The sequence below is a fragment of the Aquarana catesbeiana genome, linkage group LG08, assembly GCF_042186555.1.
Source record: "Aquarana catesbeiana isolate 2022-GZ linkage group LG08, ASM4218655v1, whole genome shotgun sequence".
Classification (NCBI taxonomy): Eukaryota; Metazoa; Chordata; class Amphibia; order Anura; family Ranidae; genus Aquarana; species Aquarana catesbeiana.
The window spans coordinates 48183700-48295936 of NC_133331.1; the positions used below are offsets into that span (position 1 = coordinate 48183700).

A 112237-nucleotide genomic window follows, 5' to 3' on the forward strand; every position below is an offset into this window, starting at 1 on the left:
CTGGGCTAGGCCACTCAATGAGCTTAATGTGCTGCTTCTTGAGCCACTCCTTTGTTGCCTTGGCGGTATGCTTTGGGTCATTGTCATGCTGGAAGACCCCATCCATGACCCATCTTCAGTGTTCTGGCTGAGGGAAGAAGGTTCTCATCCAAGATTTTACAATACTTGGCCCCCTCAAAGCGGCAAAGTAAGCCTGTACCTTTAGCAGAGAAACATCCCGAAAGCATCATGTTTAAAAACCTCCGTGCTTGTCTGTAGGGATGGTGTTCTTAGGGTCATAGTCAGCATTTTTCTTCATCCAAACACAGCGAGTCGAGTTAATGCCAAAGAGCTCAATTTTGGTCCCATCTGACCACAGCACTTTCTCCTAATCCTTCTCTGAACTATTTAGATGTTCATTGGCATGACTGTACATGTACCTTCTTGAGGAGGGGGACTCGCCGTGTTTGGAGGAAGAAAAATGCTGACTATGACCCTAAGAACACCATCCCTACAGTCAAGCACAGAGGTGGAAATCTGATGCTTTGGGGCTGTTTCTCTACTAAAGGTACAGACCGACTTTGCCACATTGAGGGGCCAATGGACGGGGCCATGTATTGTAAAAATCTTTGAGAACCTTCTTCCCTTAGCGAGAACACTGAAGATGGGTCATGGATGGGTCTTTCAGAATGACAATGACCCAAAACAAGGCAACAAAGGGGTGGCTCAAGTAGAAGAAGCACATTAAGGTCATGGAGTGGCCTAGCCAGTCTCCAGACCTTAATCCTATAGAAAATTTATGGAGAGAGCTAAAAACTTCGAGTTGCCATGCGACAGCCAAGAAACCTTAAAGATTTAGAGAAGGTCTGTAAAGAGTGGACCAAAATGCCTCCTGAGATGTGTGCAAACCTTGTCACCAACTACAAGAAATGTCTTACCTCTGTGCAGTGTAATTTTGGCAGCAAATTTCGATTTTAGTTTTAGTCTTAGACCCCTTTCACACTGGGGCGGTTTGCAGGCGTTATTGCGCTAAAAAATACCGCCTGCAAACCGCCCCTAAACAGCCTCCGCTGTTTGTTCAGTGTAAAAGCCCGAGGGCTTTCACACTGAAGCAGTGCGCAGGCAGGACGGTAAAAAAAGTCCTGCAAACCGCTTTTTTTGGAGCGGTGAAGGAGCGGTGTATTCACCGCTTCTTCACCGCTCCCTGCCCATTGAAAATCAATGGGACCAGCGCGGCTGTACCGCGGCAATATCGCGGCTATAGCCGCGCTGTACGAGGGATTTTAACCCTTTTTCGGCCACCAGCGGGGGTTTAAAACCGCACTGCTAGCGGCCGAATACCGCTGCAAAGAACGACGGTACAGCAGCGCTAAAAATAGCGCTGTTGTACCGCCGACAGCCCCCTCACCGCCCCAGTGTGAAAGGGGCCTTAGGACTAAAATGGCATTTTAGTTTTATTCCCATTTTAGTCTTCTGCAAGTGTTTTAGTTTTAGTCTTATTTAGTCAACTAAATCTCCAGTACATTTGTTCGACTGAAATTTCCTACATTTTAGTCGTCTAAAATTGAATGGGTTTAGTTATATTGTAATGCATTATTTAACCGGGCTTGCCGACCAGCCGCTGTCATTATACTGTGGCAAGGTCAGCACGTTCCCGCAAACCATCGTAGCTGTACGTCGTTTAAGCGGGGATAGCAGGAGCGCACATTTGCTGCACTGCGGAGGTGCAGGTGCTCGTGGCTGGCGGTCGCGATGACTGCCGGCCACGCAGCGATCGCGGGCACGAGAGCTAGAACAGGGACATGTGTGAGACGGATCGTGTGTTCCTACTAGCTAGGAACAATAATCTGTCATCTCCTCTAGTCAGTCCCATCCCCCTACAGTTAGAACACGGAGAGAGAACACAGTTAACCCCTTGATCACCCCCTAGTGTTAACCCCCTTCCCTGACAGTGACATTTACACAGTAATCCGTGAATTTTTTCGCTCTGTTAGCTGTATAAGTGTCAATGGTCCCAAAAATGTGTCAAAAGGTTTCCGATATGTCAGCCATAATGTTGCAGTCCCGATAAAAATCGCTGATCGCCGCCATTGCTAGTAAAAAAAAATAATAAAAATGCCATAAATCTTTCCCTTATTTTGTAGATGGTTTTGCGCAAACCAATCAATAAATGCTTATTGTGATTTTTATTACCAAAAATATGCAGAAGAATACATATCGGCTGGGGATATTTATTATAGCAAAAAGTACAAAATATTGTGTTTTTCTCGAAATTGTCACACTTTTTTTGTTTATTGCGCAAAAAATAAAACCCGCAGAGATAATCAGATACCACCAAAAGAAAGCTCTATTTGTGGGGAAAAAAAGGACGTCAAATTTGTTTGGTTACAACGTCGCACGACCACGCAATTGTCAGTTAAAGTGATGCAGTGCCGTATATTATTTATGGTGTTAAGGCAAGGCTTGACAAATTTGCTTGGAATCTAGGAGCCAGCTAAAAAAGTTAGGAGCCAGGTTTTTTTTAAACGACCGACAAAGCTTTATTTTCATATATAAAAAAATAACTAATCTTAAATTTACACAGAAAGACCCGCCCCACTAGCGGCTGAATAGCGCCACTAAAACGACGGTAAAGCGGCGCTAAAAATAGCGCCGCTTTACCGCCGACGCCCCCCCCGCGGCTCGGTGTGAAAGCGCTCTAAGGGTCCGATCAGGTCCGCCTGAAAAACGGACAGGCGAACCTGATCAGACAGCCCGTGGGAAAGGGGCCAAGCAGGGAGATAACAAATAAATTAATTTTAATTAAGAAAAAAAATAAATAAACAGTTTTTACTTTAAAAATATCAATAAATAAAAATAAAAGCTATTACGAAAAAAAAAAAAAAAGGCTATCCCCCACACTCACTTTCTTCTCCTCCTCCACTTTGGGAAGGAGATGGGCGGGGTAGTGAAAAACAGGCAGGTATCAGCAGCGCTGCCTCTATTAGCATTGCATTAGCATTGCTGGTTGTAATACCAACGGCCACCACAAGATGGCGCCGGATTCCAGAAGGACCGAAGAAAGCCGCGGCCTCAATTACCGGCCGGCGCGGCCCGACGCGATCGCACGGGGGGGGAGGGTCGGAGTCCGCACGGAGACAGGATACCCCCAGCTGTGCCGCCCCAGGCGCCAGGTCGCTAATTCTAGTCGCAAATGCGACCTGGCGCCCGGGGTTTGTCGAGCCTGTGTTAAGGTTTGAACGTGACACAGAGTAATGCTGGCCATACACTATATGAAAAATAGGCCAAACCTATTTTCGAAAAACGAACATTCGGCCGTGAGAGCACACATTAGTGCCATCATGTAATGAACGATAAATCATTCAGTGGACATAAATTAATCAATTTTTTTGTTCGTTTTTTTTTTTTTACCTAGTACAAACAGTTCAGACGGGAAAAACATTAACCTTTCAATTAATTGTTCGTTCGGTAGAAAATTTCCAAACCTGTCCTTCGTTTTTTTTGGCTCAAAAACATCCCAACCGATTATCGATTTTGTGCCCATTAACCCCTTCAGCCCCAGAAGATTTTACCCCCTTAGTGACCAGAGCACTTTTTGCGATACGGCACTGCGTCGCTTTAACTGACAATTGCGCGGTCGTGCGACGTTGCACCCAAACAAAATTGACGTCCTTTTTTCACCACATATAGAGGTTTGTTTTGGTGGTATTTGATCATCTCTGCGGTTTTTATTTTTTGCGCTATAAAAATATAGCGTCCATTTTGAAAAAAACACAATGTTTTTAACTTTTTGCTATATTAACTGTCCCCCAAAAATATATAAAAAATAATTTTTTTTCCTCAGTTTAGGCCGATATGTATTCTACATATTTTTGGTAAAAATCGCAATAAGCGTATATTGAATGGTTTGTGCAAAAGTTATAGCGTCTACAAAATAGGGGATAGTTTTATGGCCTTTTTATTATATATATATATTTTTTTTACTAGTAATGGCGGTGATCTGCGACATTACGGCGGACACATCGGACAATTTTGACACATTTTTGGGAGCATTGGCATTAATAACAGTGATCAATGCTATAAAAATGCATTGATTACTGTAAAAATGTCACTGGCAGTGAAGGGGTTAATGCTAGGGGACGATCAAGGGGTTAATTGTGTTCCCTGTTTCCCGGTGCGCCCCCTAGTGGCCACAGGGCGAATCGACGTAACATAACGTCGCTTCGCCCAGCCGTGCCATTCTGCCGCAGTAAAACTGCAGCAGCTGGTCGGCAAGTGGTTAACTGGCGGAAAAACGAACAAACTGTCTAAATGACCGAATTTTGGCCGATTTTTAGCATAGTGTATGGCCAGCATTAGTCGTTATATAAGGTCTTTAAGGTAAACCAAGTTTCGTTACAAGAATATTGTTTTTTTGGTAGAAGTGTAACCTTAAAATAAAAATATAAACTCTTTTTTGCGTGATGATGCCACCACTTGTCTGCTTTAATATATAATGATTGGGGGGCTGTTTATGTAATCTTCAGTTCTAAATTGATTTTTTTTAAGCATGTGTGCAAAAACAGCTCCAAAAGAGGTAATCCTCCACAAATCACACGATGTGCTGCTCTCACATAGTGGACAAGCTGTGAAGCCTATTGACAAGGAGCAGGTCTCCTTCAGGCCTCTATATATCCCTATGAAGTGTGAGTGCGTGGGAGACCAGCCCCCACCACCCCTCTTCATGATAGAGATAACAGGCATTGTTAGTCTAACCTTTCTGCAGAGTGCATGGTCTGCGGACAGCCTCCTATCTCCAAATACTGGTGTTCTGTCGATATGTGCCCGCTGTCGAAAAAGTGCCCGCACTTGCGCAGAACGGAGCCTCACTCCAGCTGATTTCCCAAACAGCTAGAGTGACATCACTATATCGCATGCGCACATCGTAGGAGCCTTTTTTTGACGGGAGCTACCATTTCTCGGGCACAATTTATTGCTATGCAAACAGCAGAGGGACACCATATTTGTCATATTGTGCCTTGCTGTTGCGCCACGGGTTTACAGCGAGGTACAATCTGACATCTACAATGTCCTTCCGCTCTCTGCATAGCTTTCTATTGTGCCCGTGAAATGGTATCTCCCGTCGAAAAAAAAAAACCTCCTACGATGTGCGCATGCGCTATGGTGGCGTAACTCCAGCTGATTGGCAAATCGGCTGGAGTGCCCTTTCGTTCTGTGCATGCGCGAGCACTTTTCGACGGAGGTCACAAATCAATAGAACACCGGGCTCCGTCCAGAGGAAGCAGGCAGAGCTCCATGGAAACCAAAAGTTCCTTCCTTCACATTTTAGTTTCGTTTTAGTTTCTCAACGAAAACTAAATGGATTTTCGCCATAGTTTTCGTCAGAGGATGAAAATGTGCTGCACCTTTCGTTTAGTTTTCGTCAATGTAAAAATGCCACTGACGAAAATTATGACAAACGTTTTCGTTGACGAAATTAACACTGCCTCTGTGATTGCCAACAAGGGTTTCTCCACCAAGTACTAAAGCAAGCCATACATGGTCGAATTTCGAACAAATTTTCTTTTCAAAATCAGAAAGTTCGTTTTTTTTTTGTGATCCGATGATGCCACCATTGATTTTCGAAATTCGGCCGACCAAGCCTTCAATTTCACCTCATGTTGCTACAGAAAAGAATTTTCATGGCCGGGAATCTTTTTTTCTCTGTAAATTTTCTTTTCTTGCACATGCGCATTTTTTTTTTTATTATTACATTTCTCACACGATTCTCCCATTATTGATTAGAAAATCGTTTGTTTTTCAAAAGATTTCCAACATGTCCGATTCCTCAAATTTGATTGCCGCGCGAAAATCGGCCGTTGCTGCAGCTCACTAATGGTGCGACATTCGTTTGAAAATTCTTAGATACGATTTTCGAAAGAAAATTCTTTTGAAATTCGAACCGTGTATGGCCGGTGTCTTGTCGATTAGTGCCTCCCGTCGAATAATGCATCCACTACGTCACACCAGCTGATTCCCCTATCAGCTAGCATGACGTAAGACTGCACATGCGCAGTTCGTCGGATGCATTTTCCGACGGGAGTCACAGAAAGCAGTGGAGAGGCACAGTGTAGGAGAGGCTAGAGGAGATATTTTGAGCTCCGGTTCCCGGGGACCCACTGGGTGAAAACCCACCAAACTTGGCACACTTTTAGGGAACACCCATGGCTGCAGGTGGAAGAAATTTTGGGTCCAGGGAACCAAAGGGCAGCCGGTACCGACTCCCCAAAGTGGGCCACTCGCTTAATTTTTCCGCCTGGGGGAAAAAACAGGCGACTTTGAGCTTCGGTTTTTGGGGACCCACCGGGTCAAATCCCACCAAATTTGGCACACTTGTAGGGGAGAGCCATGACTATACGTGCAAGAAATTTCGGCCAGTACCGACTCCCCAAAGTAGGCCCCTCACTTAACATGGGAGTCTATGGGGAAACCAGGCCAAATTGTGGCGGATTTCACTTATCGCTCAACCAAATGGCCTAGCGACACCAAACTTGCACCCCTTTTTCACAGATATCACAGCTACACCTCATAAAAATGTGCAGGTTCGGGGACCCTTTACCGGGGATTTACCGAGGCCACAATGTTGACCGTCTTCACGGTACTGGTGCTCTCTGACCATGGGTCACAAAATTACTTAAAAAAAAACTTAAGGGTGATGTAGAGAAACTCTATGGGTACCCCCACACTGAACCGGGGCCCAGAACCCCAACCGGAACCCTCCAGTAACCAAAAAATGGCACTTTGAAATGGTGTAGCTAGGACCCGGTTCACCACGGAAGGCTCTGGTAGGTCTTATTTGAATATTTCAGGCCTTTTCTACAGAATGGCACCCCCCTCGACTTTCGGGGACCGTGGCCCCCTCACACAACACCGGCAAAGACATGCGTGGTGCTCTCCGTTTCTATGGGTCTTAAAAATACACCGACACTGGGAGGCTGTGGGGATGCTCTTCGGGTACGCATTGGCCAAGTTTGGGGTTCAGGGAACCTATGGCGGGCCGGTGGCACCCCAAAAGGTCAACTGGTAGAAACCGCACGTTTAACATTGGAGTCTATGGTAAACTTGGTTAACTTGGGGGCTGATATTTCCTCTGGTATTGGGGTTAGGAACACCAAACTTGGCACACTTTTAGGGGAGACCCTACGGTTGACCCGTAACCATCTCCCAAAGACAGCACACCTCGCTTCACTTAGGGGAAAAACTGCCGATATTGGGGCGACTTTGAGCTCCGGTTTCCGGGGACCCACCGGATCAAATCACACCAAACTTGGCACACTTGTAGGGGAGAGCCATGGCTATACATGCAAGATATTTCGGGTTCAGGGAACCGAAGGAAGGCCAGTACCGACTCCCCAAATTAGGCCCTCACTTAACATGGGAGTCTATGGGGAAATCAGGCCAAATTGTGGCGAATTTCACTTATCGTTAAACCATTCGATGACCAAATGGGCTAGCGACACTAAACTTGCACCCCTTCTTCCCAGATAGCACAGCTGCACAACAGCTGCAAAATTTTGAGGTTCGGGGGACCTTTTACCGGGGATTTACCGGGGCCACAATGTTGACCGTCTTCACAGTACCGGTGCTCCCTGACCATGGGTCGCAAAATTACAAAACTTAGGGGTGATGTAGAAGCACTCTATGGGTACCCCCACACCAAACCGGGGCCCGGGAACCCCAACCGGAACCTTCTGGTAACTGGAAAATGGCACTTTGAAATGGTGTAGCTTGGATCCGGTTAACCCTAGAAAGCTCAGGGGGTCTCATTATAATATTTCAAGCCTTTTCCACCATATGGCACCCCCTCGACTTTCGTTGACTGGTGGACCCTTCACACAACACCGGCAAAAACGTGCGCGGCGCTCTTTGGTTCTATGGGTCTTAAAAATACACCGACACTGGGAGGCTGTGGGGATGCTCTTCGGATACTCACTGGCCAAGTTTGGGGTCCAGTGAACGTTTGGTGGGCCGGTGGCACCCCAAAAGGTCAACCGGTAGAAACCGCACGTTTAACATTGGAGTCTATGGGAAACTCAGTCAACTTGGGGGGCTGATATTTCCTCAGATGTTGGGGTTAGGAACACCAATCTTGGCACACTTCTCGGGGAGACGATGCACTACATGTGATCCAAATTTGGGGTTCCTAGACGCTACGGTTGGTCCGTAACCGTCTCCCAAAGACGACACCCCTCGCTTCACTTTGCCGCCTAGGGGAAAAACTGCCGATATTGGGGCAAGTTTGAGCTCCGGTTTCTGGGAACCCACCAAGTCAAATCACACTAAACTTGGCACACTTGTAGGGAGGAGCCATGGCTACACGTGGAAGAAATTTTGGGTCCAGAGAACCAAAGGAAGGCCAGTACTGACTCCCCAAAATAGGCCCCTCACTTAACATGGGAGTCTATGGGAAAACCAGGCCAAATTGTGGCGGATTTGACTTATCGCTAAACCATTCGACGACCAAATGGGCTAGCGACACCAAACTTGCACCCCTTTTCCCCAGATATCACAGCTACACCTCTATGGGTCTTAAAAATACACCTTTACAACCTGCTCTCCTCTGGAGGCTCAATGAAAACTGTCACCTACAACTCTGTCTCCTCCTCTCCATTGCCCCTTTCTGTGGGGGTCCCCCAAGGCTCGGTTCTTGGACCCCTTCTCTTCTCTATCTACACCACCTCCCTTGGTCACCTAATAACTGCCCACGGCTTCCAATACCACTTATACGCTGATGACACCCAAATCTATCTGTCTACTCCTCACCTCACTCCTTCAGTCTCCTCTCGCATTACTAACTTACTAACTGACATATCAGCATGGATGTCGCACCACTTCCTTAAACTAAATCTCTCTAAAACCGAGCTATTAATATTTCCCCCCGCCCGTGCCCCCCTCCATGACTTTTCCATCAAAATCAACAATGCAACCATCAGTCCCTCCCCTCACGCCAGGGTACTAGGTGTAATCCTAGACTCCGACTTGTCATTTCAGCCTCAAATCCAATCATTGTCAAAAGTTTGTAGAATTCACCTCCGTAACATCTCTAAAATTCGCCCTTTTTTAACAAATGAAACCACCAAGCTCCTCATTCACTCCCTTGTTATCTCTCGCCTTGACTATTGCAACTCCCTTCTCATTGGCCTACCGCTCCATAGGCTATCCCCTCTTCAGTCTATCATGAATGCTGCTGCCAGACTTATCCACCTTACCAACCGCTCAGTGTCTGCCAACCCTCTACTTCAATCCCTACACTGGCTCCCAATCACCCAGCGAATTAAATTCAAAATTCTAACCACAACATACAAAGCCATTCACAACTCTGCCCCAAGCTACATCACTAATCTTGTCTCCAAATATCACCCAAATCGTCCTCTCCGCTCTTCTCAAGACCTCCTGCTTTCAAGCTCTCTCATCTCCTCCTCCCATGCTCGTCTCCAGGATTTCTCCAGAGCCTCTCCCATCCTCTGGAACTCGCTACCTCCATCTATCCGGCTAGCCCCTACTCTTGCTACCTTCAGGCAATCCCTGAAAACGCATCTCTTCAGGAAAGCCTATCACGTCTCCAACGAATCTCCTACCACTTCCACCAGCTCATTCCCCACAGTCCCATACCCCACTCCATCTCCCCTGAGGACTTAGGACCCCCTAGGCAACTCACCTGGAGACTGGGACCCTCTAGGCCACTCACCTGTGGACAGGGACACCCATTTTCCCTGGGGACTGAGACCCCCTTCTCCCATGGGGACTAGGACACCTTCTCACCTGGGGACTGGGACCCCTTCTCACCCGGGGACTGGGATCCTATCTAACCTGGGGACAGGAACTCCATCTCCCCTGAGGACAGGGAACCCACCTCCACCAAGAACAGGAACCTGATCACCCTGTGTGTGCCAAACTCACCTCCCTGCCCCTGTGTGTGCCAACCTCACCGTCCTGCCCGATCACCCTGTGTGTGTCAACCTCACCGCCCTGCCTGACATGTGTCCTGTGTGAGGGCCCTCCTGTGACAGCTGTTATCAGGACTTTAACCCACTTGGTGCTCCCCTACGTGGATGTGCTCTCACTACACGACTGTATATAAGGGATGAAGGCCCAGAGACATGTCCAGGGTACACAGAGGATACATGAGATAGATTATAAGTGACGGAGGCCCAGAGACATGTCCAGGGTACACGGAGGATACATGAGATAGATTAGAAGGGATGAAGGCCCAGAGACATGTCCAGGGTACACAGAGGATACATGAGATAGATTAGAAGGGATGGAGGCCCAGAGACATGTCCAGGGTACACGGAGGATACATGAGATAGATTAGAAGGGATGAAGGCCCAGAGACATGTCCAGGGTACACAGAGGAAACATGAGATAGATTAGAAGGGATGCAGGCCCAGAGACATATCCAGGGTACACAGAAGACACATGAGTTAGATTAGAAGGGACAGAGGCCTCCTCTGTGTACCCTGGACATGTCTCTGGGCCTCCATCCTATTTAATCTTACAGTGCAAGGGGGAACTTTGTGAACCCTGATGTAAAGGGGAACACTGATGTAAAGGGCAATGCTGCAGACTCTGATGTAGTTAGGAACCCCTTACATCAGAGTTCCTCTTTAGATCATGCTCTGCATCATTTTTCTTTACATCTGAGGTCCTTTGCACTGCAAGGGGGAATCCTGCAGACTCTGATGTAAAGGGAAATGCCGGTAACTCTGATGTGGGGGGGGGGCTCTGCTGACCAGAGACCACCTTCCACAGAGTGATCGGGCAGGACAGTGAGGTTGGCACACACAGGGTGATCAGGTTCCTGTTCTTAGTGGAGGTGGGTTCCCTGTCCCCAGGTGAGATAGGATCCCAGTCCCCGGGTGAGAAGGGGTGCCAGTCCCCAGGTGAGAAGGTGTCCTAGTCCCCATGGGAGAAGGGGGTCTCAGTCCCCAGGGAAAATGGGTGTCCCTGTCCACAGGTGAGTGGCCTAGAGGGTCCCAGTCTCCAGGTGAGTTGCCTAGGGGGTCCTAAGTCCTCAGGGGAGATGGTATGGGATGGTGTGGGGGATATACCACTTGGTGACTTGGTCACTCACCATGACCAAGTCTGTAGGGCTAATTTATGGTCACCTGGGCTCCCTCCAGCAGCAGCACGGATGGGCAATCAGCATATCCCCAGGGAGCACAGCTACGGCTTGACATGCTCTATCTAAAGCACACTTGTCAAAAGAACAAAAAGTAAACAGAGATAAGCTGTATGTCATTTTAATAGATTGCAAGCTCTTGGGAACGGGATCTCTGATGGGCTTTCTTAAACTGCAGTGTAGGTCACTTACACATACATAGCTATTCAGGGCCCCGCCCCCCTCTGGAAGCACAGACCTTGGCCCTCCCGCTGGCACCGCTGTGTCAATCCAAGCTTCCCTGACAAATACACTGCTTATGCATGGCGCTTGTCCCCTTTCTCTAGAGCAGCCTAGGGGTGTGTTGGGGGCAGGGCTGGATGCAGTGTTGCCGCTGACGTTATTAAGCCAGCGGAGTTTTTCCTTACGTCAGTGTTCCCTGCAGAGTTCTTCCTTATGTCAGTGTTCCCTGTGGAGTTCTCTCTTACGTCAGTGTTCTCTTTCCGTGCGCTCCCGTGGCTTGCCTCTCGTCGAAAAATGCATACAACGAACTGCGCATGCCCAGTCGATATGTCACGCCACAGAGAGCGAGGCAGAATCTTACATTTAAAGCGGAGGTTCACACAAAAATTGAACCTCCGCTTTTCGGAACCCGACTCCTCCTGTGACACATTTGGCACCATTCAGGGGGGAGGGGGCTGCAGATACCTGTCTAAGACAGGTATTTGCACCTACTTCCGGTGTAGACTCCCACGGGAGTCTGTGCCCCCTCCCGTTCCTACCCCCTGTGCTGTCTGCTGGGACACACACAGGTCCCAGAGACAGCGGGGACCAGTAAGGAAGCGCAGCGCGACTGGCGCATGCGCAGTAGGGAACCAGGAAGTGAAGCCGCAACGCTTCACTTCCTGATTCCCTTACAGAGAATGGCGGTGGCAGCACCCGAGGACCGAGGGACGATTCAGTCTCGGGTGCCGACATCGCTGGACCCTGGGACAGGTGAGTGTCCTTATTTTAAAAGTCAGCAGCTGCAGTATTTGTAGCTGCTGACTTTTAAAAAAATTTTCACGGGACTCCCTCTTTAAGATTCTCTCCCTCTACGCGCTCCCCGTGGCTTGCCTCCCGTCGGAAAATGCATATGACGAACTGTGCATGTGCAGTCGATACGTCACGCCAGCTGATCGGGAAATCAGCTGGAGTGATGTGACGTACTGTGCATGCGCAGTACGTAGGAGGCATTTTTTGACAGGAGGCAATAATCGACGTTACATCGGGATTATTGCCTCCCGTTGAAAAATGCATACTACGAGTCCCCTCTTTCCTGGGGTGGTATTTTGGGCTCAATCGGAGAGAAACTTCCACACGGTTGCTCGCAGGAGGGTCGGTCTACCCGGATCTTGTGTCTAAAATCCACCGGTACCGACCTGCCAAATTTGGGGTCTCTAGCTCAAAGTATTGGGGAGATATGGACTTCCAAAGGGGACCGACCCATGGTGCCCACCAAGGCCGAGGGGGCAGCGAGATCGGAACCGGTCCCTTGGTGCCCCATGGCCAGTATGAACTTTTCGCTTTACCGGTCCATATCTCCGGAACCGTAGGTCACAGGAACTTCAAACTTGGTAGTTGGGGGTTCATAGAGGCCCCCTAGCTGCAGGCCAAATTTGAGGTCTCTGGAATGAAAGGTGCCCGAAATGACTTTTCTGAAAACCAACATGCATGCTTTGTGTCGACCTAACTTTCAAACTCAAGCATTTTTTGGGCTCCAGGAAAGTCATCTTCCGAACCATTTGAGCTAGGAGTCCAATATTTGGATATGTTGTAGATCTAGATCCCATGAGCTGGCACACCAAATTTGGGGTTCCAGAGATATGAGCCCTCAAAGTCATCCAACTGGTAGACGCCAGAACCTAAGTCTGAATTTTCTGAGTAGCAGAACCGGTTTTACCGCCCTAGGGGTGCCGTCTTTGGGAGATGGTTACGAGCCAACCGTAGGGTCTAGGAACCCCAATGTGGACAACATGTAGTGCATCGTCTCCCCTACAAGTGTGCCAAGTTTGGTGTTCCTAACCCCAACAGCCGAGGAAATATCAGCCCCCCAAGTTGACTGAGTTTCCCATAGACTCCAATGTTAAACGTGCGGTTTCTACCGGTTGACCTTTTGGGGTGCCACCGGCCCGCCAAACGTTCCCTGGACCCCAAACTTGGCCAGTGAGTACCTGAAGAGCATCCCCACAGCCTCCCGGTGTCTGTGTATTTTTAAGACCCATAGAACCAGAGAGCGCCGCGCGCGTCTTTGCCGGTGTTTTGTGAGGGGTCCACTGGTCCTCGAAAGTGGATGCCATTCTGTAGAAAAGGCCTGAAATATTCAAATGAGACCTACCGGAGCCTTCCCCGGTGAACCGGGACCGAGCTACACCGTTTCAAAGTGCCATTTTCCGGTAACTGGAGGGTTCCGGTTGGGGTACCGGACCCCAGTTCGGTGTGGGGGTACCCATAGAGTGTCTCTACATCACCCCCAAGCTTTGTAATTTTGTAACCCATGGTCAGGGAGCACCGGTTACCGTGAAGACGGTCAACATTGTGGCCCCGGTAAATCCCCGGTAAAAGGTCCCCGAACCTCCACATTTTTATGAGGTGTAGCTGTGATATCTGGGAAAAAGGGGTGCAAGTTTGGTGTCGCTAGGCCATTCGGTCGTCGAATGGTTGAGCGATAAGTGAAATCCACCACAATTTTGCCTGGTTTCCCCATAGACTCCCATGTTAAGTGAGGGGCCTACTTTGGGGAGTCGGTACCGGCCTTCCTTCGGTTCCCTGGACCCGAAATTTCTTGCACGTGTAGCCATGGGCCCCCCCTACAAGTGTGCCAAGTTTGGTGTGACCCGGTGGGTCCCCGGAAACCGGAGCTCAAAGTCGCCCGTTTTTTCCCCCAGGCGGAAAAATGAAGCGAGTGGCCCACTTTGGGGAGTCGGTACCGGATGCCCTTCAGTTCCCTGGACCCGAAATTTCTTCCACCTACAGCTATGGGTCTTCCCTACAAGTGTGCCAAGTTTGGTGGGTTTTTATTGAGTGGGTCCCTGGATACAGGAGCTCAAAATATCTCCTGAGCCTCTCCTACACTCCTACACTGTTTTCTCTTCCTGCCAGCGGAAAAATGAAGCAAGGGGCTCACTTTTGGGAGTCGGTACCGGCTGCCCTTCAGTTCCCTGGACCCGAAATTTCTTCCACATGCAGCCACGGGTGTTCCCTACAAGTGTGCCAAGTTTGGTGGGTTTTCACCAAGTGGGTCCCCGGATACAGGAGCTCAAATATCTCCTCTAGCCTGTCCTACACTGCCTCTCCACTGTTTTCTGTGACTCCCGTCAGAAAATGCCTCCGACGAACTGCGCATGTGCAGTCGATACACCAAGCCAGCTGATCGGGAAATCAGCTGGCGTGACGTCATGCACTGCACATGCACAGTATGTAGGAGGCATTATTCGATAGGAGGCACTCATCGACACAACACCGGCATTTTTTGCGTTTTGTGTATTTTACGTTAATTTTTTCATATATTTAAGCTATACGGGCAAATAGCGTGTTTTCATTAATTTCGATGGGAATAAAAATGCAGTAAAAACACGTAACTTTTCCCAATTTGAGCTACAAAAAAAGCTCCAGAACTTTTTTGAGCTTCAGGCATTTGGCTTGGAGGAACCTCTCCATAAAGAATTATAGATTTTTTTTTCTCCTCCAGCGTTTTGGAGCTTTAGGATTTAAAAATGCTGAGGTGTGGATGGGGCCTTAAGGGCTCATTTTCACCAAAATCTCTGCATTCACTGTGCATTTTTGCATGCATGTTTGTGTGCATTTTCAGTGTGTTTCCATCTGTTTGCAGTGCGTTTTTAGAGCGTTTGTTATAGGGTCTTTTTGCTAATTTTTTCATTTATTTCAATTTCTGTTCTTTATTGAGTCGTATTTACTCATTTCCGTTGCACACGCTTTTATATGTTTTCAGAACATTTGCATGTGTTAGTGTGCATTGCGTACATTTATGCTTGTTTTTGGTGCATTCAGGTGCAGCAAAATGCATTATGCTGCACTAGGGATGCACAGATACTAGGCATTTTCACGAGTATCGGTACTCGGGAAAATGTACCGATACCGGAAGTGACGTCAGTTGGGGGTGGGGAACCTCCTCCTCCCCTCCGGCAGTGGGGTTCAGAGCAGTACGCGCCTTACGGCACCAGGACAAGAGGGGGGGGTTGGGAAAATCCCCAGCACAGTGGGAACAGGCTGACAGCTGGCCACACCGACACTCCTGCTCCCGGCTGTCTTTTTGTCATTATGAGGCACTGCTGCGATCCTCTCCTGCCTCTGTAAACAAGAAGAGGGTGGGTGATGTCATGACTCCTCCCATCCTGTTCCTGCACAGAGAGAGAGAGAGCTAGCTGGATGGCTGGCCGATATCCAATAACAGAGGGTGGGTGGGTCGCCAAGGGCAAGGGGCTGGACAGCATCAACACGTGTGTTTCTATGTGAGGCAGCTGTGGAATCGTCCCTAGGAGCAGAACTGAGTAATGAGGAGAGCAAGTCCTGCAAACAGGTTAGTGTAGTGCAGTGGTTCTCAACTCCGGTCCTCAGGACCCACTAACAGGCCAGAATTTAAGTATTACCTTGGGGAGATGCAGACTAGAATACTGCAATCACTGAGCAGCAAATGATATCACTTGTGATGTATTTCAGTTATCTTGCAAACCTGGCCTGTTAATGGGTCCCGAGGACAGGAGTTGAGAACCACTGGTGTAGTGTGTACAGGACAGTGTCAGCAGGGTACAGACCAGTCTTATACACTAGCACCATACAGTATATACAGACCAGTCTCTACCTCAACACTGTACTGTATATGTTATACACACACCAGTCTGTAATGTAAGGTACGGTGTCAGTGTACAGACTGGTCTGTACGTAATGCCCTGTACTGCGCCCTCCTAATGCCCTGTACTGCACCCTCCTAATGCCCTGTACTGTGCCATCCTAACGCCCTGTACTGCGCCTTCCTAACACCCTCCTAATGCCCTGTACTGTGCCCTCTTGTGTTGCCTCCTCGACCTCCCCCCCCCCCACCAGCTGTCACCCCTGCCCCCAGCAATCACAGCCTTGTTCTTCTCAATTCTCACACCCCACAATCCCTATTTCACCCTCAACTACCCTGCCCTCACTTACCCCTCTACTTCCCACCTTGTCCTCACCCCAGCCTCGCCCAACTCCCTAACAACCCCCCTCCCAAACCACCCCCCTACCTACGCGATAGGTATCGGTAATTGGTATCGGCGAGTACTTACAAAAATGTATCGGTACTCGTACTCGTTGTTAAAAAAGTAGTATCGATGCAACCCTATGCTGCGCCTTTTTATAAATGCACCACAGTGGTATAAACTAGGCTCATTGGAATACATTTTTTTTGCTGCATTTAAAAATGCACCTGACTGCATCTGGTGTAAATGAGCCCCTAAAGTCACCCAACAGAATCCATTAGTAGAAGAAAATTCCCGGGAGAATTAAATTGCATTGTGTGCCAAACAATGCAACAACATTGAGGGTCAGTTTTGTTCTGTATGTATGGATTCTGCACAGTACTACTTCTCTTGTCCTGTATGTTGGGTGTAATTCTCAGTATCTGTTTTCATTCTGTGTGCATGAACTTTGCACAGTACTACTTCTCCTGTTCATTACACTGGTTGTAAATGGTTGTATATGGAATAATATCTGTATGTGCACTCCATGGTATCTCTTCTTTGGCATCCTGGATCTCCTTTTGTCACCGAAATTGGGAAATTTGGAAATATCCAAATTACCGAAAACCTGTTTAACAAATTTTTCAGAATATTCGGAAATTCGAAAATTCTAAAGAACGAAAATCCGAAAATAATATCAAAGATTTGAAAATCTGAAATAATAACTAATAATAACTTAACTATTACTAACTATTTAATTATAGGTATTGGAATATCCTTTCAAATTTGGCTGTTAGTGAACGTAACAAATACGAATTTATCTGAAGTTATGAATTTTCCGAAATAACGAATGCTGTATCCAAACAAATGTAACGTAACAAATTAATAAATAACATTAATAATAAAAACGTTTTATTAAAATTAATTTGTTCCGTTCCATTTGTTTAGATGCGGCATTCGTTATTTCGGAAAATTCGTAACTTCGAATAAATTTGTATTCATTACGTTCACTAACAGCCAAATTTGAAAAGAAATTCCAATACCTCTAATTTAATAGTTAGTAATATAGTTAAGTTATTATTAGTTAGTTATTATTTTGAATTTCCGTATTTCAGATTTTCGAATTTCCGTATTTTGGATTTTCGAATTCACTAATTTCCAGATTTTGAATTTTACGAATTTTCAAATTTACGAATTTCGATCATAACGAATGACCCGAAAAATGAAATTGAAAAAAAAAAAACAAATGAATTTTTCGGCAGTGCACATGTCTATTACCAATGTTTTGGACCAGAGTGGTGCTGTGGACATAGCATATCTTGATTTCATTTGATACAGTTGCACATAATGATCTAATACAAAAGTTGTACAAGCTAGGACTTAACCCTTGGGTGGTTCAGTGGATATGCAGTTGGCCAAAGGAAAGATCCCAGAGAGTGGTTGTAAATGAGGTTCACTCAGAACAGAGACCAGTCACTATTGGGGTACTGTACTGGGTCTTGTTCTATTTAACCTATATGTAAGTGATATAACTAAAGGTTTGTTAGGCAAGGTATGTCTTTTGCTGATGACACAAAGATGTGTTATACGTTTGATAGCCCTAGAGCTGTCTAACATAGAACATAATTTGGCATTGTTGGAAGATTGGTCAAAGCAGTGGAGACTGCAGTTCCATGTTTCTAAATGTAAAATAATGCATCTAGGGGAAAAGAATCCATTGAGAGAGTACAACATTGGGGGTACAGTGTTAGCCAGCACTACAGAAGAAAAAGATTTGGGGCTGCTTATTTCAGATGATTGCAAAATGAGCAAACAGTGTGACCAGGCAGTGGCAAATAGAATTCTAGGATGCATCACTAGAGGGATCACCAGCAGGAGGAAGGAGGTTCTGATCCCTCTATGTAGATCTTTAGTGAAACCTCATTTAGAATACTGTGTCCAGTTCTGGTGACCTCACTTACAAAAAGATATTGATAAAATGTGTTCAGAGACGGCTAACAAAAATGGTGGAAGGTATGGGGGATTAATTAAACCTGTCAAGAGCAAGTTCAGGAACTTAATATGTATAGTCTGGAGGAAAGAAGGGAAAGGGGAGACATGATTGAAACCTTTAAATATATCAAAGGGGTGAATAAGGTTCAGGAAGGCAGTCTTTTCAATATGAAACCAAAATCAAGTACACAGTGACATGACCTCAAACTAACTGGAGGAAAGTTCAAAACTAATCTTAGAAAGTATTATTTCACTGAACTGTTGGTTGGTGATTGGAATAAACTACCAACAGAGGTAGTGAGACAGTCAGCAGTATAGGGCCAGTGGTCAGTCACCTATTATAAGCAAGCAGAACCCCCAGTCTCATGCTTGTAATAAGGAGTGATACGTGTGTTATTCCTGATCAAGCCCCCTGTCTGTCTGCCTTGGTGTACTAGATTGGATTTTCCTGCGTATGACCTTGGACCGGATTATTGGACACTTTCCTGAATTCAGCCTGCCTTTTTACCTGGACTGTCATAGAATGACTCTGCCTGTCTGCCAACCACAAGTACCTGTTTGCTTTCCTTAGTTCACACCTGTCCTGGTGTGGTAGCCAGGCACTATAGCATTGTGTATAAGACCTGGGGGCAACTGAGCAAGCCTAAGCAAGCCTGCTTACCTTATGGGAAAGGGGACTGCTATAGGTGAAGCACAGAGTATGTTAGACATGACATCAAGGTCCATGGGCTTGAAGTTTGCTGCTGCTGGAAAGTGGCTCTAGGAGGAGGGGAGTAGAAGAATGGCTGCCTGCTATGAGCAGCTGAGTGAGTCCTGGAGGGATGGGTACAAGCCTCTGCCAGTAGACCCTACAGGAAGCCTGAACAGCTGCTGGAGAATTTAAGATTGGTCTTTTAGGCACACAGTCTGTTCATCTCAGCTTAAAGCTGAGCTCCTGGAAAAACATTTCATATCAACTTGCACGGGTTAATTGCTCCTCTTTTCCTAGGGGAGAGGAGAGCGGAGATTTATTTACTTAATGCTTTGATCCTCCAAGCACAAGACCTGGAGTCTTGTGCGGTTAACTGTTCCTGACGTCATCACACCATAGACCTTCACTGGACATGAGGATGTTAGGAACCATTCACGGCTGGATCGTAGAGGAGTGCCATTTGCCACGGAGCGGAGGATCAGGTGAATTTACCGCTTTCTGGTCACCCCTGGACAAAACGAGCAGTTCACCCATGCAGTGCAGACACATTCCACCACATTAGAAAACTTTTTTTTCCCCCAGATTTGGGCTTTAAAGGCACACAATCAAAGATTGCCAATTTCTGCTTACCATACCATTCACCTTCAACATTTTCGCCACGCATGCACCACTTTTTTTATGACCCTATAACCTGTTTTCCAAAATTGATATCTGTATAGGACAGGGAGGTCTTTCAGACAAGCCAAAAAGGAGAAATCATTTTTGTTAGACTCAGATCTGTACAAAGATGTTTATTCAGAATTACCGGGATCACTAAGGTTGCTTTACTGAAACTGGCCAAATATAAATTGGCAGCAACTCAATATTAGAAATGGAAGAATCACCTCCTGAGAACTAAATGGGGTCTATTTAAAAAATACCCATTGGATGAATGCCACTCACATTCATGCTGACTGGATTTGCCCATAATTACTAAAACTGATTAATTTCTATGGTTGCCAGCTTCTTCTAGTGGCCAATATGCAGTATATTTTCTCATTGAGATTTCAGAAAACCCTACTGCATTTTGGTCACTAGATGAAGCTAAGGATCATAGTGTAGCACCCTCCTAGATAGGTTGCTAGGTTTGACTAGGCAAACTTAGTGTTGTGGCTCTCCTGTAATCATCAAAGCAGTGAGAATTACTTTAGGCTGCTCTGGGCGCTACATGCTGCAAGTTTGATTACTTTCCATGTTTTCTGGCGATTTCCCGAACATAGTGGATGGGAGAATCAGATCAGCAGCCTGAATATTTATGCAGCTCCAGCCAATCCCCAAGAGAGTTGTGCCCAGATGGTGGTTGCGTAGTGCATACATAGTTTGGAGCCACAGAGAACAGGTTTCACAGTTCACAGCCGGGGGGTCTTCCTGTTGTTCCTGGCCAACCTACTGAGGATCCAGCCTCTTCATCATGGTCCCAGTTGTGCTCACCTGGGGGGCCTATCCTTCTAAACGTCATTGGGAGCCGAAAGGTGGGTGCCGTTGAGTATCTTATCTGGGAACTCTACAGAGGAGTCTGCCTGCTGGAGTCTTGAAGAGACATCCAAGCTTTGGGGACTCTGTGTGTACAGACCACAGAGAGAGATCCTTGTGAATGTTACTGCTGTTTACTCCTGCCACACTCAGCTAATGCTTGCCTGGCCAGGGACATTGCTGATGGTGTACCAGTGCCGTCAATTTCATATGCCAATACTTGGAGGACTGTGTTAAAATGCTTCTAAGGGATTAGTGTCCTCCCTTTCTTATTTAGTGTTCTGGAGTGTCCCACGGCTCCCTAATCCCTGTCCAAGTTGATCTGCAATAAACTTTTAAAAAGGCAACACAGAGACAATTTTTTTTTTTTAGGTTTTTTTATTAGTTTTATTTTAGCCAGAAGAGTGAAAGCTGCTGTTTGCATGGCTGTTACTACACTAGAGGGGAAAGAACCTGGGATACAAATCAGATAAACAATAGAAATTTATTACAGAAAGTACTGGAAAAATTGGTCCAGTCTGCCCAAATGTGTGACATTTGTCCCTCAATTGTTCCAAAAACTTTCACCAGATTTGGCCACCTTGGATTGATGGGCTTGGTAATTCAAATGGCAGAGTGATGATGTGAATAGCTTTCTTCAAATGTAATCCCCTCTATGGGTGGAAATGTGCATTCCCTTAGGTTGTATATACACTGCTATACAGTAAACCTTGGATTGACAGTAACTTGGTTTGAGAGCATTTTGCAAGAAAAGCAAAATGTTTAAATATATTTTGACTTGATAAACAAGCAATGTCTTGATATACTGCTAAGTGTAGCAATATGTTTACATTTATTGATGGTAGAACATTTAGCAAATCACATGGTTGATGATTAAAAGAGGCACATCTAAGTATGAAGGCATCCAAGGTAAAGCTGGCCACATAGACCATCCTCCGCACTGCCATCATTGTCATCCCTTCCATGCTGGGCTCAACGAGTGGTTTAAGCCTCACTTTCAGATCGCTCTACTGCAGGGTGGTCTTCCCGGTCACGATTGCAGACTGACAGCGGTGAGAGCCGGCAGTGTGGAGGACGGTCTATGTGGACAGCTTTACCCCAAATGCCTGCATACTTGGATGTGCCTCTTTTAATCATCAACCATGCGAGTTGCTAAATGTTGTACCATCAATAAATGTAACCATATTGCTACACTTAGAGGCGCCTCTCTTCTCTTTTATACTCTGTAGCTCCTGCTGGATTTGGCTTCTAATCCCCTTGTGGAGGCCTCCATTTGTGGATGGACGTTTTATGGTTACACAACCTATCACATTGCTATAATAACTTTATATGGATTATAAATAGAATGATTTATGAATAAATGGTTGTGGAACTAATCATCTGAGTTTCCATTATTTCTTATGAAGAAATTCGCTTTGATATACAAGTGCTTTGGATTACAAGCATGTTTCCGGAACAAATTATGCTTGCAATCCAAGGTTTTATTTGTATATATATATTTTTTTCCGTTTAGACAGAGGGTTGAATGAAAAAAGGTAACAGATTTCTACATCTACCCTGTTTGTGTGAAATCCCCACGCCAGGACAGCGACTGCAGGTGATTGGTGGCAAATGCTGACAAACTTCTGTCGAGCGGAGACATCCACTCTCTAAACCTGTCGAATTTTGACCAGTGTATGACCAGCTCTGGTTCTCATACAGGTGCACAGATGTGCGAAGGTGTGTGTAAGTGTACTTTTCTTGGATGTGAGCTTTTGACCAGTGACAGGTAAAGTGAATAATATTGATTATCTCATTACAGTGCCACCTGAAAGTCGATGGGATATATTAGGCAGCAAGTAAACGTGTGCTTTAAAGTTGATATGTTGAAAAGAGAAAAAATGGGTATCACAGTGTGTTGTGTATGGGGCTGTGTACCAGCAGACAGGTCTGGGTGTCCATGCTGACTCGTGTGCACAGCCAAAAGTGCCTACAATGGGCATGTGAGCATCAGAACTAAACCACGGAGCAATGGAAGAAGGGTGACTTGGTCTGATAAATCACATTTTCTTTTACATCATGTGGATGACCAGGTGTGTGTGTGTGTCACTTACCTGGGGAAGAGATGGAACCAGGAAGCAATATGGGAAGAAGACAAGCCAGCAGAGAGTGTGATGCTTTGGACAATGTTCTGCTGGGAAACCTTGGGTCCTGCCATTAATGTGGATGTTACTCGGCATGTATTATCTACTTAAACATTGTTGCCGACCAAGTACACCCCTTAACGGAAACAGTATTCCCTGATGGCAGTGGCCTTTCCCAGCAGGATAATGCGCCCTGCAACACTGCAAAATATGGTTCAGTAATGGTTTGAGAAACACAATAAAAAGTTTATGGTGTTGATTTGGCCTCCAGATCTCATACTAATCGAGCATTTGTGGAATGTGCTGGAAAAAACAAGTCCCATTCATGCAGGCCTCACCTCACAACTTATAGGACTTAAAGCGGGGATCCCCAACCCCCATTCTGTAGACCGGTACTAGTCCGTGGTGCCTCTGCAGCTGGGCCGCGGAGGCTGCTTTGTCAGTAGTGCGGCGGGCGACCAGAGAGATGACATCATCTCTCACTGCCTGCCTTGCATCACCGATGATTCGCCCTTACAGCAGGGCTGCGAAGCTGGTCTTGACAGAGCTGCTGCCACTGGTGAGCAGAGAGATGATTACATCATCTCTCACCATCCGCCAGCATGTTGATGTTTACCCACTTGGATGTCGCTTGTTTTGGTTGCAAAAGGAGGACTTAGGCTAGGTTTCCACTAGTGCGTCCCCAAAGTCGCGCGATTTTGCCGCGATTTTTTACCGCGATTTTACCGCGACTTTTTACCGCGATTTGAAGCAATGCCTGTATCTATAGACCTCAAGTCGCATCAAAGTGGGACCAAAATAGTGCAGGGACTACTTTGAAGTCGCTGCGACTTGAAGTCGCACAGATATGAACGGTACTCATTGGAAATCATGGGAAACAATTTGTCATGCGACTTTTCAGTCCCAAGTCGCATGAAAAGTCGCACTAGTGGAAACAGAGCCTTACTCAAGTGGGTGGTCATAAAGTTATGGCTGATATGGTCAGTGATGAAGAGGGGAAAAGGAAGTGGAATGTGGGAGGGACTAAATAAAAAGTGAATGTGATGGAGAGGTGACAACAGCTCAAAAAAGGGGGCCACAAATACACCAAAAAAAAAAACACAAAAAAAAGGATAACAATATACAAAATAATAAAATCAAGTGTAGTATGTATGATGTGTAATAAATGTGGCGACTGTGTAGCATATGGTAAATGTCTCCAAAAAAATATTAAACAATAAATGGAGTTGAACAAACTTAGGAATAAACACTCAACAAAACATCCAAGTGGTCTAGTCTCCAAACTAGCACAAATTGACTAACATAAATATGAAAGCTGGATACAGTGAGTCCATATAAGTGAATGAATAGCAGTTCCGCCACCAAACAGCATACAAATCTTCAGTGTAAACACCTCCGTGTCTTTAAGTAGCTCACCTTACTGCTGTAAGGTATACAGCATGTGCTTAGTTACAGACCACGGGCGGACATGGATATCTCATCCGGTGTTTCAATGGTTCCAATGATGGGTATATAGAATGATAATAAAAATATCATTCTATATACCCATCTTTGGAACCATTTGAAACACCGGATGAGATATCCATATCCGCCCGTGGTCTGTAACTAAGCACATGCTGTATACCTTACAGCAGTAAGGTGAGCTACTTAAAGACACGGAGGTGTTTACACTGAAGATTTGTATGCTGTTTGGTGGCGGAACTGCTATTCATTCACTTATATGGACTCACTTTATCCAGCTTTCATATTTATGTTAGTCAATTTGTGCTAGTTTGGAGACTAGACCACTTGGATGTTTTGTTGAGTGTTTATTCCTAAGTTTGTTCAACTCCATTTATTGTTTAATATTTTTTTGAGACATTTACCATATGCTACACAGTCGCCACATTTATTACACATCATACATACTACACTTGATTTTAATATTTTTTATATTGTTATCCTTTTTTTTTAGTGGGTTTTTTTAGTGTATTTGTGGCCCCCTTTTTTGAGCTGTTGTCACCTCTCCATCACATTCACTTTTTATTTAGTCCCTCCCACATTCCACTTCCTTTTCCCCTCTTCATCACAGCACAACTACCATTCTTTTGTTTGTAGATATTTTTTCTGTTGGGATCAGTCACACAGGTGTTGCAGCAGTGCCCCTTAGTATAGGTCCTCTGTGACAGCACGGGAGTTACTCTTATTTATGGCTGATATGGTGTATGCTGTAATGTTTAAAAAAAAATGTTCACGCTGCAACACTGTGTACTGTTTTTATCAAATTTTTATTAAATTTGCCAATCAACAATGCAATAACAAATTATGAACACAACTTTAACAAACTATGTAAAAATGACACTAAAATAATAAAAAAAAGATAATAGGAAGATAAAACCAACTTAACCTGTGTGGTCTCTCTCTGATACTAAATAATCCAATAGGGTGACCGCTCCATTTTTATAGGTCAGTAGATCCTTTTATTATATAGTTACAAAGTCAGGTTGAAAAATATAATGGTAACTGCATAATTTGTGGTATTAATGGTATAAAAAAAAATAGATTCATTTCTAAAATACCTCAATTAGAAAATTGACAGCATTTTGGCCACTAGATGGAGATGACAATCATAGCAATTAATCTATAACAGGAAATGCAGGAAAAGCTTGGTCAGCTTGGACGAATGGTGTGAAGTTCATCATACTAATGTTTTACAAAAAAAGATCCCGAGTGTCCCAACAGCGACACAAAACCAACTTATTTATGTGCCAACACAGAATTAAACTACCAGCAGCTCTGTACAGAGGATGGGACTGATCATCCCTCTGAATGATTCCTAAGGGACCAAAAACATATGATCCTGCCAGATTTGCTTTGAATGCAGGGTTCAGGAATGTGTTGTACTCAGAATACAGGGTTCAGGAAAGGGGTTTTGCTCAGAATTCAGGGATCAGGAATGTGTTTTGCTCAGAATACACTAATAATGTTTCCCAATGATACCAATAATGATTCCCAATGACACCAACGATGGGGCACAATTCCCAGAATTACTGTTTGAAATATACATCTATTCTTTTTACAAAAACTATCATTTTATTTCAAATTTTTGGGGTAAATCTGGATCCTGACCTAGAGACAGGGCCAGGATGAAGCAAGTGAAACCAGACAGGAAGGAGTTGAAAGGGGAAGGTACCCACCATCAGGTGAGCCTCTGCCTCTAATGCTGTGTACACACAGTCGGACTTGCCAATGGGATAACCTCTGTTGGCATTTCCAACGGAAAAATTTAGAACATGTTCTCTTAAGTCCGTCGGAAATGCTGACAGAAAAAGTCCGATGGGGCTTACACACGGTCGGAATATCCGACCAAAAGCTCCCATCTGACTTTTTCTGTCGGAAATTCAGACCGTCTGTACGGGGCATAAAAAGTGGAGCACCACGGACTGATAAGATTAGGAAAGGTAGCTGGATGGCCGCACACCGAATGAACACCTTTATTGTGCAAAATTGAGTAAAATCTAAATCAGTCAATCCATGTACAGAAGAGTTACAAAAAGATCAGCTAGCTTTTTGTACATGGATTGACCGTTTTGGATTTTAACTAATCTTGCACAATAAAGGTGTCAATTCGTTTAGCTACCTTTCTTGATTGTCTGCAGTGCTAGCACCTGATGTCTGAGAGTGGTGCAGAGTGGGTTATCCATGGGATAACATGCCTGGAGCGGTGGGAACCCTTTTTCTTCAGACTTAAAACTGTACATGTCCACTCCACATCTCTCACCTGTCTCCAGTCTCTCCAGCAGCTCATTCCTGTCCACAAGCCTCCTCTGATCCCAGCCACATGTTCTCTCTATCACGCCCAGCATGTCACCGCTGACCCCAGAGATTTGTGGGAGATATAGTTTGATGGTGGGTGCGGTGTGGATGAGACAGCTTCCATGATTGGATTTCCACCCGCACGTCACCTCTGGCCTCTTCTTCTTAGTCACGCCCACCTCGGACACGTCACCACTGTCCTTACATACTTGTGGGAGATGTAGTTCGCGATGGGGGGTGTGGTGCGGTGTGGACAAATGGATGTCGGTGTGTCTTCTCAGTTTTCCTGGCGTGCCCACAGAGAGGGCTCGACATGCCGGCAGTGGCACATGTGCCATGGTTCGCCATCAGTGCCATAGTGGATCCTGATCTTTATGGGGCTTGTACAAAATGCCAAGCTGGTAGATCCCCCTTCTAGTATCAGTTTATATTAAAAACAACATAAATTGTGCCATCTAATAACTTTTTCATACAAAACCTTCAAATTATTTATGAACTGTAGCAAGTTCATTACACACTTTTTCAGGCCATGTGGTTTTTATCTTCTCCATCAGTGGACAGTCTGTTTCTTTCCATCTTCTTCATAATGACCTTGAGGGGAAAGACATTTTTTTTTTTCAACAAACGAAGACAACAATATTATCTTAAAGCGCAAAAAAACTCTCTTAATCAACTTTAAAGCGGTTCTTCACCTGAGGATTAATAACTTCCGCCCACCATCGTTATACCTCAGTACTTTGAAGAGGGATATCGTTGTTATAACAGCAGCTAGCTGCCATAACCCCGGTATCCTCTTCTTCAGCGGGTGGTCCGCTTCAAGATAAAAGTGGTCTCTGCGGGCCCCTTCCCGCCACGCTCCGGTGCCCTCCGCCGCTTACCGGAGCCGTTGGCAGCGACGGAGGCGATCGGATATTGTCCCTTGTGTGACATGGAGATGATTGAGGGGAAGATAGCCCCCACCCGTCTCCATATCATTGCAGGGCGGAAGCGACGTGAACACGTCACTTCCACCCATAGCTCTTAAGGGGCCTTTTTTTTTTTTTTTTTTTTTTTTTTTTGCGCAAATACGGTGTGACAGAAAGTATTGCAATGACCGCCATTTATACTCTAGGGTGTTAGAAAAAAAAGTATAATATTTGGTTCTAAGTCATTTTCTAGCAAAAAAAACAGTTTTTAACTTGTACACATCAAATCGGCTCGGTCCTTAAGTGGTTAAAACAAAAGTCAGCAGCTACAAATACTGTAGCTGCTGACTTTTAATAAAAAAGGACACTTACCTGTCCAAGGATCCAGCGCCGGTTCTTCACTGGTCTTCGTTACACAGCGCCCACATGTTAACTGTGTGCAGCCGGCCGTGACACCTTCCGGCTTCACCACTGACTGCCCACTGTGCATGCGCGAGCTTTGCTGCGCTTTGTCAATGGTACCATAGTCTACATGTCCCAGAAGACTGCGACCAGGAAGGGGGGGGTTGGACTTCCAGTTGATATGCCACAGTGATTTGACCGGAAGTGGGAGTGAGTACCTGTCAAAAATAGGTACGCAAGTCGCCCCCACGTCGCTCAGTGGTTTGATCTACAGTATCTCACAAAAAGTGAATACACCCCTCACATTTTTGTAAATACTATATCTTTTCATGTGACAACACTGAAGAAATGACACTTTGCTACAATGTAAAGTAGTGAGTGTACAGCTTGTATAACAGTGTAAATTTGCTGTCCCCTCAAAATAACTCAACACACAGCCATTAATGTCTAAACCACTGGCAACAAAAGTGAGTAAACCCCTAAGTGTCAATATTTTGTGTGTCCACCATTATTTTCCAGCACTGCCTTAACCATCTTGGGCATGGAGTTTACCAGAGCTTCACAGGTTGCCACTGGAGTCCTCTTCCACTCCTTCATGATGACATCACGGAGCTGGTGGGTGTTAGAGACCTTGTGCTCCTCCACCTTCCATTTAAGGATGCCCCATAGATGCTTAATAGGGTTTAGGTCTGGAGACATGCTTCACCTTTACCCTCAGCTTCTTTAGCATGGCAGTGGTCGTCTTGGAGGTGTGTTTGGGGTCATTATCATGTTGGAATACTGCCCTGTGACCCAATCTCTGAAGGGAGGGGATCATGCTCTGCTTCAGTATGTCACAATACATGTTGGCATTCATGGTTCCCTCAATGAACTGTAGCTCCCCAGTGTTGGCAGCACTCATGCAGCCCCAGACCATGACTCTTCCACCACCATGCTTGACTGTAGGCAAGACACACTTGTCTCTGTACTCCTCACCTGGTTGCCGCCACACACGCTTGACACCATCTGAACCAAATAAGTTTATCTTGGTCTCATCAGACCACAGGACATGGTTCCAGTAATCCATGTCCTTAGTCTGCTTGTCTTCAACAAACTGTTTGCAGGCTTTCTTGTGCATCATCTTTAGAAGAGGCTTCCTTCTGGGACGACAGCCATGCAGACCAATTTGATGCAGTGTGTGGCGTATGGTCTGAGCACTGACAGGCTGACCCGTTCAACCTCTGCAGCAATGCTGGCAGCACTCATAAGTCTATTTCCCAAAGACAACCTCTGGATATGACGCTGAGCATGCGCACTCAACTTATTTGGTCGACCATGGCGAGGCCTGTTCTGAGTGGAACCTGTCCTGTTAAACCGCTGTATGATCTTGGCCACCGTGTTGCAGCTCAGTTCCAGGGTCTTGTCAATCTTCCTATAGCCTAGGCCATCTTTATGTAGAGCAACAATTCTTTTTTTCAGATCCTCAGAGAGTTCTTTGCCATGAGGTGCCATGTTGAACTTCCAGTGACCAGTAAGAGAGAGTGAGAGCGATAAAACCAAATTTAACACACCTGCTTTCCATTCACACTTGAGACCTTGTAACACTAATGAGTCACATGACACCGGGGAGGAAAAATGGTTAATTGGGCCCAATTTGGACATTTTAACTTAGGGGCGTACTCACTTTTGTTGCCAGCGCTTTAGACATTAATGGCTGTGTGTTGAGTTATTTTGAGGGGCCAGCAAATTTACACTGTGTTACAAGCTGTACACTCACTACTTTACATTGTAGCAAAGTATCATTTCTTCAGTGTTGTCACATGAAAAGATATAATAAAATATTTACAAAAATGTGAGGGGGTGTACTCACTTTTGTGAGATATTGTACATCGAGGCGCCCACTTGTATTTGTTTTTTACGTTATGCAAGTTGGGCTGGTAGGCCCATCATTTTTCAAGTACCCTGTCCTTGTTGGTTGATATTGTTTATGACACTGTTTATTAGTTATAAAGCACCTAAAAGGTTTTGTTAATGTACCTTATATATATGCTCTATTAATAATGCTACCTTCTAATCTGCATTATTCTCCAATTGTCATAATCCAGAGCTGTCAGTATTTGATCAAACTTGCCTAAGCAAGATCTGTCTCTGTTTTGTAGGCATATATTGTTTGCATTCCTCTCATAAAGCTTGATTAAACATAAAATCAACATTAAAAGGTCTTTTACTCTAGTTCTTTGGTCATGCCCTCCCATTAAACTTTTTATACGAGTTATAAAAACCTAACACTTCCATCCAAAACTAAGTTTTGGCTTTAAATACACTTTAATGATCCTGGGTTGTTTTTGTCTCCTCTTCCTAGGGGAGGTGTGCTATCAGCATCTTGGCTGTTTCTCAGGGAACCCTCCCTGGTGAGGGACTCCACAGAGACCGATTAACCGCTTACCCTGGTCACCAGAGGAGATAAATACTCTATTCCTGCTCTACACCAGAGACAACCCCAACAACTATCAGGTAAGTTTCCTCTGTAAAGATATAACTTACCTGACCCCTCAGTGTTCCTATTATCTATCCCCAACCTCACACATAAATACTACTACACCTTCATCCTTGTGTTACCCCCATCCCACTTTTCTTCTCATCAATAAAGTTCACAATATCCCACCTATTTAAAATCAGGAGATCAGCGCTGGAAAACCACAAACCATCTCCAAGTCCCATTTCAAGACCAGTCGGAAATCACGATTCATAATCCACGGATATTTGGATAACGGGGAGAAGATCTGGCTCTCGGACACGTGTAAGGTAGGTGCATTATATATGGAACCGGAAGGACACGGAAATGGAAACTAGATCTATTCGTTTATAGCTGGGGTGAGAAGGGCATGTGTAAAGGGCAATGGGTACTAGAAATTTCCCAGCATTTAGCCCTTCTATCCCGCATGGGAAATTAGTTATATCTTGTTTCTAAGGTTACAATAGCAGAATTCTCCACCTTGTCCTTCTTTCGAGGATAGTAAGGTTTTGGACAGAGGACGACAACCAATTCTCAAATACTATACCAAAAGAGAACAACCAGCTCTGAACAGAGGTTAGGGTCTTCAATACCATTTGTCTTTCATGTATAGTTCCAAGGAGCACTTGTGCAGCCATTTACAATCAAATCGTATCACCCAGCATTAAATATGTGGAGGAATTACATTGTACTTGATCCTTAAGACATATATAGCTAAGGTTATATCCTATAAATTTGTCCTTATTTAGAGTAGATCTCAACAACTAATGGCAAAGTGTTGTATCCTTAAGTTGGTAGTGAAGTTTTTTTTTTTTATTGTCGTGATTAAAGGCAATAAAATAAAGTTAGATATCAAAGTTCAAACTTCAAACCATTTAACATGAGGAATATTTGCTTGTTAACAATAATAATGAAGTACTGAAAAAGTTGTTTTTTCCTGGGTGACCCAAGGGAAAGCCAAAGGTTAGTAGTTCTTTGATTTTTTTTTTTTTGTTTGAACAGATTATATTGAAAATTCTAGACATGTGCATTCGTTATCTTCCGAATGCATTTTCGTCCGAATTTCGGGGATTTTCATGTTCGTTAACAAAACGATAACAAAGGAGCAGAATCCGAAAGATCCGAAATTAAAAAAATGCTTTATTTTCGTATCCATTACATTTTCGTATCGTTGCGACAACAGTTCGATATAGATAGATAGAAGATTCGACATGACAGTGACAATAGCGATCTGTGTCTATTGAACCTGCGGTCAAAAGTGCCTAACCTAACTCTATTAGTCCAAGATTATTCGACATAGAGAGAAAAGATTCGACATTATAGAGACAATAGTAAAAGAGCTGTTAGTGGTCGCTGCTGGAATGGGTGAAGGACGTAAAATGATGATGAATGTTACTTGAACAGAAACAAACAAGTATCGTATCATACGATACGATCAAAAATATGTATAATACCGTTCGACATAAGGATTCGACAAAGCAGCTAAAAACATATGATCGCTGCGAGTGGACATTTACGGTCAAATGCTCTGCCCATAGGCTATAGAAGAATTCTAATGTTGTTTGACTAGTAATATTAATTAATAATTATAATTTTTACTAGTCAAACAGCATTAGAATTCTACTATAGCTTGTGGGCAGAGCATGTGATCGGAAATGTACGATTGCGGCGTCGTACAGTTTAGCTGCTTCGTCCAATCTTCTTAGAGCATCTGACAGACACCACAAGCCTTCAGTTGACAGATTCAACCTTGGATTTTCATACGAATGCATTTTTTAATGAAACAAAATAAATAAAAAATAATCTCGGGAATAACTAAATAAATGCATTTTTCGGACGAAACTAAAATTCCAAAACAAAATATTTCAGTGTGCACATGTCTAGAAAATTCAAAAGCTAGTTATTAGTTCACTTTAGGATCTACTTAGCATATTGTCCAGTGTACCTGAAAGTTATGAGAATTATATATAGTTCCATTTTAATATCCCTACCCTAAGTGATCTGACAACAATTCCCACCAGCCAATTAAATCGAGGAAATAAGGCAGGCCATACATTTTACAATTGAATCCATCCCGCTGACAGGGAGAACGGGGAGCTTCCCCACTGGCAGAATACAATGATCACTGCTGGCAGCTATAGCCAATGGCAGTTATCGGGCAAAAAAAAAAAAACAGACAGGATGGTTGTACTGAAGTCGATTGATAGATTGACTTCAGTACAACCAGCCTGCCCGTAGATGAATCGAAATGTAGCCAGTTCCTGCTGAACTGGATGAATATAGATCCGCCTATAGCTGACTTAACATCTATTCAAGCTTCATGCCATCCAAAAGAGTATTATGTAATGAGGAATTTCACACCTCCGATCCCGTTCATGGACATCAACACATGCACATTCTACAGTCATAGAATAATGTGTACTGTATGTTTTTCTTGTGTGGATATAAATATTTTGGTATGTTCCTATCACTTATTGAAACTGAAAAAGTGACTTGGGGAGCTACAAAAGATCTTGAACATTACAGCACAAGTTCCGTTGAATGCAACTACTACTAGCTTCATATCCTAGGGTGACAAAACTTACTCACTGCACTGTATCTATGGAGGTTTTGCATTGTCACCTTAGCGGAGGAAGTGTGTTAGAACTACAGAAGACCTCCCCATCTCCTTTTATCTATAACATAAGTTCTGTAGTCCAGAAATGTTACACTAGGCAAGGCTGGTAACACTGCTTGTAATTTTAGTATGGGCAGAAAACTTGACATGTTTGCTATCCCTGGAGGCTGTCTTCAGAGCTAACCATGTGACCAAAATTATAAACAATTGATCACTCCATAGGGGGGGGGTGTGGATCAACATTGTCTCCAGAAAAGGTTACCTTTTATTTATATATCCCAATAAAATAGTTTTTGTTGCGGTATATTTACTGTATCACTGTTTTCACCCAGGATTTTCCCATAATTGAATAGTTGACATTCACCTTCAATACCAAACAGTGTACATCAATCCAACAACCAGACAGTGACCCGCAAATAACACACAAAACAGGTATGTACAATAGATAGGGAATACCAGAATTGTAAACGCAGTCAGGCCAGGGTCATAAACGGGAGATCAGCAGATGGGGGCAAGGAGCAAGACAGGACAGGAAAAAGGTGAAAGAGATCAGGCTGCAGGGCAGAGGTACAGGAATACAGGATCACAGGATGGACAGGAACAGGTACAAATACAGGTACAGGTTCAAGTTCTCAGAATCACAGGATACAGGTCAGGGTTCAAGGACAATATCAAGGCCAGTGTGTGAGTGCTTGCTGGGTATAAGTACACATGTCCTGCAATTAGCCTCAGGTGACGCCTGATCGCAGGAGATGTCGGCTCCACACTGGCAGGAGACACCCACTGGTGGACACCAGTACTGCAGTCCAAAGATCAGACAGTGCCACCAGCAGGTGAAACATTTCCTGACAGTTCCAGACTGCTAGGAGACACTCACTGGTGGACACCAGTACTGCGGGCCAAAGGTCTGACAGCGCCACCAGCAGGTGACAACCGAGCAACTTATATAGGGAAAAAGTTTTATTGCAGAATTAGTTTACAGGAACACAAAAACGATGTACCCACCACCAACACCTAGACTCTACATTAAAATAAGACAATGTTGTCTGTGTAAAAGCAGCTGTGTCGTATCATACAGCAAGCACACACCATGTACACCAAAATAGGATTAAATGGCAAGTACAGGAGGTGACGGTTATGTAGGCACGTAAGTCCAGGTGTCAAGCACCATCAGGGCACATGCATATCCAGCCACCATTGGTCATCAGGCCCCACCCTATAGAGCCAGCGCCACTAAGAAGGCTAGATTGACTGTAGGGAATTAATGGTGTAGACTGTAAAAGGTGCCATATAGCCACTATCAGTCAATATTGTAGCCTCAGACAGAACCGTATTGACAGAGGTAGCTCGTGGAAGGGGTAATAATTGGGACAGTGGGTAGAAGTTAACAACAAGTCAGAACCAGGATAGCTATGGAGTGATTAGACAGTCAGAGGACCAATGGTCCGCTCACCCAACAATTAAGCAGGAGTCTCTGTTGGCTGGCAAGTGTCTCGGGTATCTCCATGAGGATCCGTCTGTAGGAGAGTCTCACACTGCCCAGTTGCAGTCATCCGGGATGCTCGATTGCCATATAGGAGTCCAGAGAGTATCACAGTAAAGGTCCGTCTGTTGCGCTGTGGCGTTGTTGAGCCGTCTAGACACGCCATCCTGGTTGTTTAGACGAGGATGGCTCCCACTATCCTCAAGGTGTGTATTGCGCTGGTGAAACACGGTGCGTCATCCGTGACGTAAAAACGTCACTGCCGTGATGTCATGACCGACATGTTTCACCCAGTCACATGGGTTTTATCAAGGGTTAAAAGTTGTCCCTCTCCCACATCTTCCTCCAACCCCCCTTTAATGGAACGTTTTAGTAAAAAACCTGAAGCCATGGCCATATGTGCTGCCGGTCCAAGTCTTTTCCTCTTCTGTTTACTTCCAAGATAGGTCCTTCTTTGGGTACACAAAAGATAGAATGGCTGCGCACTCAATCCTTGCAAAAACGGCTTTATTCCTGTACAAAATCCCCAAAAACAACCAGTGTTGATAAGGCAGGGGAGGGAAAAGATAGGTAGCCTGCACACTCTATATATAATGATATTGAATAAAGAAACAGGTGAGCACAATCAATTAACTGCAACCATCATCTCGAGCTTCACACATGTGCAGTAGGGACACACACAAAAGTGGTAACAGCACTTAAATGCACCCATGCACAGAGATGGAGCTCATAGTATAGTAAATAACAAAATAAAAGAAAAATTGAAAAATAAACAAAAACTTAAAATTAACAAAAAACATGGATATTAAAGATTAAAAACATATGTACACAATTGTGGGGAATATACTGTATATATGCATAAATAAAGCTGACCTAAAGCAAACAAATTTTAAAATGATTGCTAGAATCAAATCTGTTCACTGGTCTCTCTAAAGGAGTAACCAAAAACCACAAAAAAAATGGATATTCCCATTCAAAAATAAATCCAATTTATCATTCAGGTGTAAAAATGTGTCAGATCCCATTCAAAGTTCAAACTGTTGGGAATTCTGGTCTACAATATGAAGATCCAAAATACTTCACGTTTACACAGAAATCCAAAATGTATTTACCAAAGGTACAGCCCCTTTCTGGGTTAAAGTTGTTCCTCTCCCACATTTCCCTCGCACTCCCCTTTAATAGAACGTTTTAGTAAAAAACCTGAAGCCATGGCCATATGCGCTGTTTACTTCCAAGATAGGTCCCTCTTTGGGTAGGCATTCTGTGGTGTGGACACTTCCTATTGGATGTCCAGTGGCAGGTCCTCTTAGGATCTTGAAGATCACTGACGTCAGTGTGGGGGGGGGGGGGGGTGGAAGGAATCTCTGTGCAGTGTCGGTGGTCTGCGGCATGTGTAAATGGCAGTGCCAAGGGACTCAGATGGGGGTTATAGAGGCGTATATATGGCTTCACCAGGAAAGGAAAATGCAAACACTACAGCAGGATTGGTAAGGGGGGTGAGAGGGAAGGGATGGGGGTCATACTTAGCCCGGAATGGGGCTTTAAGGTCTTTACTGTAACATTCATTGTATGTAAGAACAGGGTGAACATTACATTCTCCACGCATTCATCTGACATTTCCACCTGTTGATATCTAAATTAGCTTGGTTTATCATTATCTGCAGTGTTTGGACCCAGTGAATTCCAGCTGCACTGCAAAACCCACTAACCACAGTTGTTTGAACCCTCACCGTTCTATGGAATAAGGGATACGTTTTTATATTTGATATTTCCTCCAGATGATGCTACAAGTGGAAGATGTGAATTGTATCTGTGTGGATTGGGGTGCTGGATCCCGGGAATTCTACACTCAGGCTGCTAATAATATCCGAGTTGTCGGGGCGGAGGTGGCCTATTTGATCAATGTTCTTCAGGTATAAGAAAAAATCAAAATTTCTTCCATTTTGAGCAAAACATGGAAAAATGTTGTCTTTAAAAAATATTTTTGGACTAATGTTCCAAAATGTTGTAACGGCTAGAGTACAGAGTATTCAGCATTGCAAAAAAGTAATTTCCTATTTTTCACCAATATATTTTCTTCTGGTTCACGAAGTTTCCAGAATAATTATGATTTATTGATTGTGGGCAGGAACTGAACATGTTTGTTTAATTTCTATATATGTTACATTTTTTTTAGCAAGAGTAGAAATTTTCCATGAGGCCCCATTCACAAAATGGAGTCTTTTTACAAAAATTGTTGCACAAATGTCACAAGCTTTCACCAATCCCTCACAGATTCTAACTGTATTGTGCTTTATACAGTGATTACCTATTACGGTCAGCTCCATCTAGTGGTTAGAATGCAGTATTTTCCCTAATTGTGCTATTTAAAAGAAATACACAATATGGTCACTAGATGGAGCTGACGATCATAGTACATCTAGGCAAAGTATGGCCAGAATTCATGCATGCTCGGTGAATGCCTGTGACGTCCATCTAACAATTTTTTTTTTTATAACTAGATCCCTATGCATTGCATTAATGTGCAAACAGAAAAAACGACCTGCACACTTTTTTTTTTTAAAGCAGTGCCCCCCACAATGCACAGATAGTTCACATTTGCGCATTACAGAGTGCTAAATGTGAGCTGTAAAATTCCTGAATAGCGCTGGATTTCCAGTTGTTGGTGCATTGTGATGGTTTGCCCCCCTCCTCTGTGCAACAGTCAGATTTTAGCTAAAATCGGAGGAAAAAAATATTTTTGGAGTGATTGTTCTATAATCTGATAATTAGTACACTGCTTTCAAGAGCTGATCACAACAGTTCAGGTAAAAATATTAGGACGTACAAGCAAAAAAATTTTTTTTTTCGCAAGATACAGAACAAACTATTTCCATTTAGTCAGTATAGCATAGTAAAAAAATTGATTGACCAAGACAGCGCATGCTCGGAAACTAAATAATACATTACAACACAATACAATACATTACATCATTACAAGAAGTTGTATTCAGTTTTACAAGAATTTTAGTAACTCTAGTAACCTATAAGGTTTCGATATGAGACTAGCCGGCAAAATAAAACAGGCGATGTGTACACACATTCTCATTGTGTGTACCAGGCTTAATTTTGTTCTGCAGCTAAACAGTTAAAGATGTAAGTGTAAATGGAAGTGAAAGGAGAGAAAGAGAGAAAAAAGTTAAAGGAAGAGAGAGTGAAAGAGAGGGAGAGGGATAGAATGGAGGGTTGGAGTAAGAGATAGAAAGGGGGATAAAGTGGGGTAAAGTTGAAATAAGGGAGATAGGGGGGGGTAAAAAAATGGAGGTTAAGACATAGAGAGAGAAAGCTTTATATCCCCTAATCAACCTTACTTTTAGTTTTGTTCCTCATCTAGGACAAGTTTTTACTATTTTCCATCTAATATCCATCTCATTGGACATAGTCTGGGGGCTCACGCCACTGGGGAGGCCGGGAAGAGGAGGCCGGGAATTTCCAGAATCACTGGTGGGTTCTCCAGGATTGGCCACACATAGTACTCCTGCCTTCTAAACACTACACTGATTGCTGAAAACCAGGAAGCTGGCAGAAACAGAGGTCAACCCATGGTAGTGTGGTGAGGAGCAACTAGGTACAAACAGTTGTACAACTATGTAATTCATTTGACAATTTTTATTTTCGAGGGAAGCAAAGTAGAGCCAATACCGCAGACACAGGACACTGCTCACCCAGCTTCCCATATCTTCACTCCAGTCTTTAATTTATGCACAGGATAAACCCAATCACAAGACTTTTCCCAAGCCCTGAAGAAGGAGTCAACATTCATTGAAATGTGTGGCTGCACATTGGTTTCCTATGAAATAAATGATCATTTTGATAAATTATATATTTTTTTCAATTCATTTTTTTTAAATGCTGGAAGCAGCAATTTTTGTAATTTTTAAAGACATGTTATTTAAAGATTTCTTTAAATAAAATCCCTGGTGGATGCCCTGATCCTACTTGTGAAGTAGTGCATCTTTGCAAAGTATATCTACCTACTGCAGCAACACTACTGTTTATAAAAAGTGTTTAAATTGCCGGCAAAATTACGGCTCCCAGGCAATTGTTCTGTTTATAAAAAAAGTGGTAGGGGATTCCATTTATCTATCCCAGATAAGGGTCTCCTATAAGATCATATCAGATCTAGTATGGATTTTAAGGGGAAACCCCACAAAAAAAAGCATGAGGTCCTCCATAAAAATCCATACCAGACACTTATCTAAGTTTACAGCCTGGCAGGCCAGAAAAGGGAGGAAGGAGCATGTGCTCCCTTCCTTCTGAACCATAACAGGAAACATACCTTCAATATGGGAGAGGGCACCTTGCTAGGGAGTGCCCTGGTAAAGCACTTTGTCTTCATGTTGATGGGTACAAAGGCCTCTTCACCACAACCCTGCCTGGTTGTAGTGGGGGTCTACGGGTAACGAACTTATCAGACTTTGGAAGCTCCCTTTAACAATAAGAGAGCCCCCAGATACCCCATCCCCATTTGAATGAGTAAGGGGAACATACTTTCCCTGCTCATTCATAAAAAATGTAAAGTGTAAATAAGAAACATACATAATTTTTGACAAGTAATTTAAAGATAAAACCTTCAGACCTCCAACACATGTCTGGCATAGGACACCCACCAAATGAAAGGTCTGGCAGATGACAACTGATATTTACAAAAGGGCCGGGGTGGCCTTTATGGCCATATGTACATGACCATGTATAGTAAAAGACATCACGTGGACTCATGCGAGTACTATGTACCACTTACTCATTCAAATGGGGTGATTCCAGACTCTGATAAGCCTCTGGCCCACAGACCCCCGCAAGCACTGGGCCAGGGTTGTGAGGAAGATGCCCTTGAACCCATTAACATGGGGACAAAAAGCTCTGCCGTGGGGGTCTCCCACCCCCATGTTAAGGGCATAGGGTCTAGGGTCTGTTATGGTTCAGGAGGAGTGAGGGTTCATGCTTCCATAAGAGCCTGGTGTGATTTTTTTAAGATGACCTCATAAATTTTTTTCTTGTTGCATGGGATTCCCCCTTAAAATCCATACCAGACCCGTAGGGCCTGGTATGGATTTTGGGAGAACCCTTGCACCATATTTTTTTTAACCTATCTTTGGATTCTTTGCTTACACAGCTGAGGATTTCCAGCTTTGTATGTGCATATGGCCAGTGAGGTCATTGGTTGTTAGGGCTCCACTCCACCTTTAGGCCCCTTTCACACTGGGGCGGTAGGGGGCGTCGGCGGTAAAACAGCGCTATTTTTAGCGCTGTTTTACCGCGGTATTCGGCCGCTAGCTGTGCTGTTTTAACCCCCCGCTGGCGGCTGAAAAAGGGTTAAAACCCCTCGTATAGCGCGGCTATAGCTGCGGTATTACCGCGGTATAGCCGCGCTGTCCTATTGATTTCAGTGGGCAGAAGCGGTTCAGGAGCGGTGAATTCACCGCTCCAAAGATGCGGCTCGCAGGAGATTTTTTCTTCTGCCAGCGCACCGCTTCAGTGTGAAAGCCCGAGGGCTTTCACACTGAACAAACAGCGGAGGCTGTTTAGGGGCGGTTTGCAGGTGCTATTTTTAGCGCAATAACGCCTGCAAACCGCCCCAGTGTGAAAGGGGCCTTTCAACCATTGACAGCCAGAAGCTGTTAAGTATAACAGTGATAGCTATTGACTGCTATTATACATGATGTTTGATACCCGCTGAACAGACAAATGTTTGGGCATTCATTCAAATCCCTAAACAGCCCAAGTTTGGTCCAAAGTGGTGTTTAGACCAAACTATAAGCTTATTCTTAATCCTGACCACTACCTTTTTAGCAGTACCACACATCTATCTACTTGAAGGAGGAGTCTGGACTTGCAACATCCATATAACTCTTATGGCAGATTTTATTAAAAAAAAATGCTTTATGAAAATAACTGATTTACAGATATAAAGTGCCATCCTTAGAGGAACATTGGTACTTACCCATTTTGGTGATTTCCGATTCAGGATTGGACCCGGCTCAGCCCTATTTCCAGGATACCCCGGCTGAGGTCAGACTGGATCCATTAGATGCACTCTTTGTTGATGTCATCCACACTGATAGCTCTTCCACTGCTGCCAACCTGGGTGAGTCCTTGGTATTATTCACCCTATACTGTAGATGGTGCCAGTGTGTAAGGGTCACTGTGGTGATGGAATGTATTAGGTTGTGTAGTAATTTTTTTTCTATGAATGTGCACACAGTCTGGGGACAGTTTCCATTGTGAACACTAAAATTTCTAAATTAACCCTCTGCACACTGCTATACACTTTTACATATTACTAGCAAACTCTTCCAGGGGTTTTTGGTTTGCGTATATTGCAATATGTGTTCAAGCTGGTCAACTGCGTCTAAGTGATCCCTCTCTGGTCAGTCCCCACTCTACTGTGCAAGTTGCCAAATGCTTGCTTACAGCATACTTTAATGGACATATTGTCAATATGGGGCAAATAGACAAAGTCAGGGGAAATCTATGGATGTCGTAGCTTCTTACCTCTAGCACTCAATGCAAACCTCACCCCCCAGTAATGAGGGTTCTAGGGGGAAATAGTGACTAAACAGGTTAGATGACCCTTCACTATTTTCTCCTTCATAAGCCATGTACCACGTGTATTAATATGTTAAAAAAGGATCACTACATGTTAACGATAAAAGAAAAGAGTTAAAGTAGAACTATAGACAAAACTTTTTTTCTCATTTTGGATAGTGTATGGGAGGGTTATAACCCCCGTCCAAATCTGTGTAGCATTGCAGAGTTTTCCCTTCACTTCTGGTCTCATAGGCAAACAGGAAGTGAAAGAAAATCCCTAGAAAATTAAGGGAATTCCATGGGGACCCCCAAGTCACCAGAACTAGCGTCCCCGTGGGAAAATTTCCCCTCTATCACTTTTCTGGGGAGAACTCAAAATTTTGGGATTTTCTCTTACTTTCACTTTTAATGATAATGGTAAACAGGACAAATAGAGAGGGTGAATCTCCTTAACGGGGACACAGACATCAATAAAAATTGACAAGATTTCTAATCCATCTCTGCTCTATCCAAAAGTAAATAAAAAGTTTTGCCTTTAGTTATTCTTTAACATTAACTAATTAGGAAAGGTTTTATATGTGACATTATGTGCAGGTCAAAGGCCAAATCTTACATTTAGATATAAGCAATATTTAAATGAATTTAAGTTTTGTCTTGGTGGTTAGTACTTTAGCCTTATCCCTAGTACCTGTATACATCCTAGAATGTAAGCTCTTTTGAGGGTAGGGTCTGATGTGAATGTACAATATTTGTAAAGTGCTGCACAAATTGTTGGAAGTGGGCACGTGTACAGTTGCTCTGGCTTCCAAGCAGATTGGAGATTCAGAAATTTACCTTTCAATGTCTATGGCTCCTTCTAATCTAGAGAAATATTCATAAACAGCAGAGATATGACATTTTTTGATCACCTGGTACAATATAGATAAGATAATGTTTTATACTACAGGCAGTCCCCAGGTTACAAACAAGATAGGGTCTGTACGTTTGCTCTTAAGTTGAATGTATATGTAAGTTGGAACAGGTACATTTTTTAAGTGTAGCTCCAGCCAAGTTTTGTAGATAGCATAGGGAAGGGTTAAGACCCCTGTAAGGTTTGTTTAGCTGTCTGTGCCCCTGTTCAGAAGATTTCACCTCACTTTCTGTCCCTGTGATAATTGGATTTTGAAAATTTTGGGTTGTCGTGGAAACAACTCTAAAGCCCCTATAACTCTAAAGCCCCGTACACACAATCGGATTTTCCAACAACAAAACCGTGTTTTTTTTTCCGAAGGATGTTGGCTCAAACTTGTCTTGCATACACACAAATGTTGGCCCAAAATTCCGAACGTGGTGAGAACGCGGTGACGTACAAGACATATGACAAGCCGAGAAAATGGAAGTTCAATAGCCAATTGATTCCGAGCATGCGTGAACTTTTGTGCGATAGACTTGTGCACACACGATTGGAAATTCTGACAACAAGTTTTGTTGGTGGAAAATGTGAGAATCTGCTCTCAAACATTTGTGGGCGGAAATTCCGACAGCAAATGTTCGATGGAGCGTACACACGGTCAGACTTTCCGACAACAAGCTCACATCCAACATTTGTTGTCGGAAAATCCAGTCGTGTGTACGGGGCATTACAGGAATGAATTTCCCTTCCTAGGGGTAGACTTCCTCTCCCTTCCTTTTGTCTGCCTCCGTTTGTCAGTATGAGTCTTATGTAAGTCGGATGTTTGTAACTCGGAGACTGCCTGTACTGATAGCAGGGCCAGATTAAGAACATCATGGGCCTGTTGCTGAGGAGTTTGGTGGGGCTTTTTATTAAAAATAAATAAAAAAATGAAAATGCAAACAATTTTTTGTTATAATAAATTAAATTAAATAGATAGAGGGAGAATGAGAGAGAAAGAAAGGGGATGAGAGAGGGGTGAGGGGTAAAGGAGGGAGGATGAGAGAGAGAGGGGGGATGAGGGAGAGAGGATGTGCATGAGCATGCGTGGGAGTGACATCAGCGCAGCCCGGCCAAGGCAAGTGACCGAAGGCACAGAACCCGTAAGGAAGACCGGGTGAAAATGGAAGCGCCTGGGACCCACCAGATTGATCACAGTGCAGCGCTGGAGGGCTCAGTCTGACAGGTAAGTGTACCCTAATGTGCTAATGTGCTGTGCATACTTGTACATTATGGCATAACCTACCTCTGGGCCTCTGAAAAGTAGTAATGTTAGTGAAGTTTACTACCGCTTTATTATCACCGGATCCCAGGAGCCTTTCATGGGGCCCCCCACTGACCCGGTGGCCCTTGGGCAGTGCCCAAGTATTGTCTCCCATAGCTACTGAAAAGCAAATAATCTAGTTAGGCCCTTTTCACACTAATGGACTGATTGAGTCCATGTGCCGTTTTTCTGCTGAATTTGATCGGTCCCTCCAATTTCTATCTATGGAGCGGCGGGTGTAAACAGACGTGTGTCTTATCCACTACATACAGACGTGTGTCCTATCCTCTACATACAGACGTGTGTCCTATCTTCTACATACAGACGCGTCCTATCCACTACATACAGACGCGTGTCCTATCCGATACATATAGACGTGCGTCCTATCCGATACATACAGACGTGTGTCCTATCTTCTACATGCAGACGTGTGTCCTATCCTCTACATACAGACGTGTGTCCTATCCTCTACATACAGACGTGCGTCCTATCCTCTACATACAGACGTTCGTCCTATCCTCTACATACAGACGTGTGTCCTATCCGCTACATACAGATGTGTGTCCTATCCTCTACATACAGACGTGTGTCCTATCCTCTACATGCAGACGTGTGTCCTATCCTCTACATGCAGACGTGCGTCCTATCCGCTACATACAGACGTGCGTCCTATCCTCTACATACAAACGTGCGTCCTATCCTCTACATACAGACGTGTGTCCTATCCTCTATATACAGACGTGCGTCCTGTCCTCTACATACAGACGTGCGTCCTATCCTCTACATACAGACGTGTGTCCTATCCTCTACATGCAGACGTGCGTCCTATCCGCTACATACAGACGTGCGTCCTATCCTCTACATACAGACGTGCGTCCTATCCTCTACATACAGACGTGTGTCCTATCCGCTACATACAGACGTGTGTCCTATCCGCTACATACAGACATGCGTCCTGTCCTCTACATACAGACGTGCGTCCTATCCTCTACATACAGACGTGCGTCCTATCCTCTACATACAGACGTGCGTCCTATCCTCTACATACAGACGTGTGTCCTATCCGCTACATACAGACGTGTGTCCTATCCTCTACATACAGACATGTGTCCTATCCTCTACATACAGACGTGTGTCCTATCCTCTACATACAGACGTGCGTCCTATCCTCTACATACAGACGTGCGTCCTATCCTCTACATACAGACGTGTGTCCTATCCTCTACATACAGACGTGTGTCCTATCCTCTACATACAGACGTGTGTCCTATCCTCTACATACAGACGTGTGTCCTATCCTCTACATACAGACGTGTGTCCTATCCTCTACATACAGACGTGTGTCCTATCCTCTACATACAGACGTGTGTCCTATCCTCTACATACAGACGTGTGTCCTATCCGATACATACAGACGTGTGTCCTATCCGATACATACAGACGTGTGTCCTATCCAATACATACAGATGCGTCCTATCCTCTACATACAGACGTGTGTCCTATCCTCTACATACAGACGTGTGTCCTATCCTCTACATACAGACGTGTGTCCTATCCTCTACATACAGACATGCATCCTATCCTACATACAGACATGTGTCCTATCTACATACAGACGTGCGTCCTATCCGCTACATACAGACGTGCGTCCTATCCGCTACATACAGACGTGTGTCCTATCCTCTACATACAGGCGTGTGTCCTATCCGCTATTTACAGACGTGTGTCCTATCCACTACATACAGACATGTTTCCTATCTGCTACATACAGACGTGTGTCCCATCCTCTACATACAGACGTGTGTCCTATCCTCTACATACAGAGGTGCGTCCTATACTCTACATACAGACGTGCGTCCTATCCTCTACATACAGACGTGCGTCCTATCCTCTACATACAGACGTTCGTCCTATCCTCTACATACAGACGTGTGTCCTATCCGCTACATACAGATGTGTGTCCTATCCTCTACATACAGACGTGTGTCCTATCCTCTACATGCAGACGTGTGTCCTATCCTCTACATGCAGACGTGCGTCCTATCCGCTACATACAGACGTGCGTCCTATCCTCTACATACAAACGTGCGTCCTATCCTCTACATACAGACGTGTGTCCTATCCTCTATATACAGACATGCGTCCTGTCCTCTACATACAGACGTGCGTCCTATCCTCTACATACAGACGTGCGTCCTATCCTCTACATACAGACGTGCGTCCTATCCTCTACATACAGACGTGTGTCCTATCCGCTACATACAGACGTGTGTCCTATCCTCTACATACAGACGTGTGTCCTATCCGCTACATACAGACGTGTGTCCTATCCTCTACATACAGACGTGCGTCCTATCCTCTACATACAGACGTGTGTCCTATCCTCTACATACAGACGTGCGTCCTATCCTCTACATACAGACGTGTGTCCTATCCGCTACATACAGACGTGTGTCCTATCCTCTACATACAGACGTGTGTCCTATCCTCTACATACAGACGTGTGTCCTATCCGCTACATACAGATGTGTGTCCTATCCTCTACATACAGACGTGTGTCCTATCCTCTACATGCAGACGTGTGTCCTATCCTCTACATGCAGACGTGCGTCCTATCCGCTACATACAGACGTGCGTCCTATCCTCTACATACAAACGTGCGTCCTATCCTCTACATACAGACGTGTGTCCTATCCTCTATATACAGACATGCGTCCTGTCCTCTACATACAGACGTGCGTCCTATCCTCTACATACAGACGTGCGTCCTATCCTCTACATACAGACGTGCGTCCTATCCTCTACATACAGACGTGTGTCCTATCCGCTACATACAGACGTGTGTCCTATCCTCTACATACAGACGTGTGTCCTATCCGCTACATACAGACGTGTGTCCTATCCTCTACATACAGACGTGCGTCCTATCCTCTACATACAGACGTGTGTCCTATCCTCTACATACAGACGTGCGTCCTATCCTCTACATACAGACGTGTGTCCTATCCGCTACATACAGACGTGTGTCCTATCCTCTACATACAGACGTGCGTCCTATCCTCTACATACAGACGTGTGTCCTATCCTCTACATACAGACGTGTGTCCTATCCTCTACATACAGACGTGTGTCCTATCCTCTACATACAGACGTGTGTCCTATCCTCTACATACAGACGTGTGTCCTATCCTCTACATACAGACGTGTGTCCTATCCTCTACATACAGACGTGTGTCCTATCCTCTACATACAGACGTGCGTCCTATCCTCTACATACAGACGTGCGTCCTATCCTCTACATACAGACGTGCGTCCTATCCTCTACATACAGACGTGCGTCCTATCCTCTACATACAGACGTGTGTCCTATCCTCTACATACAGACGTGTGTCCTATCCGATACATACAGACGTGCGTCCTATCCGATACATATAGACGTGCGTCCTAGCCGCTACATACAGATGTGCGTCCTATCCGCTACATACAGACGTGCGTCCTATCCGCTACATACAGACGTGCGTCCTATCCTCTACATACAAACGTGCGTCCTATCCTCTACATACAGACGTGCGTCCTGTCCTCTACATACAGACGTGCGTCCTATCCTCTACATACAGACGTGTGTCCTATCCTCTATATACAGACGTGCGTCCTATCCTCTACATACAGACGTGTGTCCTATCCTCTACATACAGACGTGTGTCCTATCCACTACATACAGACGTGTGTCCTATCCTCTACATACAGATGTGTGTCCTATCCGATACATACAGAGGTGCGTCCTATACTCTACATACAGACGTGCGTCCTATCCTCTACATACAGACGTGCGTCCTATCCTCTACATACAGACGTTCGTCCTATCCTCTACATACAGACGTGTGTCCTATCCGCTACATACAGATGTGTGTCCTATCCTCTACATACAGACGTGTGTCCTATCCTCTACATACAGACGTGCGTCCTATCCTCTACATACAGACGTGCGTCCTATCCTCTACATACAGACGTGCGTCCTATCCTCTACATACAGACGTGCGTCCTATCCTCTACATACAGAGGTGCGTCCTATCCTCTACATACAGACGTGCGTCCTATCCGCTACATACAGACGTGCGTCCTATCTTCTACATACAGATGTGTGTCCTATCCGCTACATACAGACGTGCGTCCTATCTTCTACATACAGACGTGTGTCCTATCCTCTACATACAGATGCGTCCTATCCTCTACATACAGACGTGTGTCCTATCCTCTACATACAGACATGCGTCCTATCCGCTACATACAGACGTGTGTCCTATCCTCTACATACAGACATGCATCCTATCCTACATACAGACGTGTGTCCTATCCTCTACATACAGACGTGTGTCCTATCCTCTACATACAGAGGTGCGTCCTATACTCTACATACAGACGTGCGTCCTATCCTCTACATACAGACGTGCGTCCTATCCTCTACATACAGACGTGCATCCTATCCTCTACATACAGGCATGCGTCCTATCCGCTACATACAGATGTGCGTCCTATCTTCTACATACAGACGTGTGTCCTATCCGCTACATACAGACGTGCGTCCTATCTTCTACATACAGACGTGTGTCCTATCCTCTACATACAGATGCGTCCTATCCTCTACATACAGACGTGTGTCCTATCCTCTACATACAGACATGCGTCCTATCCGCTACATACAGACGTGTGTCCTATCCTCTACATACAGACATGCATCCTATCCTACATACAGACGTGTGTCCTATCTACATACAGACGTGTGTCCTATCCTCTACATACAGACGTGTGTCCTATCCTCTACATACAGACGTGTGTCCTATCCTCTACATGCAGACGTGTGTCCTATCTGATACATACAGACGTGCGTCCTATCCGCTACATACAGACGTGCGTCCTATCCTCTACATACAGACGTGTGTCCTATCCTCTATATACAGACATGCGTCCTGTCCTCTACATACAGACGTGCGTCCTATCCTCTACATACAGACGTGCGTCCTATCCTCTACATACAGACGTGCGTCCTATCCTCTACATACAGACGTGCGTCCTATCCGCTACATACAGACGTGTGTCCTATCCTCTACATACAGACGTGTGTCCTATCCTCTACATACAGACGTGTGTCCTATCCTCTACATACAGACGTGTGTCCTATCCTCTACATACAGACGTGTGTCCTATCCTCTACATACAGACGTGCGTCCTATCCTCTACATACAGACGTGCGTCCTATCCTCTACATACAGACGTGTGTTTTATCCTCTACATACAGACGTGTGTCCTATCCTCTACATACAGACGTGTGTCCTATCCGATACATACAGACGTGCGTCCTAGCCGCTACATACAGATGTGTGTCCTATCCTCTACATACAGACGTGTGTCCTATCCTCTACATACAGATGTGTGTCCTATCCTCTACATACAGACGTGCGTCCTATCCTCTACATACAGACGTGCGTCCTATCCTCTACATACAGACGTGCGTCCTATCCTCTACATACAGACGTTCGTCCTATCCTCTACATACAGACGTTCGTCCTATCCTCTACATACAGACGTGTGTCCTATCCGCTACATACAGATGTGTGTCCTATCCTCTACATACAGATGTGTGTCCTATCCTCTACATACAGACGTGCGTCCTATCCTCTACATACAGACGTGCATCCTATCCTCTACATACAGACATGCATCCTATCCGCTACATACAGACGTGCGTCCTATCTTCTACATACAGACGTGTGTCCTATCCGCTACATACAGACGTGCGTCCTATCTTCTACATACAGACGTGTGTCCTATCCTCTACATAAAGATGCTTCCTATCCTCTACATACAGACGTGTGTCCTATCCTCTACATACAGACATGCGTCCTATCCGCTACATACAGACGTGTGTCCTATCCTCTACATACAGACATGCATCCTATCCTACATACAGACGTGTGTCCTATCTACATACAGACGTGTGTCCTATCCTCTACATACAGACGTGCGTCCTATCCTCTACATACAGACGTGCGTCCTATCCGCTACATACAGACGTGTGTCCTATCCTCTACATACAGACGTGCGTCCTATCCGCTGCATACAGACGTGTGTCCTATCCTCTACATACAGACGTGTGTCCTATCCGTTACACACAGACATGCGTCCTATCCTCTGTGTGTCCTATCCTCTACATACAGACGTGTGTCCTATCCTCTACATACAGACGTGTGTCCTATCCTCTACATACAGACGTGCGTCCTATCCTCTACATACAGATGTGTGTCCTATCCGCTACATACAGACATGCGTCCTATCCTCTGTGTGTCCTATCCTCTACATACAGACGTGTGTCCTATCCTCTACATACAGACGTGCGTCCTATCCTCTACATACAGACGTGCGTCCTATCCTCTACATACAGACATGCGTCCGATCCTCTACATACAGACGTGCGTCCTATCCTCTACATACAGACGTGCGTCCTATACTCTACACACAGACGTGCGTCCTATCCTCTACATACAGACGTGCGTCCTATCCTCTACATACAGACGTGCGTCCTGTCCTCTACATACAGACGTGCGTCCTGTCCTCTACATACAGACGTGTGTCCTGTCCTCTACATACAGACGTGTGTCCTATCCTCTACATACAGACGTGTGTCCTACCTGCTACATACAGACATGCGTCCTATCTTCTACATACAGACGTGCGTCTTATCCACTACATACAGACGTGCGTCCTATCCTCTACATACAGACGTGTGTCCTATCCTCTACATACAGACGCGTCCTATCCTCTACATACAGACGTGTGTCCTATCCTCTACATACAGACGTGTGTCCTATCCTCTACATACAGACGTGTGTCCTATCCTCTACATACAGGCGTGTGTCCTATCCTCTACATACAGACGTGCGTCCTATCCTCTACATACAGACGTGTGTCCTATCCTCTACATACAGACGTGTGTCCTATCCTCTACATACAGACGTGTGTCCTATCCTCTACATACAGACTTGCGTCCTATCCTCTACATACAGACGTGTGTCCTATCCTCTACATACAGGCGTGTGTCCTATCCTCTACATACAGACGTGCGTCCTATCCTCTACATACAGACGTGCGTCCTATCCTCTACATACAGACGTGCGTCCTATCCTCCACATACAGACGTGTGTCCTATCCTCCACATACAGACATGTGTCCTATCCTCTACATACAGGCGTGTGTCCTATCCGCTATTTACAGACGTGTGTCCTATCCACTACATACAGACGTGTGTCCTATCTGCTACATACAGACGTGTGTCCTATCCTCTACATACAGGCGTGTGTCGTATCCGCTATTTACAGATGTGTGTCCTATCCGCTTTTTACAGACGTGTGTCCTATCTGCTACATACAGACGGATGGGGACCCGTTCCATATCTGACAGAATGAATCAGTTGGCGGTCGGATATAAACAGACCAGCACTCTGTTTGCAGCTGATCGCCCACAGAGGGCGCTGTGCCCGAGTCCTCCCTGCACAAGCGGAGTGAACACGGACCGGTCATCCGTCTGCTTAGCAGGGATCATCAGACAGATCCTCCAATGGGGTCTGATCTGTGTGTGAGGGGCCGCATTGAGTGCAACTTCATCCCACTGCCAGCATCAGATATTATATGAAAAAAAAAATGAATTATCTCACAAATGTATAAATATGTAGAATTTCCTCCAACCCAAACTCGCTCATCCATGTCTTTATGGATCTTGCTTTGAACTTTCTTCATCAGTTCAGGCCAATATGTATTCTTCTACGTATTTTTGGTAAAAAAAAAAAAAAAAATCGCAATAAACATATATTGATTGGTTTGCACAAAAGTTATAGCGCCTACAAAATAGGGAAAAGATTTATGGCATTTTTATTATTTATTTTTTTTTACTAGTAATGGCGTTGTTCAGTGATTTTTAGCGGGACTGTAACATATATCGGACACTTTTGACACTTTTTTTTGGGACCAGCGACATTTATACAGCGATCAGAGCTAAAAATAGCCACTGATTACTGTAAAAATGTCACAGAATGATGTTCTATGGGGGATAAAAGGAAAAACTGTATTCATAAACACAGACAAAGGAAAAAAGAAAAATATTCCACGTCTTCCCCGATTCCAGAAATGCGAAACACAGAACTCTAATGGCATTGAGTTGTCCTAAAGTGGACCTGTTATAAGATTTTTTTTTCTTGTAGCATGCTCAGAAATGAGCCTATTTTTGACACTTGTCGCTTACAAGTTAAAATCAGTATTCTTTGCTAGAAAATTACTTAGAACCCCCAAACATTATATATATATATTTTTTTTAAGAAAAGACTATGGAGAGAATGGTGTCGTTGCAATATTTTATGTCACACAGTATTTGCGCAGCAGTATTTCAAACGCAATTTTTTTGGAAAAAATACACTTCACTGAATTAAAAGAAAAAAAAAAAACAATTAAGTTAGTCCAATTTTTTTGCATATTGTGAAAGATTATATTAGGCCAAGTAAACAGATACCTAATGTGTTACAGTTTACAATTGTACACACTCATGGATAGGCGACAAACTACAGTACTTAAAATTCTCCATAGGCAACGCTTTAAAAATGTTTAACGGTTACAGTTTAGAGTTACAGAGTAGGGCATTTGCTAGAATTATTGCTCTCGCTCTGACGTTTGTGGCGATACCTCACATGTGTGATTTGAACAACGTTTACATTTGCGGGCATGACTTACACATGCGTTTTCTTTGGTGCGCGAGCATGCAGGGACGGGGGCACTTTAAAAAAAAAATTATTTTTTTCTTATTTATTACATTTTTTTAGATTTAAAAAAAAAAATCTGATCACTTTTATTGCTGTCACAAGGAATGTAAACATCCCTTGTGACAGTAAAAGGCAGTGACAGGTACTCTTTATGGAGGAATCTCCGGTCTATAAGACCCCAAATCACTCCTTTGCACTTAAAAGTATTCAAAACACCAAAATCTGCGTTTCTGAATACTGTTGATTTTTTAAAATCGGCGCCATTGGCAGCCGAGTAAACCGGAAGTAACGTTGTTACCGATTCTGGCTTGATTCGCGTCTTTGGCCAGCCGGCAGACATGCCGGTGTTCCGTCAGATAGGGCGACCCGTCAGCACTGCGCAAACTGTTGGCATTATATAACTCCTGTATAATAATAAATATAATAATCCCATACTTCTCTTTTAATTACATTGAGGTCTTGGTGTTTCATTTTCCTAAAGCATATTTTCCATCAGTATCTTTCAGATTACTTCCTTCTTGGTTTCCTCTCACATATATACAGTAAAAGGTTCAGAATTTCGTCATGGATTTACAAAATTCAGCAAAGTAAAAAAAAATGGTGAATTCAATAATTTGTTTTATATTGGCAAAGTTTTCTGCTTGCCTCACCCACAGGGCACTTTATTAGCTCCTGACAATGGCTGTCAATATTTACTGAAGACCCACATACAATACATACTCCATACTGGAGTCTGTCTTAGGGCCCTTTCACACTGGGGCGGTTTGCAGGCACTATTGCGCTAATAACAGCGCCTGCAAACCGACCCGAAAGTGCCGCTGCTTTGTCCCCAGTGTGAAAGCCCCGAGGGCTTTCACACTGGAGCGGTGCACTAGCGGGACGGTAAAAAAAGTCCTGCTAGCAGCATCTTCAGAGCGGTGAAGGAGCGGAGTATATACCGCTCCTTCACCGCTCCTGCCCATTGAAATCAATGTCGCAGCGTGGCTATACCGCCGGCAAAGCGCCTCTGCAGAGGCGCTTTGCGGTGGTTTTTAACCCTTTCTCGGCTGCTAGTGGGGGGTAAAACCGCCCCGCTAGCGGCCGAATACCGACGGTAAAGCGCCGCTATCGCAAGCCGACGCCGCCCCAGTGTGAAAGGGCCCTTACAATTCATAGTCCATACTGGACTCCGTCATGCAACACACCATTTGTCGATATTGTTTTACTAAAGGAATAGAGGTTGCTCACTTAGCTTAGTACATAAAGTAAAGCTGGGGTTACACTGAACACCCAAAAATGTGTGAGAGAAAGTAAAAAAAAAATTTTTTTACTTGCACATGATTGGATGATTCTGAACACAGCTTCCCCTCATTCACATTCACTAAGCTCAGTGAACATTCACTCTGCAAAGTGAACAGCCTCTATTCTAAGTAAATCACCCCTACTGTTTTCATATCCCTGCAGCACTCACTCCCTCAGGAGCTTCTTAATTTTTTGGGCCCTCCTTTCCTTTTTATTTGTGATTTGATCTTCAGGCTGCACACAAATATACACTGACCCACCAATCACCATAGACCCACCACTCAGTCAGTCATCTTTTTGCAAATTTTGTTGGCTTAGATGTCTAAAGCCTCGTACACACGATCAGATTGTTCGCCAACAAAACTGTGGAATTTTGTTCGAAGGGCGTTGGCTCAAGCTTGTCTTGCATACACACGGCCACGCAATTGTTGGCCAACAATTATGAACGAAGTGAGGTACTACATGGTTTTTCAGTTCTTTAGCGCCACCCTTTGTGTTCCTTCTGCTAATTTCGTGTTAGTAGAAGTTTGGTGAGTGTTGGTTCGTGCTTTTCTTTTCGCGTTTTTCATTTAGCGCTTTTCATTTTTTCCCTTTTCATTTCATGGTTTTCAGTTCGTTTCTGAACAGCCGTTCGTCAACCAGACATGTTGCGGAATCGGAGGAGATAGCGTGTTATTTATTATTGGCTTTGGAGACATTATTTTTTTGGTTGAATAATGATTTGATTTGGTATATTTTCTATATTTTTGGATGCATAAAATGCACTTTTTGGTTAAAGTGGGGTTCCACCCAAAAAAAAAAAAACTACATGAAAAATCCTAAAAAAAAAATACAAAAATCATTTGGATTTTTTTTTTTACTTACCTCTAAATGCCTGTTGCTAGGAGGTCCCTCGTAGTCTGCCTCTTCCAGTGCCTGGGCTGGTGACATCACTTCCCCCTCGGCACAGGAAGGGCTCAGCTCTGCTCCCTCCCTCCTGTCAATCATCTGGGACCCATTACAGGTCCCAGGTGACTGAGCGGCCAATCACGGCGCGCGGCGCCGATCGCGCGTGCACAGTGGGTGCCAGGCTGTGAAGCCACAGCCCGGTGCCCACAGTTGCAATGCCGGCACCGCCGAACGGAGGGGGAGACGAGCGGGGCTTCAATCCCCCGCATCGCTGGACCCTGGGACAGGTAAGTGTCCAATTAAAAGTCTGCAAGCTGCAGTATTTGTACCTGCTGACTTTTAATTTTTTTATTTTTTTTGACTGGACCTCGGGAGGAACTCCTCTTTAAGTTCTATTGGCAGATAGCATGTCTAATTTTATTTGTTTTCTTTTTTTAATGCACAATAAAAAATTGTGTAGAATAATACTTGGCTATGTGTTTTACTTCAAATTATAGTTTGGGAGTAGGCAGTTACATTTAAAAAAATATAATGTAAAATTCACAAGGGACACCAATATAGTTGTATCTTTGATCTTAAAAACTACAGGATAATGGTGTTTTGGTAACTTGCCTGAATAAAAAAAAAAAAAAAAAGCATAATAATATTATTCCTGATATCACTAGAAAAAAAAGCTTTTGAAAATTAATTTGCAATAACTCCATCAGTATCACCAGCAAAGCAGCTTCATTATTATCCCATTAAAGAAGAAGAGAATTGTGCGCTGCATTTGAAGATTTCATAATGTGCCACGTCACGAATGTTAATTCTCCATTCCGCTAGTTTACAAGACTGACCACTTCTGGCTCATCCTTGCTTCCGAGCATGCGTGTTTGTACTTTGGACTTTTGTCCGACGGACTTGTGTACACACGCTCGGAAAATCCGACAACACACATTTGTTCGTGGAAAATTTGAAAACCTGCCATCCAACATTTGTCCGTGGAAAGTCCGACAACAATTGTCTGATGGAGCATACACACAGTGGGATTTACCGCCAACAGCCTGTCATCACACATTTCGCTTCGGAAAGTCTGATCGTGTTTATGCGGCTTAAGGGCACAGGATACCCAACAGCAAACAGTTCTAACGCTTCAGCAGCATTCTCCCAGTTTCAAATCCAATGAGCACAACTAATTGACAGCCCCTCAATTCTTCAGTAGTAGCCTCCTGTTCAGTAGTACCTTCTGTTGCTGGCCCAAGATTCTGAAGCAGCAGTCTCTCAATAGGAACTGGTTTTCTGGTCCTCATATGAGCAGTAACAAATACCTTACAAACCTGACTGTAAAGTTGAGATCCCTCCAGAGTCTCGACCGACTCTGTGATGTCAGCCAACAGAGGGCTTTAGCCTGCTGTTAACTAAATCAGAGGTCACAGGAGTACAGAACTAAGTGCATCTGTTTGCGGTTTTTATTTTTTGCGCTATAAACAAAAAAAAGAGCGACAATTTTGAAAAAAAAAAAAACAATATTTTTTACTTTTTCCTATAATAAACATCCCCAAAAAATATATAAAAAAACTAATTTCTTTCTCAGTTTAGGCCAATATGTATTCTCCTACATATTTTTGGTAAAATAAATCGCAATAAGCGTATATTGATTGGTTTGCGCAAAAGTTATAGCGTCTACAATATAGAGGATAGATTTATGGCATTTTTATTTTATTTTTTTATTAGTAATGGCGGCGATCTGCGATTTTTAAAATCTGGCACGATTGTATGAAGTGTTTTATATGCAGTCTGTTTTTTACATTTTTTTCCACCTTTTAAAATGATGTAGTACAATGTTGCAACAAAAAAGGAGATCACAAATCATGCCATCACACTGTAGCACCACTGGTTCAGTTTTGACCCATACATACTTGAAGGCTTTAGGTCTATTTTTTTTAGAAAGACACTTCCCTGTTGCTTCTCAATCTGCTTTCAGGTATGTTAATGTACCCCTACCTATTTTTGTATCTTAAAAGGCTCCAGCCAATTTTTAGTAGAAAAAAAACAGTTCTGACAGCAATATTCACCTCCTCCACTATGCTGTCCCCTGCAGTTCCTCCCCTGGAAGTGAGTTGAATTCTCCAACAGTAACAAAGACAGAATTAATAATGCATATGTAGCACCCGTCTAGCATTGGATGCTAGGTATAGTAAGTTTCTGGCTTCTGTAATCAAAGGTGCAGTAATTGTTTGTTCTGGCCTGTTCAGGGTTGCACAAGCTGAGAGTTTGATTGCTTACCCCTGCCTCTAGAAGAAGCTTCTAGAGCAGGGATCTCCAAACTATGGCCCTCCACACACAAATACCTAAAGAGAAGATTGTCCTCTAACTACGTGTAAATAATTTTGGAATATCCCATGCCCTAACCCATCCCTGTTAAAGTTCTTCAAGTAATAAATTACAAAAAAAACATTCCCTAGACTGATTCATTGGAGCCAGAGTCTGGTGCTTGCAGTGGTGAGCAGCCTCTGTACTTTTTGGGAAGAACCAGTTAATACCAGGGCCCCCTACATGGGTAGAGCTACACATGGAACCTAAGAAGACTAACCCGATTATCAGATTTAAATTTTTGTCCGTGTCCACATTACAAATTTTCTCTCATTTTCTGGTCTGGTAAAATCTGTGTCACCTAGACAGGTGAGGGAAATCTCTTCGATGGAACCCCATACAGCTTTAAAACCAGATAGAGGGTTCTATTCCTTCCGCAAATGAACTAAAACAAAAACACGAGACACCGGTGCAAACTCTGCTGAACACATGTTTTTAAAAGCTGAAACCGGCGTTTAGAAACGCCCGTTTTGCCGTGATTGCATGTTGCGATTAACCACGTTTGCGTGTAGAAGCGTTTAGTTAAGATAACAAAGACCCTCCCCAAGCTCAGAAAACATGATAAATTTTAATTATTTCTGCTATTTTGATCAGAGTGAGCAGCGGCAGCAGAGAGAGCAGTTGTATACTTATATTTGCCTCTCTTTCTGTGTTTTTTTTTTTTTTTGGAAATTGATCCCATATTGAACATATTGCAGAGCAGAGAATGACATTTTGCGACCTGACTTTGGGGCCCCGTATCTCGGGGCCACTTAGTGCTAGGAACCCCAACTTGGATATGTTGTAGTACTAGTTCGACTGTGTTTGCACACAAAATTTGGGGTTCCTAGCACCAAGTGGCCCCAAGATACGGGGCCCCAAATTCGGGTCATAAAATGTCATTCTCTGCTGCAGTTTAGCATCATATTTCTGTGTTTTCTGGTCCAAAAAATAGGGTTCCTTTAAAACACTTATGAACGCAAAAGCGGCTAAACATGGTACTGGCGTTTAGCCACATTTGGCGTCTGAAACGTGGAAAACTTTTGCGCCTGAACCCATTTTTTTGCTTCTGGAAAAACAAGCTTAAACGCAACTGCCTAAAAACACCAAAAAACGAGACTGTGTACATGGACACATAGGATAACATTGAATGAGTTCAGGGGCAGTTGAAAAAAGTGTCTAACTGCCTCTGAATGCGCATTTAACAGCGTCTCGTGTGCATGAGGCCTAAAGAGGTTGTAAACCCAAGTACAAAAAAAAACTTGCAAGACAAAGGCATAATGAGCTAGTATGCATTGCGTACCAACTCATTATGAAATACTTACTGTACCTTAGAATGAAGCTGCACCTGAGTTTGGCTGAGTTTTTTCTGGGTTCGCGGGCTCTGGCGCTGTGATTGGCCGGAGCCGTGATGATGTCACTCCCGCTCATGCACGCGGGAGCCGCCGTTTACGACAGGGAGTTTGGAAGGAATAGCACCCTTCAGAGCGCCAGTGATGTCACTGGCTGCTTGTAATGTAAATATCTCCTAAACGGTACATGTTTAGGAGATATTTTCACTACCTATAGGTAAGCCTTATTATAGGCTTACCTATAGGTAAATGTAAGCAGAGGAAGTTTACTTCCTCTTTAAATAAATGGGTTTGAATGTACAAAGCCCCATTCATTAGAGTCTGAGTAGGTCAAGGTAAGGACAATGGTGACTCATCAATGTACTCACTTGACTGCAGAACATTATGATGAATGGATGTGTTTACATAACCCAGCTATGCAAGGAAACCAGAACAATGATGAGGAAGAGCTTTGTCTTTACAAATCCTACTGTCACAGTGATGGAGATTGACAATGGCTGTGTAAACCACTTGTCATGTCTGTAAGTGGCCGAGCTGCTTGAAGTTCACAGAGTTGTTTCTGTTGGTGACAGGAGTATATCTGTCATCTTGTTGTTATCTCACATGCACAGTGCCAAAGAGCTAGGTCTGTGCTGCTGTATGTTTAATGCAATAGAGTTTATATGCAGATGCTGTTATTTTAGTTAACCCTGCCCCTCCTGGTGTGGAATTTCTTAGCTAGTTTTAGCTTAGTTCTCAATAACTAGCATATACTTGAGACAGTTTAGTAATCCAACAGCCACTTCTGGTAGTCAGAGGTCCAGATGCATAACAGATTAGAAGTTGTTAGAGACTAAGACACACAATAGATAGGCTGACTCTGAGTTCCAGGAGCACATCACAATTTCTGCCGGCAAGAAGTTGCATTCCAGGCTGGTTGGACAACGGTTGGAGGATCTCCCCATCACTGCTGATCTTATAATTGGGTCTCCGACACAAAGACAGATGCCTCATCATGATCATCCCTAGGGTCCTGTGCAACTGAACTTTGCTGCAACATTCATCTAGTGGTATCTTTATTAATAACTATACTATATAAAGCTGGGTATATGTGCACAATTCCATGAGGACTCTAGTTAGGCCTTTTGCTGATAATACCTGTTTGTTAATTCGATGTATGTACTATTAACAATCATTTCTTATATAAAGTTTGTATTATTTCCATAATGGTATGCATATATATATATACTTATGATTAATGTTATATACTGGTTGCAGTAGTTCCTCTGCTACCTTGATTAGATGGTTCATTTCCCAAAAAGGGAATCCCCTCTGTTTGCAAAGGCCCTTTCCTGGGTGCAGGCACTGACAACATTTTTTATAAAATCCACTCTTCAACCTAGCAAATGTTATGGTTCTCTTATTTACCTATAGGTTTAGCACGATATCCTGATTGGAGAGGGTTGTTTTTCATAACCCACCAAAAGAAGGGGTATACCTGTAATGGCCACTGTAATGGAATCCTGTTCGGTGAAGCAGTACTTGGATCTTAACCCCCCAAAAGGGGGGTGTAACAAGCCCCTGCTCGCTCGGTTCCACTCTCCCGACACTCCTCTGCAGCTATAGAATCAGATTGCAGATCGCAACATCTGATGGTTCGGTCGTCCGATGCTTCCGGACTAGAACTACAGCTATGTGCCGTTCTAATCCAGTTGTGATAGCTCAGAACAAACACCAGGCAGGCTGTATGTAAGTTCAACCAGGAATCTCCTTTATTGACAGGAATACAGGCTCTTTTATGCAGTAAAAGAGGAGGTGTATACCTCCTGCTCATATTACTCTAACAATACACCTGTAACCTAATTAACATGAGCTAGTTTACTAACATGACCTTTTGCCCAGACTTGTGGTCACCGAGCTTCACACAGTACATTATACATTATCATAAGTACAACCACAGGACATTTTGAACAATAGCAGGAGCTAATTACAATTAACAATACAAACAGTGTTCTCCCCCCTCCTCAACCTAGTCATCAACACTTATAGTAGGAGTAGACTGTTCGTCTCCTAGCCAGTCCTGGAGGCTAATGTGATCAGCTCACTCAATTAACATGTTGAGTTCAGAATCAAACAAACCAATAATAGTCTTTACATATATATCCTGGGAGATATTGGGGATAAATATTACTGTCCCATTTTAAGCAATCCAAGACATACCCTCCAAGTTACCATTTCCCATATGGCATACACAGGGTCCCCAGGCATACAGCTCACAAAGAGCACCGTTCCCCCAAATGCCAGGGCCCACGATCGATCGGCAAGAGGCTAGCATTCAGTCCCCTCCAAAAGTCTCTCTCCCGGCTAGGTCTGTCACATTTCTCCCCTTTCGGCAGGAGACTAACACAGGAGGAGACCCCAGACGGGTTGACTCCGAAGTTAGTCAGTAGTTCCAGTCCTCTAATGCCTGTACCCACACAGTATCCCAAACAAATTGTTCCAAACAAAGCATTACTCACCCAGCCAACCTCTGCCTCTCTCAGAGAACATATCTGCCGCTGGGGAGAGGCCTGGACTGGCCCTTCTCCCTGGAGTCCTTTCTGCCGCTGGAGAGAAGACAGGGTGTCTGGGCTCACTCCGTCATGCTGTTGGGGATCTGGGCCGACTGCCCAGCATCCCTGGGGTATATAGGTGGAGACTGAAGTCCCATCCACCTTCACAGGAAATCCATCCTCTGTTAGTTGAGGGCAGTACTCGGCCCTGTTGCCAGCCCTTCTGCTGGAAACCCCACACCATCTGCTCCGGCTAACTGTTGGGGAGGGACGACGAACACCTCCTCTACCTTCTCCCCCTGTATCCTGATCTGCTGCTGGGAAGTGACCACCTCCTTCTCACCCTGAGCCCCCGGAATCGCCGCAGGTGTACGGCAGAGATCTTGGACCCTCTGTCCGGTTGCCAGCGCTTCAGCTGGGGAAGTTCCTTGTAACTTCACAGATACTTCTGTTGGTGCTGGGCAGAGCACAGTGAAGTTTGGCCCTAATAACAGCTCTTCTTCTGCTGGAGGCTCACCAGGTTGTTCTTTCTCAGCAGAAAAGTCTATCAAATCCCCTGTCTCTGCAACTGGTGTCTGGGGATAAAGGTTCACCATCTCCTCTCCGTGGAACCCAGAAGATGCTATCAGTGCTGGGCAGAGCACAGTGAAGTTTGGCCGTAATACCAGCTCTTCTGCTGGAGGCTCATCAGGTTGTTCTTCCTCAGCAGAAAAGTATCAAATCACCTGTCTCTGCAACTGGTGTCTGGGGATAAAGGTTCACCATCTCCTGTCCCTGGAACCCAGAAGATGCTATCAGTGCTGGGCAGAGGTTAGCAGAGCTCTGCCCCGTTGTCAGCACTTCAGCTTTGGGGATAACTCCAGATTTTCCACTGCCGATTCTCTGGCATTCTGCTGGACAGGCACATTCCTCCATCCAAGATCATCCAATGCAGAAACAGGTTCATCAAGGTCAGTCAGCACTTGCTGCATCCGCCATAAGACCTCCGCCTCCATAGCTGCGGGGGCAGGTTGGCAAAGTACACTGTTACTCTGCCACATTGTCAACTCTTCAGCCAGGATTTCAGAGTTGTCAACTGGTATTTCCTGATAGTCCCAGGCAAAGGGAGCACCACCCTGCTGCTGAGCAGAGTCTAACAGCTGTCTGTAGGCGATCTCCAGCTCCCATTCCTGAACGGCCAGAAACTCCAAATCTTCCTGTGCCCAGTGCACTTCTGAGACATTCAGTCTTCGCTCTCTGTGCTCCATTATTTCCTCCAAACGCCACTCCCGATCACTCCCAAAGTCAGGGTCCCTGGACAGCCTCCAGTACAACAATCCCAGGCCATCGTAGTCAAAGCCTTCCGTGGGGCTGTCATCCGCTGTCCACAGGCACACTTGGGCTACATACCACTGGAGGGCTCTGTAGCTTTCGTCCAACCGCATTTCTGCCCGGATCAGCCTGCTTAACTCAGCTGTCCACTCCTGGTTCGGCTGTTCCCCCAATAACAGCATTTGCACTTCATACTGCGACCAGTACCTTACATGGATGGGGGGAGAACTTTTCCCTGGTTTCGCTGCTCACGGGCTAGCCCTTCCTTCCAGAGTTCGCAGCGGATAGAATCAAACCATCCTAGCAGGACCTGTTCTGATACTGTTCCTCTGTGCTGTATCTGCATCTCTCGCAACCTCCTTCTGAATTCCTCTTCCATGGTGGCTGGTATATGTACCTCTCCTCTCCTGCTATCTGGACCTTGGATCCAGGTGATGGTTTGGATGTGTTCACGGCAAGGAAGCACGATCCCACCCGGCTCTCAAGTAAGTCTTTCAGCGTAGCTCTACTGCAGGCTGGTTTGGAGTGTCCTAGTAACTGGAGAGCAAATCCCACACCTGCCAACCAATGTAACGAGCCCCTGCTCGCTCGGTTCCACTCTCCCGACACTCCTCTGCAGCTATAGAATCAGATTGCAGATTGCAACATCTGATGGTTCGGTCATCCGATGCTCCGGGACTAGAACTACAGATATGTGCCGTTCTAATCCAGTTGTGATAGCTCAGAACAAACACCAGGCAGGCTGTATGTAATTTCAACCAGGAATCTCCTTTTTTGAAAGGAATACAGGCTCTTTTATGCAGTAAAATAGGAGGTGTATACCTCCTGCTCATATTACTCTAACAATACACCTGTAACCTAATTAACCTAATTAACATGAGCTAGTTTACTAACATGACCTTTTGCCCAGACTTGTAGTCACCGAGCTTCACACAGTACATTATACATTATCATAAGTACAACCACAGGACATTTTCACAATAGCAGGAGCTAATTACAATTAACAATACAAACAGTGTTCTCCCCCCTCCTCAGCCTAATCATCAACACTTATAGTAGGAGTAGACTGTTCATCTCCTAGCCAGTCCTGGAGGCTAATGTGATCAGCTCACTCAATTAACATGTTGAGTTCAGAATCAAACAAACCAATAATAGTCTTTACATATATATTCTGGGAGATATTGGAGATAAATATTACTGTCCCATTTTAAGCAATCCAAGACATACCCTCCAAGTCACCATTTCCCATATGGCATACACAGGGTCCCCAGAGTCTGTGTGTCCTGGGGGACCAGGACCCGAATCCACAGTAATACCACCTCAAGGGTCCCCAGGCATACAGCTCACAAAGAGCACCGTTCCCCCAAATGCCAGGGCCCACGATCGATCGGCAAGAGGTCCCCTCCAAAAGTCTCTCTCCCGGCTGGGTCTGTCACAGGGGGTACATACCCATTTACTATGTCCAGGTGCTGCTCCAGTGCACCGAACCAGCAAATAAGGACCAAGAATATTAAAGTGGACATTCAGTCATTTTTCAATTTTCCATCTATTAAATCTTCTACCCTTGTTGTTTTAACTTAGTAAATTTTTTTTTTCCGCCAGTAATTACCATATACAGCCCAGTTCCTCTTTCTTGTCTGGTCATTAGCCTAGGCTTATGACATCATGCACAGCTCTCTCACTCTCATAAGAGTTTGCCAGGAAGGGAGGTAGGATGATTCATAAGAGGGCCAATGAGAACTGCAGAGCTGTAGGTGTGCCTCTATGTGTCTGTGTAAATCCAGGAAGTGAACACGCAGCAGCTTTAGCTGCCCACAGTTAAAATGGCTGCAGCCAGACTCAGTGGAGGGAGATTTCTGCAGCATATTTAACAAGTACAGAATCGCAGTATATATAAAATAATATGCAAAGTTATTGGAGGGAAGCTTCAGAATGGCAAAGATGTTTTTATTACAAATTATGTGAGCAGACTGCAGTTCATCTTTGAAGATTCACTACAGAACCAGACTGTTGAAAATATTATGGGTTAGCACAGGATACAGTTACTTCATATTCTTGGTATTTAACTTCAGTCAGTGGCTGTTTTTTCCAACATAACTTTTTTAAAATACAAATTTAACTTTGCAATACCACAAGGCAAAATTCTAAGGCAATTTCAGAAAAATGTCCTCAATTGTGAAATTTAGCTGAAATTTGCTGATCATCTCTATTGATGCTATGATCTCAGCCTAGGCAAATCACTGCCTAGAGCTCAAGGAAGTCTTTTTAATGATGAAAAGTGGAGCTGTGATAAAAAATATTGCTACAGACTTGTAACATTAAAAAAACCTAAATAGACATTAAGGACCAGTTCACACGGGTGCGACATGCACTCCGACTTAGAAAAGGTTCTTGCACTTTTGATCCGACTGTAACATGACTTGCATTGATGTCTGTTAAAAAAATAATATGCATGTCGTGCTGAAGTCGCGCTGGGATGTCGGCTTCAAAGTCGCACAGAAGTCACTGTGAACCGGACCTTACATGATAACTTCAGACTGATCTTGTATACTTTATATCTGGAAAAACTGTCTGTTTATACATCTTTTTTCACATGGAAAACATTATTTGCATAGCATATGGCAGAAATCTGAAGAACATTTCAGAGAAAGATTCAGTTTATTCTATTATTTCTGATCTACTAACATACTAACATATAATAGTGTTATCTCCCGAGGGCAGGTTCAGTTTGGCGCGGGACAGAAGTGCAGAGTCTGGCAATGGTTTTCTCTTGTGGTTGTGCTGTTGCAGAATGAATACCTAGAGCCAATGAGAACAGACTGGTCATTTATATATTTGTACTCTTGTTGTGCACATTTAATATCATTGGTTGACATAGTTTACTATGCTGCACATATTGCCTTACTAAATAACACAATGCATCACAATACCAGAAAGAAAATCGAATTTCACCATATATTTTATTTCTGGACTTCTCATTATATGGTGTATATATTACAAAACTGTATAGGACCACTCCACCAAAAACAGGTAACCCCCTGACAGGTTTTGGATTTGCACACTTAGTTTGCCCTTTATAAGATTGTAACAGGAAAAGCTTGTATACCCCAGGGTAAGTGAGGACACCCCATGGGGTGGGGGGCAAATAAAGGTGAGTAGAGACAGAACCACAAACTGTATGTGGCAAATGCCATCACTATAGGTCCCAAAAGTCATTGAGCCCCCCATGCTGAGTCTACTAACAACTGAGATTCAAGTGAATAGAGTCAATAAGAGCACCAAATGACAGATCTGAAGGTCCAAGAATGTGTTCTTGGACCCTCAAACCTTTCAGCTGGCACTCACACTTGACTATATAAATGTGAATCTTCATAGCTGGAGTCCCTGTTTGATGGGTACCCCATTTTTGTTGAGAGCAACCTCACTAGAGCCACTGTGCCCTGCCACAATCTTGAACACTTAGTAATCTGAAATCCAGTACCTTATCTCTACTTGGAAAAGAAGGTTCCCCCCCCATTGTATGGGATTTCAGGCTCAGAGAGTAGACATAGAATTAAAAAACAGTAGTTTTATCATCCCCAAAAAATTTTACATACAAAACAAATAACAAATATATCAAAATGTAGTACACAGTAAAAAAAAAAGGGGGGGGGTACGCGTTTGCCGAATGTAAATTCACACAATATCTATATATCACAATGATATCTACATTGAGAGGTTGCATAGACATATCCGATGTGTTGCGGAGTCACTTGGCTCCTTCCTCAGGGATAGCTCTGCAGATAGTGTAGATATGGTCTATGAAGTGAAAATCATATCATATCGGCGCACATATATACATGTACAGGTGTCATTTCTGGCAAAGTGGATCTATATGCGGTACTTACATCATGTCCCCAAACTATGGCTCAAAAGGTCACGTCAATAAAAACTCATCTCTTCCTATTTGGTGCCAGGTGGTCTCAGTGTATGCCGAACTGACCCCCTCTTGTTTTCAGGCCCCCACCTATTCCCCCTGCTCTTCACCCAGATGGCCCAGGGGTGTTTTCTGGATGTGATGGTATTTGATGTGACTATCAATATACAGTAGATATTGTGTGAATTTACGTTCGGCAAACGTGTACCCCCTTTTTTTTTTTGCAGCACAGAAGGTTTTTCACTTTAATTCATTAAGGTGAAAAACTTTAAGGCTTTAGAATCACTTATGAGTGGAAACCAATCAGAATGGTTCTCGATTATGTTTTCTCAAAAATAATATAGTGACTATATGAAGGCTGGAGATTTCATTAACAAAATACACCTACAGTCTGCAGAAGTTGCTGCATTCTGAAGGTGGCAGTTTTGTTTTAATACTGTAATTGTCAGATAATCTAACCTGCATGGCTAATTGTAAAATAAAATAGAAGAATAATAAAACAATTTTATTAATCAAAAGAACAGAAAAAAATGAAAAAAAGCTTTTTTTAAAAAAAAAAACAAAACATTACACTTCATACATACGTTGCTTCAACCTTTCCATACTGTACGGTCACAGTGGAAGCACCGAATTCCAGGCAAAAAATATTTGGCCAGTCGCTGTGCCATCGAAATATCACTTTGTGGATGTTCCTAGCACTGATCTCAGCATCTATAAATGCAGAATATGAAGTGTCTGGGGTGATGACTCCTCTGCAAATGGAAAATACAGTCAGTGTTTAAAGAAAACCTGTCAGTAGGGGAACATAGGGTCTGCCATCACTCTTATTGACTTCTCTCTGACCTCCTGATCTGCTTACTTGTTGCAGTCAGTCACTCAGAATGTATCAAGCAAAAAAGCCAAGCAACCAACATTTTTAGAAGGATGTCAGCAATGTCACAATGCCTTGTGTCATGAGTCTCCCAAGAAGACAGCAGAAAAGGAAAGATTACAGTCCCCACAGCCCCAAAGCCCCTTTGGTTACAGACCCCATGTAAACGGTAACATGCCTGTAAATTGTGTGAACTGCTGTCGTTTTACTGGAACCTTGTAGAGACACGTCTAAGGACCCCTGGATCTTCTGTGTGCCCACAATATGGACTGTCACTAGGCACCGCCAGCCTGCCAAAGCATAACTTTTATTATCTATCATGAAGTGGTGAGTCAGGAGAATGACATTCTTTAACAGCATTGGAGACTTCTAATCAATAATCATTTTATCCTGAAGAATTACGGTGGAGAGATCATTGGCATTCCCAAAAGATATAAGAAATGGTCAGTGATTCCATCTGAAACAAACTTATTTTATGGTGGCTGATCCTTTAATGCTGCATGATCTAGTCACTCTAGTTAATACTGTAAAGGACAGAAATAATGTGAAACTGGGGCCAGATAATGCTGGAGGGGCTGAAGAGAGTAAAATATTTAAAGTGGTTGTAGAGCTCAGACATCAAATATGCACAAAGCATATCCCTCTATAGTGAATACTTGTCTCAATTAAGAGCACCAAGTGTAATTTTTGTCTGCTGCTTTGTTCCTCTGCTATCAGTATGAATCACTTCTGACAAGTTTTCCTGACACCAGGAGGAAAATGGTGACAGATGAGGGAGCTCCAGCACACAGCTTGTGAAGGGGGGGTGTGTCCCTTCCCTCCAATTAGCTTTCACAATTCTCCTCACTAAGCTCTGCAGTGTGTAATATCAGTTCCCTGACCCCTTTTTTCTGACAGCTCAGAGAAGCTTTATAAATTTTGGACTTTAAATTGATTTAGAGAAGGGAAGACTGCAGATAGACAGGTACAACTTATGTAGGAAGATTTATTTAATCTTTGTGTATCACCTGAGGCCAGTAACTTGCCTAGGTATATGGAAGGTTTTACAACCTTTTTAAGTCCAACTGAAGTCACAAAAATAGACATTCTAACCCCCTAAAAGAAGGGCTACACCTCTAATGATCAATGTATTGGTCCTCCTCAGGATTAGTGCAGTCTTTACCTTCCCTTCAGAGGCGGTCATAAGGGGCTTCTGAGACATTCAAGGAGGAGCTCAGATGTGAACTTAGTTCTTCAGAGGGCCAAGCATAACTAGCTGAAAAAATGCTACAACCTTTTTAAGGACCAAATAACTTCTAATTTAACAGATAAATAAGATGAGGAGAAAACTGAGGGTTTTATCGATACAATGTAATGAAGGCTTACCCAGTAATACTTACGGGAATAGCTCTGCGCAACTCCAGTGTTTAGGTAAAATGTTTGGTTGACTAATGGGAGTCCAGAATATTTATCAGCATAATGTCCCATCATTGGACACCCAGTGTTGGGGCATGGAAACCCAGAACCCTGAAGGAAAAAAAAAGAAAGGAAGGAAGAAATAAAGACAAGATATAAAAAAAAGAGGAGAGGAGAGATTTGCTTACATTCAACAATCAATTTGGGTTATTTTGGAATTCTGTATTTTTCAATACATTATACTAGAACTCTAGACAAATACAATCTGCAAGACACAACTGAAAACTATATTATGACTGGTGGAGGATATAAAAATTGTATTTGAAACTTATGAGGGCTGTATGTGAAAATATATTTAATTACATTCTAATCCGCTTTTTCTATCTGTCTTTAGCTCTTTTGAAGTTCCTTGCCTAATTGTGTACTGTTGGTAATCTGCTACTCAAACCTCTTTAAATTGTGTGGTTTCATCCTTACACTTGATCAGTCTCGTTGTCATCATAAAATACCCTGTAGACATGTGTACCTCCATGAGGGCTGCTAATAGACTCTGTACCCCACTGATTACTTTGACTCTGAAAATCCTTCCTTACCTCTGACACCCTGGGTTCCATCATCTTACCAACTGTAGTAGTAAATAGAGACTCACACAATATTGAAGAAACAGTTCAAATATGTTTACTGTATTAGTAAAACACAAAATAAGTGTATATCAACTTTGCCCGTTAATAAGAAACACTCCTACACACACACAGCTGATTTATCTATACTTATCCAAAAACAATATAAGGGTGCAAGGTTCCTTTGGTTGTAAATTAACACAAATATTAACCCAATCACAGTAACCTATGTGAACAGGTTAACAGGAGGGTAGACAACTGACACTATATCTTCTGTGTCAGATTTCTCCCTTCTGCCTCCTCAACTCACAGGCCAGTAATCCTGCACAATATGTTGAAACACTATGCAAACTATTACATTCAAATAGGATGATTCCCTTTATCAGTCCAATGCAATTAAGGCAGATGAGGAAAAGGGATAATAAAAAGGTAAAAGGGTATTCCTTGAAATCCAGATGTCTTCAGCTAGCCTCTTTGTGTTGTAAGTAAAGTAATCCTGGATGACAGAGTGTAGCAGATTTGGCAGAACTTTGGTTTATCCTTGTTGTGTTATGACTTTCTTCTTTTGTAATCCTAAAGGTGTTATCCAATATGACTACTAGAATCAATAATGTGAACTGAGCATAGGTGTCTGCTTTCAGTGTTTGTTATAACATAGGATTTACTTCTGTGGGACTACAAGTACCATCAGCAGAACTGTGTGAATGATATCTGAAAGCAGTGTCCTTAACTATAACATGGGCTATGCCCGCTCACCACTCTGGAACTCAGATGAAGTTGGCAACGATGCAGATCATGAGAAGACTCCAGACGCCAGAACTCTCTCTCTCTCTGTATCCTGGCTCTGGCTAATGGTGTCTGCCGCGCCACGCTGCAGCCCACTGGAATATGAATTGCAGGCATCTCTGGATGACCTGGAACACCCTCCGGTCCGCTGCACTGAAGAAGCGATGCTGTCCGCAGAGATCCCTCTGGGTATAGCTGTCGGGCTGCCCGCTGTGTAGGCCGCAAATCATCAGCAACTCACTGTCACACAGACCTCCTGCTGGCAGAGTCAAACGGCATCCAGAGAGGCTGATATAAGCCGCACCAGCCCCTTTTATATCCTTTCCCAGCAATATGTTCTGTCCACTCAGCATTCTGTTAATTGTAGTTCAGATCAGTCCTGCTGGCATAGTCACTTCAGCATTCTAAACTACACATCCTAGGATGCTTTGCTCTAAACTCTAACACAGGAAAAAGGAAATTGACACATAGAGTCAATAGGAGCCAATCCCACATTAATAACACAGAAAACGTCTCTAGATTGTAGGCATAATAGCCAACCCTGGCTACACATGCAGCACCGTAAATATGGATCTGACTATAACAAACTGGGCTAAATATAGTGATATATCGTATAGCATATTAAATAGCAAATAATATAGAAAGATACTGCAGGGGTGTCTGTAACTCAAACTCAGGCTCTATGTATAATTCCTAAAAAGGCAGAGAAGCAATTACAGGAGCAGGGGAGCGGAGAAGGCAACACATTTTCAGAATGGGGAAGAGGATCCTGTCATTCATCTGTTTCTCCCCCATTCAGAATGTTGTATTCTGTGAAAACAAAGCAATGACTTTGATGAATGCAGGACAGAACAAGAAGGGATGAGTGACCATCAGGACTTTTTCAGTGTATTGCAAGCATTAGAGGACCTGTTATCACTGGAGAGAGGGTTTCTAGACTCAGAAAACAATAGAACATGGGATACACTTTATGATAGGTAAGCAATGTAAGGATAGAATAAAGCTTACTGCTAAAAATTCCTCATATGATGGACTCTGGTAACCGATAAACCCATCGGGATGCAGGATACTTTCTCTATAATACTTCAAGCTTCGCATATGGCTACAGCTGGCAATATCTGCAAACACTAAGGAGAACAGGAAAACAATCAAGGTTTAGGGTTTGCTTCACATCCAGAAGCCATCCAGAAGTAAAAGAAAAAAACTGACATTTTCAAAACGGGTAGATATAAATATTAGGATCACTCCTCTGCCACATCCGTAAATTGAAATTTTGGACAAGAAAAAAACACCGGGTCTGACTTTAAAGGCAGATTGGACCACAACATTTATATTAAAACAATCATATTTTATTTATACACAGAAAATATAAAAATAATTTACATATTCAAATAAAGAAAAAACAAAATTCCATTTAAAAATATGTATTCACATATGTGCACGATAGACCAACAGCTAGATACTTCCAAACTATTGTTCATGTTACAAGATCTCATGTAAGTGGGCCCCTGTGTGTTAATGCATTTCGCTGGACCGCTTCCTCAGGACACACAAGGGGTAAATATAGGAAAAAACAGGCCTCACTGTGTAAATGAGAAGATAAATCAAATTACCTGCTATGTTTTGTTATATCTTTTGTTTTGTTAAAACTTTTGTTGTTTTTTTTCTTGTTCAAAATGGGGTCTGAGTGTGGAGACAGTGATCTAAAGAAGACGCCTAATGCGGCATGTTATATAAGAAACTCAATATGATGTATGCAAGAGTAATGCCCCGTACACACGGTCGGACTTTGTTCGGACATTCCGACAACAAAATCCTAGGATTTTTTCCGACGGATGTTGGCTCAAACTTGTCTTGCATACACACGGTCACACAAAGTTGTCGGAAAAACAGATCATTCTAAACGCGGTGACGTAAAACACGTACATCAGGACTGTAAACGGGGCAGTGGCCAATAGCTTTCATCTCTTTATTTATTCTGAGCATGCGTGGCACTTTGTCCGTCGGATTTGTGTACACACGATCGGAATTTCCGACAACGGATTTTGTTGTCGTAAAATTTTATATCCTGCTCTCAAACTTTGTGTGTCGGAAAATCCGTTGGAAAATGTGTGATGAAGCCTACACACGGTCGGAATTTCCGACAACAAGGTCCTATCACACATTTTCCGTCGGAAAATCCGACCGTGTGTACGGGGCATTACTGCTATTTGGTATATGAACAAAAACTTTGGTAAGAAATGTAAAAAAAAAAAAAAAAAAAAAAAGCTCGGGGGTTATAAGAGATTATAAAAACAGTTTTGGTACTTTTTGAAAATATTCACCCCCACACTAGTTTAATAAGTCATACAAATCATGCGACCATAAAATATACATAAAAATCAGTTCACAAAGATTATCATCAAAGTATGACTCTTTAAAATGTTTTGGGTGGAGTGTTAAAGGGTTAGGAACTCTGTTGAGTTTTTCTTGCTGTCATTGTTCCCATTAGGGAGATTCTCTTTTTGTCCTGGTGACCATCATCACTAGGACAGAAAGTTATGGGAAACCAGTGGCGGTTGGTGCTCCATCGGTCGGGGGGGGGGGCCAAACAAACCTGAGACATCAACCCCCCCGGTCACTGGCTCGCTTGCCAATCAAACTTACCCCACCCAGGTTGTGGCTGTGGCTTCCCGCCTCTGTTTCCTCCGTGTCCTGGCGGTCGCTGCCCCTCCTTCCAGACAATCAGGTGTACGGACTCCCGGCCAATCGGGTCTCAGGTCCCACTTCCTGATTGGCCGGGAGGAGAAACAGGAAGACATTAGTGAATATTAATTCACTAATGTCGCACAAGTGGATGGGCTCAGGGTGCAGTGCTCTGCACCCTGAGCCCACCCTTTTTTGAAGCCAATGAGAGCCTCAGGCTCTAAAACAAAAAAACATTTAAATCCATGCATCCGGCACCCTACATGTAGATTAGGGGCCGGGCGCATGGATTAGGGGGCTGCACCTTATATTGGATGGGCCACCACTGTGGGAAACCCAACATTTTTGAGTTGCCACCATAGAAAGGGGTGAGGGGAAATCTTCCAATGGGCATATCTGTTATATTAAAAATGCTCTAACATGGGAATTTCCCTCATTTTGGAAAGATTTTCCCTAATTCGTACTGCACAAAGAAACACAGTGAAGGGAATTAATAAGACAGCAAGTCAGTCAGACAACTTTCATTAGCATTATGTTAACTACTGTAAAGATACTGTACTACTACTGTATAGATAATTTGTGGCCCCTTAGTGATGGCAGGGACCACATATGATTATTATTATTATTATTTAAGGTACTTATATAGAGCCATCATTTTATGCAGCGCTTTACATATATATTATACATTCACATCAGTCCCTACCCTCAAGGAGTTTACAATCTGAGGCCCCTTTTATCAAGATCTATGAAGTGTCTATTAAGTGGGGAAAGGAACTGAATACAGGGGAGAAAAAATATCCTTTAATGAAAAACATGTATGTGCCTCTAATTTTGTTGCTTGTGTGATGAATGTTGCATAATGTACACTGATTGCTCAGTACCTTCCATCACATCATCAAGGTCCCCCTTGAGAATAACATCTTCTTTTCCACATCCCGGCATGTGTTTTCCTCCGTTTGGATAGAAATCCAGGTGACCAACTGTATGGCTGATGCCATACCCACCAAATCCTAAAATGAGGACATTTATATAATCATATTACATTACATGCAATTATATATTCTTCAGGACACAACTGGGCCCAGGGCAAAGCTCTCTGTACCAAATCTCTATCTGTCAGGGCCAGGTTAACATAGGGGCTATTGGAGCTGCAGCTCCAAGCCCCTTACCTTAAGATAGGCCCATTTGCCAAAAAAAAAAAAAAATTGATCGAGTTTCGAGGGTCATATAGACCCTCAATTTGGTAGGTAGGTAGCTGAAGACCTACCCCACCACTGGTCAAAATTGGGGCTCCTAGGACCTATGGTTCTGGATATACGGGGCTCCATGTGCAGCCTCTCAGAAGCTACATACAGAGCGGTGAGTTTAGCGGCGAGTGGCACACTCTGTTTGCAGCAGACTGAGAGGATGAGCTCACAGAGCTTCTTACTTCTTGTCAGAGGCACTGACCTCAATGGACAGCTTGGAGTCTTGGACCAATGGTAAAGTACCATTGGCCCCAGCTGTCCAATAAAAGACACATGCTCCCTTCCAGCCCAGTCCTCTTAATTACAAGGAATTACATGGGTTTATGGGTATAAGGTTTACCCATAATCCCATGTTTTTCTCACACAGTTAAGAGGGAGAATGAGAAATTTCTGCTGCTGAAAAGGTACTGTTTTAATCAAGCTAAATCATATATTATTATGCTATATGTTATAAGATAATAATTTATTAGTGATCTATTACTGTGAAATTACTGGGTGGAAGTAATAATTTCAAACTTCAGTAATTTGTCCGTTAAGCCACCTGCTTGAGTACAGTTTTTGAAAATATAGTAAATTACCTTAAAATTAATATATAATAATTATTTATATATTACTTATGGTAATTAACCCCTTGCCATCCAGGCCAATTCTGACACTTCTCTCCTACATGTAAAAATCATAATTTTTTTTGCTAGAAAATTACTCGGAACCCCCAAACATTATATATATTGTTTTAGCAGACATCCTAGGGAATAAAATGGTGGTCATTGCAACTTGTCATGTTACATGGTATTTGTATGGCAATTTTTCAAACGTGTTTTTTTTTTGGAAAGAAACTGTTTCATGAATAAAATTTAAAAAAAACCCCTAAAGTTAGCTCGATTTTTTTGTATACTATGAAAGATGATGTTAGGCTGAGTAAATAGATACCTAACATGTCACACTTTACAATTGCGCACACTTGTGGAATGGCGCCAAACTTCAGTACTTAAAAATCTCCATGAGGCGATGCTTTAAAAATTTTAACAGGTTACATGTTTAGAGTTACAGAGGAGGTCTAGTGCTAGAATTATTGCTCTCGCTGTAATGTTTGCGATGTATGTAAGCTGTGTGTATCTGGCTCTGATACTAGACAGTGCCTCACCAGCCACTGACCTCAACGCACGTCCCTGACCCAAATTTTAAAACACAGGTGACCATTTCCCAACCTGCAGATAACAGACCCTACTCGAAAAGATATCACTCCCAGTTACTCCCCCCACCCACTGATTGATATCCCTCCGTGACCACCTCACACCCCCCTGCTGACAGAGCTCTCTCCCCAGCCTGTCTCCACAAACCCTCTCACCTGCTGACCAGTGGATGGGGGAATCACTCCTGCAGTGTTATTGTGTTCTGCCAGTGGGAAGCCTTCCCTACCCACACAATACAATGCTCAGTGTTGCTAACTATAGCTGGCAGCACTGATTGTTTTAGGAAAAACCTGACAGGCTGGTTATACTCAAGTCAATTGATTAAATTTGACTTGTATAGCCCATACATGGATCGACTATGGCTGGTCTCTGATTAATTGGCTTAATTTCAATCCATGTATGGCCCGCTTAACCACTGCGCAGTCCCTAAACATCCTTCCACAAACCTTTACATTTGTTATACCCTCCACACTCCTCTCCTGTACATACTGCCCACTGTCATACCCCCCACAATCCTCTCCTGTACATACTGCCCACTGTCATACACTTCTCTCCTGTACATTGTACCCACTGTCATACCCTCCACATTCCTCTCCTGTGTATACTTCCCACTGTCATACCCTCCACACTCCTCTCCTGTACATACTGCCCACTGTCTTACCCTCCACATTCGTCTCCTGTACATACTGATCACATTCATAAACTCCGCTACTGTACATAGTGCTGGCTGTCATACCTTCCACACTCCTCTCCTGTACACACTGCCCACTCTCATACCCTCCACATTCCTCTCTTGTGCATTCTGCCCACTGCCAAGTCACTTTTGTTAGTTCAACTAAAGGAAATCTTCACCGTCCTCATATTTGCTCTGCCCATTATTAGTACTCATTTAATTTTGTGATTACTATTGTGATGTATAGAGGAACATAGGGGATGTCAGCTACACTAAATATACCACTGGTAAAAAAAAAGTGTCCCCAAAAATATTTTTGAAATTTTGGCAACTATGCACTTGGGCACTGCCCAGGGGCCACCGGGTCAGTAGGGGGCCCCACGAGAGGCTCCTGGGATCCTGGGATATTAAAGCGGTAGTAAACTTCACTAACATTACTACTTTTTAGAGGCCCTGAGGTAGGTTATGCCATAATGTACAAGTATTCACAGCATATTAGCACATTAGGGTACACTTACCTGTCAGACTGAGCCCTCCAGCGCTGCGCTGTGATCAATCCGGTGGGTCCCGGGCGCTTCCATCTTCACCCGGTCTTCCTTACGGGTTCTGTGCCTTCGGTCACTTGCCTTGACCAGGCTTCTCTGATGTCACTCCTACGCATGCTCATGCACATCCTCTCTCCCTCATCCCCCCTCTCTCTCTCATCCTCCCGCCTTTACCCCTCACCCCTCTCTCATCCCCTTTCTTTCTCTCTCATTCTCCCTCTATCTATTTATTTTAATTTGTTATAACAAAAAATTGTTTGCATTTTTATTTTTTTTATTTATTTTTAATAAAAAGCCCCACCAAATTCCTCAGCAACAGGCCCATGATATTCTTAATCCGGCCCTGCTATCAGTACAGGCAGTCTCCGAGTTACAAACATCCGACTTACATAAGACTCATACTGACAAACGGAGGGAGACAACAGGAAGGGAGAGGAAGTCTACCCCTAGGAAGGGAAATTTACTCCTGTAATGCCCTGTACACACGATCGGATTTTCCGACAACAAATGTTGGATGTGAGCTTGTTGTCGGAAAGTCAGACCGTGTGTATGCTCCATCGAACATTTGCTGTCGGAATTTCCGCCAATAAATGTTTGAGAGCAGGTTCTCACATTTTCCACCAACAAAACTTGTTGTCTGAATTTCCAATCGTGCATTTACAAGTCTGTCACACAAAAGTTCACGCATGCTCGGAATCAATTGGCTATTGAACTTCCTTTTTCTCGGCTCGTCGTACGTCTTGTACGTCACCGCGTTCTCACGTTCGGAATTTTGGGCCAACATTTGTGTGTATGCAAGACAAGTTTGAGCCAACATCCTTTGGGAAAAAAACCCACGGTTTTGTTGTCGGAAAGTCCGATCGTGTGTACAGGGCTTTAGAGTTATGGGGAAAAGGTGTCGCCACTGAAGCTTTATCACCAATCCTTGTTTCCACGACAACCCAAAATTTTCAAATTCCAATTATCACAGGGACAGAAAGTGAGGTGAAATCTTCTGAACAGGGGCACAGACAGCTAAACAAACCTTACAGGGGTCTTAACCCTTCCCTATGCTATCTACAAAACTTGGCTGGAGCTACACTTAAAAAATGTGCCTGTTCCAACTTACATATACATTCAACTTAAGAGCAAACGTACAGACCCTATCTTGTTTGTAACCTGGGGACTGCCTGTAATATAAAACATTATCTTATCTATATTGTACCAGGTGATCAAAAAATGTCACATCTCTGCTGTTTATGAATATTTCTCTAGATTAGAAGGAGCCATAGACATTGAAAGGTAAATTTCTGAATCTCCAATCTGCTTGGAAGCCAGAGCAACTGTACACGTGCCCACTTCCAACAATTTGTGCAGCACTTTACAAATATTGTACATTCACATCAGACCCTACCCTCAAAAGAGCTTACATTCTAGGATGTATACAGGTACTAGGGATAAGGCTAAAGTACTAACCACCAAGACAAAACTTCAATTAATTTAAATATTGCTTATACCTAAATTAAAGATTTCTCCTTTGATCTGCACATAATGTCACATATAAAACCTTTCCTAATTAGTTAATGTTAAAGTATAACTAAAGACAAAACTTTTTATTTACTTTTGGATAGAGAAGAGATGGATTAGAACTCTTGTCAATTTTTATTGATGTCTGTGTCCCCGTTAAGGAGATTCACCCTCTCTATTTGTCCTGTTTACCATTATCATTAAAAGTGAAAGTAAGAGAAAATCCCAAAATTGTGAGTTCTCCCCAGAAAAGTGATAGAGGGGAAATTTTCCCACGGGGACGCTAGTTCTGGTGACTTGGGGGTCCCCATGGAATTCCCTTAATTTTCTAGGGATTTTCTCTCACTTCCTGTTTGCCTATGAGACCAGTGTCTTGCCGAATAAGTTCCCTCGGCGGATAAGTTCCCCCCCTGTACTGCGCAGGCGCAGCGCCCGCGCAGTACAAACTCCTGACAGCCGCCGGAGATAGCCGAAGCTCAAGATCGACAATCAGCTGTATACGGCGCCTGCGCCCTGGGTCCAGGTTCCTTCCCTACATCCAAGTGGACCTAGAGGGGGAATCTAAAAGAGCCGAGCGAAGCGAGGCCGTGCCCGAAGCGTGGCGAGCGAAGCGAGCCCGCGAGGGGCCCTCTTACAGCCGCCGTGTACAGCTGATTTTCAGCTATTCCGCTTCGGCTATTTCCACCGGATCCCACTGCGCAGGCGCAGCGCCTGCGCAGTAGAGGGGGGAACTTATCAGCCGAGCGGAACTTTCTCGGCAGAACACCGGAAGTGAAGGGAAAACTCTGCAATGCTACACAGATTTGGACGGGGGTTATAACCCTCCCATACACTATCCAAAATGAGAAAAAAAGTTTTGTCTATAGTTCTACTTTAACTCTTTTCTTTTATCGTTAACATTTAGTCATCCTTTTTTAACATATTAATACAAGTGGTACATGGCTTATGAAGGAGAAAATAGTGAAGCGACAAGATGTTCTAACCTGTTTAGTCACTATTTCCCCCTAGAACCCTCATTACTGGGGGGTGAGGTTTGCATTGAGTGCTAGAGGTAAGAAGCTATGACATCCATAGATTTCCCCTGACTTTGTCTATTTGCCCCATATTGACAATATGTCCATTAAAGTATGCTGTATGCAAGCATTTGGCATCTTGCACAGTAGAGTGGGGACTGACCAGAGAGGGATCACTTAGACGCAGTTGACCAGCTTGAACACATATTGCAATATATGCAAACCAAAAACCCCTGGAAGAGTTTGCTAGTAATATGTAAGGGTGTATAGCAGTGTAAAGAGGGTTCATTTAGAAATTTTAGTGTTCACAATGGAAACTGTCCCCAGACTGTGTGCACATTCATAGAAAAAAATTTACTACACAACCTAATAAATTCCATCACCACAGTGACCCTTACACACTGGCACCATCTACAGTATAGGGTGAATAATACCAAGGACTCACCCAGGTTGGCAGCAGTGGAAGAGCTATCAGTGTGGATGACATCAACAAAGAGTGCATCTAATGGATCCAGTCTGACCTCAGCCGGGGTATCCTGGAAATAGGGCTGAGCCGGGTCCAATCCTGAATCGGAAATCACCAAAATGGGTAAGTACCAATGTTCCTCTAAGGATGGCACTTTATATCTGTAAATCAGTTATTTTCATAAAGCATTTTTTTTAAATAAAATCTGCCATAAGAGTTATATGGATGTTGCAAGTCCAGACTCCTCCTTCAAGTAGATAGATGTGTGGTACTGCTAAAAAGGTAGTGGTCAGGATTAAGAATAAGCTTATAGTTTGGTCTAAACACCACTTTGGACCAAACTTGGGCTGTTTAGGGATTTGAATGAATGCCCAAACATTTGTCTGTTCAGCGGGTATCAAACATCATGTATAATAGCAGTCAATAGCTATCACTGTTATACTTAACAGCTTCTTGCTGTAAATGGTTGTAAAGGTGGAGTGGCAAAGAGGGAAGACACATTAAGGAGTCAATGCTGCTCACCCCAATATGGACAAAAAAATGGAAAAAGGTCCCCCGAGCGGGGTTTTTAGGCAGCTAACCATAGATATGAACAAGGCATTAAATAAAATATTAAAGTACTTTATTGAAGGGTAATGAATGAATGTAACAACATATAAATATAAATTGGGAGCTCCAGTGGGAAAATACCCATACCAAATACATATAATAGCAAACATAGGTTATACACAGCATATGATAAGGCTATTGCATAACAATCCTGACGCGTTTCGACCCATGAATTTTGGGGTCTCTTCAGAGGATAAGTTTGCTACAAAAAAAAAGAAAAATTTATAACAGTATGTCCAGCTTATTTAAAAGAATTACAGCATAAGCAAGTTTGTTTAGCACTTTGCACATAATTACCACTGAGTTTGGATGTACCCCTCGATCAGAGCCTCCCCACACAGCAGCCAGACCATCCAGTGTGCCCGCACGTAGCAGCACCCCAGGAAGAAGGGGGAACAGGAATCCACTTGATATGGCTTGCAAGGAGTCACACGTACCTCTGATTATCAATGCTTTGTCAGACCCCATAGAATAATATTTTACTTATATTTAATTTTGATTTATGTGCACACTAGCTCTGGATGCCGTAGACTTAGATATTTGGCAATATCATGCACTTTTTCCTCAAATTCACACATCACATTCACTGTGCACATCCTTCACTTCTCTTCCTATCACTGCCATTGTCAGCATTTAAGGACAAGGTCATCCCTGACATATTCTATATTAGTTATACCAATATAGTCACTTTACTCATTCTATTATCCTTCACATGATCAATTCAAGTTGCAATAGATTATTACAACACTTTCTGACCGCCCAATAGTTAAATCTAACTACTAACCTATATGGGTATATTCAGGAGCTAACGCTCTGACAATTTTCGTAGGTTCCGGCCCCACCCCCCAGTGGTGTGTTGGTGGGGGGGCAATTATACGTGTGACTCCTTGCAAGCCATATCAAGTGGATTCCTGTTCCCCCTTCTTCCTGGGGTGCTGCTACGTGCGGGCACACTGGATGGTCTGGCTGCTGTGTGGGGAGGCTCTGATCGAGGGGTACATCCAAACTCAGTGGTAATTATGTGCAAAGTGCTAAACAAACTTGCCTATGCTGTAATTCTTTTAAATAAGCTGGACATACTGTTATAAATTTTTCTTTTTTTTTGTAGCAAACTCATCCTCTGAAGAGACCCCAAAATTCATGGGTCGAAACGCGTCAGGATTGTTATGCAATAGCCTTATCATATGCTGTGTATAACCTATGTTTGCTATTATATGTATTTGGTATGGGTATTTTCCCACTGGAGCTCCCAATTTATATTTATATGTTGTTACATTCATTCATTACCCTTCAATAAAGTACTTTAATATTTTATTTAATGCCTTGTTCATATCTATGGTTAGCTGCCTAAAAACCCCGCTCGGGGGACCTTTTTCCATTTTTTTGTCCATATTGGGGTGAGCAGCATTGACTCCTTAATGTGTCTTCCCTCTTTGCTATACAAATTTGGGTGGTTAAACACCCCTTCCCCCATTTGACACATGGGAGTTAGACATGAGCTGTGCACTGTCTGTTCTCCTGTATATATCCCTCTGTGTTAATCCTAGACACCACATTAGATTATATCCATATATTTTCCAAAAATGTGTTAAATCGCATGTGAAATCGCACATTAGGATTTTAAGTAGACTCTCAATAAGAGGACTAAATTGGAATTATATTTCTTCCCTTGAGCTCACTAAATCAGTTACGCTCTTGTATTGTGAGTCTGTATTATTATTATACTTAATCGAGTCTATAATCCATAGCCTTGTTCGTGGTTGCGAATAGAGTAAAATCGCATCGCAACCGTGAGCAATGAGGGATCCACTGGATCCGATGCAAATTTCCTTATCTGGGTTGTTATACACTTACTATTTTGTGTATCTGGGAGATATTTTTGTGTATTTGAGAGTTATGTCCTTTCAAACAAATCTATTTAAACGTTGAAATTATGTTGCCATTTCTGGGTGGCTGTGGTTCTTATATACTTTTGGGAATATTGTTAGAATTGTCAGTGCGCAGTTTCTAATGTTTACCTTGTATTATTAATAAGTAATTATGTAGAAAAAATTTTTTTGTCATTTGTTGTTTTTCACAAATCGCATATGTGAGCTCGTTTGTGTGCCTCTCGATCGGCGCCTCCCCGCTTGCAGCTTGCGCCATCGGGGCCCCTGTGATCCTATGTTTGCTATTATATGTATTTGGTATGGGTATTTTCCCACTGGAGCTCCCAATTTATATTTATATGTTGTTACATTCATTCATTACCCTTCAATAAAGTACTTTAATATTTTATTTAATGCCTTGTTCATATCTATGGTTAGCTGCGTAAAAACCCCGCTCGGGGGACCTTTTTCCATTGTAAAGGTGGAGTGGAGCCCTAACAACCAATGACCTCACTGGCCATATGCACATACAAAGCTGGAAATCCTCAGCTGTGTGTGCAAAGAATCCAAGGATAGGTTAAAAAAAATATGGTGCAAGGGTTCCCCCAAAATCCATACCAGGCCCGGATTTTAAGGGGGAATCCCATGCAACAAGAAAAAAATTTATGAGGTTATCTTAAAAAAAGCACACCAGACTTATGAAAGCATGAACCCTCACTCCTCCTGAACCATAACAGGCCATATGCCCTTAACATGGGGGTGGAGAACCTTACTAGTGGGAGACCCCCCTGGCAGAGCTTTTTGTCCCCATGTTAATGGGTTCAAGGGCCTCTTCCTCACAACCCTGGCCCAGCGCTTGCGGGGGTCTGTGGGCCAGAGGCTTATCAGAGTCTGGAATCACCCCATTTGAATGAGTAAGGGGTACATAGTACTCACATGAGTCCACGTAATGTCTTTTACTATACATGGTCATGTACATATGGCCATAAACACTGCCCTTTTGTAAATATCAGTTGTCATCTGCCAGACCTTTCATTTGGTGGGTGCCCTGTGCCAGACATGTGTTGGAGGTCTGAAGGTTTTATCTTTAAATTACTTGTCAAAAATGATGTATGTTTTTTATTTACACTTTACATTTTTTATGAATGGGCAGGGAAAGTGTGTTCCCCTTACTCAAATGGGGATGGGGTATCTGGGGGCTCTCTTATTATTAAAGGGAGCTTCCAAAGTCTTATAAGTTCCTTACCTGCAGACCTCCACAACAACCAGGCAGGGTTGTGGAGAAGAGGCCTTTGTACTCATCAACATGAAGACAAAGTGCTTTACCAGGGCACTCCCTAGCAAGGTACCCTCTCCCATATTGAAGGTATGTTTCCTGTTATGGTTCAGAAGGAAGGGAGCACATGCTCCTTCCCCCCTTTTGGATAAGGGTCTGGTATAGATTTTTATGGGGGACCTCATGCTTTTTTTGTGGGATTTCCCCTTAAAATCCATACTAGATCTAATATGATCTTAGAGGAGACCCTTATCTAGGATAAGGGTCTGGGATAGATAAATGGAATCCCCAACCACTTTTTTTACAAACAGAACAATGGCCTGGGAGCCGTCCTTTTTCTGGTAATTTAAGCACTTTTTATAAACAGTAGTGTTACTGCAGTAGGTACATATACATTGCACAGATGCACTACTTCAAAAGTAGGATCAGGGCATCCACCAGGCATGTTATTTAAAGAGATCTTTAAATAACATGTCTTTAAACATTAAAAAAAAATGCTGCTTCCAGCATTTAAAAAAAAATTAATTTAAAAAAATATATCATTTATCAAAATGATCATTTATTTCATAGGAGACCAATGTGCAGCCACACATTTCAATGAATGTTGACTCCTTCAGGGCATGGGAAAAGTCTTGTGGTTATGTTTAGCCTGTGCACAAATTAAAGACTGGAGTGAAGCTATGGGAAGCTGGGTGAGCAGTGTCCTGCGTCTGCGGTATTGGCTATATTTTGCTTCCCTCGAAAATAAAAATTGTCAAATGAATTACATAGTTGTACAACTGTTTGTACCTAGTTGCTCCTCACCACACTACCATGGGTTGACCTCTGCTGAAAACCAGGCAGCTGGCAGAAACAATCAGTGTTGTGTTTAGAAGGCAGGAGTACTATGTGTGGCCAATCCTGGAGAACCCACCAGTGATTCTGGAAATTCCCGGCCTCCTCTTCCCAGCCTCCCCAGCAGCGTGAGCCCCCAGACTATGTCCAATGAGATGGATATTAGATGGAAAATAGTCAAACTTGTCCTAGATGAGAAACAAAACTAAAAGTAAGGTTGATTAGAGGATATAAAGCGTTCTCTCTCTATGTCTTACCCTCCATTTTTTAACCCCCTCTCTCTCCCTTATTCCAACTTTACCCCCCTTTATCCCCTTTTCTATCTCTTACTCCAACCCTCCATTCTATCCATCTCCCTATCTCTCTCTTTAACACTCTCTTCCTTTATATTTTTTCTCTCTTTCTCTCCTTTAACTTCCATTTACACTTACATCTGTAACTGTTTGGAGTATAAGCTGCAGAACATATTTAAGCCTGGTACACACAATGAGAACGTGTGTACACATCATATTTTTTTTTGCCGGCTAGTCTCATATCAAAACCTTATAGGTTACTAGAGTTACGAATATCCTCGTAAGACCGAATACAACTTCCCGTGAAGATGTAATGTATTGTATTGTGTTGTAATGTATTCTTTCGTTTCCGAGCATGCGCTGTCTTGGTCACTCGCTTTTTTTTTTTTTTTACTATACTAATTAAATGGAAATCGTTTGTTCTGTTATCTTACAAAAAAAAAAAATTGTGCTTATACATTCTAATATTTTTACCTGAACTGTTGTGATCAGTTCTTGAAAGCAGTGTACTAATTATTAGATTATCAAATTTTAGCTAAAATCTGACTGTTGCCCAGAGGAGGGGGACAAACCACCACAATGCACCAACAACTGGAAATCCAGAGCTATTCAGGACTTTTTACAGCTCACATTTAGCACTCTGTAATGCGCAAATGTGAACTATCTGTGCATTGTGGGGGGCACTGCTTTAAAAAAAAAAGTGTGCAGGTCGTTTTTTCTGTTTGCACATTAATGCAATGCATAGGGATCTAGTTTAAAAAAAAAAAAAATTGTTAGATGAACGTCACAGGCATTCACCCAGCCTGCATGAATTCTGACCATACTTTGCCTAGATGTACTGTGATCATCAGCTCCATCTAGTGATCATATTGTGTATTTCTTTTAAATAGCTCAATTAGGGAAAATACTGCATTCTAACCACTAGATGGAGCTGACCGTAATAGGTAATCACTGTATAAAGCACAATACAGTTAGAATTTGTGAGGAATTGGTGAAAGCTTGTGACATTTGTGCAACAATTTTTGTAAATAGACTCCATTTTGTGAATGGGGCCCCATGGAAAAATTCTACTCTTGCTAAAAAAAATGTAACATATATAGCAATTAAACAAATTGTCTTTTAACTTTATGTTATTATAAATGACCTTTACATTTCAATCTACAGATGATGGGATTTTCTGAAACTTTTAAAACATTTTGATTTATGCTTTCTTGCATCAATGATCATATCAGAAAATGTTAAAGCCTATTGTAGGGGCCTTGGTCCTTTAGCACATCACCAGAATGGCAGCAACTGAGATTTTTCCCTGCTAGCAATGCTTAATGCCATGCCATAGACACAGCATTACTATGTATGTTCAGTTCCTGCCCACAATCAATAAATCATAACTATTCTGGAAATTACTTTTTTGCAACGCTGAATACTCTGTTCTCTAGCCTTTACAACATTTTGGAACATTAGTCCAAAAATATTTTTTAAAGACAACATTTCTCCATGTTTTGCTCAAAATGGAAGAAATTTCGATTTTTTTTCTTATACCTGAAGAACATTGATGAAATAGGCCACCTCCGCCCCGACAACTCGGATATTATTAGCAGCCTGAGTGTAGAATGCCCGGGATCCAGCACCCCAATCCACACAGATACAATTCACATCTTCCACTTGTAGCATCATCTGGAGGAAATATCAAATATAAAAACGTATCCCTTATTCCATAGAACGGTGAGGGTTCACACAACTGTGGTTAGTGGGTTTTGCAGTGCAGCTGGAATTCACTGGGTCCAAACACTGCAGATAATGATAAACCAAGCTAATTTAGATATCAACAGGTGGGAATGTCAGATGAATGCGTGGAGAATGTAATGTTCACCCTGTTCTTACATACAATAAATGTTACAGTAAAGACCTTAAAGCCCCATTCCGGGCTAAGTATGACCCCCATCCCTTCCCTCTCACCCCCCTTACCAATCCTGCTGTAGTGTTTGCATTTTCCTTTCCTGGTGAAGCCATATATACTCCTCTATAACCCCCATCTGAGGTCCCATGGCACTGCCATTTCCACATGCCGCAGACCACCGATACTGCACAGAGATTCTCCAGTCCCTTCCACTCCCTCCCCCCACCCCACTGACGTCAGACCGGCAGCGCATATGGCCATGGCTTCAGGTTTTTACTAAAACGTTCTATTAAAGGGGGGTGGAAGGGAGATGTGGGAGAGGAACAACTTTAACCCAGAAAGGGGCTGTACCTTTGGTAAATACCTTTTTTGATTTCTGTGTAAACGTGAAGTATTTTGGATCTTCATATTGTAGACCAGAATTCCCAACAGTTTGAACTTTGAATGAGATCTGACACATTTTTACAGCTGAATGATACATTGGATTTATTTTTGGGTGGGAACATCCAGCTTTTTTGTGGTTTTTGGTTCACTCCTTTAGAGAGACCAGCGAACAGAATTGATTCTAGTAATCATTTTAAAATTTGTTTGCTTTAGGTCAGCTTTATTTATACATATATGCAGTATATTCCACACAATTGTGTACATAAGTTTTTAATCTTTAATATCCATGTTTTTTGTTAATTTTAAGTTCATGTTTATTTTTCAATTTTTCTTTTATTTTGTTATTTACTATACTATGAGCTCCATCTCTGTGCATGGGTGCATTTAAGTGCTGTTGACACTTTTGTGTGTGTCCCTACTGCACATGTGTGAAGCTCGAGTTGATGGTTGCAGTTAATTGATTGTGCTCACCTGTTTCTTTATTCAATATCATTATATATAGAGTGTGCAGGCTACCTATCTTTTCCCTCCCCTGCCTTATCAACACTGGTTGTTTTTGGGGATTTTGTACAGGAATAAAGCCGTTTTTGCAAGGATTGAGTGTGCAGCCATTCTATCTTTTGTGTACCCAAAGAAGGACCTATCTTGGAAGTAAACAGAAGAGTAAAAGACTTGGACCGGCAGCACATACTCATATGGCTTCAGGTTTTTTACTAAAACATTCCATTAAAGGGAGTTGGAGGGAGATGTGGGAGAGGGACAACTTTTAACCCTTGATAAAACCCATGTGACTGGGTGAAACATGTCGGTCATGACATCACGGCAGTGACATTTTTATGTCACGGATGACGCACCGCGTTTCATCAGCGCAAGCGCAATACACACCTTGAGGATAGTGGGAGTCATCCTCGTCTAAACAACCAGGATGGCGTGTCTAGACGGCTCAACAACGCCACAGCGCAACAGGCGGACCTTTACTGTGATACTCTTTGGACTCCTATATGGCAATCGAGCATCCCGGATGACTGCAACTGGGCAATGTGAGACTCTCCTACAGACGGATCCTCACGGAGATACCCGAGACACTTGCCAGCCAACAGAGACTCCTGCTTAATGGTTGGGTGAGCGGACCATTGGTCCTCTGACTGTCTAATCACTCCATAGCTATCCTGGTTCTGACTTGTTGTTAACTTCTACCCACTGTCCCAATTATTACCCCTTCCACGAGCTACCTCTGTCAATACGGTTCTGTCTGAGGCTACAATATTGACTGATAGTGGCTATATGGCACCCTTTACAGTCTACACCATTAATTGCCTACAGTCAATCTAGCCTTCTCAGTGGCACTGGCTCTATGGGGTGGGGCCTGATTGCCAATGGTGGCTGGATATGCATGTGCCCTGATGGTGCTTGACACCTGGACTTACGTGCCTACTTAACCGCCACCTCCTGTACTTGCCATTTAATCCTATTTTGGTGTACATGGTGTGTGCTTGCTGTATGATATGACACAGCTGCTTTTACACAGACAACATTGTCTTATTTTAATATAGAGTCTAGGTGTTGGTGGTGGGTACCTAGTTTTTGTGTTCTTTAAACTAATTGTGCAATAAAACTTTTTCCCTATATAAGCTGCTCGGTTGTCACCTGCTGGTGACGCTGTCAGACCTTTGGCCCTGTAATCCTGTATTCCTGTACTCCTGCCCTGCAGCCTGATCTCTTCCACCTTTTTCCTGTCCTGTCTTCCTCCTTGCCCCCATCTGCTGATCTCCCGTTAATGACCCTGGCCTGGCTACGTTTATTATTATTATTATTATTATACAGTATTTACGTTTACGATTCTGGTATTCCCCATCTATTGTACATACCTGTTTTGTTTGTTATTTGTAGGTCACTGTCTGGTTGTTGGATTGATGTACACTGTTTGGTATTGGAGGTGTTTTTATATCTATATTCACTTATCTTAATAAACTACATTATTTCACTTTACATTCGTTTGGTTCCCGTTGTTGCAGTCCACACAGTTCTGGTCAAACCTATTTATGTCATTGGTCTTCCCATGACTTCTTTCTCAGGGGTCTCTTTCACCTGTATTTCTAGTTTTGTCATAGCTTCAAGTATCGGAGACTGCACCTTTACTGGTGAGTCTGCAATTTAGGGACGCTGTACCTCCAACGCACAATTATCTGGTGATACAGCGCCTATACTATAGGTGAGTTGATGGTTCCTTTTTCTGAGGGACATCTTTAACCCACAAAAGGGCTGTACCTTGGGTAAATCTTGGGAGAATTCTTGGGAAAATTTTAACTAATTTGGCTTGAGACATAAGGTGAAGGTCAACTATCCAATTATGGGAAAATCTTGGGTGAAAACAGTGATACAGTAAATATACCGCAACAATAACAATTTCTGGAGAGGAGGCAATGTTGCTATACACTCCCCCTATGGAGTGATCAATTGTTTATAATTTTGGTCACATGGTTAGCTCTGAAGGCAGCCTCCAGGGATAGCAAATATGTCAAGTTTTCTGCCCATACTAAAATTACAAGCAGTGTTACCAGCCTTGCCTAGTGTAACATTTCTGGACTACAGAACTTATGTTATAGATAAAAGAAAATGGGGAGGTCTTTTGTAGTTCTAACACACTTACTCCGCTAAGGTGACAATGCAAAACCTCCATAGATACAGTGCAGTAAGTAAGTGTTGTCACCCTAGGATATGAAGCTAGTAGTAGTCAACAGAATTTGTGCTGTAATGTTCAAGATTTTTTGTAGCTCTCCAAGCCACTTTTTCAGTTTCAATCAGTGATAGGAACATACCCCAATATTTATATCCATACAGGAAGAACATACTGTACACATTATTCTATGACCGTAGAATGTGCATGTGTTGATGTCAAAGAACAGGATCGGAGGTGTGAAATTCCTCATTATGTAAAACTCTTTTGGATGGCATGAAGCTTGCATAGATGTTAAGTCAGCCATAGGTGGATCTATATTAATCCAGTTCAGCAGGAACTGGCTACATTTCGATTCATCTACAGGCAGGCTGGTTGTACTGAAGTCAATCTATCAATCGATTTCAGTACAACCATCCTGTCTGTTTTTTGGGGGTTTTTTTGCCCAATTACTGCCATTGGCTATAGCTGCCAGCAGTGATCATTGTATTCTGCCGGTGGGGAAGGCACGAATGCACACGTCTAGAATTTTCAATATAATCTGTTCAAGCAACAAAAATAATCAAGGAACTACTAACCTTTGGCTTTCCCTTGGGTCACTCAGGAAAAAAAAAACTTTTTCAGTACTTCATTATTATTGTTAACAAGCTAATATTCCTCATGTTAAATGGTTTGAAGTTTGAACTTTGATATCTAACTTTATTTATTTTATTGCCTTTAATCACGACAATAAAAAAAAAAACTTCACTACCAACTTAAGGATACAACACTTTGCCATCAGTTGTTGAGATCTACTCTAAATAAGGACAAATTTATAGGCTATAACCTTAGCTATATATGTCTTAAGGACCAAGTACAATGTAATTCCTCCACATATTTAATGCTGGGTGATATGATTTGATTGTAAATGGCTGCACAAATGCTCCTTGGAACTATACATGAAAGACAAATGGTATTGAAGACCCTAACCTCTGTTCAGAGCTGGTTGTTCTCTTTTGGCATAGAATTTGAGAATTGGTTGTCCTCTGTCCAAAACCTTATTATCCTCAAAAGAAGGACAAGGTGGAGAATTCTGCTATTGTAACCTTAGAAACAAGCTATAATTCATTTCCCATGCGGGATAGAAGGGCTAAATGCTGGGAAATTTCTAGTACCCATTGCCCTTTACACATGCCCTTCTCACCCCAGCTATAAACTAATAGATCTAGTTTCCATTTCCGTGTCCTTCCTGTTCCATATAGAATGCACCTACCTTACACATGTCCGAGAGCCAGATCTTCTCCCCATTATCCAAATATCCATGGATTATGAATCGTGATTTCCGACTGGTCTTGAAATGGGAATTGGAGATGGTTTGTGGTTTTCCAGCGCTGATCTCCTGATTTTAAATAGGTGGGATACTGTGAACTTTATTGATGAGAAGAAAAGTAAGATGGGGGTAACACAAGGATGAAGGTGTAGTAGTATTTATGTGTGAGGTTGGGGATAGATAATAGGAACACTGAGGGGTCAGGTAAGTGATATCTCTACAGAGGAAACTTACCTGATAGTTGTTGGGGTTGTCTCTGGTGTAGAGCAGGAATCGAGTATTTATCTCCTCTGGTGACCAGGGTAAGCGGTTAATCGGTCTCTGTGGAGTCCCTGACCAGGGAGGGTTCCCTGAGAAACAGCCAAGATGCTGATAGCACACCTCCTCTAGGAAGAGGAGACAAAAACAACCCAGGATCATTAAAGTGTATTTAAAGCCAAAACTTAGTTTTGGATGGAAGTGTTAGGTTTTTATAACTCGTATAAAAAGTTTAATGGGAGGGCATGACCAAAGAACTAGAGTAAAAGAACTTTTAATGTTGATTTTATGTTTAATCAAGCTTTATGAGAGGAATGCAAACAATATATGCCTACAAAACAGAGACAGATCTTGCTTAGGCAAGTTCGATCAAATACTGACAGCTCTGGATTATGACAGTTGGAGAATAATGCAGATTAGAAGGTAGCATTATTAATAGAGCATATATATAAGGTACATTAACAAAACCTTTTAGGTGCTTTATAACCAATAAACAGTGTCATAAACAATATCAACCAATAAGGACAGGGTACTTGAAAAATGATGGGCCTACCAGTCCAACTTGCATAACGTAAAAAACAAATACAAGTGGGCGCCTCGATGTACAATATCTCACAAAAGTGAGTACACCCCCTCACATTTTTGTAAATATTTTATTATATCTTTTCATGTGACAACACTGAAAAAATGACACTTTGCTACAATGTAAAGTAGTGAGTGTACAGCTTGTATAACAGTGTAAATTTGCTGGCCCCTCAAAATAACTCAACACACAGCCATTAATGTCTAAACCGCTGGCAACAAAAGTGAGTACGCCCCTAAGTTAAAATGTCCAAATTGGGCCCAATTAACCATTTTTCCTGCCCGGTGTCATGTGACTCGTTAGTGTTACAAGGTCTCAGGTGTGAATGGGAAGCAGGTGTGTTAAATTTGGTTTTATCGCTCTCACTCTCTCTTACTGGTCACTGGAAGTTCAACATGGCACCTCATGGCAAAGAACTCTCTGAGTATTTGGAAAAAAAAATTGTTGCTCTACATAAAGATGGCCTAAGCTATAGGAAGATTGCCAAAACCCTGAAACTGAGCTGCAGCACTGTGGCCAAGACCATACAGCGGTTTAACAGGACAGGTTCCACACAGAACAGGCCTTGCCATAGTCGATTAAAGAAGTTGAGTGCACGTGCTCAGCGTCATATCCAGAGGTTGTCTTTGGGAAATAGACATATGAGTACTGCCAGCATTGCTGCAGTGGTTGATGGTGCAGGGGGTCAGCCTGTCAGTGCTCAGACCATAAGCCGCACACTGCATCAAATTGATCTGCGTGGCTGTTGTCCCAAAAGGAAGCCTCTTGTAAAGATAATGCCCAAGAAAGTCTGCAAACAGTTTGCTGAAGACAAGCATTTAAGGACATGGATTACTGGAACCATGTCCTGTGATCTGATGAGACCAAGATAAACTTATTCGGCTCAGATGGTGTCAAGCGTGTGTGGCGGCAACCCGGTGGGGAGTACAAAGATAAGTGTGTGTCGCCTACAGTAAAGCATGGTGGTGGGAGTGTCATGGTCTGGGGCTGCATGAGTGCTTCAGAGACTGGGGAGCTACAGTTCATTGAGGGAACCATGAATGCCAGCATGTACTGTGACATACCGAAGCAGAGCATGATCCCCTCCCATCAGAGACTGGGCTGCAGGGCAGTATTCCAACATGATAATGACCCCAAACACACCTCCAAGACGACCACTACCTTGCTAAAGAAGCTGAGGGTAAAGGTGATATACTGGCCAAGCATATCTCCAGACCTAAACCCTATTGAGTATCTGTGGGGCATCCTCAAATGGAAGGTGGAGGAGCGCAAGGTCTCTAACATCCACCGACTCTGTGATGTCATCATGGAAGAGTGGAAGAGGACTCCAGTGGCAACCTGTTAAATTCTGGTGAACTCCATGACCAAGAGGGTTAAGGCAGTGCCGAAAAATAATGGTGGCCACACAAACTATTGACACTTTGGGACCAATTTGGACATTTTAACTTAGGGGTGTACTTACTTTTGTTGCCAGCGGTTTAGACATTAATGTCTGTGTGTTGAATTATTTTGAGAGGACAGCAGATTTACTCTGCTGTACACACTATATTTACAAAATGTGAGGGGTGTACTCACTTTTGTGAGATACTGTAGGATTTATTAAAAAAGCATAAAAGACAATAAAAATGCACTCACTAGATAAAAGTATACCCAGGAAGTCACATCCCCTCCACTTCCTGTCTTCACCCAGCCGAGAGAGGTGCTGTTTGGAGCCGCAGCCATCTTGCCACTTCTGGAAGCTGCTGATGCTTATGTTCCAGCTTGAAGTCTGACAGCTGCACTGCCTTCAAAAACTCTGTTTCAACCAGCCATGTGCCTGCTGAGCTCTGCAGCCTCATGATGATCCTATTAATGTCTATATGGGTCTATGAGAAGCCTTGATCTACTTTTATGTAGTGAGTGCATTTTTATTGTCTTTTATGCTTTTTTAATAAATCGTTACACCTAGATGGAGGCGCCCTCTTGTGTTTGTCTTTTATATGTGCATTAGGATCTCAAGACCTAATTTGAGAGGGGCTGCATCCATTTTACCTGGTGTTCCCTAACACTCTCCTGGCCCTTTTATGCGCCCCGTTTAGTGACGGTTGGGTTCTGGTCAGCACAATAGGTTATTCTTTTTCTTTGGTTGCATAACGTAAGATATGGTCTTGTAGGTAATGAGTAATATGGCTTATCTTATAGCGAAGACATAAGGAGAAATATAGGGAAGAGGAAAGGGGAAGGGGGCAAACAAGAAAGAATTAAACCAATGGGAGGTTGTCTGAAGTGACTACGTTATCACTATTTCGAAGAGATGAGTCAAAATCAGAGGAATATCTGAAATGAAACAACACTGTCCCCATAGGATTGTAGGATTCTGTTTTTCCTCAATCATACATTCCACGTTCTCAATTTTAGCTAATTGTAGCCCATTCAGCCAGCGATGGTGCTTCAACCCGTCCCCAGAGTCTTGCGCTCACAGAGCGGGCAGCAGGGCCAAATGCCAAACCAAGTTCTTCTTAATTTGTTTATAGGAGCCTGGCAGCATTGATAATATAGTTGTCTATGTGTTGTTGGGAATTTTACCTCCAACAAGTTTTTCAAACAAGTGTAACATTTTATTTAATATTGATTTTACATCATAACAAGCAAAAAACATAAAACAGCCAATGCATCAAAGCTCTTCCCCTTCTGCAAGCTTACAAAACAGATACAAAAATAGCTGTAAAAAATTATATTCCTATAACGATCAATACATCATAAAACTTCATTACTATATGATGAAATTTAAAATTATTTAATATATTTTTTTTTGTTAACAGTGTAATGCCCCGTACACACGGTCGGATTTTCCGATGGAAAATGTCCGATCGGAGCGTGTTGTCGGAAATTCCAACCGTGTGTGGGCTCCATCGTACATTTTCCATTGGATTTTCCGACACACAAAGTTTGAGAGCAGGATATAAAATTTTCCGACAACAAAATCCGTTGTCGGAAATTCCGATCGTGTGTACACAAATCCGACGGACAAAGTGCCACGCATGCTCAGAATAAATAAAGAGATGACAGCTATTGGCCACTGCCCCATTTATAGTCCCGACGTACGTGTTTTACGTCACCACGTTCAGAATGATCGGATTCTCCAACAACTTTGTTTGACCGTGTGTATACAAGACAAGTTTGAGCCAACATCCGTCGGAAAAAATCCTAGAATTTTGTTGTCGGAATGTCCGAACAAAGTCCGACCGTGTGTACAGGGCATTAAGGAATTTATATCTTTACAACTATTTTTGTGTCTCTTTTTTAAGCCCCGAAGAAGGGGGAGATCGTTCATCCCCCAAAACACATTGGATGCTTTTTCTTGTTATGAACCAATACTAACATTAATGCCGCGTACACACGAGCAGAATTTCCAAGTCCGATGGGACCTTTTTTTAATCGTATATTCCAACCGTGTGTATGCCCCATCTGACTTTTTACGTCGAAAATTCAGATGGACTTAGATAGAGAACATATAAAAAGATAAGTATTGTTGGGTTATTTCCAGATACAGATAAATGTCCCCAATCCCTAATAATATATAGAAACCAAACTAATAAGAGAGAGCCTAGGCTACCTCAATAGGAATGGGATTTTTGAAGGAGACCATCATATCTGTATAATAAGGTAAGCACAAAATCATTGGAATTGAATTAAAAATTTGTTTAATTTAAGCAATACAAAAGTACAATATCTATTACATATAAAATCGCAAAATTCGCAAAATACAATGTTTGTGGTTGATACTGGGATATACTTTTACACAAGATGCTTGGATATGCAGAAAGCCAACATGTTTCGCAGTGTCCTGCTTCTTCGAGGGCGTCGCATGCATGTGTAGATTTATCTAGATTGCATAAAATAACATTAGAACCAAAATTTATTGAACAAATCACCAATACTTATTTCCCTTAAATCATGTAGGTGCTTACCCACTTGAAGGTTGTCGTTGCCTAAAATAAAGCATGCATAGCAAAAACTCACACCCAGGACTCTACATATCACAACAGGCTCTACATATAGTGCTGATATAGGGCCAAGGATGTGACCGAGATCAAGGGGCACCGAGGTTATCACATAATGGTCAGTATATGACAGGGATACACAGAGTGTGTTTACATAATCATCTATAGTTAACGGATAAATCATAAATTTTGTTTTTTTAGATCAATGACACAGTTTACACCTGTCTGATATTTTGGCCGCTGCGTGGTCCGACAGCCCACTATCCAAATCTCATGGATCTGGCTTCCACGGGGTAATGATCTTGGCTGGCTGATATTAGTAACTGAGTCCTGGGTGTGAGTTTTTGCTATACATGCTTTATTTTAAGCACCGACAACCTTCAAGTGGGTAAGCACCTACATGATTTAAGGGAAATTAGTATTGGTGATTTGAAATTTTGGTTCTAATGTTATTTTGTGCAATCTAGATAAATCTACAGATGCATGCGACGCCCTCGAAGAAGCAGGACACTGCGAAACATGTTGGCTTTCTGCATATCCAAGCATCTTGTGTAAAAGTATATCCCAGTATCATTGTATTTCGCAAATTTTGCGATTTTATATGTAATAGATATTGTACTTTTGTATTGATTAAATTAAACACATTTTTAATTCAATTCCAATGATTTTGTGCTTACCTTATTATACAGATATGATGGTCTCCTTCAAAAATACCATTCCTATTGAGATAGCCTAGGCTCTCTCTTATTAGTTTGGTTTCTATATTAGATAGATTCTATATTAGAGAACATGTTCTATATTTTTCCGACGGAACAAATTCTTATCGGGAAAAGCGCTTGTCTGTATGCTGTTCTGATGTACCAAAAATGACGCATGTTCTGAAGCAAGTACGAGTTGTACGTGTTATCCCGTCCTACGTCTTGTACGTCACCGCATTCTTGACGGTCAGAATTTGGTGTGACTGTGTGTATGCAAGACAGCTTGAGTGGAATTCCGTCAGAAAAACCTTCAGAGTTTATTCCAACGGCAAAACCGGTCATGTGTACAGGGCATAACATTTTTTTGGCTTTGGTCTGACCCTGTTTGTGTTGACAGAGGCCTTTCCTGAGTTATTGTATCCTGTATAAATCTGATTGACTTTCTTCCGGCTGCACCCCACCTTCCATTTTTCACAAAATGCAAGGTGTTCTGTGATTGGAACAGGGGAGATTATGACACTGCATAGCACACACTTTGAGAACATGATTTGGATGTCAGCAGACAAACAATGTGACATGTGCGCATATCATTTAATAGATATTTAGAAATATGGTATATAATTAAACAAGGCCACCTACCTTTTAGAAAGGACACTAGGGACACAACGGGCAGAAAATTGCCCCACATCTGAAATGAGAAGTTACATTGCCAGTTTCAGTCTGTGATTTCACATTTGTCATCATTTAAATAAAAACATTAGGCACAGATATGAATAAAAAACATTTGGGCAAGTGTTTGAACCTCCATAAAATAATAATAATGATACAAAATAATCATAATAATAGAAGCATAGTGGCTTAGTGGTTAGCACTCCAGTAGAGTAGTGCAGATCTAGGGTCCTCAGTTTTAATTGCAACCATGACACCGCATGGAGCTTGCATGTTCTTCCCATTCTTGTGTGGGTTTCCTCCGGGTACTCTGGTTTCCCTAACACTCCAAAGACACGCTGGTAGGTTATTTGGCTCCTTTCTAAATTGGCCCTAGTATGGATGAGAGATAGGGATCTTAGATTGTAAGCTCCTTCATGGTAGGGACTGATGTGAATGTACAATATACATGTAAAGCACTGCATAAATTGTCGGCACCTGTAATAATAAATAAATAATAGTTATCTGGTAGATGTTTCCCACTGACTTTGTACAGGTGTTCACTAGATGAACAGAGGTAAACAGTGGTCATACAATGCATCAGATCAGATGTAGGGTAAATTGCATCACATTCGCCACAGCACCTTTCTGAATTAAACATATCTAACGTAATAAAAATGTAATGGACGTTAAAGGGACCCGGTTTACAAAAAATCCAGATTAAATGTTTCTGCAACAGAAGAGGTCTTATGGCTCACCTTCCATGTCTCCTACTTCTTCTCTGTTCCAGCATTGCAGCTTTATCAGATACCAGTGCCCTCGCTGTGATTACATCCTCTGACCACTATGCCACCATCATCTAGGAGACATGGGACATTGGAGAGGGGACTATAAAACCTCTTAAATTACAGGGAAAATAGGAAAGGAAAGAGACAAGGGATATTGGAGAGATAACTATAATATCTCTTCTAGTACAGATAATGGAGGGTGATAGGTGACACAGGACACCAGAAACGAGAGTATAATACATCTTCTATTACAGCAAATGCAGGTGTGATAGGAGACATGGGACACGTGAGAGGGAAGTACAATGCCTCTTTTATTACAGGGAATGGAGAGGTGGTAAGAAACAAGGCATGCTGAAGTGGTGAGTATAATGCCTCCTAATTACAGGGGACAAACAGGAGGCAAGAACCTCTGGGGGAATCTAGGATAGAAAAGGCTCAGCAATGGCATGCAATGCCAAGCTGCTGCTAACAAAGCAAACAGAATATTGGCATGCGTTAAAAAGGGGATCAACTCCAGAGATAAAAATGATAATTCTCCCGCTCTACAAGACTCTGGTCCGGCCGCACCTGGAGTATGCTGTCCAGTTCTGGGCACCAGTCCTCAGGAAGGATGTACTGGAAATGGAGCGAGTACAAAGAAGGGCAACAAAGCTAATAAAGGGTCTGGAGGATATTAGTTATGAGGAAAGGTTGCGAACACTGAACATATTCTCTCTGGAGAAGAGACGCTTGAGAGGGGATATGATTTCAATATATAAATACCGTACTGATGACCCCACAATAGAGATAAAACTTTTTTGCAGAAGGAAGTTTAACAAGACTCGTGGCCACTCATTAAAATTAGAAGAAAAGAGGTTTAACCTTAAACTACGTAGAGGGTTACTATGTAGCTGGGCGGTCCTCAATATGATACAGCACCTCATCCCAAAATGTAATGATTAAATCAGAGAAAAGGGAATATAGGGATTATGACGGTGCCAGGAAGAACACAATATGTTCCAATATTAAAATAAACAATTTTTATTAATACATAACAATTATGAAAAATAAACAATAGAATTACAAAAGCATGGTGTGCATAAATGCTAAAAACATATCTGTAGCGAGCTTCACGTCACTTGGCCTCATAGATGTAACGGCCAATGCAGTAGGTAGGTATTTTAAGTATCCGACATGTTTCGCCAGTATTGGCTTCTTCAGGGATAAGTTATTAATACCTAGAGTGCTACAGTAATTCTATGAAAGAAATATAACAATCAGTAAATATAATCGGGCAAGTAATACAATGAATACAAGAAAAATATCCAAAATTCAAATATATATATGTTTGCGAGCTGTCAGTGTAGACTGACCTCCACCACCAATCAAAAAGCACCAAGGGGACATCCTCACATATGCACCATCGGGTAGCCTAGAGACCTCCACCCCAAAACAACCACCCAGCCAGACATTCTACAGATGGGAATGAGGTACCTGCAAGTCACCAAGGGGGTGCCACACACTTCCAGGGCTAAACCTCCAGCAAAGATCACAATAGGTAGCTGCAGGGGGCGGTAGGAAGGACCTGGCCAAATGTGTATCTAAAGAGGTATAATTATTTGCAATGAGTTCATTATCATAATTTTTATATCTTTCTAGGGGGGTCATGTGACTCCCAATAGTTAATAGAGAGATTGTATGGGACTAACATAGTCTCCAATTGATATACTTACAAAAAAATACTCTTTAAGGTGAGTAACAGGACACCAGTGGATCCTTGGCTTAGAGAAGAACTCTAAGCAGCAACAGGAGATGTATCTCTATAAGTTAAATAGACAGACGGGAAAGAATTTATGTGCCATTTATAAGATTATCTGGGGGGAGGTGTAATTATAAGATGCACTTTAGTTAATCTGTGAGTCGATTGCACCAACAAAAGACGGACTAAGTTAACACTTACCGTTAAATGGATGTTACAGTAAGATGCTGGGCTAGACAGAGCCTACAGCCAGCGATAGCACTAAATGAGATAAGCCAGAGAGCAAAAGATAGTGTCAGCAAGAGGTAAATCTATTTATGCCCCAAACATTGAAGGTCCATAATGGTGCCTACCGGGTCAGATAACAATCAGTACGTCGGTGTCCTGTAGCATCCCTGGCGTGTGTGCTGGCCTGGGATGCCGGCGTTCTTATGCCCCCCACACACGTGCGGCGTCTGACGTCACCGCACGTGTGAGCGGACGAAAAAGGCCACAGCGCATGCGCCAACCGCAAATCCATCCAGGCCTACAAGGTCCAGAGTGCATTGCGGTGGTGTCCATAGTGATGTACACATCATCACAGACAAGGCGCGGTACCAGACGCCGCATAAGGCAGAATGATACCTGGAAGGAGGCATTGATTTCCAGTGCGCCGTGGCTGGGGCGGGCAGAGGAAGATCCAAAGCCCTTGGGTGTCCATACAGCTAAATGTGTCCTTGACAGGGGGCTGGAAGCACCGGATCGGGTGCACATCCCCCACAGCGGAGTGCAGGGGCTCAAAGACAATAGAGAAACCAGAAGGGGAGCTGGAGGGGGGGAGAGAGGGGGAAAGAGGCGAAAAGGAAAAACAAGAGAGGGGAAAGCAGAGGGGAAAGAAAGGGAGGGTTGGGAAGGGAAGGAAGGGAATGGGGGGGAAAAAGGGAAAAGAGAAGGGGAAATTTGAAGGGAAAAGAAAAGAAAAATTTAGGCATCCGAAGGTACGGGGATGCCAACCGAGGCACACAAAGGGATGAGGTGAGGGTGGGTGAGAACAATCCAGGGATATATATAAAACCCAAAAGAAACGCCTGCACACATGGCATGAAAATTGGGACAGAATACAGGAAGAAAGAGTAGAGAGGGGTTAAATCCCTGGGGTGTGCCCACACAAGTCACCCTGACAGCTCGCAAAAACAATACTTAGGTAATGATGCGAAAAGTTCATGGATTACAGATCAAACAATTAGGTCAAAGTATATATTTACAGTAATGTACAAGGTAATAAAAGATATGTCTTAACTATACATATGCCATATACAGTCATATATCCAATGGTGAAAAATATTTTTTCAAAGAAAGAAAAGGAAGGGGAAACTGTATCCTAATCCAGCATGACTATCTCATGCGTAGGAAGGGCCAAAGGGAGGAGAGTGAAGAAACATAAACAAGATAATAAAAAATATATGTATTAAAGTACAGTAGGACTTAAGAAAGGACTTTAATTGAAAGATCGTGGTCCATTTCGAAGGGGGTTTTTTTATAAAAAGGGTTTGAAACTAATATTTTCATTGAGCCCTGGATATGTGGTAGCATCCAAAATGTGTATCCACTTAGTTTCCAGTTGTAAAAGTTTCTGATCTTTTTTTTCTTTTCTTTTCCCTTCAAATTTCCCCTTCTCTTTTCCCTTTTTCCCCCCCATTCCCTTCCTTCCCTTCCCAACCCTCCCTTTCTTTCCCCTCTGCTTTCCCCTCTCTTGTCCAGCTCCCCTTCTGGTTTCTCTATTGTCTTTGAGCCCCTGCACTCCGCACTCCGCTGTGGGGGATGTGCACCCGATCCGGTGCTTCCAGCCCCCTGTCAAGGACACATTTAGCTGTATGGACACCCAAGGGCTTTGGATCTTCCTCTGCCCGCCCCAGCCACGGCGCACTGGAAATCAATGCCTCCTTCCAGGTATCATTCTGCCTTATGCGGCGTCTGGTACCGCGCCTTGTCTGTGATGATGTGTACATCACTATGGACACCACCGCAATGCACTCTGGACCTTGTAGGCCTGGATGGATTTGTGGTTGGCGCATGCGCTGTGGCCTTTTTCGTCCGCTCACACGTGCGGTGACGTCAGACGCCGCACGTGTGTGGGGGGCATAAGAACGCCGGCATCCCAGGCCAGCACACACGCCAGGGATGCTACAGGACACGACGTACTGATTGTTATCTGACCCGGTAGGCACCATTATGGACCTTCAATGTTTGGGGCATAAATAGATTTACCTCTTGCTGACACTATCTTTTGCTCTCTAGCTTATCTCATTTAGTGCTATCGCTGGCTGTAGGCTCTGTCTAGCCCAGCATCTCACTGTAACATCCATTTAACGGTAAGTGTTAACTTAGTCCGTCTTTTGTTGGTGCAATCGACTCACAGATTAACTAAAGTGCATCTTATAATTACACCTCCCCCCAGATAATCTTATAAATGGCACATAAATTCTTTCCCGTCTGTCTATTTAACTTATAGAGATACATCTCCTGTTGCTGCTTAGAGTTCTTCTCTAAGCCAAGGATCCACTGGTGTCCTGTTACTCACCTTAAAGAGTATTTTTTTGTAAGTATATCAATTGGAGACTATGTTAGTCCCATACAATCTCTCTATTAACTATTGGGAGTCACATGACCCCCCTAGAAAGATATAAAAATTATGATAATGAACTCATTGCAAATAATTATACCTCTTTAGATACACATTTGGCCAGGTCCTTCCTACCGCCCCCTGCAGCTACCTATTGTGATCTTTGCTGGAGGTTTAGCCCTGGAAGTGTGTGGCACCCCCTTGGTGACTTGCAGGTACCTCATTCCCATCTGTAGAATGTCTGGCTGGGTGGTTGTTTTGGGGTGGAGGTCTCTAGGCTACCCGATGGTGCATATGTGAGGATGTCCCCTTGGTGCTTTTTGATTGGTGGTGGAGGTCAGTCTACACTGACAGCTCGCAAACATATATATATTTGAATTTTGGATATTTTTCTTGTATTCATTGTATTACTTGCCCGATTATATTTACTGATTGTTATATTTCTTTCATAGAATTACTGTAGCACTCTAGGTATTAATAACTTATCCCTGAAGAAGCCAATACTGGCGAAACATGTCGGATACTTAAAATACCTACCTACTGCATTGGCCGTTACATCTATGAGGCCAAGTGACGTGAAGCTCGCTACAGATATGTTTTTAGCATTTATGCACACCATGCTTTTGTAATTCTATTGTTTATTTTTCATAATTGTTATGTATTAATAAAAATTGTTTATTTTAATATTGGAACATATTGTGTTCTTCCTGGCACCGTCATAATCCCTATATTCCCTTTTCTCTGATTTAATACGTAGAGGGTTCTTTACTGTAAGAGCGGCAAGGATGTGGAATTCCCTTCCAAAGGTGGTGGCCTCAGCGGGGGGCATCGATTGTTTCAAAGTAATACTGACATATAATCACACACATAGGTTGGACTTGATGGACTTGTGTCTTTTTTCAACCTCACCTACTATGTAACTATGTAAGAGACACAGGACGCTAGAGAAAGTAGTGTAATACCTCTTCTATTACAAGGAATGGAGGGGTGGTAGGAGAAAGAGGACAGCAGAGAGGGAAGTAAAACAGAGGAAAGGTAAGAGACACACTGGATGGGGAAGTATAATACCTCTTCTATTACAGGGAATGGAGGGTTGGTAGGAGACACGGAACAACAATCAATATTGAGTTGGCCCACCCTTTGGAGCTATAACAGCTTCAACTCTTCTGGGAAGGCTGTCCACAAGGTTTAGGAGTGTGTCTATGGGAATGTTTGACCATTCTTCCAGAAGCGCATTTGTGAGGTCAGGCACTAATGTGGACGAGAAGGCCTGGCTCGCAGTCTTTGCTCTAATTCATCCCAAAGGTGTTCTATCGGACTGAGGTCAGGACTCTGTACAGGCCAGTTAAGTTCCTTTACCCAAAATTCGCTCATCCATGTCTTTATGGACCTTGCTTTTTGCACTGGTCCAAATCATTTGGTGGAGGGGGGATTATGGTATGGGGTTGTTTTTCAGGAGTTGGACTTGACCCCTTGATTCCAGAGAAGGGAACACTTAAGTCATCAGCATACCAAGACATTTTGGACAATTTCATTCTCCCAACTTTGTGGGAACAGTTTGGGGATGGCCCCTTCCTGTTCCAACATGACTGAGCACCACTGCACAAAGCAAGGTCCATAAAGACATAGATGAGTGAGTTTGGGATGGAGGAACCTGACAGGCCTGCACAGAGTCCTGACCTCAACCCGATAGAACACCTTTGGGATGAATTAGAGCAGGGAGTGTGAGCCAGGCCTTCTCGTCCAACATCAGTGCCTGACCTCACAAATGTGCTTCCAGGGCCGGTCCCAGGCGGGTGCACGGGGTGCAGTGCACCCAGGCGCCAGAGAGGTGGGGGCGCTGAAGCGCCAGAGTGCTCCCCTCCCTCCTCCTTCTCCCCTCCGTGCTTCTGGACACTTCTGGATCTACTTCTGGATAGCTCTGTCCGCAGGTCACCGCCGCGGAGTGGCCGCTGTGCTTTTCACTGCTAGAGCCCGTCCCCCCTCCCTCCTCCTCCTGTCAGAGGAGAGCAGCCGCCGGAGATCGGAGCGGCTGGTCTCTGTGTTGAGAGAGACCAGCCGCACAGTGACTTCGCTGGGGGGAGGAGGGGGGGCGGCCCGTGCCTGCAGCCTGACACAGGTTCTCTCCTCTGTCTCTCACTCCCGCCTAAGCTGCTGCCTGTCTCGATCTGTTCTTCACCCGGGCGGCGCGGCTTCACACTGTCCTCTCTAACTGCCGCACGGGTGTTATGTGTCTGTACTGATAGAGGGAGGTTTGTCCCTGGGGCAGTCTGTACTAATGGGGGTTGTCCTGGGGGGTCTGTACTAATGGGGGGTTGTCCTGGGGGTCTGTACTAATGGGGGGTTGTCCTGGGGGTCTGTACTAATGGGGGGCTGTCCTGGGGGGTCTGTACTAATGGGGGGGCTGTCCTGGGGGGTCTGTACTAATGGGGGGGCTGTCCTGGGGGGTCTGTACTAATGGGGGGGTTGTCCTGGGGGGTCTGTACTAATGGGGGGTTGTCCTGGGGGTCTGTACTAATGGGGGGTTGTCCTGGGGGTCTGTACTAATGGGGGGTTGTCCTGGGGGTCTGTACTAATGGGGGGGTTGTCCTGGGGGTCTGTACTAATGGGGGGGTTGTCCTGGGGGTCTGTACTAATGGGGGGGCTGTCCTGGGGGGTCTGTACTAATGGGGGGTTGTCCTGGGGGTCTGTACTAATGGGGGGGTTGTCCTGGGGGGTCTGTACTAATGGGGGGTTGTCCTGGGGGGTCTGTACTAATGGGGGGGTTGTCCTGGGGGTCTGTACTAATGGGGGGTTGTCCTGGGGGGTCTGTACTAATGGGGGGGGTTGTCCTGGGGGTCTGTACTAATGGGGGGGTTGTCCTGGGGGTCTGTACTAATGGGGGGTTGTCCTGGGGGTCTGTACTAATGGGGGGGTTGTCCTGGGGGGTCTGTACTAATGCAGGGGGAGTTGTCTTGGGGGGTCTGTACTAATGAAGGGGGGTTGACCTGGGGGGTCTGTACTAATGAAGGGGGGGATTTGTCCTGGGGGGTCTGTACTAATGGAGGGATTTGTCCTGGGGGTCTGTACTAATGGAGGGGGGTGTTTGTCCTGGGGGTCTGTACTAATGGAGGGGGGTGTTTGTCCTGGGGGTCTGTACTAATGGAGGGGGGTTGTCCTGGGGGGGTCTGTACTAATGGAGGGGGGTTGTTCTGGGGGAGTCTGTACTAATGGAGGGGGGTGTTTGTCCGGGAGGGTCTGTACTAATGGAGGGGGGATGTCCTGGGGGGGGTTTGTACTAATGGAGGGGGGTTTGTCCTGGTGGGGGGTCTGTACTATTGGAGGGGGGTTTGTCCTGGTGGGACGTCTGTACTAATGGAGGGGGGGTTTGTGCTGGGGGTCTGTACTAATGAAGGGGGGATTTGTCCTGTGGGAGTCTGTACTAGTGGAGGGGGGGTTTTCCTGGGGGGTCTGTAGTAATGGTGGGGGTTTGTCCTGGGGGGGTCTGTACTAATGGAGGGGGGGTTTGTCCTGGGGGGTCTGTACTAATGAAGGGGGATTTGTCCTGTGGGGGTCTGTACTAGTGGAGGGGGGGTTCTCCTGGGGGGTCTGTACTAATGGAGGGGGTTTGTCCTGGGGGTCTGTACTAATAGAGTGGGGGTTTGTCCTGGGGGTCTGTACTAATGGAGGGGGGGTTGTCCTGGTGGGGGTCTACTAATGGAGGGGGGGTGGTTTGTCCTGGGGGGGTCTATACTGATGAAGGGGGGGTCTGTACTGAGAGAGGGGTTTATACTTAGTGGGGGGTCTGCACTGACGAAGGGGGGTCTATACTTAGTGGAGGGGGAGTCTGTACTGAGGGGCGATTAAAGTTGGTGGAAGGAGGGTGACACCATGTTATACCGCACCTGGTGACACCAACCCTAGTGACGTCACTGCAGCTGCGGGCTCTCCTTTCGCCCCTTCCCCTCCCTCTCCCTCTCCTCCGCACGTGCACTGCTATACTAGTGAGCGGCGCTGGCCAGCACAGCCTCCCACTATGTTTCTTCCCCCGCCTTTATATCAGCCAGGGAAAAATAGAATAGAAAAAGGAGAAGAGGATTGTGGGACATGTAGGACTGGCAGCCCCACTGTAACACGGAAACTGCAGCCCACACAGCAGGCTCAGCTGAATGGGAGAGAGAGAGATACAGGAGCCTGGGAAAGCTTTCAGGGAAGTACACCCAGGACTCCAGAGGAAGAGGGCAGTGCTGAGGGAACACCATCAGAGAGGAAACCCCACTGCCCTGCGCCACCAGAGGGAAAGACACACAGCCTGGTGCCATCCCTGGCAGAGAAAGGAATGCAGTCATTGCCAGAATACAGATCTGGGTTCTACCCAGCGGAGTCACCATGGGCAATTCAGAGTGAGCTGACTCCTGATCAGAGGAACCATCGCTGGGTCAGGTGAGAGGGCCGATCGGCCATTATCCACTAACGTCCATAGGAACTGCAGTCTCTGACCATCTCCTGTATCATGTCTTCAGTCTCTGACCTTCTCTTGTATCATGTCTGCAGTCTCTGACCATCTCCTGTATCATGTCTGCAGTCTCTGACCTTCTCTTGTATCATGTCTGCAGTCTCTGACCATCTCTTGTATCATGTCTGCAGTCTCTGACCATCTCCTGTATCATGTCTGCAGTCTCTGACCATCTCTTGTATCATGTCTGCAGTCTCTGACCATCTCTTGTATCATGTCTGCAGTCTCTGACCATCTCTTGTATCATGTCTGCAGTCTCTGACCATCTCTTGTATCATGTCTGAAATCTCTGACCAGCTTCTGTACCATGTCTGCAGTGTCTGACCATCGCCTGTATTATGTCTGCAGTCTCTGACCATCTCTTGTATCATGTCTGCAGTCTCTGACCATCTCCTGTACTATGTCTGCAGTCTCTGACTGTCTCTTGTATCATGTCTACAGTCTCTGACCATCTCCTGTACTATGTCTGCAGTCTCTGATCATCTCCTGTACCATGTCTGCAGTCTCTGATCATCTCCTGTACTATGTCTACAGTCTCTGATCATCTCCTGTACCATGTCTGCAGTCTCTGATCATCTCCTGTACCATGTCTGAAGTCTCTGATCATCTCCTGTACCATGTCTGAAGTCTCTGATCATCTCTTGTACTATGTCTGCAGTCTCTGACCATCTATTCTATCTTGTCTGTAGTCTCTGACCATCTCCTGTATTATGTCTGCAGTCTCTGATCATCTCCTGTACTATGTCTGCAGTCTCTGATCATCTCCTGTACCATGTCTACAGTCTCTGATCATCTCCTGTACCATGTCTACAGTCTCTGACCATCTATTCTATCTTGTCTGTAGTCTCTGACCATCTCCTGTATTATGTCTGCAGTCTCTGACCATCTCCTGTATCATGTCTGCAGTCTCTGACCATCTCCTGTACTATGTCTGCAGTCTCTGACTGTCTCTTGTATCATGTCTACAGTCTCTGACCATCTCCTGTACTATGTCTGCAGTCTCTGATCATCTCCTATACCATGTCTACAGAATCTGATCATCTCCTGTAGTATGTCTACAGTCTCTGATCATCTCCTGTACCATGTCTGCAGTCTCTGATCATCTCCTGTATCATGTCTGAAGTCTCTGATCATCTCCTGTACCATGTCTGAAGTCTCTGATCATCTCCTGTACTATGTCTGCAGTCTCTGACCATCTATTCTATCTTGTCTGTAGTCTCTGACCTTCTCCTGTATTATGTCTGCAGTCTCTGATCATCTCCTGTACTATGTCTGCAGTCTCTGATCATCTCCTGTACCATGTCTACAGTCTCTGATCATCTCCTGTACCATGTCTGCAGTCTCTGATCATCTCCTGTACCATGTCTACAGTCTCTGACCATCTATTCTATCTTGTCTGTAGTCTCTGACCATCTCCTGTATTATGTCTGCAGTCTCTGACCATCTCTTGTATCATGTCTGCAGTCTCTGACCATCTCCTGTACTATGTCTGCAGTCTCTGACTGTCTCTTGTATCATGTCTACAGTCTCTGACCATCTCCTGTACTATGTCTACAGTCTCTGATCTCCTGTACCATGTCTGCAGTCTTTGATCATCTCCTGTACCATGTCTGCAGTCTCTGATCATCTCCTGTACCATGTCTGCAGTCTCTGATCATCTCCTGTACCATGTCTGCAGTCTCTGATCATCTCCTGTACCATGTCTGCAGTCTCTGATCATCTCCTGTACCATGTCTGCAGTCTCTGATCATCTCCTGTACTATGTCTGCAGTCTCTGATCTCCTGTACCATGTCTGCAGTCTCTGATCATCTCCTGTACCATGTCTGCAGTCTCTGATCATCTCCTGTACCATGTCTGCAGTCTCTGATCATCTCCTGTACTATGTCTGCAGTCTCTGATAATCTCCTGTATTATGTCTGCAATCTCTGACCATCTCCTGTACTATGTCTGCAGTCTCTGACTGTCTCTTGTATCATGTCTACAGTCTCTGACTGTCTCTTGTATCATGTCTGCAGTCTCTGATCATCTCCTGTACTATGTCTGCAGTCTCTGATAATCTCCTGTATTATGTCTGCAGTCTCTGACCATCTCCTGTACTATGTCTGCAGTCTCTGACTGTCTCTTGTATCATGTCTACAGTCTCTGATTGTCTCTTGTATCATGTCTGCAGTCTCTGATCATCTCCTGTACTATGTCTGCAGTCTCTGACCATCTCTTGTATCATGTCTGCAATCTCTGACCAGCTTCTGTACCATGTCTGCAGTCTCTGACTGTCTCTTGTATCATGTCTGCAGTCTCTGATCATCTCCTGTACTATGTCTGCAGTCTCTGATCATCTCCTGTATCATGTCTGCAGTCTCTGATCATCTCCTGTACTATGTCTGCAGTCTCTGATCATCTCCTGTATTATGTCTGCAGTCTCTGATAATCTTCTGTACTATGTCTGCAGTCTCTGACCATCTCTTGTATCATGTCTGCAGTCTTTGACCGTATCCTGTATTATGTCTGGGGACTCTTTCTAACAGAAGCCCTCTCTGTGTGCATCAGAGAGACTCCCCTCCAGGTCTCATTAGTGTTCTCTCTTCCTGTATTTTCTTTATTGTTAAGAGATCATGGGAGGATTTCAGGGTAACGAAGACTTCTTAGAGGAGCAGCTCTGTATTTGAGTCGTTGCCATAGAATCATTTGTAAAGGGGAGGAGTTGGTAAGATGACCACGCCCATGTGGGGGCGCCAGAAATATTTCTGCACCCAGGCGCCGGTGACCCTAGGATCGGCCCTGTGTGCTTCTGGAAGAATGGTCAAACATTCCCATAGACACACTCCTAAACCTTGTGGACAGCCTTCCCAGAAGATGTTATAGTTCAATATTGAACCCTGCGGACTAAGACTGGGAGAAAGAGGACATTACAGAAAAGAGAGAAAGAAGTATAATAACTTTTCTATTACAGGGAAAACCGAAGGGTGGATGGAGACATAGGATAATGCAGAGGGGAGTAAAGTACCTCTTCTATTACAGGGAATTGAGGGGCGGTAGAAGACAGGGGACAAAGAAGAGAGCTTAACATCTCTTCTGTTACAGAAAACAGAGGTAAGGTAAGAGGCACAGAATACTGGATGGGGATGCATAAAACCTCTTCTATTGCAGGGAATGGAGGGAAGGTATGAGACACACTGGACAATGGAGAGGGGGGTATAATACCTTATCTATTAAAGTAAACCAGGGGGGCAGGAGGAGACACAGGACATTGAAGAGATGAGTATAATACCTCTTGTACTAAAGGGAATGTAGGGGAGTTAGGAGACACAGAACACTGGGAAGGGGGATTATAATCAGGGCTGGTGCAAGGATTTTTAACACCCTAGGCGAAACCTCATTTTGCCACCCTCCCTTGGCTCCACCCCCTTTTCCCTGTCCATGTAAACCCCACCTTTTTAATGAAGCGCCCTTCAAATGCAGTCACCAGCACCCATAAAATGCAGCCTCACCAGCGCCTCTCAATGCAGTCTCAACAGCTCCCCTCAATGCAGCCTCACCAACATCCATCAAATGCAGCCTACCAGCGCCCATCAAATGCAGCCTCACCAACATCCATCAAATGCAGCCTACCAGTGCCCATCAAGTGCAGCCTCACCAGCGCCCATCAAACTCAGCCTCACCAGTGCCCATCAAATGCAGCCTCGCCAGTGCCGCTCAATGCAGCTTCTATTAATTCGGGAGTCAGGACACACACACGGTCCTCTGCCTGCTGAAACTTAGTTGCTTGCTGCAGAGAGAAAAGTGTAGGAACACCAGTGGCGTGGCGCCTTAGGCAGCAGGGCGCCCTAGGCGGCTGCCTAGTGGTAGCAACGGCCCTGATTATAATACTTCTTATATTACTGGGACCTCTCATCTTAAATATTTTTTAGCTTGACAAGGTTGCCTGAAATTCCCAAGTCCCGATGTAAACCTACTTCAGCTCCGAGTGACAGACAGAACTCTTCTTCTCCCGCAGAGATCCCAGGAATACTAAAGGCGGCTGTTGTTGTGAACTTCGTCCTTCTGAGTGTCACTCCTCCCTGACAATCTTATCATTATCATTCCCTCGTCATCATTGTGATTTTAATGACACATTTACTATAACTGCTACTGAGCTCCTTTCAGGAAAAATAATATATAAAATAATAAGCCTCAATCCAGTAAAATCAATGTGTGCATGAAGGGTCCAAATGGTAAAGGTAAAGGGATTCTGTCCCATGTGAGGTTAGTTTTGCAGAGTTCTGTGAGATAGCATAGAAATCTCGCTGCCATGGCTGGAACATTAGCAGTGGAAAAATCCTCTTTTTGGAGACTTTGTTTTTTATAGCAGACTTGGAGATTTACAGTATGTCGATCCTGCATTATTACAATTAAAGAAAACATAGAAAATTGTGTTATACCCTTCATAACTTTTTTTCTATATGTGTTTCTAAAACACCAAACACATCGGTCATTACTCAACCCTCACAGGTCCAGTAAGAAGATGAATATTGTAAGCCCAAAGGATTCAAAGTTCTTCTAAATATTATAAGGACATTTTAAGAAGGAGGGGGGGGGGGGGGGTGTTTTATAAAGAAGATACACCAGGATAGGTACATTTCCATTTTCCTGGATCACCCAGGCTGGCACACACAGGGAAATTAACTGGGGCACAAAGGAAGGAATTAAGAACTAAGAATGAGAAGAGGACAGGTCTGTCCAATATCTTAAGATGGCAATCTAAGGACTGACTGCTCTCGAACTGACTTGTTGGAAAATTGGCTGCAGTGCTGATCAGTGTAATCTGATGGGGGTCCCACTGTCAGAATACAATGACACAGCTCGCTGGCTGATCACAAAAAACTGATACGTGTGCGGCCAGCTTAAAGCCCTATACACACGGGTTAAAAACCAGGTGTCATCAGGCGGTTCAAAAGAAACCAGCAGACATTCAGCCTGTATGTACTGCAGCCGGTACGACAGACTATAATAAAGACACTTTGAGTGCTGCAACCTCAAATTTAAATATGTATCTCAGTTTATCATTTCCCAATTACCCTCTAGTTCAGGGGTCTCCAAACTTTCTAAACAAAGGACCAATCGAATTGCCCTCAGACTTTAAGGGGGCCGAACTGTGGCCAGTTGGAGTAGAAATTGCTGCAGCATCAGTGGGAGTAAGCAGTTCCAGACTTGGTGATCAGTGGGAGTAAAATAATTAAATAGTGCCTGTAGCCATTAGGAGGAGGAATAGTGCCCTATCATTGGTATTAGTGGGAGGAATAGAGCCCAGTCATTGGTGTCAGTGGAAGAAATAGTGCCCCATCGCTGGTGTCAGTGGGAGGAATAGTACCCCATTGTTCGTGTCATTGGGAGAAATAGAGCCCCATCTTTGGTGTCAGTGGAAGAAATAGTGCCACATTGTTGGGGTCAGTGGGCGGAATAGTGCCCCATCATTGGTGTCAGTGGGAGGAATAGTGCTCCAACTTTTAGTGGAAGTAATAGTATTCCATCATTTTTATCAGTAGGAAGAATTATACTCCAATGTTGGTGTCAGTGTGTGGGGAGGGGTAGTGTGGTGCGGCGGCAGTGAACACACAGATTTCGGTTACAGTAACAGAACTTTTATTAACTCAAAGTTCAACTTCACAAACAGCCCAGCAGGATGACACCTGACCGGGAACACTCACAGATTGTAGCGGTAGAGTGGAGTAGAGCAGATCTCGGATGTGCCAATGGCGTCTGTCCTAAAAGGTGGAATGCGGCCTGGCCGGTCTGTTCACAAGAGGGTCCCGGTGTCTGCTCAGTGTTAAGGACTCACCTGCATCATAGGTGTCTGCAGAGTATCCAAGGAATCCATAAGGAGTGAGAATACTATGGTATAACTGGTAGCTACGCTTGTGACCACAGGACACCAGCTCATATGTTGCTGGGGAGGAGCAATGACACAACATCATCTAACATTGTATTATCTTTGCCTATAACACCTACAAAGAAGTTCTCTATAACTAATTAGTATAATGTTATCCAATAATAACGTGCTGGCAAAAGTGTCATTAGTAAAGCAAAGAAACCACTGACCATCACTCTCCAAGACCAGAAAGGCATCACAACTTCCCTGGAGAGAGGTATTCTGCAGGGTTTTGGCCAGCAAGCGATCAACACCATAGAAACACGAGTACAGTAGTCTCTCTATCCCCTCTACTGATCCTGTTGTTTACGACTTGCTGCCAGTGAAAGGATCTGTAATGGGTCATTGGCCTAAGAGTTTGATACAACTGTGCGGTTGCTAACACTGGGACCAGACTTTCCAATGCTTTTTCATATGATGGATGGTCAACTTGTTTTCCCATGATAAAAACTGGCAGTGTGATTTGGGCTGAGTGGAGAAGCTTTGGAATAAAGGCATAACAGTAGTCATTAATTATGTCCAGAAGAATTGTAATTGAAGGCTATATACTGTATGACTGCTATAGAGTGTCTGTACATGGATGAGTGGGGACACTATACACTATATAGCCAAAAGTTTTGGCTATCTGACCGTTCCACCTGTATGAGCTTGTTGGACATCCCATTCAAAACCCATGGTTTTTAATATGGATTTGTCTCCCTTTGGGGCTTTACCAGCTTTCGTTCTTCTGGGAAGGCTTTCCACAAGATTTTGGAATGTGTGACTTTGTGCCCATTTGTCAGTTCAGGTACTGATGTTGGATGAGAAGACCTGATTCACAAGTTTCAATTAATTAATAAGTTAGAACAGAAAATGGTCTGTCCCAAACTGTTA

General features: G+C 43.6%; 1 protein-coding gene and 1 pseudogene across 1 annotated transcript; one reads left to right on the forward strand and one right to left on the reverse strand.

Moving 5' to 3' along the window:
• Positions 1–26755: 26755 nt before the first annotated feature.
• Positions 26756–58251, forward strand: LOC141106659 (pancreatic lipase-related protein 2-like; annotated as a pseudogene).
• Positions 58252–61775: 3524 nt separating this feature from the next.
• Positions 61776–90098, reverse strand: LOC141105737 (pancreatic lipase-related protein 2-like). Its single transcript, XM_073595808.1, has 11 exons — positions 89900–90098; positions 89609–89734; positions 84938–85072; positions 83185–83293; positions 78498–78617; positions 72757–72885; positions 70199–70317; positions 67769–67895; positions 66568–66679; positions 66103–66270; positions 61776–64401 (listed from the first exon to the last, which is right to left on the reverse strand). Exons 1-11 carry the CDS (start codon positions 90083–90085, stop codon positions 64326–64328), a joined length of 1407 nt encoding a protein of 468 aa, XP_073451909.1. The 5' UTR covers positions 90086–90098; the 3' UTR covers positions 61776–64325.
• Positions 90099–112237: the final 22139 nt, after the last annotated feature.

Coding starts and splice junctions, on each gene's coding strand:
- LOC141105737 (XM_073595808.1), bottom strand. CDS start 90,085: ATGATCCTGGGTTGTTTTTGTCTCCTCTTCCTAGAGGAGGTGTGCTAT. Junction 85,073..89,608: donor GGCTCTCGGACATGTGTAAG/GTAGGTGCATTC, acceptor TATTTCCTCCAG/ATGATGCTACAAGTGGAAGA. Junction 83,294..84,937: donor ATTTCATCAATGTTCTTCAG/GTATAAGAAAAA, acceptor TTTCTCATCTAG/GACAAGTTTGACTATTTTCC.